This window comes from Leucopleurus acutus (genome assembly GCF_964270905.1).
Source record: "Leucopleurus acutus genome assembly, chromosome: 17".
NCBI lineage: Eukaryota > Metazoa > Chordata > Mammalia > Artiodactyla > Delphinidae > Leucopleurus > Leucopleurus acutus.
In genome coordinates, this window is record NC_139159.1 from 28294271 (window position 1) to 28423237 (window position 128967).

At 37.8% G+C, this 128967-nt stretch overlaps 3 protein-coding genes across 6 annotated transcripts; 2 read left to right on the forward strand and 1 right to left on the reverse strand.

Annotated features, from left to right (window-relative positions):
• The first annotated feature begins 2096 nt into the window (after positions 1-2096).
• Positions 2097-44346, forward strand: LRRCC1 (leucine rich repeat and coiled-coil centrosomal protein 1). Of its 2 annotated transcripts, XM_082858838.1 has the most exons (19): positions 2097-2202; positions 4506-4711; positions 5024-5089; positions 9404-9571; positions 11556-11731; positions 11832-11894; positions 16286-16482; positions 16758-16905; positions 17858-18006; positions 31022-31226; positions 31741-31880; positions 33304-33505; positions 34046-34231; positions 34977-35151; positions 36014-36177; positions 38804-39012; positions 39105-39242; positions 41753-41888; positions 43738-44346. In XM_082858838.1, exons 1-19 carry the CDS (start codon positions 2114-2116, stop codon positions 43858-43860), a joined length of 2940 nt encoding a protein of 979 aa, XP_082714964.1. In that variant the 5' UTR covers positions 2097-2113; the 3' UTR covers positions 43861-44346. The 2 variants fall into 2 exon arrangements, with proteins under 2 accessions (XP_082714964.1, XP_082714965.1); XM_082858839.1 differs by lacking the exons at positions 2097-2202; positions 4506-4711; positions 5024-5089 and adding an exon at positions 7439-7907.
• Positions 44347-64983: 20637 nt separating this feature from the next.
• Positions 64984-100359, forward strand: E2F5 (E2F transcription factor 5; the record flags this gene model as incomplete). Of its 2 annotated transcripts, none has more annotated exons than XM_082858841.1 (8): positions 64984-65214; positions 91451-91560; positions 92453-92614; positions 93912-93958; positions 95217-95281; positions 96357-96624; positions 98690-98737; positions 99740-100359. In XM_082858841.1, the coding sequence occupies 8 exons, from the start codon at positions 64984-64986 to the stop codon at positions 99847-99849; spliced, it is 1041 nt and encodes a 346-aa protein (XP_082714967.1). In that variant the 3' UTR covers positions 99850-100359. The 2 variants fall into 2 exon arrangements, with proteins under 2 accessions (XP_082714967.1, XP_082714966.1); XM_082858840.1 differs by having other exon boundaries at positions 93915-93958.
• Positions 100360-100489: 130 nt separating this feature from the next.
• RBIS (ribosomal biogenesis factor) lies at positions 100490-105536 on the reverse strand. 2 transcript variants are annotated; one of them, XM_082858846.1, is made up of 5 exons: positions 105468-105536; positions 104782-104860; positions 103171-103287; positions 100888-101004; positions 100490-100622 (listed from the first exon to the last, which is right to left on the reverse strand). In XM_082858846.1, exons 3-5 carry the CDS (start codon positions 103282-103284, stop codon positions 100551-100553), a joined length of 303 nt encoding a protein of 100 aa, XP_082714972.1. In that variant the 5' UTR covers positions 103285-103287; positions 104782-104860; positions 105468-105536; the 3' UTR covers positions 100490-100550. The 2 variants fall into 2 exon arrangements, with proteins under 2 accessions (XP_082714972.1, XP_082714973.1); XM_082858847.1 differs by lacking the exon at positions 104782-104860 and having other exon boundaries at positions 105468-105530.
• Positions 105537-128967: the final 23431 nt, after the last annotated feature.

A 128967-nucleotide genomic window follows, 5' to 3' on the forward strand; every position in this document is an offset into this window, starting at 1 on the left:
GGCAATTTGCACTGGTTCAGCTAGCTGCTTCCAGGCTCACGCATGCATCTGTGTGTCCTTAGCTGGGGTGACTTGTTTCTGCTACATGTAGCTTGCTCAAATGGCAGCTCAGGCAGTCTTCCAAGAGAGGGAGCAGAAGCCTGCAAGACGTCCTGAGGCCTAGCACTAGATGTCTTGGGACTAGCACTAGAATTCCAATGAATTCTATTGACCAAAACAAAAACTAACATGTAAGCCCAGAATCAAGGATCCAGTGAAGAGTTTATACCTCCACCTCTTGTTAAAAGGAGCTGCAGGGCTTCCCTGGTGGCGCAGTGGTTGAGAGTCCGCCTGCCGATGCAGGGGACGCGGGTTTGTGCCCCGGTCTGGGAGGATCCCACATACCGCGGAGCGGCTGGGCCCATGAGCCATGGCCGCTGAGCCTTCGCGTCCGGAGCCTGTGCTCCGCAACGGGAGAGGCCACAACAGTGAGAGGCCCTCATACCGCAAAAAAAAAAAAAAAAAAAAAAAAAAAAAAGGAGCTGCAGACACATGGTAAAGCATGTAGCTATAGGAAATAGTGAATTGTGGCTACAAGTTTTAGAATATATTAGGTACAGCTGAACAACAGGAGACTAATGACAGTTAAGTCTGGATATATCTTCAACATTAGAAGGTTAGGCCTTTATTTGACGGCCAATGTTGAGACAAATAATCAATAAATGATCTATAATAGAAATAGGAAAGAGTTTTATTCCAGCCAAACTAAGCACTATAGCCCAGGGGACCCAGATTCAATAAGTACTTGAATTATGTTCTGCTGGGCAACAAAATGGGGAAAGCAAAAAACAGCAAAATTATATAAATTGTCAAGAATTGGGCTTGGAGCTGGTAAGAAGTAAGCGTGTTTGTTAAGCAAGGTTAGGTTGAGGTCTGAAATGGTTGCATAGTTACAAGGGGAGACTTTGAGATCATAATGTTGCAGCTGGCAGCTGCTAGCAGATATTGTTTTGAAAACAGCTGGTGGTGTCCTTGAGTTTGATACAGTTCAGAAAATTCAAGTTCTGGAAGATGCAGGAATGTGTTTGAAACCACATCTACAAGGCCGCTCAGCTCCATTTTGAATCTGAATCAGTTAATCCATTTTGATTTTTAAATGCATTCTTTCCTTTAATGGTTAAAGCAGATGTACAATGCATGTTTGACGTAAGGTAGGCTGTTCCAGTTAGCATAAAGCCAAATCATCTATAAGCCAGAATGACTTCCCCATGCCTCAGTATGTGAAAATTTCTTCCGTCACTAGTGAGGAACCACGGAAGATTTTAGTTTAGGATAGTGACTGGTCCAGGGTTGAGATAAATATTTTGTCTCCATTTAAAAATATTCCCTTGACCCAGAAAGCAATGTAACCAGGAGGGTTCTTGGACCTTATTTGGGTATTGTTTTCCTACCTGGAATGCCATTCTGTCCAGAACACACTGTGAGCTAGCAAGACTCTGTTCAGTCATCTATGGATGACTTCCTTTTATAAAACATTCCCACTACCCACAGGAATATACAGTTGGCTTAAATGCTTCTGTGCTATTCCTAGCACTGGCCCTGATGCACAGCAATTCTGTTTCCTCCACTGAACTATGAATGCTTCCAGGAACGAGAATGGCCTTCATCTTATTCCTCACTGCATAGGGAGGTGCCTGGCACAAGTAAGGCATCCAGTAGACGCAATAACCTGGGGGAACAACTTATAGGTCTGTAAGACTACAGGTCTGTAAAAACAAACTGCTGTGAAATCGCCTTCAGAAGTCAGTCGCCTACAATGCAAAAATCATACACAAGAGCCACAAACGAAAGACGCATTCCCTGCCCAACCACCACAGGCCAGGCAAAATGTTTCGCTTTACGGCAAGTCTCAGGAGTCGCGCCGTAGATACCGTAAAAGGGAGGGAAGGCCTCGTTGGGGAAGCTCAGGCTTCTGGCTTTGCGACACCGTCGGGGCGGGAAAGTGCCGGCTGTCGGTTGGAGGAAGTCGGCCCGCCCCCTAGGGCCGGACTTCCGCGCACCCCGGAGGCGTGTTCCGGCCTTTCAGACCCCCCGCTGGGCGCCGGTTAAGACCCATCTCGCCGTCGCCGGTGCCATGGAGGCGCCGGTGGAGCCGGAAGTCGAGAATGAGGACGGCGAGAGCCGCTGCGGGGATCTGTGCTTCATGGACAAAGGCCTGCGGAGGTAAAGGGCAGCTTTACCGGAGACCGCACGGCAGGGGCCGAGGGCGGCGGGCGGCCTCGGTGGAGCGGAGGCGCGGGGCAGCTTTACCGAGACCGCACACGAAGGCGTCTGGCTGTCGCCCGGCGTTCTCCGCCACAACTGCGCTGCTGAAGTGCCAGATCCAAATCCAATGAGCCCCCTTTCCTTTCCTCCAGGGACTAATGAGCACCCTGGAAACTGCCCCACGTCCTGGTTCCCTGCCGGCGTTTGACCATCCTCCCTTCTTCGCTGGTTCTCCTTTCTTTGCTGGCAACTATTTCTTTGCTTGCCCTATAATTGTTGGTCTTCGCGGGTTCTGTCCTATCCTTTGCTCTTTCTCTATGACAGAAAGTGGCAAAGTAGTATCTCTGGCAGCCGTAAAGCAAGAGTTTGCTGCTCTTCATTGGTTTTGCCTTGATTGTCTTAGCTCCTGGTCCAATTACTTTGCAGAGCCCTGTGATACATATACTGTTATACTTCTTGAAAATACTAAACATAACATATTTAGTTCACTGCTTTCCTCTTTCATGCAGCCCAAATTTGTTCACGATACTAGGCTCTTGGTTCTGCGTTGCTGATTGGTCCCTCGCTGCCTTTTCAGTCTTACCTCTTACCCTTTCTCCGGTTACACCCTGTGATTAGCCACACTAAGCTACAAGCGGGCAGTTCCATAGTGGGCTTCTCTGTGCCTTTCCACATACTGTTCCTTTGTTGCCTGCCCTCTCTGTGCACCTTGCTGATACTTAAAGCAACTTGTTCTGGATCCTGATCTAAAATTTGCCAGAAAGCCCCAGGAAGGTGTTTTTCAAAAGAATATTTATATTTAATAATAGCTGCCATTTACTGAATGCCATTTATGCGTGCATGTTACATATATTATCACAAATCCTCACAACAATTCTGCAAGGTAGTAACTTTACGAGGGACAGATCTGAGATTCAGAGGATCTATATAACTTTCCCAACATCGTGCAGCTGGTGGATTAAGTTTGAATTCAAAACCATTTCTATCTAATTTCACTGTCTGCTTTTTCGGCTATACTACATTATATGCACAATACTAATTTCCAGAAACCGAAATGCTTCAGAAACTAGATGGCTGTCATTAAGAGCATGTGTTAATAGCATAACGTCTGGTATTAAGTAATAGCTCAGTAAATGACAGAAGCAAGATAATTGGAAAATATTTGAAACAGTCACATTTAGAGATTGCCAGTTTGAAATTTAGAAATGCTTTATCTTTTCTGCCAGGGGTTCTTATGTGCTTCAGACTGAAGACTAAAGGATAAGTTGAATGACCTTGTGACTTATTCATACTTTTAATGTTTTAATTTTAAATTTGAGATTCTTAATGCAAATTTGGAAGCAAACTTGAATTCCTTGTTTTCCCTTTACTCCCTGACTGGTAAACTTCTCATTTTCCTGCTACTAGATTTCCTACAGCTTTACTATAGCTGCTATAGAACATAGAACAGATGCCAATGACATTGTGTGTCCCAGTTCAAGCATCTCTGAATTATGTGCACTGTAGTTTATATTCCTGGAACTCCTATCTTCAGAAGAGGTTCCAGTTAAAAATAGCAGTAATTGACAGAATGAAGAGATGAGTTCCATTTAGAGGAGATGCTTTCCAAATTTCAGCAAGGGAGGACAGGGACTGTTTCACTACGAATAGCAATAACTAATGGTTTATTTTGAAATCAACTACATTCTGGGTTAAACAGACATAGCAGACAGTGAAGAGAATAAGATTGTAAACTCCAGTGCCAGATCTGTATTTATACTGACTCAATTTGGTAATAGCTACAAGAATTTGGACAAGTTATTTAATTTCTGTAAACCGTGGCATCTTTAGATACCTACTGCTTGGAGTTGTGAGGATTAAATGGGCAGAGGAAACAGGTTTAGAGAGGTTAATTCATTTACTCAAGTAACACAGCAAAAGTGGTAGAGTGCAGATTTGAATTTGGGGTGTTATGATTCCAGGAACTGACTTTACAAATAACTGCTTTCACTTAGTGCTGATGACTTTGTTTGCATATAAAAGCTAGAAATGCTCGGTATCCCTTGCCTCTCTTGATAATGGTCCAAAATACTGGTTAGTTGTAAGAAGCAGTGTACCTTATGAGACATTTCAAGGCTACCACAAGTAGGAAGGATTTTATTATAGAATGAATAGAGTACATACTTACTATCTACATGCTGTTTGGTTAATTTTATTTATTTGGTCATGATTTTTAAATCCATTTTTTACTTGTTTTTGAAAATATATATTTTCCTTTGTAGCATATCAGAGTTATCTTTAGATTCAGCCCTTCGTGCCGTCAATCTTCATTGCAATAACATCTCGAAGATCAAAGCCATTGATCACATTTGGAATTTACAACATCTAGATCTGTCATCTAATCAAATAAGTCAAATTGAAGGGCTAAACACACTGACAAAACTACGTACTTTAAACTTGTCCTGCAATTTGATCACAAGAATAGAAGGTTTGTAAGTGATTTTCATCTAATACTTTGCATAAGGGAGTTGATTTAAGTCCATTTTTCATCTTCTTCCCAAAAGAGTGGGATAAGTATTATCATAAACTTTTCAAAACTGACCCTAAAACTCTACATAAAAAGTTTTCTTCTAGAAAAGTTATCAATTTAAAAAATATATATTTTGTAAAATACCAACAGAATTGATTTCACTGTTATCAGACTGTAGATTTGCTTCAGAGCAGTCTGAAATAGTATTGTAATACTATATAACTAATTAATTGATTATTTGAATCTTATAATGGCTTTATTTTGTTTTAGGACTTAAAGCACTAACTAATCTGACTAGACTGAATTTATCTTATAACCACATAAATGATCTTAGTGGTAAGTTGATATGCTTATGTTTTCTATAATGCTGAGTATTTGCCATGTATAATGAGTTAGACTGAGCTGTGCATGTTGAAAACTGAATAATCCAGTTTTTGACCAAAAATCTTATCTAGAGGGTGTTTCTCAGTCATATTTGTTTTTTGTTGGTGCTAAAGCTACAGCTGAATAAAAAACTAGGAATAAAAACCAGAGTAATCAGTAACAGAAAAAACTTGGTTAGAAAGAACCTACTTTGGGAGAATAATGTTTTAATCTTAGATAATTAATATACTATTATGTAGAGAGAGATAGTTCCAGCAGAACTTTTTACAATGATGAAAATATCCTGTATCTGTGCTATCTGGTATGGCAATCAGTAGACAGATATGGCCTTTGAGCACTTGAAATGTGGCTAGTACACTGAGGAACTGAATTTGTAATTTTATTTAATTTTAATTAAATTTTTATTTAAATTTAAAAAGCCACATGTGGCTAGTGCTACCATATTGGACAGTGTAGGTATTTAGCATTCCAAAGGCTATAGCAAATTAACAATCAAGGTTTTTCTTTCAAAGATTTATTATTATTTATTTAATTTATTTTTTTGGCTGTGTCAGGTCTTAGTTGAGGCATGCGGGATCTTTTATTGTGGTGTGTGGGCTTCTCTCTACCTGTGGCATGCAGGTTTTTCTTCTCTAGCTGTGGCACGTGGGCTCCATAGTTGTGGCACATGGGCTCCATAGTTGTGGCACGCGGGTTCCAGAGCGCATGGGCTCTGCAGTTTGTGGCATGCAGGCTCTCTAGTTGAGGTGCTCAATAGTTGTGGCACGCAGGCTTAGTTGCCCTGCAGCATGTGAGATCTTAGTTCCCTGACCAGGGATCAAACCCACGTCCCCTGCATTGGAAGGTGGACTCTTTACCACTGGACCACCAGGGAAGTCCCAGGATTTTTTTTTAATTTTCTTTTTGACTTTACCATATATAAGAAGGTTAAAACTTGTTAATCTTTTAATTGATTAAAGTGATACACTGATAAAATGAACGGAGTTTTATGATAATTCTTAAAATTATCTGTCAGAACTAGCAGAATTTCTCTAATTATCTTCATAATCCTTATCAGTATTTGAAACAGTCTTATTCATTTGTTTGTTCTTCTCCCCTGCTAGAAAAATACGACCCTATGCCAGGTATTTAGTACACAAAAGAATAAAATACAATGACCTAGTCCCTACCCTTAACCAAAGTAGCAACAGTATTTTAATTTTTAAAAACCTTTTTCCCCCAAAATGTGGAAGTATTAGAATTGAGTATTAACTGTAGCTCTGTCTCTGCTGTGTGATGCTGAGCAAAGTATATTGTTCTTTGGATGCAATTTCCTTAACTGAAAAATGTTAATTTTGGATAATATAGTTCATTCATTTACTTCTATAGTGATGAAAAAATAACAACAACAAATAGATAAAGTTCTTATCACAGGGCTTACATTGTAGTGGGGAAGTAAAACAAATAAATGAGATCATGTCAAACCACCCCAAAAAATAAGCAAAAGATTTGAGCAGACCCTTCCCCAAGAGGATATCCAAGTTGCAAACGAGCCCATGATTTAAAAAAATGTTTAGCATCCTTAGTAATTAAGGAAATGCAAATTAAAATCATAATGAGATCCACTTCATACCTACTAGAGTAGATATACTTTTAAAAACTTAAAATACAAAACACTGGTGAGATTGTGGAGCAACTAGAGCTTGCATACATCACTGGTAGAATTCAAAATGGTAAAACTACTTTGGAAAACGGTTTGAAGGTTTCTTATAATGTTAAACAAATACTTAGCGTATAATCATGCATTTCTACTTCTAGTTGTTTACCTAAGAAAAATGAAAACATGTCTAATCAAAGACCTGTACATGAATGTTAATATGATTATATTACTTTTTAATATAATCATGTTTATATGATTATTCATAATCTCCAAAAACTAGAAACCACCCATTTGTCTATCACCTGGTAAATGGATAAACAAATTGTGATACATCCACAGGATGGAACACTACTTGGCAATAAAAAGGAATGAACTATTGATATATGCAGCAACATAGATAAATCTAAAAATAATTATACTAAGTGAAAGGAGCCAGACACAAAAGATTACGCTGTATGATTCCATGTATATGATATTCTGACAAAACCAAAGATACAGGGGCAGAATGAGATCATTAGTTACCAGGGGTTGAAGATGAGGAGAGAAGATTGATTTACGTAGGGACACAGTGATTTGGGTGGTGAAAATGTTCTGTGTCTCCATTGTAGGGGTTACATAACCGTATATGTTTGTTAAAGCACATCAAACTCTACTGTATATATTTTCTGCAAACATAAGTTCTAATAGATAATTCTTAGAATGATAATATTTTATATGTTCAGAAACACTTCAGTAAGTAAATAATGACAGTTCATACGATTAAGAACATACAAAAACACTAAGGCATGATCAAGCTTGCCATGATAAAGGCAGTAAGAAGGCTACTGTGGCTAGAGCATAGCAAATGAGGGATTAATGTGCTAAGAAAAGAGATAACAAAACAGGCAAAAGTCAGATCACGTACAGCATCGTAAGCAGGGTAAAAAGTTTGTATATTATTCTAAGTACAATAGGAAACCATTGGAAGGCTTTAAACAAGTAAGTGACTCAATACATCTGTTTAAAGGATCACTTTGGCTGCTGAGTGGGTGAAGAATGGACTTCAGTAGGACGGTGAAAGTCAGGTGGCAAGAAGCTCTTCCCGTGGTCTGGATGAGAGATGATGGAGACTTGGACTAGGATGGAAACAATGTAGAGGAGTAAATACATTATGTTTTGCATGTGGAGTTCATAGAACTTGCTGATGGATTGAGATGAGGAGATGAAGGGAGAAGGAATCAAAGATAATTAAGAGTTATCTTTGTAGTAACAGGTGGTTGATGGTACTATTTCCTGACATGGGGAAGATTGGAGGAGGAACAGGTTAGAGATGAAGGGGTAAGAATGAAGGATCCTATCTTAAATTCGAGAGCCCTATTAGATATGTGTGTGTGTATGTGTATGACCTGCGATTTGGGGGTAGGGCATCAGGGTTGGTGTTGTAGATTTGGCACATCAGTGCTGTTTGTTGCTGTGACACTATAGGAGATTCTGAAGAGTGTATGAATAGAGGAGGGGGCGACCAGGAATGCGCCCTGGGGCACTTTAAAATCAAAACGTAAAAGGGACATGAAGTTGCAATATAAGAGAAAGAACCAGTAACATGGAACAGGAACTTAGAAATGTGGTAGTAAATTAAGAAGAAATGCTGAGTACTCATAAGAATGCTTGACGGGAAATCTGATCCTGTAGTGGTCAAAGACTTTTCTGAGGGTGTGACAGATGAACAGAAGTTAGTGTTGAGGACTATGAAGAAAATAAGAGGCAACCCTGTAAAAAAGGTGAGTAGAAGTTAGCCAGATATGATAAAGATCATTGAGGAGAGAATTCCAGTCAGGTTGAAGAAATTGAAGGGGGGGGGGAAGGTGAGTAAAGTTGAATTTATACATGGAGAGTACTAAACTAGGCAAAATTGAAAAATAAGACCTTCATCAGAACAGTGTAGAGTGTATCTCAGAATGGTCCTTCCAAAAGAAGGAAGGCTAGGGCATTCAGCCATGGATGATTCTCCTTTTGTTGAGGGGTTCCTGGAGGTGTTAACTCCTTCACATTTCTGAGCTAAACTCTTGCTCAACAAGCTCCATTTTAAAGAAAATTCTGAGGCATGGCCCCTGTCCACCACAGCTGCAGTGAAGTCAGGCTGGCCAGGGAGATGTGCCAGGAACCAGTAGCCTCTGCTACAAACCTAGTTTCTAACATTACCATGCTCTAGATAATCTCATGCAAGAAATGTTACCAGGGAGCTAAATCAAATGGGTGCTATTTATATTTATTTTATGCTCAAACCAATGAAATTGGAGTGTTAGCTTATGTCTCCTAATTAAAAATAATGTGTTGATTGAGAGCCTGAAGCCATCGCTTTATTCTTATTCTCATAAAAGTACATGGGCCTGGGGAGGCCCATTTGTTTTGTTTAAACAGCCCAGGTACGCCTGGGCTAAGGCTCAAAGAGATGCCAAACCTTTGTTTCTTCAAAACAACAATTGACTTTGCTGATACCCTGTTCATTAGATATAGCTGTTTACAGAAGGGTCTTATTAATGCTACTCCTTTGCCTCTTGAAATACAACCTATATAAAAATTATTTTTAGTTAGCTGTTAGAAAAATTACTGTTGTGACATCAAAAACATTTTTTTTCCTGTTGCAGGTTTGATGCCCCTTCATGGAATTAAACATAAACTTAGATATATTGACCTACATAGTAATTGTATAGATAGTATCCATCACCTACTTCAGTGTACGGTAGGATTGCGCTTCTTGACTAATCTTATTTTGGAGAAAAATGGAGAAGATAATCCTGTCTGTCATTTGCCAGGTATGATCAATTAATTTAATACTTTTTGTAACAGTTGATTTTCAGAGCTCCTTTATTTCCTGCAACTTGTATTTATGACCTCCTTGAATTTGTCTTAAGCTTTGCAACTTTTTATTATGTATTTGGAAAAGTATAATTGCAAATAAATTATTTTATAAGACAAATTAAATTGCTGTTAAAAGAGGAACACAAGCTGAAGAGATAAGTAATTCTCTTTAGACAGTTTTATATTTGATAAGTGAATGCCTCAAAATTAAATTGTGCTTATGATATATTCTTATAGTATAATACTAAGCAGCCATAAAAAAGAATATAGAATCTCTTTAGCTACTGATAAGCACTTATCTCCAAGATATATTACTGTTAAGAGAAAGAAAAGCAAGTTGCGAAACATTGTGTATAATACGCTCCCATCTGTGTGCAAAGGATAACGTGTGTGTGTGTGTGTTTGCTGAGTATATATATATATAAAATACCTAGAAGGATACACAAAAATCTGATAATAGTGGCTAACTTCAGTATTAGGTAGGTAGGGATCAGGAAATGAGAAAAGGGCATCTAGGAATCAGGAAATGTTAGGAAAACTTTTTACTGAATACCTTTTGAATTTTACACCATGTGAATGTGTTAAATTATTAACAAGTAAATGACTTTTTTAAGAAGAAATCTTAAACTTAATATGAGCTTAGACTTATTAAGATACAAGATATATAGAAGATGCTGCTGAAATGCCATTTGATCTAATTCAAAATCATTGAGGTTGGCAAAGATAAAGCAGACCAGACTGCCATTTCTAGAACTTATTTATCTCAAAGTGCTTAACCCAACAATAAGATACAAACGTAGAATATGAATATACATTCTAAAGATGTGTTTGGGTAGAAGTTGGCTGCAGAGGCTGTGTTCTCATTAATATGCAGCTATGAGAAGGCTTTTCCCAGAATGGAAACCTATTTTGATAATTTTACTTTGCAGAAGAATATATTAGATTTGAGATCAACTATTTTCCTAAGCCCATATAATGATAGAGTCTCCCTAAAAATCAGAGCAGATTTCCATTTTGGGGGGAAACTCTTTTCTTGGAAAAAAAACCTTATTCCTAAGACAACTTTAATTTACTGACCCACAAGTTGGATTTTTTTCCTAATAATCTCATCTCAAGAACCTCTAGTTCCTATAGTTTGAACCTTTGTTTTTCACTTTCTTTCCTAGATGAGGTAGTTCTCTGAACACAGTTGCCTTCCCCCCAGAATTATTACTGAAATTACTTTTCTTTCCTCAAAATTTCTAACATGAATTTTCCAGACTTCTTTCTTTTGTAGTTCTTCCAACCACTTTATTTTACTTGGTTTTAAAATTTATCAAAATTGAAGTGTTTCTATTAGCCTAAACACCAAATTAATGTTAATTTGCCAGACTTCTCATATGTAATTAGGGAAAATAAACATATTCTTAAATACTTGATAGATTGTCTGTTTTAATCCTAGTTATATAGAATTTAAGAGGAGAAAGTAGGAATGTTTAAGTTTGTTAATGCTTATGGCCTCACTAGCAAAATTCTTGCTTCTCTGATTGTTATTCTCATCATCCTGATTTACATCTGTACTAATCATATTACAAATAAACAAGAGCTATATTTGGTTTTCTGTCTGGAATAAATCGCTACTGGTTTCATGCATTTATAGCTTTACAGCAATTTTATAAAAGATAGATCCAGAAATGATGATTTTTTAACTTTCTGACTTTTCATCAGGAGGGTTGTTTGGGAGGGATTGGGGGGTAGTGTTTTGTTTGTTTTGTATTTAATGATTATGTACTGGAGAAGAACTAAGTAGTTTTTTATTACACGTTTATTAGTTGCATTCCAGGACTAATTTTATCATTCAGGTGATATATCTGGTAGCTGATAAATTTACTTCATTCTAGAAATAATTAACCTTTCTTTTTATGCTTGAGTTTTCATTTTGAATGATTTGTTTCCAAGGGTACAGAGCAGTTATGCTCCAGACTTTGCCACAGCTTAGAATCCTAGATTGTAAGAACATATTTGGTGAACCAGTAAATATGGCAGAAATAAACTCATCACACCTACAGTGCTTTGAAGGTCTTTCGGATAATTTAGTTTCTTCTGACTCTCCCCTAAATATAAGTGAAAATGAGGTATAGTATGTTTTTTTTTCCTAATATAAAAGATATCTTCAGATTTTAATTAATAAATAAATGTAAATTTAAAGGATTTTGGTTTGTTTCTGTGTCCTAGATCTCTGATGGTATGCCAGTGGTAACACCACCTATCGATGAGGTAGCTCCCTTGGATCACTTTGTAAGTACACCAGCAGATACTGGTTTGACATCCTTTATATCTGTGTGTCCTTCTGAGCCAGAGAAAGTTAATAATGAAAATGATTTTCAGAATGAGATGAAACTTCAGAAATTAGATGACCAAATTTTACAGCTTCTCAGTGAAGTAAATATTTTTCCTACTTTTCTAAGCAGTGTGTTTGTTGGAGAAAAAAATAGTAAAAAAAATGTGCAATAAAATTGCATACAAGCTGACCCACCAGAAACAGTCTATATTTATTGCATTGGTGTGTATGTTTATTTTTTTTCTTTAAAATAGGATTCTATTGTAGTAGTAGTGGTAGAAAAAACATACTTTTTTCACTCATTTTCCTTAATGTCCTCCTTCAAATCTTCATTATGTAATTCTTTTGTTGTTCTGCAACAAAGGAATTATTTGTTATTATTTCCACCCACCCACCTTTTATTTCAAGTAAATAGAACTCTTTGGATTCAGTGCTTACTAACATAGAGGATATGTGAGCTACTTTTGGCCTCTACTTTCTCTTCAGTTGTTTCATGGTCAAAGCCACTTCTATAACCTATAGCTAAATGGCAAGTTATTTTATATAATTCCTGCTTCAATTCCTGTTTACAGCAGACCCTTACCAAATAACCTCTGCTTTCTTGAAATACTAATCCTTTTTTACTCCTGCTACTAGTTCTCTGGTTTTTAGAAATTTTGAACTATGTGGTTGATCCGTAATTCCTAGAATTTACTACTATTTGAGTCTCCAACCTTCTCTCTAGCATCCTTGCTCTGACCTATACTGACAGTTGTTTCCTTGAACACTACACCTCCCAGAATGCAACGGATTTTTCCTTTATCCCCTACCTGGACATGGAGGAGAAAGACTGTGGGATAGGCCCAAAAGGCTATTAGTCAAAAGTCAGTTTGACCTAGAAATTTGTAGTTGAATTTTAATATTTAAATTTTTTCTCAAAATGGGGGTGGGTAGTGGAAAATGCTTATGGAATGATTATGGTTCGATGGGTTGTTAATAATCCTGAACTATTGTCTTAGCTATAACATTAGCAATGCTTGATAAACATGAGGTCTACCTTAGGTGGGTGCGTGAATAAGACTATAAGGATTCTGTGTGCCAAAAATCCCTAGAGATTTCAATTTGGGCCACAGAGGTAGATTGTAGTAGAACTGGGACAAGAATGCTGGCAGATGCATTCTTTGACATCATTGATAACATATTACTGAGGTACTAGGCTCTTCATCTCTTCAGGTTTCATCTTCCATCTTAGAATGGCTGACTCTTCTTTCTCAATGTCAAAACTTAGATTTAAGCTTAATAACCTAAATTTGAAGTGAAATTTTCAGCTTCTCTTATGCCATCCTCATTTCATTCTCACAATAACTCAATCAGGTAGATAGAGATTAGTATATCGTTGTTCTTGTTATATAGAAAAGAAACTCAGTTTATTTAAGAGTCCTTTATTTTAGTGAGGCAGAGTTGAACTTCAAACGCAAATGTCCTGATATCCAATCTGGTATTCTTTCCATTGTCATGCTTCTTATTCAGTTAGTGATAATTCTTCCTACTTTATAACTACGAATAGGAGTCTAGCTCTCTGGAGGAAAAAGGATGATTTGTTGCTATGCATATAAAATTGTTTAGGAGAAGGACTTCTTGTTTGCTAACTTACTTGGTATAAAGGGTAAACATACAATTTGAATTTCAGTTGATATATACACTTAAATTATAAGTGAAGTCATAAAGTTACTCAAAATATGCTATAATATAATGATGGTTATTCTTCTTAATTACTGGACTTATAATTGTTACACTGATTTTGAGAATTCTGTCTGTGAAAGGCTGTTTTGTCTTTAAGTTTTCATTTTATCCCCACCATTTTATTATGAACATTTTAAAACTTAGAGCAAATTTAAGAGAATTTCTTAGTGAATTAGCAGGATACCCACCAACTAGATTCCACCATCAACATTTTACTCTACTTATTTCATCATATGTCTATCCATCTACTCATTTATCAAACTATCTTATTTTATGACACATTTTAAAGTGAATCACACGTATCAGTATACTTCCCCCTAAATACTTAAGCCTGCATATCATATCATTATAGTTCAGTATTTTTTTACAGTTTTTTTTACTTTCACTTTTTTTTTTTTTTACTTTTGATGTAAAATAGAGATGTGTGTATTCCCTGAATTGACAGTACATAGGCCTGTTACCCAAACGTTTATGAAGGTGAGCGTCACTGTCCTAAAATGTTCCCTTGTGCTGCTGCTCACAGGGGTTCCTCTACTGCACTTCCCACCCTCGCCATCACTTTTCTCATTTTTTTTGACTATAGACTATTTAATACTCCTTCCAGAACCTACTATAAGTGGAATCATACAGTGTATATACTCTTTTGTGTAAGGCCTCTTTCACTCAGAATAACCTTGAAATCAGTCCATTATTATGTGTATCAGTAGTTTGTTTTTATCGCTGCGTGGTATTCCGTTGTATGGGTATACCACAGTTTATTTTTCCATTATCCCTATTGATATACCACTGGGTTCTTTCCAGGTTTGTGGATAAAACTGCTATGAAATTACAGTACAAGTCTTTTTGTGAACTTAGGTCTTCATTTCTCTTCAGTAAATAGCTAGAACTAGAATTTCTAGATTATAGGGTAGGTGTTTGTTTAGTTATATAAGAAACTGCCAGAGCTTTCCCAAGGTGATTGTTCCATTTTATTCCCACCAACAATGTAAACTGACTGTTCCAGTCGTTCCATATCCTCACCAATGTTTGGTGTTAGCACTGATTTTATTTTAGCCATTCTAGTAGGTATATACTGATATTCATTGTGACTTTAATTTGCATTTCACTAATGATCAGTGATGTTAAGCACTTTTTCATGTACTTATTGAATCTTTTGTGCAGTGTTCAGAAATTTTGCCCACATTTTTATTGAGTGATTAGTCTATTACTGAGTTATAGGAATTCATTTTATATCTTGAATACTAATGTTTTGTCAGATATATTTTCTCCCAATCTGTGGGTTGCTATTCACTTCCTTAAGGGTCTTTTAATAAGCAGCAGTTTTAATTTTACTGATTTTTATTGTCTAGTTCTATCAGTTGCATGTGAGATGTTAGATTCTTCAACTATGATTGTGGATTTGTCTATTTCTTCCTTTAATTCTCTCAACATTTGCTTGTCATATTTTAAAGCTCTCTTACTAAGCACATACACATTTATGACTACTTTTTCTTCCTATTTAACTGATTCTTTTATCATTATGCAATGTAAATTTATGTTTTCACTCAATTTCGGAATTTTTGGACATCATTGCTTCAAATATTTCTCTGTCCCATTCTCTTTCCTCTTTTTTCAAATTCCATTTAGACCTTTTGAGGTGTCCCACAATCCCCTGATGCTCTGTCGGTTTTATCAACTTTTTTTCTCTGTATTCTTCATATTGAATAAGTCCACTGAACTCTTTTCAGGTTTACATATTCTTTCTTTTATCACCTCATTCTATATTAGTCCAGCCAGTCAATTTTTACTTTAGACATTGTATTTTTCAGTTGTAAAATTTCCATTTTTTAAAATAATTTTTACTTGTCTGCTGAATTTCCTTTTCATTCATGATAAGCACTTTTTATATCATTGAGCATACTTATGATCACTGTTGTAAAGTTCTTCTCTGCTTATTTGAACATTTAGGTCCTCTCAGGTCTCCACTGATTGTCATTTCTCTTGAGAATAGGTCATATATTCCTGGTTCTTCCTACTGTGAGTAATTTTGGATTTTGTCCTGGACAGTGTGAATGTTACTTTGTGGAGAATCGAGATGCTGCTATAGGCCTCCAAAGAGTGTTAATAGTTTTGTTATAGCAAGCATTTAACTTGCTTTGACTAACTGCTGCTTTTTTTTATCCTTTGCTGGGCTTCTTGCAGTCTATTCCATACTATCCTCAGATTCTTCAGACCCAAAAGTTTGTGGGTTTCCCACTTGAGTTTTAAGACTCCCTACGTAGTGCCAATTGTGCTGTTTTCTTAGGATAAAAGCCATAAAGCAGAAACAATCCATTCTGGTCATATTTCCAGGTGTCTACTCTCCTCTAGAATAAGACTACTTTTGTTCACTTTCCAGGATTCCAAGTAGTGTTGTTGTTGTTTTGTTTGTATTTTTCCCCAGTTTGTAATTGTTATGTTGAGAGCATCAACCTCATAGGAGCTTACTTGTGCATACCAGAAGTTGAATCCTTTGTCTTTAATTCCAAACATACCTAGTTTATAAATCCTTAATCTTGTAAAAAGTTATAACATTTTAGAAAATGTCAAATTATGTTCTTTTATACCAAATTAAACTTTTAAAAAACTTTGTTTTTTTTTATTCTAGACTTCTAATTCTTTAATAGATAATGTTCCTGAGAAAGATCTCAGACCAAGAAGAGACACAGATGTGACTTCTGAAAGTGACTGTGGAAACAGAAAAGAATGCAATAGAAAAATTCCTCGAAGATCAAAAATCCCATATTATTCCAAAACTATTCAAACTGTTAAGCGCCACAGTAAAAACAACAGTGCTTTTATAAGGTACTTCTTTTAGTTCTAGGAATTCAGATAAGGCACACAGAAGTTACTATTGCTGGCTTCTTTCTTAAAGCTATCTCATGGTAATATTTTTTTTACTATTCTAATGTCAAAAGATTTGAGTTTTCAGCCTTGCAGCCTCAAATTTAGTCAGTACTTTCATATAAATTTATAGAAAAGGCTCTCTTTATGCTGGATTGTCATTACCTAAGTTGTGAAAAATAGTTATAAGTATTATACATTTCATTGAGTTATTTTTTGTGGTTTTTTCTTTGCAGTTGTAATCGTAAAATGAAACCACCTTTCTTTAAAGAATTACACATAAGATCATCTTTAGTGAACAATAATATATTAGAAGAATCAGAAAAGCAGAAGACTGAAATAATTAAAGTAAACAACGGTAGCTCAGAAAATGCCACTTACCGGGTATGATTTAAGAGATTAAGAAAAAATTGGATATGAATAATCTTATTTTTAAATTCGAAGTTAGTCCCAGAAAAACTATGCATGTTTTTATGAGCAAAAAAATATTTTGTGTAATTTTATTGGGGGTTGCGGTTGGGTTATTTTCCCCTTCCTGATTTCCAGATTTTGTGTAATGTTACTATTTTTGTAATTTTTAAAGGAATGGAAATTACACATTTATTTAAGATCAGATTTCAGTGAAATCATTTTGTTGTATGCTTGTGGAGGAGAAAACATGTCTGAATTTTTGAATTCTTCCTAAAGCAGTGATTCCTAACTTATGAGTCTCAGACTCCTTTAAATATCTAAGGAAATCTATGGGTTTTTGCAGAGAAACTTCCTTAGAGAAACTCATAAAATGTTGTATATAATTTCAGGGTATTCATGGGCTCTCCTGAAACCCAGTTTTGGACCCATGGATTCCAGATTAAGAGGCATTCAAGAATTTTAAAATTCTTCAATATTTTCCTTAATCATTCACATGTTGTTAAGAATTTTTAGCACACATTGATTTATTTTATATTTTTTATTAACTTACCCTTATTTTACTGTGAACAACTGGTTATACTTAGGATTGTAATGTGCACTATTCTTCCAATAGTATGATTACTTTTTGAAACAGTTCACATCTTTCATGCTATTGGTTTTGTCTCCTTATTCTTAGGTATAAAGGCCTTAATATTTAGAAAATAATAAAAATCATTATGACAATAATAATAGCAGCTAACATCTATTGAGTGGATATTTTGTGCCAGACACTGTTCTGCATGCTTTACTTCCATTCTTTTGGTTAATTCTCACCACAGCCCTTTGAATTAGATGCTCTTATTCCCACATTATAAATGAGAAAATTGAGGCAGTGAGAGGTTAGGTAACTTTTCCAATTTCACATAACAATATTGTTTTCTTTCAGGCACTAGTTGAGGAACTAGATCAAGAGAGAGAGAAGAGATGGAAAGCTGAACAAACTGAAAAGAAACTTATGGATTATATTGATGAACTGCATAAACATGCAAATGAAAAAAAAGATATTCATAGCCTGGCTCTTCTTACTACAGATAGGTAAGGGGAAAGTCTGTAAACCTTAAGTTATCTCATAGCACAAAGAATGCTGAACTTGGAACGCCTTAGTTTAAACTAGCTGTAGTATGATAAAAAAAAACTATGCATATGGTTTTAGTTTGAACTAACTTAAAGATTTAGGGCTTTGTCAGTTTTTTACATTAACAAAGGATTCAGGATATTAATTTGAGCCCTCAAGCTGGGAGATGTCAGATCGATAAAAAAAAAGTATTATAAGTGAAAAACAGGAAGAGTGTAGAGCTGGGATTGGCAGACTTTTTCTGTAAAGGACGGGGCTTGGCACATTTTTTCTTTAGGCATTCTGGGTCATAATCAGTCTCTGTTGCATATTCTTCTCAACAATGGGCTTCAGTACCAGATAACCCAAGTTTCTTAATTCTAATGTTTTCATTCCATCTTATTCCATTTCCCGTTTTATCTTTTTTTTCCTGTAGTAAATTATGTAATACAGGATTGTCTTATTCCAAGATGTGCGAATACCAAACGGTTTTCTGAAATAACAATAACTTTTTTCTTCTGTTTCCTATAGGCAAGTATTTCAAAAGTTATGCTTTTCCTTAAAAGGTTATAAGATTTTTTCCATGGGATTCCTTTCAATTTTTATCTCTTCTCCTTGAATGAGCACCGGGTTTCTAGACTTGGTGTTTGCCAACAAATAGGGCTTAGGAAGTTGCTCTTGGTTTCATTTCTTAGCTGCTTATATAGTAGATAATTCCCTTCCTACAATCTTCATTCATTAGTAAGTTGATGTACACGGCTCCCAGCCCAATTCCCAGGTTCTTTTAAGCATTTAACTAGTAAAGTTGTGTGGTACTGATGTGGTATTTTCTACCCCTCACTACCTGATTCTCTGATTCTTTGTACTTATGGAATATAAGGAAAATTACAATACCAAACGTGTTCCATGAAAACCTCTGTAATTACGCAAGCTACGATGCTTTGTGCTATTACTAGCCAAACCACCACTACCCACCAATTTCTTGCCTTATACAAGACAGTGCTGGACAGGCGTAAAGGAACAGAATGGATAAAATAACTGTCCTCTGACCATCTCAGAAGAAACAGCACTTTTGTTTGCAGTAGGTGCATCGGTAGCCAACATGGTTTAATGATAGATTTGTAGAGACTGTGTGACTCAATGAGTCACAGTCATAGAATGAAAGAGAGGGTATATCTTTTTTTTTTTAATCCAGAAAGATACAAGGCAAAGCCTGAGTGTTCTAAGAGCTGTTATTATTTTAAGTTAGTTCCATTTGCCTTATTGTTGAAATTCCTCCCTGATTTTGGCACTATGTTTTCTCTTGTTTAGAGTCATATGTATATGAATTTTTGTTTTATTCTGTTTTGTAGGTATTATCTAGTGGAATATTAGAGGAAGTTATGTCTGGGGTTGCTAGCCAAATTCTATTTTAATTGGAAAGCTTTGGACACACCTCATCTTTATCCTTCTTTAACCTCTTTGCTGTTGTGCCATGTTCCCTGTGTTACATATTTGTTGTTCTCTTGGAAATTCATCTTCAATCTTTTCTGATTCTTTTTTCATTTATACCCCAAATGTTTTTTGGGGATTAGATCCTCACCAATCTTCATATTCCTTATGTGACTTAGTAGGGACTCTGTTTTCCTCATACCTAAGGCAGGGTCTAGCATCTAGGTACCATGCTGTGAATATATATTATCTCAAAAAGTGAATCTTCTTTACTATGCTTTTAATACCTAACCAATAAGCTCCCAAACCTTTTATCTGTTTTATAGGCCTCCTTGATTAACAAATTGTTCATCTAATCATCTACTAAAAATTTCTTGTCTACATTGCTTGTAAGTGTCTTAAGATCAGCATGTCCTTAGGTTGACTTTTTCCTGCTCCCTTATTCTGTATTCTTTGTTCTAATAAATGGTGTTCCAGTCAGCCACCAAAGCTAGAAATTTCAGAATGATTTTTTTTGCTTCCTTTCTCTTTCTCAAACTTCATAACCAGTTGGTATTGATACCGTCTTCATTCTGCTTAAACGGTGTTGAACTATCTCCTCTCTGTCCCCAGACGGTTGCATCAGTTTAGGCCCTTATCTCTTTTTTTTTTTTTTTTTAACATCTTTATTGGGGTATAATTGCTTTACAATGGTGTGTTAGTTTCTGCTTTATAACAAAGTGAATCAGTCATACATAAACATATGTTCCCATATGTCTTCCCTGTTGCGTCTCCCTCCCTCCCACCCTCCCTATCCCACCCCTCCAGGCTGTCACAAAGCACCGAGTCAATATCCCTGTGCCATGCGGCTGCTTCCCACTAGCTATCTACCTTACTACGTTTGTTAGTGTGTATATGCCCATGACTCTCTCTCGCCCTGTCACAGCTCACCCTTCCCCCTCCCATAACCTCAAGTCCGTTCTCTAGGAGGTCTGCGTCTTTATTCCTGCTTTACCCCTAGGTTCTTCATGACATTTTTTTTCTTAATTTCCATATATATGTGTTAGCATACGGTATTTGTCTTTTTCTTTCTGACTTACTTCACTCTGTATGACAGACTCTAGGTCTATCCACCTCATTACAAATAGCTCAATTTCATTTCTTTTTATGGCTGAGTAATATTCCATTGTATATATGTGCCACATCTTCTTTATCCATTCATCCGATGACGGGCACTTAGGTTGTTTCCATCTCCGGGCTATTGTAAATAGAGCTGCAATGAACATTTTGATACATGACTCTTTTTGAATTTTGGTTTTCTCAGGGTATATGCCCAGTAGTGGGATTGCTGGGTCATATGGTAGTTCTATTTGTAGTTTTTTAAGGAACCTCCATACTGTTCTCCATAGTGGCTGAACCAATTCACATTCCCACCAGCAGTGCAAGAGTGTTCCCTTTTCTCCACACCCTCTCCAGCATTTATTGTTTCTAGATTTTTTGATGATGACCATTCTGACTGGTGTGAGATGATATCTCATTGTAGTTTTGATTTGCATTTCTCTAATGATTAATGATGTTGAGCATTCTTTCATGTGTTTGTTGGCAGTCTGTATATCTTCTTTGGAGAAATGTCTATTTAGGTCTTCTGCCCATTTTTGGATTGGGTTGTTTGTTTTCTTGTTATTGAGCTGCATGAGCTGCTTGTAAATTTTGGAGATTAATCCTTTGTCGGTTGCTTCATTTGCAAATATGTTCTCCCATTCTGAGGGTTGTCTTTTGGTCCTGTTTATGGTTTCCTTTGCTGTGCAAAAGCTTTGAAGTTTCATTAGGTCCCATTTGTTTATTTTTGTTTTTATTTCCATTACTCTAGGAGGTGGGTCAGAAAGGATCTTGCTGTGATTTATGTCATAGAGTGTTCTGCCTATGTTTTCCTCTAAGAGTTTGATAGTTTCTGGCCTTACATTTAGGTCTTTAATCCATTTTGAGCTTATTTTTGTGTATGGTGTTAGGGAGTGATCTAATCTCATACTTTTACATGTACCTGTCCAGTTTTCCCAGCACCACTTATTGAAGAGGCTGTCCTTTCTCCATTGTACATTACTGCCACCTTTATCAAAGATAAGGTGTCCATATGTGCATGGGTTTATCTCTGGGCTTTCTATCCTATTCCATTGATCTATCTTTCTGTTTTTGTGCCAGTACCATACCATCTTGATAACTGTAGCTTTGTAGTATAGTCTGAAGTCAGGGAGCCTGATTCCTCCAGTTCCTTCTTTCGTTCTCAAGATTGCTTTGGCTATTCGGGGTCTTTTGTGTTTCCATACAAATTGTGAAATTTTTTGTTCTAGTTCTGTGAAAAATGCCAGTGGTAGTTTGATAGGGATTGCATTGAATCTATAGATTGCTTTGGGTAGTAGAGTCATTTTCACAATGTTGATTCTTCCAATCCAAGAACATGGTATATCTCTCCATCTATTTGTATCATCTTTAATTTCTTTCATCAGTGTCTTATAATTTTCTGCATACAGGTCTTTTGTCTCCTTAGGTAGGTTTATTCCTAGATATTTTATTCTTTTTGTTGCAATGGTAAATGGGAGTGTTTTCTTGATTTCACTTTCAGATTTTTCATCATTAGTATATAGGAATGCCAGAGATTTCTGTGCATTAATTTTGTATCCTGCCACTTTACCAAATTCATTGATTAGCTCTAGTAGTTTTCTGGTAGCATCTTTAGGGTTCTCTATGTATAGGATCATGTCATCTGCAAACAGTGACAGCTTTACTTCTTCTTTTCCGATTTGGATTCCTTTTATTTCCTTTTCTTCTCTGATTGCTGTGGCTAAAACTTCCAAAACAATGTTGAATAATAGTGGTGAGAGTGGGCAACCTTGTCTTGTTCCTGATCTTAGTGGAAATGCTTTCAGTTTTTCACCATTGAGGATGATGTTTGCTGTGGGCTTGTCATATATGGCCTTTATTATGTTGAGGAAAGTTCCCTCTATGCCTACTTTCTGCAGGGTTTTTATCATAAATGGGTGTTGAATTTTGTCAAAAGCTTTCTCTGCATCTATTGAGATGATCATATGGTTTTTCTCCTTCAATTTGTTAATATGGTTTATCACATTGATAGATTTGCGTATATTGAAGAATCCTTGCATTCCTGGAATAAACCCCACTTGATCATGGTGTATGATCCTTTTAATGTGCTGTTGGATTCTGTTTGCTAGTATTTTGTTGAGGATTTTTGCATCTATGTTCATCAGTGATATTGGCCTGTAGTTTTCTTTCTTTGTGACATCCTTGTCTGGTTTTGGTATCAAGGTGATGGTGGCCTCGTAGAAGGAGTTTGGGAGTGTTCCTCCCTCTGCTATATTTTGGAAGAGTTTGAGAAGGATAGGTGTTAGCTCTTCTCTAAATGTTTGATAGAATTCGCCTGTGAAGCCATCTGGTCCTGGGCTTTTCTTTGTTGGAAGGTTTTTAATCACAGTTTCAATTTCAGTGCTTGTGATTGGTCTGTTCATATTTTCTATTTCTTCCTGATTCAGTCTTGGCAGGTTGTGCATTTCTAAGAATTTGTCCATTTCTTCCAGATTGTCCATTTTATTGGCATAGAGTTGCTTGTAGTAATCTCTCATGATCTCTTTTATCTCTGCAGTGTCAGTTGTTACCTCTCCTTTTTCATTTCTAATTCTATTGATTTGGGTCTTCTCCCTTTTTTTCTTGATGAGTCTGGCTAGTGGTTTATCTATTTTGTTTATCTTCTCAAAGAACCAGCTTTTAGTTTTATTGATCTTTGCTATTGTTTCCTTCATTTCTTTTTCATTTATTTCTGATCTGATTTTTATGATTTCTTTCCTTCTGCTAGCTTTGTGGTTTTTTGTTCTTCTTTCTCTAATTGCTTGAGGTGCAAGGTTAGGTTGTTTATTCGAGATGTTTCCTGCTTCTTAAGATGGGCTTGTATTGCTATAAACTTCCCCCTTAGAACTGCTTTTGCTGCATCCCACAGGTTTTGGGTCGTTGTGTCTCCATTGTCATTTGTATCTAAGTATTTTTTGATTTCCTCTTTGATTTCTTCAGTGATATCTTCATTATTAAGTAGTGTATTGTTTAGCCTCCATGTGTTTGTATTTTTTACAGATCTTTTCCTGTAATTGATATCTAGTCTCATGGCATTGTGGTCAGAAAAGATACTTGATACAATTTCAGTTTTCTTAAATTTACCAAGGCTTGATTTGTGACCTAAGATATGATCTATTCTGGAGAATGTTCCATGAGCACTTGAGAAAAGTGTGTATTCTGTTGTTTTTGGATGGAGTGTCCTATAAATATCAATTAAGTCCATCTTGTTTAATGTATCATTTAAAGCTTGTGTTTCCTTATTTATTTTCATTTTGGATGATCTGTCCATGGGTGAAAGTGGGGTGTTTAAGTCCCCTACTATGAATGTGTTACTGTCGATTTCCCCTTTTATGGCTGTTAGTATTTGCCTTATGTATTGAGGTGCTCCTATGTTGGGTGCATAAATATTTACAATTGTTATATCTTCTTCTTGGATCGATCCCTTGATCATTATGTAGTGTCCTTCTTTGTCTCTTTTAATAGTCCTTATTTTAAAGTCTATTTTGTCTGATATGAGAATTGCTACTCCAGCTTTCTTTTGGCTTCCATTTGCATGGAATATCTTTTTCCATCCCCTTACTTTCAGTCTGTATGTGTCTCTAGGTCTGAAGTGGGTCTCTTGTAGACAGCATATATAAGGATCTTGTTTTTGTATCCATTCAGCTAATCTGTGTCTTTTGGTGGGAGCATTTAGTCCATTTACATTTAAGGTAATTATCGATATGTATGTTCCTATTCCCATTTTCTAAATTGTTTTGGGTTCGTTATTATAGGTCTTTTCCTTCTCTTGTGTTTCTTGCCTAGAAAAGATCCTTTAGCATTTGTTGTAAAGCTGGTTTGGTGGTGCTGAACTCTCTCAGCTTTTGCTTGTCTGTAAAGGTTTTAATTTCTCCATCAAATCTGAATGAGATCCTTGCTGGGTAGAGTAGTCTTGGCTGCATGTTTTTCTCCTTCATCACTTTCAGTATGTCCTGCCACTCCCTTCTGGCTTGTAGGGTTTCTGCTGAGAGATCAGCTGTTAACCTTATGGGGATTCCCTTATGTGTTATTTGTTGTTTTTCCCTTGCTGCTTTTAATATGCTTTCTTTGTATTAATTTTTGACAGTTTGATTAATATGTGTCTTGGCGTATTTCTCCTTGTATTTATCTTGTATGGGACTCTCTGTGCTTCCTGGACTTGATTAACTATTTCCTTTCCCATGTTAGGGAAGTTTTCAACTATAATCTCTTCAAATATTTTCTCAGTCCCTTTCTTTTTCTCTTCTTTTTCTGGAACCCCTATAATTCGAATGTTGGTGCGTTTAATGTTGTCCCAGAGGTCTCTGAGACTGTCCTCAGTTCTTTTCATTCTTTTTTCTTTATTCTGCTCTGCAGTAGTTATTTCCACTATTTTATCTTCCAGGTCACTTATCCGTTCTTCTGCCTCAGTTATTCTGCTATTGATCCCATCTAGAGTACTTTTAATTTCATTTATTGTGTTGTTCATCGTTGCTTGTTTCATCTTTAGTTCTTCTAGGTCCTTGTTAACTGATTCTTGCATTTTGTCCAATCTATTGTCCATTCTATCTCCAAGATTTCGGATCAACCTTACTATCATTATTCTGAATTCTCTTTCAGGTAGACTGCCTATTTCCTCTTCATTTCTTAGGTCTGGTGCATTTTTATCTTGCTCCTTTATCTGCTGTGTGTTTTTCTGTCTTCTCATTTTGCTTATCTTACTGTGTTTGGGGTCTCCTTTTTGCAGGCTGCAGGTTCGTAGTTCCTCCTGTTTTTGATGTCTGTCTCCAGTGGCTAAGGTTGGTTCAGTGGGTTGTGTAGGCTTCCTAGTGGAGGGGACTAGTGCCTGTGTTGTGGTGGATGAGGCTGGATCTTGTCTCTCTAGTGGGCAGGTTCACGTCTGGTGGTGTGTTTTGGGGTGTCTGTGGCCTTATCATGATTTTAGGCAGCCTCTCTGCTAATGGGTGGGGTTGTGTTCCTGTTTTGCTAGTTGTTTGGCATAGGTTTTCCAGCACTGTGGCTTGCTGGTCGTTGAGTGAAGCTGGGTGCTGATGTTAAGATGGAGGTCTCTGGGAGATTTTCGCCGTTTGATATTATGTGGAGCTGGGAGGTCTCTTGTTGATCAGTGTCCTGAAGTTGGCTCTCCTACCTCAGAGGCAGAGCCCTGCCTCCTGGCTGGAGCACCAAAAGCTTTTCATCCACATGGCTCAGGATAAAAGGGAGAAAAAGTAGAGGGAATTAGTAGAAGTATGAGGAAAGAAAGAAGGAAAGGAGGGTAGGAAGGAAGGAAGGAAGAAAGAAAGAAGCAAAGAAGGAAAGAAGGCAAGAAGGAAAGAAAGGAGGGAGGGAGGGAGAGAGGAAGGAAGGAAGGAGGGAAAGAAGGAAAAAAGACAGAAAGAAAGAAGATACAGTAAAAATAAAATAAAGTATAATAAAGTTATTGAATTAAAAAATTCTTATTTACAAAAAAAAAAGGGACAGAAAGAACCTTAGGACAAATGTTGGAAGCAAAGCTATACAGACAAAATCTTACACAGAAGCATACACATACACCCTCACTAAAAGAGGTAAATGGGGAAAAATCCTAAATCTTGCTGTCAGAGACCACCTCCTCAATTTGGGATGATTCGTTGTCTAAAGGAGGGAAGGAAGGATGGAAAGAAAGAAAGAAAGAACGAAGGTAAAGTATAATATTGTTATTAAAATTAATTATTAAGAAAAAAAATTTTAAAAATACATGGACGGATAGAACCCTAGGACAAATGCTGGAAGCAAGACTATACAGACAAGATCTCACACAGAAGCATACACATACACATTCACAAAAAGAGGAAAGGGGAAAAAATCATAGATCTTGCTCCTAAAGTCCACTTCCTTAATTTGGGATGATTGGTTGTCTATTCAGGTATTCCATAGATGCAGGGTATATCAAGTTGATTGTGGAGCTTTAATCCGTTGCTTCTGAGGCTGCTGGGAGAGATTTCCCTTTCTCTTCTTTGTTCTCACAGCTCTCAGGGCTCAGCTTTGGATTTGGCCCTGCCACTGCGTGTAGATCGCTGGAGGGCGTCTGTTTTTTGCTCAGACAGGATGGGGTTAAAAGAGCCGCTGATTGGGGGCTCTGGCGCACTCAGGCCGGCGGGGACGGAGGGGCACAGAGTGCGGGGCGGGCCTGCGGTGGCAAAGCCGGCGTGACTGCACCAGCCTGAGGCGCGCTGTGCGCTGTCCCGGGGAAGTTGTCCCTGGATCCCGGGAACCTGGCAGTGGCGGGCTGCACAGGCTCCGCGGAAGAGGGGTGTGGAGAGTGACCTGTGCTCGCACACAGGCCCCTCGGTGGCGGCAGCAGCAGCCTTAACGTCTCCCGCCCGCCTCTGGGGTCCGCGCTTTTAGCCGCGGCTTGCGCCCGTCTCTGGATTCCGCGCTTTCAGCCGCGGCTCGCGCCCGTCTCTGGATTCCGCGCTTTCAGCCGCGGCTCGCGCCCGTCTCTGGGGTCCGCGCTTTCAGCCGCGGCTCGCGCCCGTCTCTGGGGTTCGCGCTTTTAGCCGCGGCTCGCGCCCGTCTCTGGAGTTCCTTTAAGCAGCGTTCTTAAACCCCTCTCCTCACGCCCCAGGAAACAAAGAGGGAAGGAAAAGTCTCCTGCCTCTTCGGCAGGTGCAGGCTTTTCCCCGGACTCCCTCCCGGCTAGCTGTGGTGCACTAACCCCTTCAGGCTATGTTCAAGCCGCCAACCCCAGTCCTCTCCCTGCGCTCCGGCCTCAGCTCGCAGCCCCGCCCGCCCCGGCGGCGGGTGAGCAGACAAGCCTCTCGGGCTGGTGAGTGCCGGTCGGCACCGATCCTCTGTGCGGGAATCTCCCCGCTTTGCCCTCCGCACCCGTTGCTGTGCAGTCCTCCGCAGCTTCGAAGCTCCCCCCTCCGCCTCCCGCAGTCTCCGCCCTGGCCCTTATCTCTTGATTAGAGGATTTCTCTAATTTTACTGATCGGTAGCTTCTCTGCCCCTTCCACCATATGGTCCACAGAATAAAGTCCAATATTCTTTCATATAACATACCAAACCAGAGTTGAGAGAGTGAACAAAGGAAGACCAGTTTGGAGACGACTCTCAAAGGCAAGAGGACAAGAATTGGAGAAATGACTGTAGTATAGAAGCTGATGAGTGTAGGGATTTTTCTCAATTATGGCTTGGCAATTATAGTAGGTACACATTGGAGTGGCTGCCTAGCTCAGAAATTCCTTTATGAGGCTATGTCTTTGCTATTCGTTGTCCCCTTTTCAAACACTTGACTTCTGTTCTGTCATGAACTGCCTCTCTGCCTATAATATTGGTTAAGAGGTGAGCCCCTGGCCTTAGCCCACATGGCCACAGTGACCGCTGCATGGAGTGGGCATATGAACCAAATTGGACTAACCAAAGCCTTTCCCAGAGCTCAGTTCTAAGTTGAGCTAGAGAAAGGTAACCTTTTCTGTTTGGTTGTCACTGCTGTCAGAGATGTTTATAGCCTTCCCCATCTCCCTGGCATGTTACAAAGAAGCCTGCCATTGGAAAAACTGAAACCAGCCTGTAGGGAATCAGAGAGAGGGACCTGATGGTATTCATATCCTTGGTTTCAGCTGTGCCTCGGAATAGTGCCACCCCAGCCCCTGAATTGGTTATGTGGGTCAATAAATTCTCCTTTCTTACTGAAACTAGTTAAAGAGTTTTTAGTCAAAAGGCTCTAAGTAACACAGAGGTAGTATAGTACTAGGATATAATACTTAGTGTCTGGGGAAGATACAGGGAAGTCAGAGTTGACTTCAGGTATCTGTTCAGGTATTGCTTCTCTCCTGTAGCTTTCTTTATAAATGCATCAGTGTCCCCTCTGCTAGATATTAAGCTCCTTGAAGACCAGGCTGTATCTTATTCATCTTGCTTGCTTTTAAGCTGATATCTAGCACAATGCCTGAAAAAATGTGTTTTGTAGTTTTGCTGTTGAATAGTAAAGTTCACATAAGATAAAGTTTCATTAATTTATTTTTTTTCTCAATCTCAATATTTTATTTTTCAGCTTTGTTGAGGTATAACTGACAAATAAAAATTGTATATATTTAAGATGTACAATGTGATGTTTTGTTATACATTGTGAAATCATTACCACAGTCAAGCCAATTAATATATCCTTCACCTCATATAGTTGTTTTTTTGTGTGTTGAGAATACTTAATATCTACTTGCTTAGAAAATTTCAAGTATACAATGCATTACTTTTAACTTTAGCCACCATGTTGTACATTAGGTCTCTGGAACTTACTCATAACTGAAAGCTTGTACCCTGTGGCCAACATTCCCCCCACTCCTGACCCTTGGTCGCCACTATTCTACTCTCTGTTTCTATGAGTTCAACTTTTTTTTTTAATATTTATTTATTTATTTTGGCTGTGCCAAGTCTTAGTTGTGGCACGCGGGATCTTTAGTTGCATCATGCGGACTCTTAGTTGCAGCATGCATGCAGTTTCTAGTTCCCCAACCAGGGATCGAACCTGGGCCTTCTGCATTGGGAGTATGGAGTTTTACCCACTAGACCACCGGGGAAGTCCCATGAGTTCAACTTTCTTTAGATCCCACATATAAGTGATATCACCAGTTTTTTCACTTAGCATAATCTCCTCCACGTTCATCCGTTTTGTCACAAATGGCCAGATTTCATTCTTTATTAGGCTGACTAATATGGCATTTATTTATTTATTTATAACCTTTTCATCCATTCATCCATTAATAGACATTTAGGTTGATTCCATATCTCGATACTGCAAATAATGCTGCAGCGTAGATGGGAATGCAGGTTTCTCTTTGAGATACTGGTTTCACTTCCTTTGGATATATACCCAGAATTGGGATTGGTGGATCCCACTTTTATGGTAGTTCTGTTTTTTAATTTTTTGAAGAACCTCCATGCTATTTTCCATAATGGCTGCACCAGTTTAAATTCTCACCAACAGTGTATAAAGCCTCCCTTTTCTCCATATCCTCACTAAGACTTGTTATCTTCTGACTTTTGGATAATAGCCATCCTAACAGGTGTGAGGTAATACCTCACTGTGGTTTTGGTTTGCATTTTCTTGATGAATAGTGGCATTGAACATGTTTTTTATACTTTTTGGCCATTTGCGTATTTTTGGACAAATGTCTGTTCAGGGGTTTTGCCTATTTTAAAATTGGTTTATTTGTGGTTTCTCTGCTTTTGAGTTGTATGAATTCTTTACATATTTTGGATATTATCCCATTATCATATATATGGTTTGCAAATATTTTTTCCCATTTGTCATGTTGCCTTTTTAGTTTCTTGATTGTTTCCTTTGCTGTACAGAAACTTTTTATTTTGATGTAGTCCTACTTGTTTATTTTTGCTTTTCTTGTTCATGCTTTTGGTGTCCCCATGGAAAAATCATTTCCGAGATCAATATCATGGAGTTTCCTTCTATGTTTTCTTCTAGGAGTTTTATGGTTTCAGGTCTTATATCTATGTTCTTAACCCAGTTCGTGTTGATTTTTGTGTATGGTGTAAGATAAGACCCAATTTCATTTTTTTTCATGTAGATATCCAGTTTTCCCCATACCATTTATTGAAGAGACTGTCCTTTCTCCACTATATATTCTTAGGGTCTTTGTTGAAAATTAGTTGACCATATATGTGTGGGTTTATTTCTAGGTTTTCTATTCTGTTCCATTGGTCAATGTGTCTGGTTTTGTGCCAGTGCCATACTGTTTTAGTTACTACAGCTTTGGTTTTTTTTTTAATTTTTATTGGAGTATAGTTGCTTTACAATGTTGTGTTAGTTTCTGCTGTGCAGCAAAGTGAATCAGTTATACATATACATATATCCACTCTTCTTTAGGTTTCCTGCCCATTTAGGTCACCACAGAGCACCGAGTAGAGTTCCCTGTGCTAAACAGTAGGTTCTCATTAGTTATCTATTTTATACATAGTAGTATATATATGTAAATCCCAGTCTCCCAATTTGTCTCACCCCACCCCCCTTGGTAACCATAAGTTTGTTCTCTACATCTGTGACTATTTCTGCTTTGCCAATAAGTTCATCTGTACCATTTTTCTAGATTCCACATATAAGCAATATTATACGATATTTGTTTTTCTCTTTCTGACTTAAGTTCACTCTGTATGACAATCTCTGGGTCTGTCCATGTTTCTGTAAATGGCACTATTTCATTCCTTTTTATGGCTGAGTAATATTCCACTGTATATATGTACTACATCTCCTTAGATAAAGTTTCATTGATTTATGTAAAATGTTTTCCCTCTTGGCCCAATGCTAGTTTCAGGGATGGGCGAAAGGCGTACTGTTTTTCAACGTTTTTTATCTAAGGAGAATTTGGAACATACTTCAAATCTTCCTCTCTACTGTAACTTTTAATGTTTAGTACAGTTTTTATCTTTCTATATGTGTAATATATTTAAAGCAACGTTTGATTTATGCTTTAGGCTAAAGGAAATTATTTTTAAAGAGAGAAATTCCAAACTACAACTCGAAATTATGGTTCAGAGGCTTCAAAATGAAATTAAAAAACTAACTGTTGAATTAATTAAAGCAAGAGATCAACAAGAGGATCACGTTAGACACTTAAGAACCCTGGAAAAAGCATTAGAAAAAAAGGAGAGACAAAAAAGGCAACAGCAAGCAGCACAGGTATTTCTCTATTTTACTCTCAGTCCCATGAATTAACACATTCATAGCTTCTGTCCTGAAACAAATTATGTCATTATATAGTAAACATAAAGGATGTTATGCTGAATGCAAAATTTAGTTTAAATGTGCCAGTAATTTAACCTATGTAATCATTTCTTCAATTAGGGCTGCCAACATTCACAAAGCAGAGTTGGTGGAAATGCTGCAGGTTGTTAGCCTTGTGTTTAAGAGCCAGTTTTTAAATGTCTCCTTGGGGTACTTGGAGACTTTTAATTTTCATGCCTTCTGAATGGAAATTTTCAATAAAGTCTGTGGTGAAATAAGAGTTAATGCTAATGTGTTTGATGCTTCTAAGACTACACTTTATGAGACCATAGCATTTAATAAATTTTGAAAATCAACTTAATCCCTAGGTCCTATTATTTAGAAGGCACTTGTCTTTGGGCAACTGACATTAAAATAGAAGCAGAGGAGATTATTATCTAAATACTGTAATGGTGTGTATTTTACTCAGATGCGACTTATCCAAGAGGTGGAACTCAAAGCCGTAGCTGCTGATAGAGAAATAAACTTACTTAGAACTTCTCTTCATCAAGAAAAGGAACACGTGCAACAACTTCATGAACTTCTTGCATTGAAAGAACAAGAACACAGGTAAATGAAATATGTATATTTTAGGAAAATATGGACATTTAAAAATAGGAAAAAGTTATTTGGTTTTACCCCCTGCCCCTGCCAAGACTAGACAGTGATTGAGCAGTGGTGAAGTCTGGCACAGTTAGCTCATGGAGAATGACATGTTTATGTATGCTTTAGAATCAATCTTAGAGTTAGAACTAGTAGCTTAAAAACAAATCAGTAACTTTATTGAGGTTGAGGTATGGGCTTATAGCAATGAAGCTCATTTTCCATTTCTCTAAGCCCAACTAAAAATTGATCATTGTAATATAGAGAAAGCTGTTTTAATTGACTTCCAAGTAACTACTTGTTAAATTATCAATATTCTTTATCCCTTTGAAGCAGGGTTCAACAAACTTTCTCTGTGAAGGTCCAGATAGAAAATATCAATATTTTAGGCTTTTCAGGTATCTTTCTCTGAATAGATACCACAAAGCTATCTCTTTGTACCACAAAAGTAACCATACACAGCACATAAATGAATGGGCATGGTTGTGTTTCAGTAAAAGTTTACTTCCCCACAAGAAGGACAGCAGGCCAGATTTGGTCTATGGGCTATAGTTTGCCAACACCTGCTTTTTAAAGTCCACAGTAATTTAAGCACATTCAGCTAGTTATCTGCTTACTACCAGTTGAATTGTATGATTGCCATGAGTTAATTGTGTTTGTTCTCAGGCCTGTTTTGGTTTTGTCCTTGTATAAATCAAATTTTAATATATAAATTAAATTTTGATGCTCTGGGGAAAATTGTCATCATATATGTGGTCAAGACAACTATACAAGATTGGGGGGCAAATAATCACAAAAATCTAAAAATTGGCACTTAATTTTCTTTTCAGATATCTTTTAACTTGTTCTAGTTTAAAGAAACCAAAACCAGAAGTAATGGGTTTTGTTTTATGAGTTTGATTTATTCAAGAAAAATAATGGAGAACTCTGAAGAATGAATTCACATTGAAATTAAAAAACTGGCCCTATATTAAAAGATTGGTGAAATTTCACACATAACTGTTGTTTTCAATTAAGCAGCCACCAGGACCAGTCAGACTGTATTTATTTTATGTCAAAGACTCAACCAAAGTAGAAGATGCAGTGAGACAGAATCTGACTTCTGTGAATGCACCCAAAGAATTTTAGAAACCATAAAATGATTCTGAACTATCTCAGTGAAGTTAAGATTTGGCATACTCCTCTTATCCCTGTCACCACCGAATACGCAATCAAAACTCATATTCTTTCTGTATCTACCATCCTATCCCTAGTTTTCTGTGTGTGAAAGTGAGGAGCTGATCTTTAACAATAGGGAATATAGAACATTTAATAACTATTTAAAAGACCTTTAAAGTTTTTCTTTCTAGATAAACAGCATCCTGTGATTTTTATTTGTTTTTCATCCCAGGAAAGACCTTGAAACAAGGGAGTTTTTTAGTGAAGCTGAGTTCCAGGAAGCCTTAGCTAAAGAAGTTGCTAAAGAAGAGAGAAAACATGAACAAGTTATAAAAGAATACCAAGATAAAATTGATGCATTAAACCAACAGTATATGGATTTAGAAAATGAATTCCGTATTGCTTTAACTGTTGAAGCCAGAAGATTTAAAGATGTAAGAATGGCGTCTAGCTTTTTATTGAAAACAGAATCAACAAGATATGGTTTGATAAGACTACGTTTTAGAATTCTAGCTCTATTTGCATGTTGGCTATATGATCTTAACCAAATTACTTAAATTCTTAGAGCCTTATTTTTTCACATAAATAATAGCTAATCTTCAGTGCTATTGCCAAAGCTAAGTGAGGTTATAAATGGTCAAGTAAAGAGAGCACGAATAGGAATTAGGAAACCTGAATTCTCTATTACTATAGAGCAGGGATTGGCAAACTAAAGTCTCCAGGCTCTATTAATAAAGTTTTATTAGAACAGAGTCATGCCCACTTGTTTACATAGTATCTGTGGCTGCTTTTATGTTCTAATAGCAGGGTTGAGGACTTACAACACAAACACGTATCGCCTGGCTAGCCTGCAAAGCCAATTATCTGTCAGTTTTATTCTGATTCTAAAAATGAAAGAAGTAAGCTGTTTCCAGAAACAGGTATTTTCCAAATATTTGCAGAACTGCTATTTATAATGCAATTTTGAAATATAGGTTAAAGATGGTTTTGAAAATGTTGCAACTGAATTAGCAAAGAGCAAGAATGCTCTTGTTTGGGCTCAACGAAAAGAAAATGAATCTTCCTCTTTAATTAAAGATCTAACCAGTATGGTGAAGGAACAAAAAACAAAACTGGCAGAAGTTTCTAAATTGAAACAGGAAACAGCAACAAATTTACAGGTAAGACATTGTAACATTATATTTCCTTTTTAATTTTTATGTCATTTTCTCAAGAATATTGTGATGATTTGAGGAAGTACACAATTATGAACTAGATAACATTACTTATCTATTCTTAACGTGTGTGAAAAGTAATAGGAGATAAACCATGATTGCACAGATTGTATTGCTTACACTAAAATAGTATTTAAGTAAAATACGTGAATTAATTTTAAGAAGCATACTAAGTAAATGTACCAGTTTTACAGTGATACAGGTGGTTGAAGTTTGGGAAATACATGAATTGTTGATATATTAATTTTGTGGTAGTGGTTGTTTTTACATATACCTAACTATAATAATTTTTTAATTACTTTATTTCTATAGTCTCAATTTTAAATATTAGTGGTATTTTGCCCAAAAGGACTCACTTTCTATAAGTAACCTTTAGACTATTGATATAAATATTGAATATTTGGTGAGAAATTTTGAGTATTACATGTGTAGTTGCTCTTTTAAGATATTAAATAAAATTCAGAGCATTTAAAGGAGTAGGCTCTTAAAATTTGACTTTTTATTTCATGACCTACATTTATCTTTAGTTAATAAAATTTAAACATTTTTTGATGTAAAATTTAGGAACATTTACTTTGTATTTGCTTAAATAGCATTTTTTCTCATTATAAAATGCAAAAAGAAAATAAAGAAACACTTAAATATAATAATTACTTTGCATTTTTTTCCAATGTGTTTTGGTGGTATACAGAATCAAATCAACACACTTGAAATTTTAAGTGAAGATGACAAGCAGAAGAGTATTCAAATAGAACTTCTCAAGCATGAAAAAATGCAGCTTATTTCCGAACTAGCAGCCAAGGAATCGCTAATTTATGGTTTAAGGACAGAAAGAAAAGTATGGGGACATGAGTTGGCACAACAGGGTAAAATTCTCAATTTTCAAAGGGAAAAAATAGCCCATTCTGCTAATCCAACAAATCTGGGTATTAGAAAAGGAAGGGCTTAACTCTGCCTAGACATACCAAGAAAGAAGGTGACACTGTATATGAAAGGAGAAGTAGTCATTTGCCAGTCAAACAGGAATGAAATTATACTTAGGAATTGGGAAGTAGTTTATTACACCTGTTATGAAGTTATAGCTCTGATTTTTTTGCTGTTGGTTTTCTTCCCCACTATAATTTGATTACGTTTCTGAACAGGTATACATTTCTTTCTTATCTAGTGATTTTGAATTATTTGTACATATGCAGCATTCATTTTTTTTTAGCTAAAAATGTTGCTAACATTTATGTTGTTATATGTGGAGAAATGTGAAATCGTTTATGAATGAAAACCACTTTAGGTTCAGATAAACTTACCTTCAGTCTCATTCCCTTTCCAGTCACCATAAGGCAAGAGATATACACCATTTTAAGGCATTCTTAGAGACTTCACAAATTATGAATAGTAGGTGTTGGCCTAAATGGAACATTGTTCATTTGTCCATTCCATATAGAAATCTATAATATGATTTTGTTTGGACAGCATAACATGACCCATTAAATATTTCATGTCTGAGTTACTTGTTCATGATTTGTGGTTTTAGGTTCTCAAATAGCCACAGTTGTTTAGAAGGCCTTTTTGTTCTTTTCCCCTTTCCTCTTCATATTGTACTATTATATATTTTGTTTCTTTATTCAGCTTTTCTTTTTATTTACTATATTATACATTGTAAAATTAGATGTTCATAAAATATAAATTCTCCAAGGTCTTTTTAAGTTTTTACTGATGATGTTTGTTTCTTAGAATCTTCTCTAGCCCAAAATCATGGGAGACTAGAGGCTCAAATTGAAAGTTTGTGTAAGGAGAATGAATCTCTGCGAAAGGCAAGTGAACGTGATAATGACACATTAAGAATTAAGTGCAAAATCGTAGAAGACCAAACTGAAACCATTGGAAAATTAAAAGAAGTAAGTTTGACATTTTATTATAGGAAAAGAACATGTGGAAAGTTTGAAAAATCTGTGGATCATAGTATAATAATAAATATTTGTCTCAGTGCATCCCAGCTGTTATGGAATTTAAGACATATTATCATGTTTTTTCTTTTATGTTTGCCTCTTTGCTTTTAAAAGTTATATGACATTTATTTATTAACTTATTAACTTGAAATTACTTTTACCTCAAAATTTTACGGAAAATGTTATTATGGCCCTTTGAAATAATTGGAAGTAGTGTCCATAAAGGGTTAGGAACCACAAAAACAAATATTTTATTTAAACTTTTCATTGTTTAGTATCTTCCAATATTGCTAATTCACATTTCGAAATTATGACAGAACCTGCTATCCTATATTTTAAAGTATCTGAATAGAAAGAATGTAAAAGATTCTTGCTTGTTCCCAAGGGAAACCGTTTTTACCCTTTTCTTCAATATGGCCTATCTTAAGAGAGAATACTAACAGGATCACTTGTTTCAAAGTATCTTACATGAAAATTTCCAGAGAAATATTCTGAAAGTTAGCTTGAACAGTGAATCAAATTTGAACTCCAAAACTTTCTTCTAGAGAGTATCTTTAAGGTATAAAAATAGCTGAGAAAGGGCTTTTAAGAAACTTGTGAGATTATCACCCATAAAGTTAGGAACTCATTCTTTACAGTAATTATAACTACCTAAGATTTGATTTTTTTTTCCCTTAGTCATTTTTAAGAAACTCCTTGAGAACTTAACTTTGTCAAGTACAGAAAATAAAGAAACATATTTATCACCATGTTGCTATATCCATAGCTAGATTTAGGCTGTGAATGATTTAACTGTATAACCCTAAACAATTATACTTGTTTTCTGGTTTTGCATGAAACCAGAATTTCAATTATATCTGTCATACATACCAAGCTACACTGAAAATTATTTAAATTTTTTAGCAGTGAGCATTTTTTCTTGTTTTAAAAATCTATACTTGGTATATAATACTTGTGGTTGACATAACTGCTTCCACAGTAAGACTACTGCTTATTAATCTCTGAGCAGAGTTTTGGGAGGAAATGACTAGAAATGAATAAATAGTGGAGCCAAAAAACAGATGACTTTTAGTCTTAGATTTTTGGTTAAAAAAAAAAGTTTTCAGATTTTCAACTCATCATTTTTCTTTTCACAACTTAGTACATTTACTTTAAAGAACACTGTATCAGTCTCAAAGATATGAGCATTAATGGTACATTCCATCTAATCACAGAACATACAGAGATAGCTAGGCATAATTTCTTTTAGCAGTAAATTCATCATAGCTAATAACTTGAAGGGATAATGACCTAATCTGCAAAATTTGGAGTTCAATGTTTTCAGTTAAATAGATCCTGTAGTTAGCTTCTGACTATGGAAATTAGAAACAAATCTTTTGAGATTTGGTTTCCTCCTGTGTATTATTTTGGTACTTTTAAGTATGGATCACAAAATTCTCTGATGCTACAATGTTATTCTTTTTATTAATGGGGTTTTTCATAAGAATCTTCTATAGCTTTTGTGGATTCCTAATATAATGTGTCAAGACTGCTCTCCTCTAAGTACTTACTTAAGTATTACTCTTAAGTACGAGAGTTGTGAGGAGAAAATAAACAATTCATGCCTTTTATGCAAATGTTATCAAGACTAGAAGACTACCTGATATCTTTGCTTAGAATTTTTAGATATATAACACACTAAGGAATTGAACCACATTTTTTAAAATAGTGATGAATTCATGCCTAAATTAGCCTTGTTCAGTATTTGTTTGTTTGCCTCCATCTTCTTCCCAAAAGTGAAAAAAAGGCAAGGTGGGGCAGGGGAAACAGGGTAAAAACAAAAACTGCCAATTTCATCTTTTCTCACTTTCAGAGACTGATATCAGTAGTTGGTGTTATAGCAGGGCTGTTCCTGCCTCCAGGCATACCCCCTTAAAGCAAACATGTTCATTGAAGTAAATAACCCATATAAGGCCTAATACCTGCAAACACTTAACAGTGCCTAAGGCGGTCTTGAGCTTTCATTATCCTCTGATTTGTAATATGCAAATAGAGGATAAAGTATGACTCACAGTATAGAAGATATAATAAAAGGAAGTTTGGGGGGATGTAGAGCCTATTTTCATGTGACATTGTAATAGTGATGAAATCATACTTTATTTTAAAGTATTTGCTCATCCTAATGCAGAAGATGCTTGTTAGCATAGTAGAAATAGCATTTTAATTTGTATCATACATGAACAGTGAACATAAGTCTTTGCTGTATTCCATGTTAATTGAAATTTTCATTGCACAGTTTTCTTTTCCTTCTACTCCCTCTGTGTGGTTGGTAGTTACTAACTTAATGAAGTAAAAAGTGTAAATAGTGCATCTTTCTTAGTGGCAGTTAAAACATAGTAGTAGTGCTATTCCTTATTGATTGTGATTTTTAAAATGTTTTGTAAATCTTTTCTAAAACATTCTTTGTTCAATTTATTTTTTAATCTATAGTTTTTATAACTTTAAACCATATTGAATTAATTAGGAAATGAGACATTCAAGATTAATAAAAATAATTATTTTTTTAAATAATGATTTTTTTTCTGTAAAAATGAAGTGTTTACAGGAAAGAGAGGAACAAATCAAAATATTACACGAAAAGATCACTGAAATACAAAAATGTACCCAAGAACAGCTTGATGAAAAATCTTCACAACTGGATGAAATAATTGAGAAACTAGAAAGACACAATGAAAGAAAAGAAAAACTAAAACAGCAGTTGAAAGTAAAGGAATTAGAACTTGAAGAAATTAGAAAAGCTTACAGGTATTTTACGAATTTCCTGTTGAGAAATTACGTGTGGCTTAATAATTTCATATAACCAATTTTATTTTTTAAATTATTTCTTCTCATATTAGTACACTTAATCAGAAGTGGCATGATAAAGGAGAGCTTCTGTGTCATCTTGAAATGCAAGTAAAAGAAGTGAAAGAAAACTTTGAAAACAAAGAAAGGAAACTTAAAGCAGAAAGAGACAAAAGTATTGAACTGCAAAAGTAAGGATTAAGTCCTAAAGTATGTGGGATATCTTTAAACATAAAACTGAATTGGGATGGGTGGGTTGTGTAGGACGGCGGGGGGATGGGGGTGAGGAGGGTAAAAACATGCTGGACATAGGTATTTGCCAAGTACTTTATTTCCATTCCATCTATAAAATGATTATAATAGTTCCTACTTTAATGTTTGATGTGAGGTTTAAACTTTATATATATGTGTATTTATGTATATATATATGGTTTGTATGGGTTATTTAGCATTTAAATAGTGCCTGACACATAGTAATTTCTGTATAAATATTTCATTTTTATTACTGTAATTATTATTTTCAAACTCTGTTTGAATGAAAGCAGCAAGTGATATTTTTGGCTGTTGTATGTGGAGTTTAGAGGAGGAAATCACTGACTACCAGGGACAGTGAGCTCCTGAAGAAGCTAAAACAGATTTAGGTAGCAGTTGGCCTGTACCAGCTGAGGATAAGAGTTGATTTTTAAAGAAGGGGAAGGAAATGTATACATATATGCCATTGTTTTATGGATTTTATAAAATACTCTAGAGGAAATGAGGGTTTTACCTTGTAAGCTGTATAACTAGACTTGTTAAAATAATTTACAAAGTTGACTGCCTTAAAAATTAGGTAGCATGGTTTAGTGACCAGTGCTCATGTCAAGATACAGAATGGCATAGATAACATGGCATATAGGTAGCCCAAAAATCTCATATAGAGAGAGATAGGTTCCCATTATATCAAGTCTAATAGAACCTGGAAATTTGATTTCTCATATTTTAATTCTTTGAAAAGGTGTTATTTTACTCCCCAGAAAGTTTTGATTGATAATACAGTCATTTGTTTATTTGCTAATGGACCCTGTTCCACTTTGCTTTACAACCAAGCACTAATACAGAGACCTTGACTTGGAACCTATTGCAGTTTTCTTTCCTGCTGGTCACAGCTTTGCAGTTTGGAGTCCTTTTGATCCTAAAAGAAACAATCATTTCATATAACTAGCAGTTCCTAAACTTAATAAAAATCATAAAGCCTGACAGTTTTTAGAATCTCTTATATTGCATTGTTTATCATGTCTTTAAGAGCAAAACAATAAAGGCCTGATTTTATACATTAATGCTTTTATGACTAAGATTGATAATATGATTTTTAATTTAATGGAATTTTAATAAAATAAGTAAATTATTGTTCATAAGAATAGATTTTATTTGCATAGTTTCTTATAATGTATAAATTGATTTTTTTCTTACATCTTATTTTGAACCCAGCAATAATTTTGTGAGGTTGGCTGAACAGGCAGGACTATTGTGTTTTATAGTTGACAAACTTTAAACACAGAGTTTGTGACTCGCCCTTAGTCACATAGCTACCAACTGTTGCAACTGGGAATAAAAAAAAAAGACTTTTGATTCATGGTCCTGATGCTGAAAACTCATCCTCTGTACACTGGTGCCGAATCAAGTCTCAGAGACAGAGTTCGGGTGAAATAGAGAAGAATGGCTTTATTGCTTTGCTGGGCAAAGGGGGACACAACAGGCTTGTGCCTCAAAAAACTGTGTCCCAGCCTGAGAAGTGAGGAGTTTTATAGCAATGGTTCAAGGGCGGAGCGGCTAATAAGGATCAGGGTGTGTGCAGTGCCTGCACTCCTTTAATCTGGCCTCAGGTGGTCTCCTGATGAGCTTCTCTGGTTCCTTTAATCTGGTGTCAGGTGGTCTTCTCCCTAGTCTCTGCATCCCCTCCCTTCCCTCATTAGCAACTGTTTGAATCTGCCCTTTGGAACTCAGGGAAGGTCATGGAGGCTGGAGTCTATTCCCTACAAACAAGAAATGGAGACACAGAAAGGCTTCCATGCCCAGGAGCCCCACAGGGTCTTGCTTGGTTTCAGTCCCAATGTTCAATCCACTATTACAATGGGCTGTGCCAAAACCAGGAAGTTTGTTCATTATGGACTTAACGTTTTTAATAAAATTATTCATACTTAATATAAAGGAATGGGTATTTGGCCTATAAGAAACTTTTAGCACTAAAATTTTGTGAATACTGTTTATAATTTATTAATATAGGGTTTTACCCATTAAGCATTAACATAGGGAAGTCAGACATATATGCTTACAAACTTGAACCTTCCTCAAATTATTATCAACCTTCCTCAAATTATTATCACACTAATACATGGAGGAAAAAAAGATTGATAGTAGCATCTAAGAAGGTGCTTATAAACCATATTCTTAGACTCAAAATAAATGAGAACCAATGTACTCTAACTTTCAGAGGGTAATAGTGTAACAAACTTCCATTGATGTTACCTAACTCTATTCTGTTACTAAGATTCTGTTGGATGGTGAACTACTTATATCTTTAGTTACCCAAGATAGCCCTTTTCTATTTAATGGAGTTATGCTTCCATTAAAATATGAATGTAAGAGCTTCCATCTAAAAAGACCAAAAACAGCCTAATTTTTATATGTACCAGTAGATATGTGGGTTTGTTTTGTTTTTAAGGGATGCAATACAAATGCTTCATAGTATGGATGATGCATTTAAAAAACAAGTTGATGCAATTGTTGAAGCTCATCAAGCTGAAATAATACAGCTGGCAAGTGAAAAGCAGAAATGTATCGATTCTGCAAATTTAAAGGTACTGTAAGTAAAATTCACTTTGATAATCAGTATTAAATTGTTATAGCTAAGTAAATGGGATCTTTGACAATGATAAAAGAGAAAAGGAAGCATGATTTAATAACCAAATAGATGTGAAGAAAATTGCCAGTACAATCATGAAGCCAGACCAAAATGTCGGTAATACTTAGATTAGGTGCAGAATATAATTTTAATGAAACCAAGATTATAAGTTTGATTCTGATGTGCACCTGCTCCATGAACTCTGGATAAAAATTTCTGTATCCCTAGCCAATTTCAGCTGGAAGCCCCTTTGGTTACACATAGGCAAGATGAGAATGTGAATGTATTAAATACAATCCATCACTACCTAGGACAAGTTCTCAAGGAGTGTTTTATTATCAGTTAGGGTTCAAAACTATCAAATTTCTCATTTTAATATCATTGACAAAGGAATGGGTTAGGATGATAATAAATCAGAGGCAAACATCAAAATTACCTGCAGAGCTTTTTAATAATACATATGCATGTGCTTCCCCCTCAGACTTTCATTCACTAAGACTGGGATCAGACCCAGGTATTTTTCTCAACAGGTGCTTCTGATATGACCCCTCTGTTAAGATCCACTAGATGAGCAGACAGTTACAAATTTCCATTTTTCCCTGATTTTGAAGTAATAATAAGAAACAGATAAAAGTCTTTAAGACTGGAGATTTATAAATCAGCAACTGGAAAAGGAAAAGAGTTAATAGAAAAGGAAAGTGATACTTCATATATTATAATCAAGGTTGTATAATTAAATGACATTACTATCAGGAGTCTGTGTAACCAGAAAGGGGGATTTAGGTCTTTGAAAATAATCACAATGAATAAGGAAATATAACTTGTTCAAAATTTAGTTCTTTATTTCATTTCAAGTTAACAGATGTTTCAGATATTTTATTTAAAATCTACCGATCGTTGAACAAGAGTACATTAGGTATTACTAAATAAAGTATAAAATTAGGCCTTTAGCTAAAAGGAAAATACTGTGTTTGATTATGGACATCTTGCCAATATGATGTAATATCAAAGGGAGGTGTTTGTTAGAGAATAGAAAAATTTCACCAAAGCTTAAATGCGGTAATCATGAAAAAAAATTGTAAGGCATCACATAGAGGTGATCATTTAAATTAGGAAAAATGTTTTCAAAGGGAAAAAAATTAGGAAGTCTGTATTAGAGATTAGGAAGAGGGAAGTAAACAGAAAGGGATGATGATACTGGTAATACTCTCAGGAATGTTGTATGATAGGAGAGAGAGTTTCAAGCAGAAATTAATAGTATCAAATACATTGAATCCTAGGAGAATGTAGGTTAACAATAAAATCATAAGATGATCTCTCAAAAATATGGTCATTTATAACCACCACCAGCAATTTTAGAAATGCAGTGTTTAAATTAAAGAGTTTCTTTGGAAACGGAGGTTGTTTCAGTTTTTAAAGTCAAATTCATGATTCAGCATTCATAATCAGCACAGGACAGTGGAAAGATTAAGTCAGAAGACCGGGTATCATCCAAATATGCTCCTGAGAAGCTACACAACTTGAACAAGTTTTCTAAATTATAAAATAGAGTTAAAATAAATTACCATGTGTTAATCACAAGAACCTATGAGAAATAAATGGATAATACACATGTAAGTACTTTGTATACAGTATAACATTTTCCCTATTAGTATTTGAACAAGTTAACATTTTATTAACCTCTGCTTTAAATGGACATCACAAAATACAAAATGTATAAGAATAAATTTTTCACTTTTTTGCATTTTTTAAAATACATTTTCATTAAGAAATGTAAATGTTATAAAATTTATATGTTGATTTAGGTTCATCAAGTTGAAGAAGAAATGCGTGGACTTCTGGAAGAAACATGCAAGAACAAAAAAGCAATGGAAATAAAAATTAAGCAACTTGCTTTTGCTCTAAATCAAATTCAGCAAGAAATGTGATGGTTCTGAGAATGGATTGAATTGAAATGAACCAGCAGACCTATTGTAAAAATGATTAAATATTGTGATAGTAGTAACTGCTATGACTTTGAAATGTCTTTTTCTACACATTTCATTCTGATTATATTTTAAAAGACTTGATCAAGTATTTATTAATTGTATATGTAGGTTTTTATAATAAGTTGTTGACAATTATGTGTATTAGAAAAACCTACCAAAATAACTAAACTTAAAACACTTTTTCTTGTTTCTGTGCTGTACATTGTTTGCTAATTACACATTTGCCTATGAGGGAAAGTATTTTAATATTGTTGTTAACCTTACTGTGTTGATGAAGAACTAATTATATTTATTGGTTGTCCTTTAGTTGACATAGCACCATTCTTTTGAAAGGCTCATAAATGTAGCTAAAAAATATTTTAAATCTGTATAAGGGATGTGGTATTTTTAAGAATGCATATGTAAGTATCTCCACATCACTCATAATGACCCCTTTTTATATAATGCATATGACTTTTTCATTAAAGATTACATTTAAGGTTTTATAAACATTGTCTCAAGAGGAACACTACTGTTCCACTGTCATTCTCTCATTTTTCCTTTTTAGTTACTATTTATGAAGAGAATTCTTATTTTGTAACTGGAAACCGTTTTCTTCCATTTCATATCAGTTCACTTATTACTATTTCACTTTTGTCATCTCTTATGTTCCTCTGTATTCAGAACAAAGATCTAAATACTATTCTCCTTACTATTTCTGAAAGAATATAATACCTAATTCTTAACTAATAGCCAGTGAACTAAGTTTTGAAAATTAAATGGAATCAGAAAAAATGTAAAGAGAGGGCCCCATTTTGTTATAGGCAAGATTTATACTGAAATCCGTGGGACATCAAGCATGTCAATATATATAATGGGAGTCTGTGGAGGAGGGGAGGACATAAGAAATATTGGGGAAAATAATAGCTGAAAACTTCCTAAATTTGATGAAAAAGATTAACCTACAGATTCAAGAACTTCAGTAAAACCCAGGATAAGCACAAAGAGAACCACACCTAGACACTTAAGAGTCAAACTGTTGGGAAAATCTTGAAAGCAGTGAGAAAATATGATTTATTTCATATAAAGAAACAATATAACTAACAGTTGACTTCTCATCAGAAATAGTGGAGACCAGAAGTCAGTGAAAGACATATTTTAGGTACAGGAAGAAAAGGAACAGTAAATCAAGAATTCTACATCCAGGGCTACCCTGGTGGCACAGTGGTTGAGAGTCCGCCTGCCGATGCAGGGGACACGGATTCGTGCCCCGGTCCGGGAAGATCCCCCACGGAGCAGCTGGGCCCGTGAGCCATGGCCGCTGAGCCTGTGCGTCTGGAGCCTGTGCTCTGCAACGGGAGAGGCCACAACAGTGAGAGGCCCATGTACCGTAAAAAAAAAAACAAAGAAAAGAATTCTACATCCAACAATATTATCCCTCAGAATAAATGCAAAACAAATGAGACTAGAAGCAGTGGGCTGACAGAGTACTCAAAAAAAATTAGCTAAGAATCTTATATCCCACAAAACTATCTTTTAAACATGAAACCAAAATAAAGTCATTCCCAGGTAACAGAAAATGTGTTCCTACCAGACCCACCTTACAACAAAGGCTGAAGGAAGTTCTTAAGGCTTCAGATCCTTTCAGAAGGTGACCCTAGAGAGTAATTTGAATACACATGAGAAGAAAAAAACACCAGTAAAGGTAATTATAAAAGAATATAAATACATATTTCTTTTCCTTTCATCCCTTAGCTGATTAAAAAAGCAAATATGTAAAACAATGTGTATAATTGTATTATTGGGAGTAAAACAAAATGTAATATTTCTCAATATCAGCACAAAGGTGGGTGAAAGCAAAGCTGTACGGAAGCAAGGAAGTAACAGGAGACAGTAACTTGAAATCATAGGAACAAGTGACACCAGTAATAAATATGAAAATGTAACTATATATATTTGCTCTTCTTAGACTTTAAGTTATATAAAACAACTATAAAAACAGTTGCAATTATAAAATAGATGTAACATATATAACAGAAAGCACAAAAAGAGGAAGAGAATAGAGCTATATAGAAGATTCTATATTTCATTGAAACTGGGTTAGTAAAAATCTGTTGTATATTCTGATAAGGTATGTATAAGCCCTTGTGAAGCCATTAAGGAAGTAACTCAAAATAAATAACTAAAAAATAGAATTAAAATGTTATACTAGAAAATATTTGTGTAATACAAAAGAAGCAGAAGTAAAGCAATAAAGTATAAAGCAATTATTAAATGCAATAAAAAGATATTTAGAAAACAAAAAATGGCAGAAATAAGTTCAACTCATGTATAATTCAACTACATCAATAATTATGTTGTGTGACTGGATTAAATAATCCAAAAGACAAAAGTAGACAAGAAAACAAGATCCAGCTGTGTGTTGCCTACAAGACACTTTCAAATATGCAAATAGGTTGAAAGTAAAAGAACAGAAAAAGATATGTAAATAGCAACCATAAGAAAGATGGAGTGGCTATACTAATATCAGACAAAATAGACTTTGAAACAAAAATGTACTAGTAGGAAAGATGATAAAATGTCAATTTATCAGGAATGTATAATAATTATTAACATGGATGTACCTACTGGCATATTCCCAAAATTCATGAAGCAGAACTGACAGGCTTGAAGGGAAAAAAAGGTAATTCAACAGTAACAGAAAATTCAATACTTCACTTTCAATAATGGATAGAACAATGAGGCATGAGATCAACAAGAGAACAGAAGACTTCAATGACACGGTAAACCAACTAGGCCTAATCTGCAGGATGCTTTCAACAACAGCAGAATCTACATTCTTCTGACGTGCACATGGAACATTCTGCAGTATAGATTAGATGGAAGGTCAGAAAGCAAGCCTCAATGGGATTAGAAGTATTGAAATCACACAAAGTATGCTCTGTGACCACAGCAAACTGAAATTAGGAAGGAATAACAAATTTGGGGAATTTACAATTATGTGGAAATTAAACACACTCCTAAATAAGTACTGGATCAAAGAAGAAATCACAAGGGAAATTAGAAAAATTCTTTGAGGTGAATGGAAATGAAAAGAATGTAACAAAATTTATGAGATGTAACTAAAGTAGTTGTCAGAAGGAAATTTTTATCTGCAAGCAACTACATTAAAAAAGAAGAAAAACCTGAAATTAATATCCTAACCTTCCACCTATAAATACTGGGAAAAGTGGAGCAAACTAAAGCCAAAGCAGACAGACTGAAGGAAATAAAAATTAGAGCAGAAATTAATGAAAATAGAAAAGCAATACAATCAGTGCACCTAAAATTTTGACTTTGAAAAATCTAAAAAATAAACCTTGAGCTAAATTAATTCAGGATAAAAGGGCTCAAATTACTAAAATCAGGAATGAGCACAAGAAAATGATAATAATAATAAGGGTGGGAGGAAACTGGAAGTTGTTGAATATGTTTATGGCCTTAATGATGGTGATAGTTTCATGAGTTTATACTTCCACTCATCAAATTGTACAGACTATGTACAGCTTTTGCATGTCAATCATACCTTAATACAGTGGTTTAAAATAAAAAGAAAGAACTCCATAGGCAATAGAATCAAAAAGAATAAAATTCTTAGGTATAAATTTAACAAAAGAAGTGCAAATCTCATACTCTGAAAACTACAAAACATGGTTGAAAGGAAACAAAGAAGACAATATTCATGGATTGGAGGACTTAAGGTGGTAATTCTCCCCAAATTCATCTACAGATTAAATGCAATCCCTACCAAAATCTCGGCTAGCTTATTTGCATAAATTGACAACATGGTCTCTAAAATTCATACAGAAATTCAAGGGACCTAGACTATCAATCTTGAAGAAGTTGGAAAACACACTTCTTCATTTAAAATCTTACTAGAAAGGTACAAAGGGACAGCAGCCAAGACGGCAGAGTAAAAGGACCCTAAGCTCACCTCCTCTCAGGAGCACACAAAAATAACAAAAATCTGCAGAACAACCATCATTTAAAAAGACTGAAACCTACCAGAAAATATCCTCTATAGCTAAAGACATAAAGAAGGAACCACAATGAGACTGGCAGACTCATAATATAAAATCTCATCCCCCCTGCGTGGGTGATCCACAAACTGGAGAATAATTATATTACAGAGGTTCTCCCACAGGAATGAGAGTTCTGAGCCCCAGCCTGGGGTTCCAGCACTGTGAAGAGGAGTTCCCAGAGCATTCAGTTTTGAAGGCCAGCGGGGCTTAATTGCAGGAGCTCCACAGGATTGGGGGAAATAGAGACTTCACTCCTACAGGGCACACAAAATCTCATGCATACCAGGACCAAGGGGAAAAGCAGTAATTTGAACGGTGCCTGGGCCAGACCTACCTGCCGGTCTTGAAGCATCTCCTGGAGAGGTGGGGGGCAGCTCTTGCCCACCATGGGGACATAGACACTGATGGCAGAGATATGGGGGAGCGTTCATCTATATGAACTCTCACTGGAGGGAGACATCTTGCTTGGGTCATTAACACCAAGACCTGGCCCCACCCAACAACCTGTAGGCTCTAGTGCTGGAATGCCTCAGGCCAAACAAACTGAGTGGGGACACAGCCCCACCCATCAGCAGACAGGCTCCTAAAGACTTGCTGAGCCCACAGACACCTCTAGACACGCCCCTAGACATGGCCCTGCCCACCAGAGGACCAAGACCAACTCCAGCCCCTGGGGGGCAGGCACCAGCCCCTCCTGCTTAGAAGCCTGCACAAGTCTCTAGACCAGACCAGCTTCAACCACCAGGGGGCAGACACCAGAAGCAAGAAAACTAAAGTCCCACAGGCTGCAGACAGAGTCCACAAATGCAGGCCAGACACTATCCTGGGACCAGCTGGTCCCTAGCCATTGGGTGACAAGAGGGGAGTACACTGCTGGGATGCATAGGACATCTCCTACAGAGGGCCACTTCTCCAAGGTTGAGAAACATAAAAGGACTGCACTCTTAAAGGGCATGCACAAAATCTCACACACTCTGGGACCCAGTGCAAAAGCAGTGGTTTGAAAGGAGCCTGGGTGAGACCTAACCTACTTATGTTAGAGAGTTTACTAGAAAGGCAGGAGGCAACTGAGCTCACCCTAGAGACATAGACAGCCATTTGAGGGAGCTCATTCTACCACGTGGACACTGGTGCTGGCAAGCGCCAACTTGGAATCTTCCCTCTAGCTCATAAGCCTCAGGACCCAGCCCTGCCCCCATGCACCAGTCTATAGTCACCAACACTGGGACAACTCAGTAAGCAGGGACAAAGCCCCCTGCACACACACACCAGCATAGAAGCTGCCTTAAGACTCACTGAGCCCACAGCCTCCCCTGGACATGACCCTGCCATCAGAGGGCCAAGGAACTTGTCCCCACACACCAGTGTGCAGGCCTAGACCTGGGACCCCAGGGCCCTGCAACCAGAGACACTAGTATCCAGATCCACATACCAGTGGGCAGGCACCAACCCCAGAATCCCTGGCCTCACTTACCCATGAGCCTGCTCTAGCCTTGGGATCAGTCTCACAGACCAGAGGGCAGACACCAGCCCCAGGACAACTGCAGCCCCACAGCCTGTGGACCCAGCCCACCCACCAACAGCCCAGCCCCAGCCCTGGGACTGGCTGGGCCCTGGGCCTGCCCACAAGCAGGCCAACACAAGCTTCAGAATACCCCAGACCCCACACCCAGGGGTGTCAGGAACCACTCCCATCCAATAACAGCTCTGGGACACCCTGGGCCCTGCAGGCAGAACTCAGGACATTGCTCTGCCTATGGGTAGGTCATCACTAGCTCCAGGACATGGCTTCACCCACCACTGGGCAGGAACCAACCCTGAGATCTCCTGGAAGCTGACAGCCCATCGGTGAGCGAGTACTAGCCGTCTGGGGTTCCACCACCAGCTACCTCATGACACAGCCTCAAAAACCAATGGTCAGCAGCCTCCAAACAAGGAGGGCCTGGCAACCAACTGGACCAGGGACTAGCCAGACCTACCAGACTTCCCACAGTAGTCAGCCCACCACCACAGAAGGACCCAAGCAGCCCACATAGGGGGCACCCCTAGAGCATATAGCTCTTGTGACAAGAGTGGAGTGCACTGCTGGGACGCATAGCTACATCTCCTACAAAAGGCTACTGCTGCAAGGCTGGAAAATGTAACCAACCTACCAAATACATAGAAATAAAAACAGCAAGTTAGGCAAAATAAAGTGACAGAGGAACATGTTCCAAAAGAAGGAACAAGATAAAACCCCAGAAAAAGAAGTGAAGTGGAGATAGGCAATCTACTTGGGAAAGAGTTCAGGGTAACAATTGTAAAGATGATCAAAGAACTCAGTAGAAGAGCGGATGCACAGATTGAAAAGTTAGAAGTATTTAACAACAAAGTGTTAGAAAATACAAATAACAACCAAACAAAGACCAAGACTACAATAACTGAAATGAAAAATACACTAGGTGAAATCAACAGTAGACTAAATTTTACAGAGGAAAGGATCAGCAAGCTGGAAGACAAGGTAATGGAAATCACTGATGCCAAACAAAAAAAAGAATGAGAAGAAATGAAGACAGTTTAAGAGACCTTTGGGACATCAAGTCTACTAACATTTGCATTATTGGGGTTCCAGAAGGAGAAGAGAGAGAGAAAGGGACTGAGAACATATTCGAAGACATAATAGATAAAAAATGTCCTAACCTAGGAAAGGAAATAGACATCAAAGTCCAGGAAGCATGGAGAGTCCCAAACAATATTAACCCAAAGAGGAACAACACCAAGACACATTGTAATTAAAATGGAAAAATTAAAGATAAAGAGAGAATATTAAAAGCAGCAAGGAAAACAAAAAATCTATAATAGATAACACACACACACAAAAGAAAGAAATCCAGGTATAACACTCAAGATAGACACCAAATCACAAGAGAATAGAACAAAAGAAGACAAAAGGAACAACAACAAAAACCCCACAAAAATAATCCCACAACAATTCACAAAATGGCAATAAGAACATACATATCAATAATTACTTTAAAAGTAAATGGACTAAATGCTCCAATCAAAAGACATAGAGTGGTTGAATGAATACAAAATGAGACCCATATATATGTTGCTTACCAGAGACTCACTTCAGATCTAAAGACACACAGACTTAAAGTGAGGGCATGGAAGAAATTATTCCATGCAAATGGGAATCAAAAGAAAGCTGGAGTAGCAATACAAATATCAGAGAAAATGGACTTTAAAACAGACTGTTATAAGAAACAAAGAAGAACATTACTTAATGATGAAGGGATCAATCCAAGAAGATATAACAACTGTAAATACATATGCACCCAACATAGGAGAACCTAAATACATAAGGCAAACATTAACTAACATAAAGGGAGAAATTGACAGTAACACAATAATAGTAGGGGACTTAAAACTCTGCTTACATCAAGGGACAGATCACCCAGATAGAAAATCAATAAGGAAATACTGGCCTTAGAGGACACATTAGATCAGAAGAACTTAATAGATATACATGGAACATTCCATCTAAAAGCAGCAGAATACACATTCTTTTCAAAGGCACATAGAACATTCTCCAGGATGGACCACATGCTAGACCACAAAACAAGCCTTGGTAAATTTAAGAAAACTGAAACCATATCAAGCACATTTTCCAACCAAAATGCTATGAGACTAGGAATTAACTACAAGAAAAAAAAAACTGCAAAAAACACAAACATGTGGAGGCTAAATAATATGCTATCAAACAACCAATAGATCACTGAAGGCATCAAAGAGGAAATCAAAAAAATATCTGAAAGATGAAAATGAAAACACAATGATCCAAAATCTATGGGTTGCAGTAAGAGCAGATCTAAAAGACAAGTGTATAGTGATAAAAGCTTACCCAAGGAAACAAGAAAAATCTCAAATAAACAAACTAACCTTACACTTAAAGGATCTAGAAATAGAAGAACAAACAAAATCCAAAGTTAGTAGAAGGAAAGAATGCATAAAGATTAGAACAGAACTAAATGAAACAGAGACTAAAAAAAATAGAGAAGATTAATGAAAATTAAAGCTGATTCTTTGAAAAGATAAACAAAATTGATAAACTTTTAGCCATCATGAAAAAAAGAGAGAGGGCCCAAATCAATAAAATCAGAAATGAAAAAGGAGAAGTTACAACCAACACCACAGAAATACAAAGGATCATAAGAGACTATTATTAACAACAATATGCCAACAAAATGGACAACTAGAGGAAATGGACAAATTCTTAGAAGTGTACAATCTCCCAAGACTGAATCAAGAAGAATTAGAAAATAGGAACAGACCAACTACCAGTAATGAAATTGAATCAGGAATTTTAAAACTCCCAACAAACAGAAGTCCAAGACCAGATGGCTTCACAGGTGACTTCTACCAAACATTTAGAGAACAGCTAACGCCTATCCTTCTCAAACTATTCAAAAAAATTACAGAGGAACAAATGCTTCCAAACTCATTCTATGAGACCAGTGTCACACTGATACCAAAACCAGACAAAGATATCACAAAAAAGAAAATTACAGCCCAATATCCCTGATGAACATAGATGCAAAAATACTCAAGAAAATATTAGCAAAGTAAATCCAACAATATTTTGAAAGGATCATACACCATGATCAAGTGGGATTTTTCCCAGGGATGCAAAGATTATCAATATCCACAAATCAATCAATGGGATAAACCACAATAACAAACTGTAAAATAAAACCATATGATGATTTAAAAGATGTAGAAAAAGCTTTTGATAAAATTCAACATTTTTTATAACAAAAACTCACCAGAAATTGGGCATAGAAGGAACATACCTCAGTATAATTAATAAAGGCTATATGTGATAAGCTCACAGCTAACATCATACTCAACAGTGAAAAACTGAAAGCATTTCCTCTAAGGTCAGGAATAAGACAAGGATGCCCACTTTCACCACTTTTATTCAACATAGTATTGAAGTCCTAGCCATGGAAGTCAGACAAGAAAAAGAAATAAAGGGAATCCAAATTGGAAAGGAAGAAATAAAACTGTCACTTTGTGCAGACATTATGCTATAGAATTCCTTAAGATGCCTCCAAAAAACTACTAGAGCTCCACAATGAATTTGTTAAAGTTGCAGGACACAAAATTAATATACAGAAATTGGTTCCATTTCTATACACTAAGAGCAAGCTATCAGTAGGAGAAATTAAGGAAGCAATATTTACCATTGCTTCGAAAAGAATAAAATACCTACAAATAAACTTACCTAAAAAGGTAAAAAGAACTGTACTCAGAAAATTATAAGACACTAATGAAGAAAACTGAAAACAACAAAAACAGATGGAAAGATAAACCATTTTCATGGATTGGAAGAATTAATATTGTTAAAATGACCATACTGCCCAAGGCAATCTATGGATTCAATGCAACGCCTATCAAAATACCAACAGCATTTTTCACAGAACTAGAACAAATAATCTAAAATTTTGTATGAAAACACAAAAGCCCCTGAATAGGCAAAACAATCTTAAGGAAAAAGAACAGAGCTGGAGGAATCATGCTCCCTGACTTCAGACTATACTACAAAGCTACAATAATCAAAACAGTATGGTACTAGCCCAGAAAATAGACACATAGATCAATGGAACAGCTTAGAGAACCCAGAAATAAACTCACACACTTATGGTCAATTAATCTACAACAAAGGAGGCAAGAACATACAATGGTGAAAAGACAATCTCTTCAGTCAGTGGTGCTGGGAAAACTTGACAGCTACATGTAAAAGAATGAAATTAGAACATTTTCTCATACAAAAATGAACTCAAAATGGATTAAAGACCTAAATGTCAGACCAGGTACCATAAAACTCCTAGAGGAAAACATAGGTAGAACACTCTTTGACATATATCATAGCAATATTTTTGTTTTGATCTGTTTCCTAAGGTAAAGTAAACAAAAGCAAAATTTAGTGAATAGAACCTAGCTAAATGTAAATGGTTTTGCACAGCAAAGGAAACCATTGACAAAATGAAAAGACAACCTACTGAATGGGAGAAAATATTTGTAAGTGATATGACCAATAAGGGGTTAATATCCAAAATATATAAACAGCTCATACAACTTGATATCAAACAAACAAACAACCAAACCATTGATTAGAAAATGGGCAGAGGATTTGAATAGACATTTTTCCAAAGAAGACATACAGATGGCCAACAGGTACATGAAAAGATGCTCAACATCAATAATCATCAGAGAAATGCAAATCAAAACTACAATGAGATATCACCTCACACCTGCCAGAATAAACTATCATCAAAAAGATCACAAATAATAAATATTGGCAAGGATGTAGAGAAAAGGGAACCCATGTACACTGTTGATGGGACCGTAAATTGGTGTAGCCACTGTGGAAATCAGTTTGGATGTTTCTCAAAAAACTAAAAATAGGGACTTCCCTGGTGGGCCAGTGGGTAATACTCTGTGCTCTCAATGCAGGGGGCCCAAGTTCAGTCCCTGGTTGGGGAACTAGATCCCACATGCATCCTGCAACTAAGAGTCCACATGCTGCAACTAAGAAATCCACATGCCACAACTAAGAGCTCACATGCCACAACTAAGACCTAGCATGGCCAAAATAAATAAATAAAAAAAAATACATACTTTAAAAAAACTAAAGATAAAACTACCATATGATCCGGCAATTCCACTCCTGGGTATATATCCAAAGAAAATGAAAACACTAATTTAAAAGATACATGCACTCCAATGTTGATAGCAGCATTATTTACAATAGCCAAAATAGGGGAGCAACTTAAGTGTCCATCACTAGATGAATGGATAAAGACAATGTGGAATATATTTACTATGGAATACTACTCAGCCATAAAAAAGAATGAAATTTTGCCATTCTTAATAACATGAATGGACCTGGTGCATATTAGGCTTAGTGAAATAAGTTAGGTAGAGGAAGTCAAATATTGCTATGGTATCACATATGTGGAATCTAAAAATAAAACAAACTTAGGGAATATAACATAATAGAAACAGACTCACAGTTATAGAAAATAAACTAGTGGTAACCAGTGGGGAGAGGAAAGGGGGGTAGATAAGATAAGAGTAGAGGATTAGAGATACAAACTACTATATATAAAATAAACTATAAGAATATATTATACAACATAGGGAATATAGCCAATATTTTATAATAACTATAAATGGAATATAATACCTTTTAAAAAATTAATTACTGTGTTTACACCTGAAACATATAATATTGTAAATCAAATATATCTCAATAAAAAATCACAAAGTGTAGAAAATATTTTGAATTGGATGAAAATGAAAATAGAACATGGAAAACATTATGGGATGCAGCAAAACAATGTTTAGAGAGAAATTTATAGATTTAAATGCCTATGTTAGAAAGAAGGAAAGGTTTCAAATCAGTAATTTAAGTTTCCTTTTTAAGAAATCAGAAAGGGACTTCCCTGGTGGCACAGTGTTTAAGAATCCACCTGCCAATGCAGGGAACACGGGTTTGATCCCTGGTCCGGGAAGATTCCCACATGCTGCGGAGCAACTAAGCCCGTGTGCCACGAGTACTGAGCCTGCACTCTAGAGCCCATGAGCCACAACTACTGAGCCCGCGCACCACAGCTACTGAAGCCTGCATGCCCTAGAGCCCACACACCACAACTACTGAAGCCCCTGTGCCTAGAGCATGTACTCTGCAACAAGCCATCACAATGAGTAGCCCACACACTGCAACGAAGAGTAGTCCCTGCTCGCCACAGCTAGAGAAAGCCGGCATGCAGCAACGAAGACCCAATGCAGCCAAAAAAAAGAAAAGAAAGAAAGAAAAGAAACCAGAAAAAGAAGATCCACTTAACCCCAAGGATAAAAATATTAAATCTCAGAGCAGAAATCAATCAAATAGAAAAAAAACAAAAATAGCAATAGAGAAACTAGCAATCAAACCAAAAGTTGGTTCTTTGAAAATATTTTCAAAAAATGATGCACTTTTAACAGCTCTGGGCAATAAAGAAGAGAGAATAAAAATTTCTAGAATGAAGAAGGGTCAGCATTACAGACTCTAAAGATGCTAAAAAGGATTATAAGAAATACGATTAACAACTTTATGGGGACAAATTAGATGACTTAGTTGAACAAATTTTTGAAAAGATACAAATTACCAAAACTGACTCAAGAAAAAATAGAATATCTGAATAAACCTATAATAAGTAAACTGAATTCCTACAAAGAAAAGCTCAGGTTCAGACAGCTTTGCCAGTGAATTCTGTAAAATCTTTTAAAAATAAATAAAATCAGTCCATAGCCATACTCTTTCAGAAAAGAGAGAAGGAAAGAATAGTTCTCAACTCATTCAATATGGCGAGTAATAAGTTGATAATTTCTGGTGGCCATTAATTATAAATAATATTTATAAAGTCACTTATAGTAAGTCTCTACTAATATGTACCCCCTATGATGAGTATGTCAATGTTAAAGAATGGCTTTGATGGCCACACCAACCTGGATTTCTTCTCTGAACGATTAGATACTTGATATTTCACCTCTGACCATACTGTTGGTGGTAGATGGCCATGTGCGCTTCTTTCCTGTTAAAAGTCCCCTGTCCACAGTAGTCACTGTCAAGCTAATTATCAAGGAGACTTTTGTCTACTTCAACCTCCTGGAGGAAAGAGTAGTTCCTTAATATTGCGTGGATAGGTAAAAGTGAGGATACAAATCAACTGTGATCCATAGATATTGTTCAGCCAAATACCAGTCAGCCCCATTCATAAATCATCGAGTTTTTTGCCTGATGATGAGCTCAGCATGTGGTTGATCCCAATTTGTTAAAATAGATGATATAATATGAAGGGACACTTCAGGAAGATTTTGGAATCCTTAGTGTGCACTAAGGTAGCACATGCTCCATCAAGCTTGTCTAGTTATTACCATTTATCTAATCTTGATTATACCATTTCTACTAGCTGCTAGAGTACTAGGCTTACTTATCTGTGAGAAGGAAGAGCTAAGAGCCCTCAATTCATAACAGGCAGTTCAGGCCGTTGTGTGATACAGAAATGGGCTCTGTATTGACACATGCTCTGTGTGTGTGTGTGTGTGTGTGTGTGTGTCTGTGCCTTTTGTCTAAAGATGATTGAAAAGATGTTAGAGGTTTAAAAAATTATTTGACTTTCTGGGTCATGGGACCTAAGAAGGGTTGATTACAACTGAAGCTTATTCCTGAATCCAAAATCTTGATTTAAAAGTACCTCAGCTTGGGCTTCCCTGGTGGCGCAGTGGTTGAGAGTCCGCCTGCTGATGCAGGGGACATAGGTTCGTGCCCCGGTCCAGGAAGATCCCACATGCCGCGGAGCGGCTGGGCCCGTGAGCCATGGCCACTGAGCCTGTGCAGCCGGAGCCTGTGCTCCGCAATGGGAGAGGCCACAACAGTGAGAGGCCCACGTACTGCAAAAAAAAAAAAAAAAAAAAAGTACCTCAACTCAAATTTACTAGACTTCCAGCTTAACTAGTACATACAGCACATCAAATTCCCAAGGCAAAGATATGCTATCTCAAGGCTGCTGGCTCCGTCAAGGTTGGGATATTAGGATAGAGGTTTCAGTTTAATATTCTGGAGTATAATTAGAAAAGATATTCTACCTTCTCTCATCCATTGGAATTCCAGTATGTTCACTTACATGGCAAGACCCTAAGTTTTTTGGAGGGATAACAATTTATCCCTTCTCCTTTTTGTTGAGATATTAGTGAATAAGAAGTTGATATCTTGCTTCATTAAATCCTACTAACATTTAAATATCATCAGTGCGGTTGATGATAGTAATGTCCTTAGGTTGATCTCATCATTGAAAGTCCCAGTAAATAAATCTGTGACAAATAGTAGGTGAATCCAGATTTTATAGGGGTGGGAGAGCAACATTGCCAAAATTGTGATTGCTTAATTCAATTGGTAGACTTTTATCAAGAAATCTTGATATTCCATCTGATTTATGATTTATCAGCTGGCCATACTGGAGGATTGAAAGGAGATAGAGTGGAAATACCAAAGGTGGTCCTCAGTTATCTATTTTTTACTTCCTCTGGAGAGATGGTATTGCTGCTCACACCTAATGTACATGGCTTGAATCACAGTGATCAAAGGAGATATGACCAGCTAAATACATTTTATTAATATAATTGACTCAATTATGTTAAGTGAATGTAACCACTGCTTTTGTCCAAATGTCTCCTCGGGAGTACATAAATTTAAGACAGCTGTTTTAGGGTGCCTAGATTCTGATTGAGTTCTTTCATTACAGCTCAGTCATGCTCTTATTCCCACCATCAGTGGCACAGCTTGGGTCTAAGTCAACAGTCTGACCCAATTGCTTCCCATCAGATAGCTCAAACCTTGTCCTTTCTAGAGCTCCCTACCAAATCTCTTACCCCATTATCACTCTTTGAGAGGTCTATTGAATCAGGTATACAGACAGCCACCTACAAAGCAAAAGAAACAAACATCTATTTATTAGAACTCATGAAACAAAAGCTAGAACCAATCCCCACCCTCAACCCTTACCTCAGGATCTAGCTGAGGATATGTTCAGGCTTTAAAGAAAGGGTAAGCATCCTTCCCACGTGGCCACTCTCTTTGGTTTGATATACATACTTAGAGGAAATTATATAGGGTGATCAGTCTGTGGGTCTTAACCTGAGTCTCACCAAATCAAAACACTCATTTCCAGGGGCTGCTGTACAGTTTTCCACCATGACTCCTACCAGGTTTTGGAAAGGAATTTAGAAGTATAGTTGTTACATCTGTAAGTAAACTGAATTTTTCCTTATACTTCCTTCAAGAAGTATATAAGCTGTAGTCTGCTTATATACACATGGATCTAAGTAAGAATGTGATTTATAATTGAGGTTGGATTTTTATTTTCCATTTTATCAAATTCTTGGAATATCTTTTACTTAAACCTAAGGAAATGGTTGTTCTTATAATCTTGAGAATTTGGGGTCTAGTTCAATATCATAAGAATTTTCAATATCTTTCTAGGATTTTGACTACTGTCTGGCAGTACTGCCCACAGTAGATAATTACTCTTGAATCACTTCATGGTTATATGCTTCCCAACCACCTCCCACCTTGCAGTAGGCTGTTCTCATAGCTGCCGCAACGTCCAATGGATTATCTTATTTTTGTTCGCCAGTTTTTCACTTCCATATACATACTGCTATATTTGTTGGTAATGTACCTGTCTTGATTTTAGAGTCTGTTTTCTTAGGATGTGGTCCCCTGAGAGTAAGGGCACAGTGGGAGACTTTGAAGATTGGTCTATACCACTTCTTTCCATTATCCTTAAACCTTTGTGGGGAGGAGCTTCTTGACTGGCAGATATTTTCTTCTGGACAGTGGTGAAGAGAACACTAGTTTATACTTTCAAATCCTGGACTCTCCCTCCTACTCAGTGTTAACAATGCTGGCAGGTATCACCTACTATTTTGTAAACATTACTGATCTTATGAAATCTGTCTACTTGCTCTCTTTACTGATAAAACCCACATAACAATTCTGAACTTTGAGAGGAAATTCTTTGTGATGCATAATTGGCTAAAAACTACAAGAGTAGTTTAAGTTTTCTAAATTGTTTTCTTCCTGTCAGTTAAAAGATAAGTGTTTACCAAAGTTCAACTGATTATGATCATTGAATAAACTGACCATATAAAAATTGGCATAACATCGTTAATTTCACCTTCATGATTTTGGGGTTTCACACTACCCAAACTATTAGTTTCTTATCAGTTTTCCAAAAATGGACTTACTTTTAAAAATTTAAAAATTAAATATCTCTTTTAGCCACAACTTAAATAACATAAATGAAATCACTAGTTTAATGTTTTGGTCATGTTTATTTTTAATTTTTGCCTAATCCACGTTAAATTAATCATGAAAGTATTAAAATAACAAAAGATTTACCATGTATCAGCTACAGTCATTCTGTTAACACTAGTAATATGCATATCACACAATTACAAAAGACAGATAGATTGTTGGATGATCTACTGACTGAGGAAAGATCCCAAAGGTAGTTTTTTTTTCCAGTTTACAAAACATTTTTTTTTCAGAGATTCTAAAAGCATGTATTATTTCATTTTGTAATGTGTATGGCTAACATGACTTAGTTGGGAGATATCCACTGAGAGTCTGAATTTAATTTTTGCTGAATAAATTCCTTAATTTTTATAAATGGCACACATATAATTAAATAAATAGGTATTTTTATAAATAAAATAGTCAATTACAGTAGAGCAAGATAGGATGGTACATTTATTAACATTAGATAATTCTAGGGTACCTATAATCATTATCTTGAGGGATTTATTTTAGAGTGCTTTATTTTTTCATTCTAGGGAATAGATGTGACACTACACAAGGAATTGAATGATGTGGGGACCATTCACTGGTGAGAAATTCTTTTGATAAAACCACTTTTGACTTAGAATTACTCTCTCGGTGATAAATTCAAAAATTGTCAACTCTAGGTTGACACAGCGTATTAGTTACCAAAGGGTTTGTATCAGAGCATATGATTTTTAAGTTTGTGTCTTAATTAGGGCAATGTATTGTGAATAGGAGGTCTTTATGCTATGGCTTATTATTTGCACGGCAGTCATCTTGCTTTGGTAGTTTAGTGATAAACACTTTTACCTTACTGAAATTTCAAAAAAACAGTGTTATCAACAGTGTTTCCAGTGGGAGAGTTGCTGAGCAATTTGATTTTTCAGGAAGGTCTAAGTGACATACAGTTTCTGTAAATGTTTGACCATATTTACCTTCCCTTTTTATACACAAGAGCAGTCAGAGGACTGTTCAGGTGTTAGTAAATAGAAGCTTCTAGTGTATATTAGTTGAGTTTATTTTTGTTACAACAAACTTGGATCTCTTGTTCTTACATTTGAATATGTGTGGTTGAAGTTCAAACCCCAACATCAAATCGTAAGTTTTAACTTAATGAAGATGAGAATTCGAATTTTCAGTCTGACTCTTCAAGAAGATTTAGAAGCAACTATTTGTTTCTTTTAATATCATGCCATATTTTTGAATGTAAGCTGCCTTCTGAATGTAAGCTTCCCTCTTTCGGTAAGCTGCCTTGATAGGGCAATAAGGTAGAGTATAAGTCACTAAATAAAATTTAAAATCTCTTTAATGTGTGTGAATTATATTTCTATAGGTGTTTGAATGTAATCTTCATTTCCTGTTTCTGCTTACAGGGTACACACTTCTGAAGTCAAGGTCTTTGGGTTATCTATCATATTATTACTATACCATGCAGGTTATAGGTAGGTAAAAAATAATGTTTGTCATAATGTGACGATTAATAATCCTTGAAACATATGTGTTTACCTAATTTTTTTAATCTTGAAAATGCATAAGATAGATGTTTGTGTGTTGTAAGATTTGGAAGGAAAAACAGAAAGCCAAATTTTATCTTCATTAACTTAGAACAGATTAAACAAGGGAGTAATAAAGCTGATGTAAGCAGCCTTTTGATGAAGTTTCTTAGCTCAAAGGAGACCTGAGAGTTGGAAGTTCCAACCTATCACTTCCAACTGATAGGCTCATGCATTTGAAAATCAGTACGCCACCATCAGTGAACAAAATAAAATTTGGTTGAATTTTCTTGAATAGTTAACTACTATATTATGACACAACTGCACATATATTAAACTGATCCTGGACTTCTATGAAAATAACATATGTGAAATTCCACAAATTGACACTCAGTCCAGTGAACTATGGGCTAATAAGTCATTCCGTCGAATTCAAAACACTGAAGTTCTCCCTCCTACTCCTGAATTGGCTAAGCAGCTGCACTTCCAAAATGCATAAAAATAATGAAAATATAATCAGGAGCATATAAACAATATTATAATAGATCATAATATTTGCCCAGTTAATCCGGTGTAATTAGTCTGAATTTAATAAAGGATTACTGTCATGCATTTAATACTACATAGGTCAATGCAATACGGTTTAGTTTAACTGGATTATTCTAGTGCACAAAAATCTTACCTACTTCTTGAGAATATGCTATGAGTCCTAACTTTTGATGGAAAGAATTATTAGGCTTTTGTCAGAATTGGTACAAAGAACTAGTGTAGCAATTGATAGCCATTTAGAGTTGTCTCCTTTATAGCCAAAAGGATACAGAAATCAAATTCAGAGTAATATACTTCAAACAGTGACCAATATCAGTTTCTTAAAGATTATTTATATTCTGATTTTTAAAAATCACATTTTTAAATAATTCATTAGCAGAAATTCCAAAAAGTTTCAAAATATTAAAAAGACTTTTGCATTATCAGGCTCTGATCTTTAGCAGTTTTAGGAAAAATGATATATTTTATTATTTTTCATTGTGTTATTCAGTGTTTCTCAAACGGGTGACTGTGTGCATGAGAATTACCTGAAACTATCTGTGAAGAAATGCAGATTCCCAGGTCAAATTCTCATATCAAATGCTGATTTAATCTCTGAAATTTGGAAAAAAGGATCACATTTTTAACAAACACCATAGATGATTTTTCTCCTTAAAGTTCGGAAGCCACTGGTGTAAGTAATTTGTAGTTTCTCTGACAGACATAGGATTTTGAAGGCTAATTGAAATAGCTGCTAACTTGTGAATGTGTTTTAGTTGAATCCTACTGAGTTTAAACAAATGAAAAATTCATTGTGAAAAACACAAAAATATTGCAAAATAAATTTCAGATGACCTATTAGCATCATTAATAATAACTGCATTGTAGAAAAACTTTAAAAACTGAAATTAAAAAGAACAATTAAAAAATTACCAAAATAGTTATTATGATTTAATACTACATGCTATGGAACGAATTGTGTCTCCCCCAAATTCATATGTTAAAGCCTTAACCACATTTGGAGAGAGAGCCTTCGAGAGGTATAGGTTTAGACGAGGTCACAGAGTGGGGCCCTCATGATGGGATTAGTGCCCTTATAAGAAAAGACATCAGAGAACTTGTTTGCTCTCTCTCTCTCTGCTATGTGAGGACACAGAGAGAAGGTAGCTGTCTACAAGCCAGGAAGAGAGGCCTCACCAGAACCTGACCATGCTGGCATCCGAACTTCCAGACTCCAGAACTGTGAGAAAATAAATTTCTGTTGTTTAAGTCATCTTGTCTATGGTATTTTTGTTATGGCAGACCAAGCTAAGACACATATAAAAAAGTTTTTTAAAATAACAACTTTATTTTTATCAATTCCTGTCCCTGCATCTATAGCACAATGTTACCACTTCAAATTAAAACTAAAACCTCCTTAAGAAACACTATTGTATTTATTAATTCTATTTATTAATAATAAATTAAAACTAATTTGCAAATTAATTTAATTTGTAAAATAATAATTTTGCTAATGCCAAATCACATAGCAGAACCCATTTTGAGATAACTTAAATTGAGTGGTTTTATTAATTGAATTTTTCATGTTTTACTAAAGATTTTTTTTTTTTTTTAGTTTGCGGTACGCGGGCCTCTCACTGTTGTGGCCTCTCCCGTTGCCGGGCACAGGCTCCGGACGCGCAGGCTCAGCGGCCATGGCTCACGGGCCCCGCCGCCCCGCGGCATGTGGGATTTTCCCTGACCGGGGCACGAACCCGTGTCCCCTGCATCGGCAGGTGGACTCTCAACCACTGCGCCACCAGGGAAGCCCTACTAAAGGTTTTTAATTTCAAGTTTTGCTTATAGAGTTCTTTGATTAAATAAAGGTTGTCTGGTTATTAATGAAGTTCTGTACCTATGAATTGGAAGCATAAATATTTTGTTATAAATGGTGTGTCCGGTTTTACTAGCTAATGCTGCTATTTCACTTCATTCCAGTGACCCTTTTTTGCTAGTTTATTGTTATTTTAAATTTAAAATATTTCTTGCATGAAACTTTCTTGATTAATTACCATCATATGGAATTTTCATTCACCTAATATTTATTGAGCATCTACTATATCCAAAGTGTTGTGTGTGACACCAACTCATTTAAAATTTAGTTCTGACTCTCGAGAGTTTGTAATCAAATGAGAAAAAACTTTTACCCAGATCTGTGTGTTATCCCATTTCCCATCAATAGTTTGGGGTATCACGAAACACAAGAACCTGCGGGTGCCTAATATTCTAAATAACACAATATAATTTGGTTCCAGTAAGGTATTAAGAACACTGTTCTAAATGCAGGAGATCTGGAGTCCAGCGGCGAGTCTGAGCAATTCAGGACCTCTCCCTCCACACCCCAGTATCTCTACCTATGATTCCATGATTCTGTTTTTCCTGTATTTCAAATCCAAAAAGATAATCTATGGAATATAACCCTGCATTTGGTCCGAGTCACTGAAATATTTGCAAAGGATCCTAAAGCTCGAAAAGAGCAGACAGCAGAAACCGCCCAATCAAGGTAAGTGACCGAAGGCTAATCTCTTGTGGCTCCACGGACCCAGCGGCTCAGAAATTGATGGCCACACGGCAGGGTTTTTCCTGCCCTGAAGCCCTTGTTTCCTCCCGGCGTTGCTGCGGGAGGTCGCCGCTCCCGGGGTCGGCTCGCCAACAGCAGGGAGGCAAGTGTGAAACCCAGTCACCGACGCTGCCCTCCTCTCCGCTCGCCCCTCCTTCCTACAGAAAAATGCGTTTCCAAGCAACGGCGGGCCGCGGCGTCACTTCCTGCCATTTAAACTCGGGTCCCCACCCCTAGCCGCCCCTTCTTCTCGCTTCCACTCCCCCTCCCCTCGATCGTGGGCTTCCTTCTCGCGTCCCCAGGCTCGGGGAGGGGGCGGAGGCCCGGCGCGCCGAGCGGCCCCCAGGCGGGTGGGCGCAGCGCACCTGTTGTTTGCAGGAGCCCGCGACCCTTCGTCCCGCCCTCGGCGGGCGGCGACGGCAGCGGCCGCCGCGGAGCCGACCCGGCAGGTGGCCGAGCGCGGGGGCCGCACCACCGCGGCGCGGGGACGCGATGGCGGCGGCCGAGCCCGCGGGCTCCGGGCAGCCGGCGCCGCAGGGCCAGGGGCAGGGCCAGCGGCCGCAGCCGCAGCAGTCCCAGGCGCAGCCCCCGCCGCCGCCGCCGCCGCCTCTCGGGGGCGGCGGGGGCGGCAGCAGCAGGCACGAGAAGAGCCTGGGACTGCTCACCACCAAGTTCGTGTCGCTGCTTCAGGAGGCCAAGGACGGCGTCCTGGATCTCAAAGCGGTGAGTGCGGGAGGCGGGGAGGGGGCGGACTTCCGAGCCCGCGGTCCTGGGAGAAGACCACCCCCTTGTCGCGTGGGTTGGGCGGCGCGGCGTGGACGCGCATCCCGGAGACCGGGAAACCCGCGAGCAGGGGCCACGTGGCCGGCGCCCAGGCCCTGGACGCCGGGATGGGGGAGGGACGCGGGACCAGGATGGCCCGGACCGACCGCGTTAACCAATGGGGCCCGGCGCTGCGCCGGGCTCTCGACAAAGAGCCCAGGAGCTCGGGCGCGCCCGCGTGGCTTCAGGCTCTGGGCGTAGGGACCCGAGGGCGACCGAGTGTCCTTGTTGCTCCGCGTCCACCTGTGGCAGAGCCGCAGGGGTTACCAGGGCGCTTTGCCCCGAGGCACCCTTGGGATTGATTTTGCTGTTGGGAATTGATGGTTTTAATAGGCGATTCTTGCTGAGACCGTGTTTCGGTTGTTTAAAACGAACAAGCAAACAAAATCCGATTTTGCCACCTCTTCTGGATGACACACACACAAAAAGGTGAACTCTTCAGCCCTCCCCGTTAAAACAATAATAGTAATTTAAAAAACCTCTTCCTTGTGCACTTCTTTTCATCATCCTGATGATTAAGAGGGATATTTGACTTGTGACTTAATTTGGTATCTGATATAAATTTCTAAAAGCGAGATTTGCCATCACACGAAAAGGGGGTGTTTTATAATTTTCACCCCAAAAGATGGAAGCGCTCAGTAAACTCCTATTTCACGAGACCGTGTGCTTCGTCTTTTACTACAGTTTGGAATTTTCAAACAGCAACATGCATCAAAAGCTGTTCCGTTAAACAAAATGACTTAACCGTTCAAGGCAGGACTTGGAAGGATTCCACAGCGCTGAGGAACAGCGCTGTGATCACACTTGAATTAAAATTCAGCCAGCACACGCAGTTTAAGTAAGAAGTAAAGCAATAAAAACAAAAATTACTAACGAGTCAGTAATCACTGCAGAGGATTGGTCCCAGCACCTAGGGGAGGGTCAGGACCACCTTTCCTAGCTTGAGAGTGTGACTGCAGTCATCAGGGCAGTGCCTAAAGTAACAGAAGCAGCATCTGAGCAGGAGAGCATCTTCTAGTTCTCCCTGACCTGAACTCACAAAGGCCAACTTGATGGCCTCTGCTAGGGGCCCTCCTCTCAGTGTAGTGCAGGAGGTGAGGTATGTCACTGAATGCCGTCTCCTTTCCCTGGGTGTTCAGTATGTGATTGTTGAAATATCTGAATTGTTCTAGTTTATACAAATGAGGCACGATGCACATATTTTGCATTTCCGGAAGTAGTTTCTACTCTCTTCTTTTTGAAGTGTTACTCCTAGAATTTTCCCACACCCTTGGAAATTCTTGTTCTCGTTTTTTTTTTCCCCCACCCACTCTTTCCTCCATACCTCCCTCCCTGAAAGTGCTTTACGGCATATATAGTATTTAAATTGTTGTGAACTAAATTGGATTCTGTTTAAAGAATTTCACAGGAAGTCATGAGGTCATCAGTGAAAGCCAGGGATGTTACAAAGCATAGCTTGCAAACTACTATTCAAAATCTAGAAGTTCAGTTGTAGCCTGTGACTTCAGTAAGGAATCAGGAAAGTTTGGGATTTTCCAGATGAAACTGAACTCTGAGGGCTGACTGTGAAGGCCTCTGCAACTTGCCTTGGAATGGTGGAACTTTGCCCTTGCTTTCCCCTAAGTTCTTTGGCTTCTTCCTGCTTCATCTGTGGCCACATTTTGCTGTCCAGAAGTCACAGAGGCAATGAGTGGGAAATGGAGTTTAATATATCATAACAACATTGTTTCATCCATCCTATCTTAAAAGTTCAAAGGTTTCTGCAGTGACATTAGGTCTCATTATATTAATGACATTTTAGTTGTAGAGAACAGTTTGAGTATCATTCTTTTTCACATAAATATGGATAGATATCATTTATTTACATATGTTTACTTATATATATGTGTAAAATCTTATATTGTAAAAATCTTATATTGAAATATTTCCAATGATGTTTCTTATTGTACACCATAGTAAAAGATCATAAAGACTTTTTCTGACGTGTTGAAGATGGATTAACACTGACAATTATAAAGTTTCTCTAATTTGAAATTATAAAATCACATTTTTACCTTATATTCTTACTTGGGGGTGGTGTATTTCAGCATAAGTTATTGGTACTTTTGCATTATACACTTGATATTTTTTAAGAAGCAATTAATGAAACATCATTTTTGTGAATATCATGAATATAAAAAATATCAGCCATCACATCCAAATATCTTAGATATCCATAATATATCCAAACCACTTAGATGCTATTTCTTTTCTAACTTGTGACATATACTACTGAAGAATAAGAACATAATGCTGTATCTTAGTGATACATTTCTTAGTAATTTAACTAATTGAGGACATAGCTTAACAAAACAAATTCTAATAATTTGTTACAATAGTGGGAGTGGGGTAGTTACTCTCTCTTTATTCTAGTGAGATGACAAGTTATGTCATGGTCCTTTCCAGTTATGTGGTTTGCCAATTTATGCTGTTAGTAGCTGACATTTATTGAGAGCTTAGTATGTGCCAGGCATTTAACATATATTAACTAATTTTATCATCCTAACAGTTGAAATTTGGACTTACGATCCCCATTTCACAGATGAGAAAATGATAGGTTAAGTAACTTGCCCAATGTCACACAGTAGAAAGTCACAGCTATGACTTGAAACTAGACCATATTTTCTTATTCTCTGTGCTATACTGACTTTCAGTATTCCTAAAAAAAAATAATTTCTTAAATTTTTCATCTGTGTAGGGCATGGAATCTTTCTTGTAAAGAAAAATGCATGATTATTTTTATACCTCTACTCATGATAGAAGAGAAGGTATTGAGCTTCTGCATTAAAATGAGGATATTAATGACAAATTCATATTACTTCACAAATTAAACTAGGGTTCTATTTTTATAGAACTAAACATTTAAGTAAGTTAGGATAGTCATGACTATATGTGTTGTTTTGAAAATTCCTATTAATTTATAACTGAGTTTCTAGATTTGCCATTTTGATGCCACCTTCAAGTTTTTAAAGTATGCTCAAGATTCCTTATCTTGTTTGTTATAATTGTTCAAGTTACCAATTGCCTGAACGATACCTGGATTAATATGATAAAATATTTATGGTGTTTCTTATCTCACAGGTCCCTGACTCATACCCATTTATGATTTGCTGATTAATACACACTGTGGAAGAAATAAATAATCTAAGGTCTTAGATTGTGATGTCACAGAATAAAGCAAGGATTATCCTAAGGAGAGAGATATGAGTAGGAGAGCCAGAACTGCAGTGCATGCTTAAAAATTCTCAGGACAATTTCACTTCTGAGTATATACTCCAAAGAATTGCAAACAGGGTCTTGAACAGTTATTTGTATACCTATGTTCATAGCAGCATTATTCACAATAGCTAAAAGGTGGACACAACCCAAGGGTCCATCAACAAATGAGTAGATAAGCAAAATGTGGTATATACATATAATGGAAGATTATGCAGCCTTAAAAAGGAAGGAATTTCTGATACATACATAGATGAACCTTGAATACATTAAGCTAGTCACAAAAAGACAAATGCTGTATGATTCCACTTTATGAAGTAACTGGAGCAGTCAAGTTCATAGAGACAGAAGGTAGAGGAGTGGTTGCTGGGGGAGGAGGGAATGGGAAGTTGTTGCTTCTTTGGCGTTTGGGGCTGAATTGTGTTCCCTCAAAATCCATATGTTGAAGTCTTAACCCCCAGTAGTCAGAGTGTGATTATATTTGGAGATAGAGCCTTCAAAGAGATGATTAAGTTAAAATGAGGCCACCAGGGTAAGCACTAAGCCAATCTGACTGGTGTCCTTGTAAGAAGAGGAAATTTGGACCCACAGACACTAGGGATGCCTGTGCACAGAGGGGAGCCCATGTGAGGACACAATGTGGGAGACCATCTGCAAGCCAAGGAGAGAGGCTTCAGAAGAAATCAAACTCGCCAACACCTTGATCTTAGACTTCAGGCTTCCAAAACTGTGACAAAATAAATTTATGTTGTTTGAACCACCCAGTCTGTGGTATTTTTATTATGCAGCCCTAGCAAACTAATGCTGTGTGTATAGAGTTTCAGTTTTGCAAGATTAGAAGAGTTCTGGAGATTGGTTGCACAACAACGTGAAGGTACTTAAAACTACTGAATTGTACACTTAAAAAATGGTTATGATGCCAATTTTCTATTATGTGTATTTTACTGCAATTAAAAAAAATAAAACAATACTGCAGTACCACTACATACCTAATAGAATGGCAAAATTCCAAAACACTAACAACACCAAATGTTGGCAAGAATGTGGAGCAACAGGAACTGTCTGTCGTTCACTATTGGTGGGAATGCAACATGTTGCAGAAGTTTCTTAAAAAACTGAACATACTTTTACTGTATGATCCAGCTGTCACACTACTTGGTATTTACCCAAAGGAGTTGAAAACTTATGTTCAGACAAAAATCTGCACATGGATATTTATAGCAGCTTGATTCATAATTGCCAAAACTTGGAAGCAACCAAGATGTCCCTCCGTAGGTGAATGAATGAATAAACTATGGTACATCCAGACAATGGAATAGTATTCAGTGCTGAAAAATATGAGTCATTACCATGAAAAGACAAGGAGGAACCTTAGATGCATATTACTAAGTGAGAGAAGCCAGTCTGAAAAGGCTACATCCTATATAACTCCTACTATATAACATTCTGGAAAACACAAAACAATGGAGACAGCAAAAGATCAGGGGTTAGGGGAGTAAGTTGAACAAGTGGAACACAGGATTTTTAGGGCAGTGAAACTACTCTGTACAATACTATAATGGTGGATACATGTCTATACATTTATTAAAACCCACAGAATGTACAACACGGACAGTGAACCCTAATGTAAGCTATGGACTTTGGGTGGTTATGATGTGTCAGTGTAGGTTCATCAGTTGTAATGAATGTATCACTCTGATGAGGGATGTTGATAGTGGGGGAGGCTGTGCATGTGTGGGGGCAGGAGATTTATGGAAAATCTCTATTACTCAGTTTTGCTGTGAACCTCAAGCTACTCTAAAAAATAAAATATATTAAAGATGCATATATAAAGCTTCTCTGGATACATCTATTCCAGGGTCTAATTATTAAACATCTGTTAAATACAAGATGCATGACCAAATGGGAAAAGAAAATTCTTAGGAGACTAAAGCTCTACAACACTAATAAAAATGATTACTAGTAGCTAATACTAAGTGACTGACACTATGCCAGATGCTTTACTTGTATTAGCGCATTTAATTCTTGTAACAAAACTCTAAGGGAGATATTACATCTCCATTTTGCTGATTAGGAAATTGAGGCTTAATGACGTTATCTGGTTACAGCCAATATCCACAGTAAAGGAGATAAGAGCCCAGATAGTCTGATGTCAGAATTGATGCTATGCTAAGCAAAGTGTACCTACCTCTGAAGTTTTGGTATAATGTGAAGAACAACTTTTCTAGAGAAAAAGAAAGTAAAAAAAAAAAAAAGCCAGCCATCGCATTTTTCAGTTCTGGACAGGATAAATGGGCATATAGCTAAGACAGTACTAGTGAGTTCTTGGTCTTGATTCTGCCACCTATCAGCAGTGTGTCACCTATCAGCAGTGTGTCTTGGGCATGTTCCACATCTTTTATATCTTATCCTTAAAGTGGAAGGAAGAAGGGATGAGCCACCGTAAGTGGTGGCAGTAGTTGTGAACTGAGAAGCCCCAGGCAGATTTTATTTTCGTGCTAAGCTGTACAGTCTCTCCACCCTCACACTTCAAGAAAGGGATTCCACCAGCTTTCTCAATGTGTAGACCAATGGTCAAATATGTCAGCATCTTCTGGATCTTTAAAAAAAAAAAAAGATTCTAATGTCAGACCTGGGAAATCAGGTTCTGTAGGGCCAGGGGATGAGCCTAGGAATCTGCATTTTAAATACATACCCCAGGTAGTTTTGATACCTACTGACATCTGAGAACCATGGAATGAGCTCTACTGCCTCTTCTTTTTCAATCATATTATTCACGCATCAAAAAGAACTGTCCTGGTAGTAGAAGGAATTAATGTCAAACAGAGTTGACCCTTTAGGAGTTCACTAAGATTGATGAGAGCTACTCTTGGGGAAATGTTGGAGGCTAGGGATGGAAGAAATTCCCCATTTAATTGCTCTGGAATAGTCTCTGCTCATGTCTGAATGGCAGCATATTACGGCATTCAAATCTTACATTACTAATTAAGGGACCTAATTTCTAGTGGAAATGAGTAAGCTTTGAGAGTCATTTCTATAATGGAATAAAGTAAAATCCACTTTTACAGTAAAATTCTGTTTTACTTACAGGGGAATAGGAAAGTTATAAAATTTTTAAATTTTGGATTTAATTTTTAAAAAGAGCAAGGTCAGGGCTTCCCTGGTGGCGCAGTGGTTGAGAGTCCGCCTGCCGATGCAGGGGACACGGGTTCGTGCCCCGGTCCGGGAAGATCCCACGTGCCGCGGAGCGGCTGGGCCCGTGAGCCATGGCCGCTGAGCCTTCGGGTCCGGAGCCTGTGCTCCGCAACGGGAGAGGCCACAACAGTGAGAGACCCGCGTACCGCAAAAAAAAAAAAAAAAAAAAAAAAAAAAAAAAAAAAAGAGCAAGGTCAGTGCAGCTGTAGCTCATCTTCATCATCTGTGTTCCAGGGGACTGAGCAGTGAATGAGATGATGCGAGGGCCTCCATCACTGGGAAAGATTCTTTCCTTGAATGGAGAGTATGTGTAGGCAGGACTGTAGACATTTTAGGAAGATTCTCACAAGGATAAGAGTAAGGAGTGTCTAGTTGAGACCCTCAGGTAACTGAGAGATTTCATTAGCAGAGTGCCCAAGTATTTTAGTTGAGCTTTTGCTGATTTTATGCATCATTTTCTTTTTATAAATATATTAAAATTTTAAAGGTAACTTAATAGACTAGAAATACATTTTGAATTGCTATCTTACAAAGGGAAAAAATAACACAGAAAGCGTAACAAATCCGTAAAAAAGGATGAAAAGGTAAAAGCATTAAAGCATAATATACAGAAAACATCAAATGAGTGATAATTGAAACCTGCTAGTTTCTCCAGTATGTGAATGTATCCGATTCCTTTTTCTTTTTAATAAAGTTGTTTAGATGAAAAACTTCAGGCATCCATTGTGTACAAGAAAAGCACCAAGAAAGAAAAGGACTCAAAAATTTTAAATTGAGGTATACCAGGCAAAGGAGAAGAGGAAGAAATCAGGAGTGAAAGTACTAATTTCCAGAGAATGTCTACCTTAATATCAAGTGCACTCAATGGTATAAACTGATATTTTTAAGAATGAGATTATAATCTAGGGATGAATCATAAAAGTCAGTGTTTAAATAGTGCCTCTCAGTGTGAATCACATGTCCATTTGTCTGGATGTATGTATTATGTTATGCCATTTCTTGAGTATGGTAAGTATTGACATGGTAAATATTTCTTATAAATACATTTCTTTTAGATTTTGCCATTTAAGGCTAACTTTCCCCAATTATTAGTCCATGAGTCTCCCTTTATGTCTTAAACTTAATATGTTTGTACAAGGGAGGGTATGTTTTTCTGATTTACCTTTTTAAACTTAAAATATATCTGTTGAAATAGCATACAAATAGTAGAAAACTTGGAAAAAATTAATATAGTCCAGAATAAAAATTACCCAGTATGCCACCACCCCAAGAGAGCCACTATTTTCAATTTTCAGTATTTTCCCAATTTGTTACACCTTTTCATAGCTGAGATCAAACTTTTATTTTCCCAAATTATAAACATAAATTGTGAGGGCCTCAACTTAGATCTATCATATTATCCAGAATTCACCATTGTTTTAGGTTGGTAATGTATTAGTTGTTTCTAGGTTTTGTTCTATCTCATTCAATAAATATAACTTAACCAATGTGTGCCCTAGCCCCTTCCTTTAGTAGCTTACAGCTTATGGTTGTGGGGAAAAGTGAGGGAAATGGGAGTTGGACACTTTCACACTGTAAGGTGGTATGGAAGCACCTGCTGAGCCCTGGTGACCGGTGATGTGGGAGCCATTGACGGCTCCAGGGAGCAGTGAGAGTGGAGCTGGGACTAAGGGACTCAAAAAGTCAGGTGACATTGATATATGTAAAATTTAAGAATTTAAGGTCGTGTTGCTCCTCTACTTAGAACAACATCCAGTGCCTATAGGACCCTGTCTCTTCTGGGAGTCCTTCCCTTCTTCTCGCACACTCGCCCCTTCCATGGCTCCAGTTCTTCTAATGCTTCACACACCCTCTGCTCTCCACCTTATGGCTGCTGCACAGGGCTTTCCTTCTGCCTGGAGCACATTTACACACACACACACACACACACACACACACACAGACACTCTCTCCCTTACTTGACTGGCCATTTCTCTAAACCCTCTGGTCTCAGTTTAAATGTTTCCTTGTCTTAGATGCTTGGTAGGTAGAATATGACTCCCGAAAGATACCCATGGCCTAATTCCTGGGACCTATGAATCTGTTCAGTTAAGGGGAATTAAGGTTAAAGTTGCTAATCAGCTGACGTTAAGATGGGGAGGTTTTTCTGAATTATGATAATTATAAGGGTCTTTAAAAGTGGAAGAGGGAAGCAGAAGAGAGAGGGCCAGAGAGATGGCAGTATGGAAGGACTTGGCCCGACCATTGCTCGAGGAAAGGAACCACTAGCCAAGGAATGCTGCAGACTCTAGAAGCTGGGGCATCCAGAAGGAACACGCCCTTACCTTGATCCAAACTCAGTGAGACTCGTTTTGGACTTCTGATTTACCGAACTATAAGATAATAAATTTGTGTTGTTTTAAGTCACTAAATTTGTGATAATTTTGACAGCAGCCATAGGAAACTGATGCAGATGCATCTCCTGACTCTTCCTCTTAATCTAAAGTGGCTGAAGTTGATTCCCGTTTATTCTGTTGCTCCGTTATCTGTTCTTTTCCTTAATACCCCTTATCACAAGATGGGATTGTTTCTTCATTTATTTATTTGCCTGTGTGCCCTTCTAGACCAAGTGCTCTGTGAGGCGAGGGACTGTGTCTTGTGTGTTACCAGTACTGATCCAGCCAGTCTGTTGTAAGCTTTCGACAAATAGAATGGATGTGATCAGATTTGCATTAGATGAAAAGGCATTCCCAGCAAGACAGCAAGTGCCAGAGCCATGAGGCCAGAGAAAGAAATGGTACATTTGCAAAGCTATAAATTAGATGACTGTTGAATTTAGAGAACAAGGTTGTAATTTAGGCAAGATTACAGGCTTGAACTAAGGTAGAGCAGTGGAAATATAAAGAAGTGGGGAGATAAGATGTTTCATTGTAGAAGTGACAGAACTTGGTTGCTGAGTCTATAGGAAAAGGAATCATGGATGACTGCCAGGTCATGGCGTGGTCAACTGAGTGGATGGTGGTGGTTTTCACTTAGGAATTACGAAAAGAGGAAAGGAATTTGGAGGAAAGGGAAGTTCAGTTCTGGGCATGCATGAGACGCCTATAGGCCATCCTTGAGTAGATATTTGGCAGCCTGTGGGAATTATGAATCTGGAGCCCAAGAAGAAGACCAGGGCTACCAGTTTGATCTGGAAATGATTGGTTTATGAGGTATGTAAGGGAGAAGGTTTAGAGTGGAAAGAGGAGTAAGAATGGAAGTTGGGCCAACACTCAGTTCAGGAACAGCAGAGAAAAAGGAGACTTGAGAAGAAACAGCCCGAGACTGAGGAGGAAGAACCTATGGGTTGTGGTGACAGCAAGGCCAGGGAACAGTGCTTTAGGAAGGAGAGAACCAGAGTCAAGTGCTGCAGAGGATGCAAGACTTTGTAGCATCCACTGGATTTAGCAACAGAGGTCCAGGAAACATTTTTGGCATTTAGACATTTTTAAATTATTTCTGCTTCTGATAATCTATACTAAAGAATTACTAGATCAAAGGATCATAAAAATGTAAAACCTTTGATGGATGTTGCCAAATTGCTTTACAAAAAGATGGTACTTATACTCCACTAGCAGCATATAATCATGACCAGCTACCTCACCACATCAGAAATAGCATTTTGCAACGGCTAAAAGCATACACCCCGGGTTCACATCCTGACTTTACCATACCATTTCGGTGGCCTTGGACAAGTTACTGAGCTTCACTTTCCTCTTTTGCAAAAATGGTGACAATAGTAGTATCTATCTCATGTGATTATCATTATAGGAATGGCTAAAGTGAGTTTTTACTTTTAAAACACTTAAACAGTACCCGGCACATAGTAAGTGCTGTTTCCAGGTGTTTGTTAGATAAGTGATGGATAGATAGAATGAATCAATATTGGGTATTCTGATGTTTTCATATTCTACAAATTTGAAAGGTGATGAATAACAGTATCTCTGTTTTTTAAGTCAACTTTGTAAAGGCATAATTTCCACCCATTAAATGCTCCCATTTTAACTGTACAGTTCGGTGAGTTTTGACAAATGCTTGTACCTGTAACCACCACTACAACCAGATGTGTAACATTTCCATCACCCAAAACAGCTCCCTTTTGCCTTCTCCCAGCCAAACTCCAGCCTCCCCACCCCGCCAAGCAAGCATTGCTCTGTTTTCTTTTCCATGGATTAAAACGACCTTTGCTAAAGTTTCATGGTAATGCACTCATACAGTATGTGCTCTGGGTTTAGCTTCTTTCACTCAGCATGATGTTTTGGAGATTCACGCCCATTGTTACCTGTACCAATAGTTCATTCCTTTCTGTCCCTGATTGGTATTTCGTTTTGTGGATATAGTACACTTTGCTTATCCATTCACCTGCTGCTCCCAATTTTGGGCTTTTATGAATATTCAGGTACAATTCTCTGTGTAGACGTATATTTTCATTGTTTCAATTTGCATTTCTTTTTTTTTTTTTTTTTTTGGTACACGGGCCTCTCAGTGTTGTGGCCTCACCCGTTGCGGAGCACAGGCTCCGGACTCGCAGGCTCAGCGGCCATGGCTCATGGGCCCAGCCGCTCCGCGGCATATGGGATCTTCCCGGACCGGGACACGAACCCGTGTCCCCTGCATCGGCAGGCAGACTCTCAACCACTGCGCCACCAGGGAAGCCCTAAATTTGCATTTCTTTATTATTCTTTTGCTAACTCATTAAAAGTTTGAAAACTTTTTCAAGAATGTTAACAAATTTTTGGTGTGAAATTTATCTTTTGTCCATGTTTTAATTCATGGTCTTCATACTTTCTTTTACTGAGTTTTAATTATTGAGATAGTCAAATCTTTATCTTTTCATTTTTATTTCTTCTATAGATTTGACATTTAGAAGTTCTTGGTGAAGGAAATTTTTGACATTTTGATGTATATACATATGCGTGTCTGTGTGGGTGTGTGTATGTGTGTTTGAGACAGAGATGCCCCAGTTATTTGGGGGGGTTTAATCAGTTTTCAGAATAGGCCGCTGGTCACAGTTGTGAAGGAAGTTGACCTGAAAATTGAGTTTAACTCAGTCATTGGTCACATTCAACTGTAATCCCTTTGAGATTTTTGGATTTATTTTAAAATCCACATCTGACTAGTATATTCTTCTTGATAATGACAAGTCCAGGTATTCTGAAACCGTTGTTTATCCTTTAGATAATGAGATTTTGTCCATAGCTGAGTTTTCTGATTACCTAAGGGTTTATGTCTATTAATAACATTATTTCTTATAAAAGAACATTTAACCATTTTGGTTTGAAAATTTTCCAAAATGCATTACACATGTCTTTGTGCTTGATTTTATTCTTTTGGTAACTTGGGATAGTCATGATGAATATGATTTTTTGTATCCTTTGGAGGTGATAACCTCAAAGCTTTTCTAAGTATGTTGGATTACTGCCGTGTCCAGTGACCTCAGCTTTGTCTGCTTAGTGAGTTTTTTATCCTTGCTATAATTTCTGCCACATCCCTTGATTGCTGCTTAGGTACCTCGCCAGTGTCCCAGATGGTACTTCCAGTTTTCTCGTGGATGTTGAAATTAAATATCCCCACTGTTAGGAATCATAGAAGAGAAGGAGTAAATAGGATCCAAATGGCGTGAACTATTTGAGTAATAAAACATACCTTTTTATATCTATTTTTGCTTCTGCAGAAGCCCTTTTTCCTACTTCATTGTGCTTGACTGTGTTCTGAAGTGTTACAGTTAGTGAGTTACACCAGATAAGTAAGTAAATGTGGTCTGTTACGTTCCATGATACACTTTTCAAAGAACAATGTTTTCTTACTATAGGTGAGAAATTGGATCTATAATAGTGATAATGGCTAACACGAATGTAATACTCGTGATGTATGAGGCACTCTCGTAAGTGTTTCAAATATACTCATTTAATCTTCACAACAACAGTATCTTAACTGTTATCTTACAGGCTAGCCCGTGTTCCTAACTTCTGTGTCACTTCTTTGGTTCCTAACTTCTAACCATCAGGATGATAGAAAATGTGCAGATACAAATAAATCCCAGTGGTAGAATAGCAGATGCATGCTTAATTTTGCTCCTGTTTTAGAAACTTAACACATATGAGAATTACAAAGCATGCATTTGGGGACTTAGGCAAGCAATCTCTAGAGCTGAGTTTCAGCAGGCTTTTCCTACTTAAATAGATATTTTATCAAGTGTCTTCTTTTTTCTTTTGAGAAATCTTGGGTGACTTGAGTAAGGCAGTACAAATGAAGTTTCTTTTCAAAAGCTTATGCAGAGTTTATTAAAAAAATTTAAGAATTAGAACAAATTTAAAGCTTATACACTTAGAAATATCATACAGAGTAGTAGTTAGTTTGAGGTAGTGAAAGCACTGCAGATTTTTTTAGGAGAGATTTCTTCGGGGGAGGTTTACTCATTAAAACACTTGTGTGCTTAGCGCTGCTTCTGGAGGAAGCCCTTTGTAGCCTTAAAGTAAGTTATTTATTTTTGGGGTATTTAATTTCCTTCCTGATGTAACATCCTCTACAGATGCATTGAAAGCACACAGCAGCCTCCTCCAGGAACTCTTTCCTGTTTTGCCCCCACCTCCAGTAATCTCTCTTTTTTCAGTCTCCTATAACACTTTGTCTCTACTTTACAGGACTGTTTCATTTTTTCATGCTCATTCTGCCAGGTGTTAGCCATGGTCCCGAAGACTTAGACATGCTTACAGTTTTTTTGTTACTGGTTATTATTTTTGAATAAATAAATAAGTGGAAATGAAGATCTTTCTGCCTTTTCAGACCATTTTATACACTCTAGATGGAACCACCTGCAGACTAGTGGTACTCGAATTGCTACTCAGTGCATTTGTACAGCTTGGGAACTTATGACGGTCCACCAGTCTTTTAAAATAATAGAAGTCCATTTGAAAATGTTTTGCCACAAATTTATTTCATGAATATATAATTAATGCCAGATTCCACCTGATTATTCATTAGCCTTCTGAGTCTGTTTCCTATAAAACAGGGAGAATGATACCTACTTTACAAAGCAGTTGTGAGCATTAAGTTAGATAACATCTTTGAAAGATCCTATTACACAATTATCCAATTACTGGCTTATAAATGGTTCTTCTTAACTGTGGGTTGAAATCAAACATTCTACATCTCAATTATCTTTAACAGTGTTTGAAATTAGCTAGTAATCTTACCATGAGATAAAGCAACATACCATCGAGCACAGTTTTTTTTAAATTCTCATTAAAATATTTCATAGGCAACCTTGGTGTATTACCTGGGGTCCTTCCACCTTATATTCAGGATCCCATCACTTGGGCATGTCTGTATGCATGTGTATATAACTAACTGATGTTTTGTAGTGGTTTTTTTTTTTTTTTTTTTTTTTTACCATGCCGTGCAGCATGCGGGATCTTAGTTCCCCGACCAGGGATCAAACCTGTGCCCCCTGCAGTGGAAGCGCAGAGTGTTAACCACTGGGCCACCAGGAAAGTCCCTTGTAGTGTTTGTATGGCACAATTTTGATTTTTGGATGTGCCCCTCCTCACTGTAACGTTAGTCTCTGTAGCACAGTAGCTAAGACATTGAGTGCACGTGTGTCAACAGTTGTTGTCCTGGAAGAGAGTAAAGTACCTGCTTTACAGATGGAGAACCTGAAAGACAGGATGTTTCCAGAGTTACTGTGTTTATGTCAGCCCTTTTGAATGAAGCATCAGGCTGCACCGGAAGAACATCCTTGAGCAAATGAGCCGCAACTAATCCTAACCCAAATAAAGCTACCACATAATTTCTCTCCCTCCCAGAATTAACACTGGTCTTAGTGGACTCATTTGTTCAAGTGAAGGGGTGGGGCCAGAAAATTCTTAAAGCCCTTTTTAGCACTTATATGTGATCCCTCTCAGCTCTTAGGTTTTATTTGACTTGTCCACCTCTTAAAAGCATCACAAGTTTTAATTTTGTTCCACCTGTGGATATCAGTTTGTTCACTATTGGTGACATATTTTTAGAAAAGAGTTTAATATTTGGAGGGGAGATCTATGTCTTTCAGAGGGTTATGTTTGTTTTTCCTGAAAAAGTGAGCATCTAATGGATGCTTCCCTATGGCTATATAGGTCAGGTCCTAGAATAATAAATGTAAACTTTTAAAGTAAATTTGATGCATACTCATGTGCATTCAACAGCCACAGTGCCAGCATGGGATGAGGATGCACCCATTTTGTTCTCTGCCTGTCCCTTGACAACACCCCAGCCTTTCTGCAGGGCAGCAGGAAAATGCACAGTGATTCTGATGGCTCTCACTTTAAATTCAGGACCACTAACTTGAACAGGACCATAGTGAGGTCCAGCATTCCTTCTACATTACTTATTCTCTGGCTTTCCTAGATGAGGATTTCACACTTCTCCTCTCAACCACTAAACCCCCCTCCCCCTTCACTCCTCCACTCCCACCTCCACTGATGAGAAAAAAAAAGCAACCAGAAGGAAGTGTCTAACCTCTCCCCTTACCTTGTCTACTATCGTACCCACAGCTGCACTTGGGCACTCTGATGAGCTTCAGTTATTAATATGCCCTCTTATTATGTAAGGCTGATCCTCAGCTAGTCTGATTCACATCCCCCCTTGCCTACTTACTGCTGTTTCTTTATTGGTTGCCCCTTCTCTCTCCTGCATCATGAATTATCCCTCCTCCCCCTTTACTGGCTCATTCCTATCAGCATACTCGCATGTTGAAATTGCTCCACCTTTAAAAGAAAAGAGAAATGAAGGGAAAAAAAAAACTTCCTGGGGAAACCCCACAATTCCCTATATCTACTGCCCCATTTCTGTTCCTCTTTGCAGCAGAAATCTTCAGAAGAGCTGTCCACTCCAGCTTTCCTTCCATTCTGTCCTGGAATCTCTCCATGAAGGCTTTCTACTCCACCACTCTGTCAAAACGGCGCCGACCAAGGTCACTCGTGATCTTTCCAAAGTCTAATCCATGGATCAGGTCTCAGTGAATCAGGTCTCCCTGCCAGCGATACTTAACATGGTCACTCTTTCTTACACTCTTCCCTTGGCTTCCAAGACCCCACTCTTCCTACTTCTCTTACTTCAGTGGCAGGTTGCCCCTCATTTCTCGGATCTTAAATACTGGCGAACCCCAGGGTTGGCCCTTAGACATCTTCTCCTTCTATGCTCACCTCCTAGGTGAATCCAGTAGGTTCCATCCAGGGTCCTAAAATGTCTTCTTTACTGATGGCTTCTGAATTTGTATCTCTAGCTTAGACTTCTCCCCTAACCCACACACTCCCAATGTCCAGTGGCCTTCTTGATTTCTCCCCCCTGGAAGTCAACATGTCCAAAGCCGTGTTCCTGATTTTCAGTGTCCCAAACCTATTCCTCCTGCAACCTTCCTCATCTCCAGTTGCTCATGTCAAAAGCCAAGGAGTTACTCTTGATTCCTTTCTCAGGATCGCCTGCTTGCTGTACCTTAAAAATAGATCCTAAATACCATATATTAATGCATATATATGGAATCTAGAAAAATGGTACTGATGAACCTAGTGGCAGGGCAGGAATAGAGACACTGACGTAGAGAACCGACTTGTGGACACAGTGGGGGAAGGGGAGGCTGGGACGAATTGAGAGAGTAGCATTGACATATGTACCCTATCATGTGTAAAACAGATAGCTAGTGGGAAGCTGCTGTATAGCACAGAGAGATTAGCTCGGTGCTTTGAGACGACCTAGAGGGGTGGGATGGGGAGGGTGGGAGAGAGGCTCAAGAGTGGGGGGATATGTGTATACATATAGCTGATTCACTTTGTTGTACAGCAGAAACAAACACAATGTTGTAAAGCAATTACAAATTATAATCCAATAAAGCTGTAAAAAAATTTTAAAAAGCTCTAAAAAATACAGATCCTGAATCTCACCACTTCTCACAATCTCCACAGCTACCCCCTCCCCCAAGCCATGGCCATCTCTTGAATGGATTATTGCCATTGCTTTCTCACTGGCTTCTTTTCTTTCATCCAGAGCAGCCCGAGAGAACCTTTGAAAATGTGGAGCCAAATCATTATGTGCTCAGAGCCTTCCAGTGACTTTCTGTTTTACTGGGGGTAAAAGCTGAAGTCTTTACAGTGTCCTGCAAGACCCCAGTGATCTGGCCCCTTGCTACCTCTTCCAGGTTATCATCTTTGTCTCCCTGTCTCTCTTCCCCTTCCCCTTTCTTCCTCCTCTTGTTACACACCCCCTTCCCATTTTCCCTCTCAATCACTATTCTGGCCACACTGGCCTGCCCGCCTTTTCTTGAAGGACCTAAGCATCTCCCACTTCAGAGCCTTTGCACTTACTGCCAGGTGTTCCCAGGGGTCACTTCATTCCGTTCAAATGTCGCCTTATCAGGGAGCTCTTCTCTGAAAATCCTGTTAAATATAGCACCTTCCTACATGCATTCCTCCTAACATAATTATTTGTACATTATTAACTCCCTGACCTCAAAAGAGGGAGTGCTGTGGGCTACTTCATTCTGTCACCACTGTATCCTTAAGACCCAGATGAGCCTGGCACCCCGTGAGTGCTGAACGAATGAATGAAGGTGGTGGTGATTCATTGTATGATTTTATTAAGTACAAAGGTCTTGGATTACTTAATAAAACTTTAAGAATTCACACGCAACTTTTAAAAACACTACATAAAATATGATAGGTTCGTATACATGCAAACTCTAACTTACCCACGATCTCTTGTTTCAACCTGTATTTGATGATGAGGCAGTTACTTACCAATATTTAAATTATGCAGCAGACACTGTGCTAAGATTATTCAGTTTAATCCCCACAATTCAGCATGTGTTGTTATCCATTTTCCAAAAAGGAAGTGAAGTTTAATGAGTTTGAAGCCAACTGAAGACAGGAAGTGGCAGGGCTGGGGTTGGATCGTGGTGTGCCTAGCTCCAGAACCTGACTTCAGAAGGATGATGCGGCTGCTAAAATAAAAGCTTCCTGGAGATCCTTTTTTTTTTTTTTTTTTTAAATTACATGATTTCTTTTAATTTTCACAAGTGTCTTTTTTTTTTTTAACATCTTTATTGGAGTATAATTGCTTTACAATGGTATGTTAGTTTCAGCTTCACAACAAAATGAATCAGTTATATATATACATATATTCCCATATCTCTTCCCGCTTGCGTCTCCCTCCCTCCCACCCTCCCTATCCCACCACTCCAGGCGGTCACAAAGCACCGAGCTGATCTCCCTGTGCTATGCGGCTGCTTCCCACTAGTTATCTACCTTACATTTGGTAGTGTATATATGTCCATGCCTCTTTATCGCTTTGTCACCGTTTACCCTTCCCCCTCCCCATAGCCTCAAGTCCATTCTCTAGTAAGTCTGTGTCTTTATTCCTGTTTCACCCCTAGGTTTTTCATGACTTTTTTTTTTTTAAATTCCATATATATGTGTTAGCATACGGTATTTGTCTCTCTCTTTCTGACTTACTTCACTCTGTATGACAGACTCTAGGTCTATCCACCTCATTACAAATAGCTCAATTTCGTCTCTTTTTATGGCTGAGTAATATTCCATTGTATATATGTGCCACATCTTCTTTATCCATTCATCCGATGATGGACACTTAGGTTGTTTCCATCTCTGGGCTATTGTAAATAGAGCTGCAATGAACATTTTGGTACATGACTCTTTTTGAATTATGGTTTTCTCAGGGTATATGCCCAGTAGTGGGATTGCTGGGTCATATGGTAGTTCTATTTGTAGCTTTTTAAGGAACCTCCATACTGTTCTCCACAGTGGCTGTATCAATTTACATTCCCACCAACAGTGTAAGAGGGTTCCCTTTTCTCCACACCCTCTCCAGCATTTATTGTTTCTAGATTTTTTGATGATGGCCATTCTGACTGGTGTGAGATGATATCTCATTGTAGTTTTGATTTGCATTTCTCTCATGATTAGTGATGTTGAGCATTCTTTCATGTGTTTGTTGGCACTCTGTATATCTTCTTTGGAGAAATGTCTATTTAGGTCTTCTGCCCACTTTTGGATTGGGTTGTTTGTTTTTTTGTTATTAAGCTGCATGAGCTGCTTATAAATTTTGGAGATCAATCCTTTGTCAGTTGCTTCATTTGCAAATATTTTCTCCCATTCTGAGGGTTGTCTTTTGGTCTTCTTTATGGTTTCCTTTGCTGCGCAAAAGCTTTTAAGCTTCATTAGGTCCCATTTGTTTACTCTTGCTTTTATTTCCATTTCTCTAGGAGGTGGGTCAAAAAGGACCTTGCTGTGATTTATGTCATAGAGTGTTCTACCTATGTTTTCCTCTAAGAGTTTGATAGTTTCTGGCCTTACATTTAGGTCTTTAATCCATTTTGAGCTTATTTTTGTGTATGGTGTTAGGGAGTGATCTAATTTCATACTTTTAAATGTAGCTGTCCAGTTTTCCCAGCACCACTTATTGAAGAGGCTGTCCTTTCTCCACTGTACATTTCTGCCTCCTTTGTCAAAGATAAGGTGACCATATGTGCGTGGGTTTATCTCTGGGCTTTCTTTCCTGTTCCATTGATCTATCTTTCTGTTTTTGTGCCAGTACCATACCGTCTTGATAACTGTAGCTTTGTAGTATAGTCTGAAGTCTGGGAGCCTGATTCCTCCAGTTCCTTCTTTCGTTCTCAAGATTGCTTTGGCTATTCGGGGTCTTTTGTGTTTCCATACAAATTGCAAAATTTTTTGTTCTAGTTCTGTGAAAAATGCCAGTGGTAGTTTGATAGGGATTGCATTGAATCTATAGATTGCTTTGGGTAGTAGAGTCATTTTCACAATGTTGATTCTTCCAATCCAAGAACATGGTATATCTCTCCATCTATTTGTATCATCTTTGATTTCTTTCATCCGTGTCTTATAATTTTCTGCATACAGATCTTTTGTCTCCTTAGGTAGGTTTATTCCTAGATATTTTATTCTTTTTGTTGCAATGGTAAATGGGAGTGTTTTCTTGATTTCACTTTCAGATTTTTCATCATTAGTATATAGGAATGCCAGAGATTTCTGTGCATTAATTTTGTATCCTGCCACTTTACCAAATTCATTGATTAGCTCTAGTAGTTTTCTGGTAGCATCTTTAGGGTTCTCTATGTATAGGATCATGTCATCTGCAAACAGTGACAGCTTTACTTCTTCTTTTCCAATTTGGATTCCTTTTATTTCCTTTTCTTCTCTGATTGCTGTGGCTAAAACTTCCAAAACTATGTTGAATAAGAGTGGTGAGAGTGGGCAACCTTGTCTTGTTCCTGATCTTAGTGGAAATGCTTTCAGTTTTTCACCATTGAGGATGATGTTTGCTGTGGGCTTGTCATATATGGCCTTTATTATGTTGAGGAAAGTTCCCTCTATGCCTACTTTCTGCAGGGTTTTTATCATAAATGGGTGTTGAATTTTGTCAAAAGCTTTCTCTGCATCTATTGAGATGATCATATGGTTTTTCTCCTTCAGTTTGTTAATATGGTTTATCACATTGATAGATTTGCGTATATTGAAGAATCCTTGCATTCCTGGAATAAACCCCACTTGATCATGGTGTATGATCCTTTTAATGTGCTGTTGGATTCTGTTTGCTAGTATTTTGTTGAGGATTTTTGCATCTATGTTCATCAGTGATATTGGCCTGTAGTTTTCTTTCTTTGTGACATCCTTGTCTGGTTTTGGTATCAAGGTGATGGTGGCCTCGTAGAAGGAGTTTGGGAGTGTTCCTCCCTCTGCTATATTTTGGAAGAGTTTGAGAAGGATAGGTGTTAGCTCTTCTCTAAATGTTTGATAGAATTCGCCTGTGAAGCCATCTGGTCCTGGGCTTTTCTTTGTTGGAAGATTTTTAATAACAGTTTCAATTTCAGTGCTTGTGATTGGTCTGTTCATATTTTCTATTTCTTCCTGATTCAGTCTTGGCAGGTTGTGCATTTCTAAGAATTTGTCCATTTCTTCCAGATTGTCCATTTTATTGGCATAGAGTTGCTTGTAGTAATCTCTCATGATCTCTTTTATTTCTGCAGTGTCAGTTGTTACCTCTCCTTTTTCATTTCTAATTCTATTGATTTGAGTCTTCTCCCTTTTTTTCTTGATGAGTCTGGCTAGTGGTTTATCTATTTTGTTTATCTTCTCAAAGAACCAGCTTTTAGTTTTATTGATCTTTGCTATTGTTTCCTTCATTTCTTTTTCATTTATTTCTGATCTGATTTTTATGATTTCTTTCCTTCTGCTAGCTTTGGGGTTTTTTTGTTCTTCTTTCTCTAATTGCTTGAGGTGCAAGGTTAGGTTGTTTATTCGAGATGTTTCCTGCTTCTTAAGATGGGCTTGTATTGCTATAAACTTCCCCCTTAGAACTGCTTTTGCTGCATCCCACAGGTATTGGGTTGTTGTGTCTCCATTGTCATTTGTTTCTAGGTATTTTTTGATTTCCTCTTTGATTTCTTCAGTGATCACTTCATTATTAAGTAGTGTATTGTTTAGCCTCCATGTGTTTGTATTTTTTACAGATCTTTTCCTGTAATTGATATCTAGTCTCATGGCGTTGTGGTCAGAAAAGATACTTGATACAATTTCAATTTTCTTAAATTTACCAAGGCTTGATTTGTGACCCAAGATATGATCTATCCTGGAGAATGTTCCATGAGCACTTGAGAAAAATGTGTATTCTGTTGTTTTTGGATGGAATGTCCTATAAATATCAATTAACTCCATCTCGTTTAATGTATCATTTAAAGCTTGTGTTTCCTTATTTATTTTCATTTTGGATGATCTGTCCATTGGTGAAAGTGGGGTGTTAAAGTCCCCTACTATGAATGTGTTACTGTCGATTTCCCCTTTTATGGTTGTCAGTATTTGCCTTATGTATTGAGGTGCACCTATGTTGGGTGCATAAATATTTACAATTGTTATATCTTCCTCTTGGATCGATCCCTTGATCATTATGTAGTGTCCTTCTTTGTCTCTTCTAATAGTCTTTGTTTTAAAGTCTATTTTGTCTGATATGAGAATTGCTACTCCAGCTTTCTTTTGGTTTCCATTTGCATGAAATACCTTTTTCCATCCCCTTACTTTCAGTCTGTATGTGTCTCTAGGTCTGAAGTGGGTCTCTTGTAGACAGCAAATATATGGGTCTTGTTTTTGTATCCATTCAGCCAATCTGTGTCTTTTGGTGGGAGCATTTAGTCCATTTACATTTAAGGTAATTATCGATATGTGTGTTCCTATTCCCATTTTCTTAATTGTTTTGGGTTCGTTATTGTAGGTCCTTTCCTTCTTTTGTGTTTCTTGCCTAGAGAAGTTCCTTTAGCAGTTGTTGTAGAGCTGGTTTGGTGGTGCTGAACTCTCTCAGCTTTTGCTTGTCTGTAAAGGTTTTAATTTCTCCATCAAATCTGAATGAGATCCTTGCTGGGTAGAGTAATCTTGGTTGCAGGTTTTTCTCCTTCAACACTTTCAATATGTCCTGCCACTCCCTTCTGGCTTGCAGAGTTTCTGCTGAAAGATCAGCTGTTAACCTTATGGGGATTCCCTTGTGTGTTATTTGTTGTTTTTCCCTTGCTGCTTTTAATATGTTTTCTTTGTATTTAATTTTTGACAGTTTGATTAATATGTGTCTTGGCGTATTTCTCCTTGGATTTATCCTGTATGGGACTCTCTGTGCTTCCTGGACTTGATTAACTATTTCCTTTCCCATATTAGGGAAGTTTTCAACTATAATCTCTTCAAATATTTTCTCAGTCCCTTTCTTTTTCTTTTCTTCTTCTGGAACCCCTATAATTCGAATGTTGGTGCGTTTAATGTTGTCCCAGAGGTCTCTGAGACTGTCCTCAGTTCTTTTCATTCTTTTTTCTTTATTCTGCTCTGCAGTAGTTATTTCCACTATTTTATCTTCCAGGTCACTTATCCATTCTTCTGCCTCAGTTATTCTGCTATTGATCCCATCTAGAGTACTTTTAATTTCATTTATTGTGTTGTTCATCGTTGCTTGTTTCATCTTTAGTTCTTCTAGGTCCTTGTTAACTGATTCTTGCAATTTGTCCATTCTATTGTCCATTCTATCTCCAAGATTTCGGATCAACCTTACTATCATTATTCTGAATTCTTTTTCAGGTAGACTGCCTATTTCCTCTTCATTTGTTAGGTCTGGTGGGTTTTTATCTTGCTCCTTCATCTGCTCTGTGTTTTTCTGTCTTTTCATTTTGCTTATCTTACTGTGTTTGGGGTCTCCTTTTTTTTTTTTTTTTGCAGGCTGAAGGTTCATAGTTCCTGTTGTTTTTTGTGTCTGTCCCCAGTGGATAAGGTTGGTTCAGTGGGTTGTGTAGGCTTCCTGGTGGAGGGTACTAGTGCCTGTGTTCTGGTGTATGAGGCTGGATCTTGTCTTTCTGGTGGGCAGGTCCACGTCTGGTGGTGTGTTTTGGGGTGTCTGTAGACTTATTATGATTTTGGGCAGCCTCTCTGCTAATGGGTGGGGTTGTGTTCCTGTCTTGCTAGTTGTTTGGCATAGGATGTCCAGCACTGTAGCTTGCTGGTCGTTGAGTGAAGCTGGGTGCTGGTGTTGAGATGGAGATCTCTCGGAGATTTTTGCTGTTTGATATTATGTGCAGCTGGGAGGCCTCTTGTGGACCAGTGTCCTGAAGTTGGCTCTCCCACCTCAGAGGCACAGCACTGAGTCCTGGCTGCAGCACCAAGAGCCTTTCATCCACAGGGCTCCTTAATTTGGGATGATTCGTTGTCTATTCATGTATTCCACAGATGCAGGGTACATCAAGTTGATTGTGGAGCTTTAATCCGCTGCTCCTGAGGCTGCTGGGAGAGATTTCCCTTTCTCTTCTTTGTTCTCACAGTTCCCAGGGGCTCAGTTTTGGATTTGGCCCCGCCTGTGCGTGTAGGTCGCCGGAGGGCATCTGTTCTTTGCTCAGACAGGACGGGGTTAAAGGAGCCGCTGATTCGGAGGCTCTGGCTCACCCAGGCCGGGGGGTAGGGAGGGTCACGGAGTGCGGGGCGGGCCTACAGCGGCAGAGGCCGGCGTGACGCTGCAGCCTGAGGCGCGCCGTGCGCTCTCCCAGGGGAGCCGTCCCCGGATCCCGGGACCCCGGTAGCGGCGGGCTGCACAGGCTCCCCGGAAGGGCGTGTGGCTAGTGACCTGCGCTCGCACACAGGCCTCCTGGCAGCGGCAGCAGCGGCCTTAGCGTCCCATGTCCGTCTCTGGGCTCCGCACTCTTAGCCGCGGCTCGCGCCCGTCCCCTGAGCTCTCCCAAGCAGCGTTCCCAATCCCCCCTCCTCGTGCACCAGGAAACAAAGAGGGACGTAAAAGTCTCTTGCCTCTTCGGCAGGTCCAGACCCCTCCCCGGACTCTCTCCCGGCCAGCCGCGGCGCACCAGCGCCCTGCAGGCTGTGTTCACGCCGCCAACCTCAGTCCTCTCCCAGCACTCCGACAAAAGCCGGAGCCTCAGCTCCCAGTCCCGCCCGCCCCGGCGGGCGAGCAGACAAGCCTCTCGGCTGGTGAGTGCCGGTCGGCCCGATCCTCTGCGCTGGAATCTGTCCGCTTTGCCCTCCGCACCCCTGTTGCTGTGCTCTCCTCCGCGGCTCCCAAGCTCCCCCACTCCGCCTCCCGAAGTCTCCACCCGCGAAGGGGCTTCCTAGTATATGGACACTTTTCCTCCTTCACAGCTCTCTCCCGCTGGTACAGGACCCGTCCCTATCCTTTTGTCTCTGTTTATTTTTTTCTTTTGCTCTAACCAGGTACGTGGGGGGTTCCTTGCCTTTTGGGAGGTCTGAGGTCTTCTGCCAGCGTTCAGTAGGTGCTCCGTAGGAGTTGTTCCACGCGTAGATGTATTTCTGGTGTATCTGTGGAGAGGAAGGTGATCTCCGCGTCTTACTCTTCCGCCATCTTCCCGGAAGTCCCGGAGATCCTTTTTAATATTGGTCATGTATATATATTTAAATAGAAAGATATTTAAGAAATAATGCTTAGATTTGGAAATCAAGTGTTTAATTTTATAATTGTTATGCAGTAATAAATTATAAATGAGATACTTTTTTACAAATTTTGAGCTAAAAGTGAGATTTCATGGCTCTTTGCCCAGTGACCTAGAATAGCTGTGTGATCTGGTTCATACAAACATATTGTAATACCCTACCTGGTGAGCTGTTGCTGTGGTTGTGACGGCTTTTGTGTGTGAGTCTGTAGCTACGGATAACACAGAGCTGGCTTGGAGTGCTGTGGGCTACTTCTCAAGAGGGAAGTGAGACATTAATTCACAAGTTAAGATTTTACAGTTAGCTTTGCGGTAGATGATTGCTCTTCAGAAAGACAGCCTCACACTCAAGGACAGAAACTCTATGATGGTAGGTGAAACAGAGAGGAAATTGCTAAATACAAGGAAGAGGATATCAATGAAACAATGCCTAGTCCTCTTTTTCATTTGCTCGTTTTCTAGAAGAGATGGAGCCAAACTCTAGTCAGAGTTGGGGGTTCAAACAGCCTCTCGCTCTGGTTCTTCCTTCTCTCTGCCACTTCCTACTTACCCTCCTAGTCCACTGTTTGAGGTATGAATCCCCTTCCCGAAGACCTGTGTGATTGGACAACAGTAACCGGTATTTTTGGTAACACAACGACTAGATTGATAGAACCGATATTTCACTTACAGATTCCACATGCCTGTGAAGCCAGCAGTTGCTGTTGGTTGCACATACCCCCTGTGGAAGGAAACAAGCCCTGGGGTAGTTGGTAACTAACTATATGAAACGAAATCTTGTACATATGTACTGAATATTGTCAGTAAGGACATAAATGTGTTTTTTCATTACTACCATGAATCTTAAAATGTGACTCCACATTCAAGATAGTCTGTTGTCTAATCCATTCTGAAAAAAGAGCTATAAGGTAACCTCGTCTTAGAGGTTCTGTTTGTACTATTGGGGAACAAATGTCAGACATGTGAGTGAGAACTAGTTAGAAGAACTGTCCAGCATTCCTCAATTCATTCATGACATGACAGCATTAATTATTTTCATTGGTCTTACCTAATGTGAGTGAAACTACCAAGCTTTTGTGTTTGCTAGTACCAAAACCTTGTGCTATAGATTTTGATTTCTTGTAGATTTTATGCTTTGTGTTGGGATGGCATGATCATTCCTCTCTTTTCACTGTGAGTTTAAAAAATGCAGGCTGTGTATTTCAAGGTATTACAGTGTGTGTATAATTCAGAATTTTCCCCCAAGTATCTTGACTTCATTATTTAAAAGCTGCTGACATATAATTTTTCAAAGTTTTAAAAAGTAATTAAGGCTGATTTTAGACAAGACTGTTTATGAACGGAGAAATAAGATAGGAAGTGACAATTAGCAGTGCCTTTTCAGGATTAGCCCATAAGGTGATATGAAGTATTCTTATTGTGTTCTTTAATTTTTGTGGGCTTTGTGTCACGACTTCTTCATTTTTTTTTCCATTCCAACATCTGCTGGCTTTTAAATGGAATAATTTCTTTGGTATTTTCAGTGTTTGAGGGTTGATTTGCACATACCCAAGCAGCTGACTGGGTCAGATTTAGGATTGGGCTCTCATGCTGTGACCTTAATAACCAAAGCCTTTTTGGCCTTAAAGTACGAAATGTAATTTATTTCATTGTTCTTTCCTTTTTTTTTTTTTTAAACAGGCTGCAGATACTTTGGCAGTGAGGCAAAAGAGAAGAATTTATGATATCACCAATGTCTTGGAAGGAATTGACCTAATTGAAAAAAAGTCAAAAAATAGTATACAATGGAAGTAAGTTACAAACCAGTACTCTGTTCTAAAACCTTTGTTTTTCTTCTCAGTGCTCTGTAAGATCTGACCTTTCTACCATTTGCCTCTCCGAAGGCCTCTATTTCAGCCATCTACTCTAGTCACACCAGCCCCACCTGTGTCCCTGGACACACCTCTTTGGGCTTCTGTATGTGTCACTTCTATGTTGGGATGTCCCCTTGCTCACTCCACTGTTTAATTTACACTCTTAAAATTCAGATCTTACTTTCTCCCTCAAGCTACTCATTTGGTACACACTGCATACTGCTTTGTATTATTAATTCCTCTCTGCTTAAGTATTTATCTGCCCGCCTAATATAAACTCCTTGAAAACAGGAACTGTGTCTTATACACAGGATTATGTACTTTGTAAATAATGGTTAGTTGAAATGCATGTTGTCATTTGTTAACTGTTGTATGTTTGAGTGTGATAAACACTTTCTGTTCCACAAATTTGTCCCCTTTAGCCTTAATTTTTTGGTTTATCTTAGCCAAAAATCCCACCAAAATATATTAAAAGGTTATAATGTGTTTTACCAGCATCTCAGTCCATATAGTGAGACTTCCAGTGTGACAATTTGACTTTGACATCCTCTGGTGCCTCAGTCACCAGCCTGACCTTCTAGAAGACAAAAAGCACACTAGAACATGTTGAGAATTTGTGTACTTTGGTTGTTCTTGGCAATAAATTGTCTAAGCAAACATATTCAGAGGTATATGGTGCTTAAATTTTCTAAGGATTTTAATGCTTGATTTTTAGAAGAGTGTAAAGATTTTTGTCTTGAATATATTCAGTGAGTTTTACTACTACAAAAATTAAGTGATGTTTAACTGGGTCTGATACTGGGGATATTAATTCTCATATGTTTTTAAGAGGTGTAGGTGCTGGCTGTAATACTAAAGAAGTCATAGATAGATTAAGATATCTTAAAGCCGAAATTGAAGATCTAGAACTGAAGGAAAGAGAACTTGATCAGCAGAAGTTGTGGCTACAGCAAAGCATCAAAAATGTGATGGACGACTCCATTAATAATAGATATCCTTTTAAATACGCTATACATATACATAATATCTACATATTCTTTCAGTCTGAAGATCAGTTACTTTATTCTAGTGTTTTTAGAGTTCAGTTTTGCAAGTGAATATAACATTTTAATTTTATAATTCTTCTGATTTATACTAATATTTTAAAATTTTTACCTTTTTAAGTTATACAGTGCATCAGTTAGCACCATTACTGTGTTGCATTGAGAAAAACAAATTCACCTACATTCAGTCTACCCATTGATAGGACGTAACATGCTAGCTAAAGTGTGCTTAGGGGGTCTACGAATTTGGAAGTCATTGTTAAGAGCATAGACATACTTAAATCATTGTTCTGTACTTAAATCATTCAGTGTTCTGAAGTAGTAAAAATTCAGCAGCTCTCAAAGTTTTGAAAAATTAATTTTGGTTTGAAAATGAAATATTATAGGCCTGCAATCAGTCCAGGATACATTCCGCCTAACATGAACCCAAAGACAGTATTGACTGGAGGGTGGGGTTCCAAGGCTGGAGTATCTATTGTACTGGGAGGAAACATCATTAGTGATATACTCCATGTGTTTCTTATAGTCATTGTGTTCTCTTAGATATCTGTGACTCTCTTGATTTGTGAACTTACCTGTAGTCATATGGAACATTTTAACTACATTTATCTTGTACCACCTCTTAGGAACTTTTGACTAATGTATACAATTTATTTTTCGTGTTGTCTTGTCTTTGGTGAACAAGTCCATGATCTCATTTGTTATTTCCTTTCTATGATCAGAACTCCTTAACAGTTTGATAATAATGGGGGTCTTCAACTGTGCCTTGTGGAACCCCAAGATTCAAAAAGCATTGAACTAGTTGATCATGCACTTTGCTGCACTGCTTTCCAAGATTGTGGCCACTCCCAATTCCCCAAACCATGACCCAAGAAGATTCTCGATGCAGAGGCTTGTATAGTTGCTCTTCACTCCCACTGAGAGCATCCTTTTTCCCATCAATATCCTTCCCCCTGAAGCTCCTGTCTCCATGAGGAATGTGTTTTCCATCTCTCTCCCAAGAGTTCTCAATGACAGAGAAATCAAAAGTGGCTTCTTCTTAGAGCAAAGGATGGACACTTCTCTTATGGACCTTTATGTGATTGTCTTTGCTTTTTCAGACTGAAGACTTGTGTTGTTTTTCATCTGACCATATGTGACAGCCCCTTCATGCATTTGGTCATTTTATTTTGGCCTTCAGATTTATTATCTTAATTTAAATGTCTAGACCTTGATATAAATGTTGTTTCCTTAACTCTATGACAGTACATTTTCCTATGTAACTCATGAAGACATCTGTAATTGCTTTAATGGTAAGTACTGTTAGTAAATTTTTTCTTACATTCTTCCTGTAATCAACCTATTTAGTGTAACGTGATTCAAAATTCTCCATGCACTCACCCTAAGTCATTATTTTCAGGACTTGTGGACATTTTTGGGTTTCACTCTACAGTGCTATGTGTTGATAGGCTGCTTTCATTTCTGTTTCCATGACAGTAACTGCTTTTCCCTGCTTTCACTTCATTGCCCACATCAGTAGGTATAAACTATGTGTGGGAGAGGCACCTAAGTCAGCGATTAAGCAACAGCCTCAAAGTCACAGAATCACAGAGTCAATGACTAAACTTGAACTAGAACACGGTTCTCATTGGCAGTGTTTATGAAAATATATGTAGCAAGTGTGCTGGTCACAAATGGAACCCAAAGAAAGCATGAGGACAGAGTGAGGTTTATCCATTTTATTATCAGGAAAATTATTCCTCACCCTATTCCATCCCCAGCCTCCATGTTTTCCCCTTAAGATGACAATATATTAGTAACTAAAATGGGCGGTGGGGGCTGTATTTCCATAATATATATAATACAAGTAAAATGAAATTTTGCATACAGATTTATATTTAATTGTGCATGACCTATTAAAAGAGGACAGTCTTGTATCATGCACATACAAAAAATAATCTGCCGAACACCTTGCCAAGTGGAATCTGACTTTCATCTAAGATTACGTTGGTAATATATGTGGGCTTATTGCTCTACTTTGCCATCATATTTCCCAAGTTTTCAAAGAAAGGGGGAAGTATTTTTAATCTTCAACTCAGCAGAGACTGCTGTAGAATTTGGCTTCAAAAGTAAGTTCACTTAAGCTTAAGATTTCACTGTATCATACCTAATCTTTAGTGTCTCCAGTCATTTAAGTAGTATAAATACTTCAACTAAACAGTGTTATTTAACTAAGGCTAAAAGGTTTCAAGAATCTCAGACTTGACATGAGATTGGGTGAAAGCAGTTTGTTTATGAGAATAGAGCTAACACATTTAACCTGTTCTAAGGTCTAACACATATATTGCCTCATTTAATCCTCAAAAAAAACCCTATGCAGTAAGTTATATTGCCTCCATTTTACAGAATTAAGAACCAAAGCCCAAGGTTACCTAGCTTGGGATTCAAATCCAAGCATTCTGACTCCACAGCCCACACTCTTGGCCAACCCACACTCTTGGCCACTGTATTACGGGATCGGTAGTATTTTCTAAAATGTAAAAATCTTTATTTCTTAATTTTTTTGACCAGGTGATACACTTTTGGCCATTCAAGCACCTTCTGGTACACAGCTGGAGGTACCTATTCCAGAAATGGTATGTATGTAGGATAACTTTTGTTAAAATGGATCTACTGTTCCAAGAGGGACAAATATATTTTCTTTAGCTGAATATGAGCTAATTGCAAACACTTTCAAGTTACTGCTTTTAAGGTGTCTGTTTGAAAGTACTGATATCTGAATTTAGATGTCTTCAGTACTTTGGTAAAATTATGGAAGTGACTGAATGAATCATTTAACATTTAACTTTTCTTAAAATTTGATTTTATTTGAGCTAGAAGACATCAAGGAATGAGTAATGATATAGTCAATAATCTTAAAAGATCAGTTTGACTATATCTATAACCAATATAACAATCCTGAGGGAAAAGTTCACTTTAAATATCAACAATAATATATTGCTTTAAATTAGGTCTTTTAAAAAACATTTTCTGGCTTATTGAGTCAGAGATATTTATTGACTCTATGCTAATATAAATTTCATGATTTTAGTTTTCAGATTCAAATTTCCTGAAACAAACTGATTTGAAAACTGTAACAATCAAAAAAGAGGTAGAAAAAATTACTGTTATCACCTCCCTCTCTTCTCCCAGCTATTCTAGAACTTTGTATTTAGGCGTTTACATTACTGGTTTCTGAAGCCTCGGGATACAAATTACCTTTTTGAAATGGAGGGACTTTACATTTATATCTCTGTAGGAAAACTCAGTTGTCTTTGTGCTTTGCTGAATGAAAAAAAGTTTCGACCTGTGAAATAGCTGCCATTTAAGACCGCACATTCAGATGACCACATCCATGGCGGCCGATGCCAGGGGACGGGGTTCCATATATGTGGAGAATGCTTGGAGTGCTGCTGCACACTGACATGTATAATTACACACAAATAGATGGTTTCCAGAATTCTACAACTGGGAGTTGCCCAGTATTTAAGAAAAGCTTACTTTTAGGGGCAAGTGGTTTATAGCACTCAATATCCCATTCTAGGTCTCTATGTTTTGACTTAGCGGCTTAATTTTCTCGTAGTTAGTCCCTATAGCTTTGCCTGTCTTATTAATGTTTCAGCTTACCTAGAAATGTTGACCTTTATTCGTTTGTGCCCACTAACTTCAAAGGGTCAGAATGGACAAAAGAAATACCAGATCAATCTAAAGAGTCATTCCGGACCTATCCACGTGCTGCTTATAAATAAAGAGTCCAGCTCCTCTAAGCCCGTGGTTTTTCCTGTTCCCCCACCTGATGACCTCACACAGCCTTCCTCTCAGCCCTCGACTCCAGTGCCTCCACAGAAATCCAACATGGCAACTCAGAACTTGCCTGAGCAACATGTCTCCGAAAGAAGCCAGAATCTTCAGCAGACTCCAGCCACAGACTTATCTTCAGGTGGGTTCAGAGCCTTTGTTTTAAAAAGTAGAGGGGAAAATATGAATGCTGTGTTGAACAAGTTGGAGAGCTTTTCTGAATTTCTCAATTGTGATGTTATTTTATTATCTAGTATAGGAGGCAAAATAGTAAACCTGATCAACAAGTATTAATTTTGTGTCTTCTGTGTGCCCAGCACTGGAATATGTATTATGAGGAAAATTTAAAAAACAGATCCTGTCTTTAATTATACTACTACTAGTTGTTTCATAGACTGTGTAAATATATATATTTGCAGTTTTCCTTAGGATTCCATTTTTGGAATTAAACCAGATTTGTTCCCCCACCCCCCTTTTACTATTTACATGTCAGCTTTTTATCTGCGATTTACTTTGTAAGGTTCTTTTATCTCTTAGTAACTCTAGTATATATAATTGAAATTTGTTTTATGTTTAATAAAAATCATACTAGGGACAACTATAGTGACTTATGTCTCCTGTTTCTCTGTAAAAGCTTAGTTTTATAGAGTTGATAAGTGGTCTCAACTCCAATTATTTAGGAAATCTTGCCTTCCTAAGTTGTTTGATCTGTGAAATGATAAATAGCTAAAAACTGGGCATCAGGAATAGGGGCCACATTTCTTAAATTTATAAAATTTCCTCAGCATCCAGTCCTTTCCCTTGGTTATTACATGGCTAGGTATTTACCAACTCCTTAGTGGTTGCAAATAAAGGACCCATGGTTGCTGAATGAATGATTGCCATGCAATCTAGACGTAGTATTGCAGATAATTTAAAATAACTATATTGTATATATTCCACTTTGTTTATTTTTACCTTTATCCTTTTGGGATGTGGTCTACTCTTTGAGTTCACAATAGGTGAGAGTGAGCCTAAAAAGATCTTGACACAGAATATTTTTCAGCTTCTTGTTGCCCATGTCCTTCCCCTATAAGTATTTCCACACCATAGGCCACAGGGATGCACAACAGAAAGTGTCATCTTTCAAAAGCTTATAATCTAATTGGGAAGAATAAAGTAGGCAGGTTTATGGTTTAGCTCAGACACAATTAGTACATTGGCTTTCACAAAGCATTAAAGAAACTTTTGAGCATTTCATTTCCGTACATGATTTTGTATTTGGAAATAGTAAAGAAAACAATTTGGGGCCAGATTAGAGAGGGCCTTGAATATCAGACTGAGTTAGGACTTTGACCTATAAACCAATGAAGATTTGTGACCAGGGAAGTGGCACGTTTAGAACTGTATACTGGTGAACACAGAAGTAACGTCATTAGGAAAGAAGAGACTTCTGGCCCTGGGAAGAAGAGATTAGAGGCAATGAAGACAGAAGATAAGATGTTTGCAGTTATGCAACTGTGAGAGAACATTGAGGCTAAAGTGGGGTGATGACAATGGGACTGGAAAGAGAAATAAGGAAGATTTGAGAAATACTCTTTAGGCAAAATAAGTAACCTTTGATGTGTGAGATCTGAAGATAAAGTTAACAGGAGGACTATAAAGTGATGTTGCACTTTTAAGGTTGAGTCATAGGGAGAATTATGGTAACACTGACTTTAAAAACTGAGGAGTCAGTTTTGGGAAAACAATGATGAGTTTTTGGGGCTACATCTTGAGTTCAGAAGTTTAAAAGTAATGCCAGGTACAGATTAGTTGTCATGAAATTCTGTTTCCATAAAGTTCTAGTACTTTAATTTCGTACTTTTTTGTGTGTGTGTGTGGTACACGGGCCTCTCACTGTTGTGGCCTCTCCCGTTGCGGAGCACAGGCTCCGGACGTGCAGGCTCAGCGGCCATGGCTCACGGGCCCAGCCGCTCCACGGCATGTGGGATCTTCCCGGACCGGGGCACGAACCCGTGTCTCCTGCACCGGCAGGCGGACTCTCAACCACTGCGCCACCAGGGAAGCCCTAATTTCGTACTTTTAATCAAGATGCTGATGTTAAATATAACTGTGCTTAATATATACTGTGTTTAAATATATGCTGTTTAAATGTAACTGCCTTTTTGCTGTTAAAATATATAAAGAGAAGTGTAAAAAAAGCTTTATCACATTTCTTTTTCCAGCGGGATCTATTAGTGGAGATATCATTGATGAGTTAATGTCTTCTGATGGTAAGTAGTTAAAAATTTTAATAAATATAACCTTATACATCAATAATGCTTTTCTAGAATTTATGAGTGGCACATGATTTAAAAGAAATGAAGAACCTATATTTTTTAACTGCTTAATGTACTATGATGATTCATAGTAAGTTACAGGCATCCTTCAGATTTTTTTGCCTGCATTTTGAGGAAAAAGAATTCATAAGGGGATACTCATCACTTTTACTGAATAGAGTTCTAAATTGTTGGCATACTAGCCCTTTTTACACCTGAAGAATTTGGCCAAGAAGAGTAAAACAGTGTATCTGAGTCAACAGGAAATCTGAAAACAGTTTTGTAAATACTCCTACCATGGCCAACTTCAAGCTGCCAATGTGAAGTCAGTATTAATAAGATTAGCCACATCATCGTCTAATCTGAGGTAATTCTTAAAAATCAACTAGCTATAATATGGTAGTTACTTTAACAATTACTCTCTGGGCCTCACCTTTCTAAAAGTTCTTGGATTCAGAGTCCTGGTTCCTAACAAATATGTATAGCCGAGACCTAGGAAGTAGCAGCTGTTAAATTAGCCAATGGCACAGTAACCACTTAGACATTTATCAAACACTTCTGTAAAAGCAGAGAATTTCAGCATATTTATTAATTTATGTCTAGTTCCTTTCTGTTTTCGAAGTGGTAGCTTATTTAGCAGATCAGAGAAAATACTTTGAGCAGTGTTTCTGAATCATAAATTTTAGTGACAAGTTCAACCAATAAAAACTAACTTGTTTCTCAAGCTAACACCTATAATCAATGCATAAAATGTCTTTAAAGAAGAATCTTTCAAAATATACACAAAATATAAGTCATTAATTTGATCATTACATTTCCTATTACATATTTTTAAAAAATTGCTGTATAACAGGGGAAACATAATTTGGCTTGATGTTTTTGATAGTGTTTTATGTTAGACATCATTACCTGTATGTAGAAACCATCTTTAACACTGAATTTATTTTTTGCTTGCAGTGTTTCCGCTTTTACGGCTTTCTCCGACCCCGGCAGATGACTACAACTTTAATTTAGATGATAATGAAGGAGTTTGTGATCTTTTTGATGTCCAGATACTAAATTATTAGATTCCATGGAAACCTGGGACTGTTATCTACCTCTAACTGTGTAACATTTTAGACGTCTTAACCTAAGTATTTAAAGTAATGAATGTAACATCTTTTTAGTTCACTGATTCTGAAATGTTCTTCCCTAATACTTTCTTTTTTACTTCACAAAACTTCAACCATCAGAACAAAGGATTCTGATTGCTTCAGGGGAAAAAGTGATTTCATATCAACCAACTCCCTACCCTCAAGTAATTACATTCTGGAATTTCAACTTTTCCTCCCATTCTGAACCTTCTGTTTTTTTCCTTATATGAGAGGAAAGTTAAAGTAGACTTAAGGTCATCAAAAACAAAAAAGTTGGCCAAGGGCTCATCATTTGTTTGTCTTACATTTTTACTGCCACGAGACTGTCCGTATTTCTGTGTATCCTCTGATCCAGACATTCACTGCCACTTATAAAGTGAAGGGTGTAAACTAGGATATATTAACTGTTTCAGTGAACAGATTTTGTGAAGTGCCTTCTGTTTTAGCACTTTAAGTTTATCACATTTTGTTGACTTCTGACATTCCACTTTCCTAGGTTATAGGAAAGATCTGTTTATGTAGTTTGTTTTTAAAATGTGCCAATGCCTGTACATTAACAAGATTTTTAAAAATAAAATTGTATAAAACATTTAATTTATTGGTCTTTTTGGAGAATTTGATGCATCACCAGTGTATTACAACTGAGCCATTAATCTTGTAGCTTCATCAACATTAACTGGTTCGTTTTCATGACACTGCTGAGGAATCTGGAGAGAAAATTACATTTAAAAATTTAGATAACAATAGCAAACAAAAATGACATAATCTACTGACATATCTATTATTCAATATAATTTCTTCTAGTTGTACTTTTGGAAATAGAACAATAAATTCCCATATTTTAGACTCAATGTTTTAAAGTCTGAATAAGCTATACATACTACAGAGCCAAATACTAAAAATTACAATCAATACGGGCTTTGAAAATTTGTAGTTTATTAGCCAGAACAAAAGGAAGTGATTTCCACTCACCAGCTGTTTCTGCAGAGGTTCAAGGGAAAGGCCTTTTACGAACTGTACAAGTACCTTTTGCATATCTACAAAAGCTTTATTCACGCTGTTAACTTTTTCATCATTCATGATGTTTATCTTTTAAAAAAAGAAAAAGAGCATTAATCCATGATCTCACAACCATTAAGGATAAAAATATAGGCAACCTTAATTTAATCTTGTTACCCCCCAAACCTATAAACTCTTATCAATCCTACCAATTTATGGAGACAATTTACACTAAAATTCTTAGTCTTATTGGGACATTTTAGACAAAAGGTTCTGTTTTTTAAAAAATAAGAATTATGTGAATATACCTCATACTTTGACTTTCCTGGAATAAGCAGGCCAAAATATGTGACCACTATCTTTCTAAGCTACGGTGCTATCGTCTCTCATCTGTAAAATGAGGAACCTGGATAGCATGCTTCCAGTGTCCTTCTAACAGTACGTCTCTGAATCCTTCCTTGATAGAAGTGCCTGGCAGTCTCCTGAGGACAGCGGCCCCTGTAGCCGTCCTCACTTGAATCTGAAAGGTGGGGGTGGTATTCTTGTTCTTCACAGCTGCTCCCCAACCATTTCTCCTTCAAAACTTTTGGCTTTTTTGCATCTTATGCATCAGGACATTCTGACACCCCTCTCCTCATTACTGTCACCTATCAACACCATGATTACTTGCTCCTTCGTGAAAGATCTCAAACCATGGCTCACTGACCCCTCTCACGCCTGGCGTCGCTTTTTAGTAGCTACAACAAAAACCTATCCTATGGCTTCTTAATCTCTTCAGGTCCTCATCTCCAGGGGTCTTTTCCACGACCTACCTTGCCATCACTCCCATGCATTACCTTAGGCTGCATCATTACCTGTTACTGCACCACCTCCTATCCTTCTATTCACTTATTTTATTAATAATTCTTAAATCTCACTGAAATCTTTTCCCACCAAGTTCACTATTGTTCACATTTTCATATCCCCACTTTTTCCTTTAGCCTGCACAGATTCCATGACCACTAATCAGTCACTCCTTCACACCCTAACTCTACTTCTCTTCTCTCCCTTAATCAGACTTGCCTGGCAACCTAGTTAAACTCAAGTATCAGCCTTTTGGAGCCCAAAACTGAAGCTCTAAAAAAATCATAGCTGGCTGACTGGCTTCACTTTAAGTTCATGGCCACCAACTTCAATTTACCACTTATATAGTACCTGGTGATTGTACGACCTCCCCTTAAGGCTGCTTTCTCAGAAAAGTGTTCGATACTTTCTCCAACCAGGCTGCCTACCCACAGATCTTTTCCATTAGCATCCATAAAGCTTCTAGGACTTCCTATCCAAACAAAATAATTTTCCTCAAATATACCAAGCCTTCACCCAGCTGGGGGTCTTTGCACTCATTATTCTTTCTGCCTAGAACATGCTGCTCCAACACTTCCCAGCAGTTTGCATCACTGGCTCCTATCAGGCAGGTCTTGGCTTCAATGTCAACCCTGAAGACAGTTCTATCTAAAACTCACCCCCAAACCCCAGTCATATCACCCAGCTTTATTTCCTTTTTAGCATTTCCAAAGTCATGAAATTGCTCCACCAAAAATTTTAACTCAGCTAGTTCATGAAGACTGAAAGATAAAATGTTACATTTCTATGGACCATTATGATAATTACTAAGTCCTCTAGAGGTGACTCCACCTACTACTTAAGCTTGAAAACATTTTCTTGAATAATCTTCTTAAGGAGTCTACTTAATCTTGAAGAAATTTCCTATTCCCCAAATATTTTGAAATAAAGATAAAGTAACTCCTTTCTTTTCAAATTTTGTATTTTAAGAAACAAAATATTTTATCTTCTATTTTTAGGTTTTTATCTGAGTTCTAGATATCTTCAGAGAAATAAGAATTACTGAGGAGAAAAAGAATGGGTGTTGACTGACATTCCATGTCTTGACTCTGTTGAAAGCTTCTTGAAGAGATAACTTTTCCATACCATGTTTTTTTATGATTTCTATGCTCTGAGAAAACTATTAAAACTGTTACTTGGAGACTCATACATTTGCAGTTAAAATGCTTTCTTCTTTTTGCACATTTGAATTCAAGAAAGGGAGGTTATTTTTCTTCATCTTTTTTTCTTTTTTAAAACAAATGTTTAAAATCATCATCCTTTTGTAGGAAAGGCTAAGAACCTATTTTAAATATTAGCATTCAGTTTTTCAGTAGCTTTACAATTATGCTTTGCTTGTAAACAATAAAGTCAGAGTGCATAAGTGATACTAACCTTCTTCAGATTAGTGGTAACTGGTTTTGCTTTATTTTTAACCTTAAAGCCTTTTTGGCTGGCTATGTGGAATACATTCCTGGACTTCTGTCCTCTTAGTTTGTTCTTGGCCATTGTCTAGGAAAGAAAGAAAAGGAGCTCAATTAAGTTGCCCATGTTCATGAACTGTAAATCAATTTCAGTTTTTGGAAGTAAAGGTACCAATTAAATCTAAGAAGTTCCACCTTCCTCCTGATTATTTTTAAAATTGCTGCTTGTATAAAAATTATCTCCATGTCCTTTTGGTCCTACTAGATTTTTCTGTTTCAGTGCAGAGTGTGTAGCTAATTCTTTTCTGCATCTCCAGCACCTGACCCATAAGAGGCTCCACATTAGTTTCTGCCAGTTAGATTAATTAATATTCTCAACACAACAATTGGTTTTTTTTTTTTCAGCTCTCTGCAGCATCTGACAATTCTAACCATCACCATCCATCCTTCTGCTAGTTTACATACTGCTATTCCATTCCAGTTCCTTTCATACTCTAGGACTGACTCCCTTCTCCCTCCTTCTTTCATTCCTTTTTACTTGCCCCATTTTCACTCCTGTGTGCACCTCCTCAAAACCAGTACTTAATCTTACACCTCCTAACCCCCACGTTAAATTACTTTCATGACTTCCACATCACCTCTATGTGAATGGCTCTTGCCTAAAAACTGTAGGTATTATCTTTGTTTTATAGCTAAACACACTAAGCCTATAAATTCTACTTGAGAAACATCTCTCAAACCTGTCTTTAACAATGCACATGAGGAACAATTTAAAAAATATTAATAGTTAAGATTTATTAAGCTTTTACTACATGTACAGCACTATGCTAACATTTTATGTATTTTAACTAATTTACTCCTTACAACAACACTTTGTAGGAGGTACTATTTTATCCTCATTTTACAGATTAAAAAAAAAAATCTGATGCAAAGAGAAGCTAATATGCCCATTGCTGCACTATTAGTAGTCAGAGAATGCCAAGATTCAAAGCCAAGCAGACTAGATCCTGAGCTCTCATTATGTGATGTGGTCTCTCAAATATAAATAAAAATGCAGTACAAAAGCATGATTTAGTACTGCCTAGTTCAGGACTGGGTTACTGCTTTAGTCCCTAGGACTATTTGGTTAGACTCTGGGTTGGGACAAACTATACCCATGGACCAAATCAGGTCAGGCACCTGTCTTTGTAACTGACGTTTTATTAGAACGCAGCTACGTCCATTCGATTATGTATGTTTTGTCTGTGGCTGCTTTCCTGCGACAACTGTGGCTCGCAAAGCCTAAAATATTTACTATTTGGCCCTTTACGGAAAGACTGTCAACCCCTGGCTTAAGCCACATGCATTCAAGTCTATCCTGCGTAGTGGTACGAAATGAACCGTCCCAATGTTAAAATCCTTCAGTGGCTCCTCCAACCCACAAGGAGCAATATTCTTTGTCCTGACATATCGCTGGAAACCTGACCTGACTCTAGCATAAATCTGTCAAAGGTATCTCCTGCTATTTCTCTATACCGACTCTAGACTACTAATTACTCTCTGAAGACACCTTGCACATTCTTCCCTTCTTCCCTTTGCTCACATTGTATCTCTCCTCCTTCAATGTCTAGCCTCAGGAACAACAGAGACAGCAATGCTTCCGAACCCCAACAGAACTCCTTCTAAAAAATAAATAAATAAATAAACACAGTACAAAATACATGATTATTATAGAAGCAGAAAATACACATAAACCACCCCCAAATTAAATAATCTAAAATCCTTCCAATAAGTAACCAAAATCCAACCATTCATCTAGTATTCATTAATCAATTACTATGTACCGAGTGTGGTACAGAACCTATATACATACATATAAAACATATACAAACACAAGAAGCATAAAGATAGGTGCTGTAACTGACAGCATACGAGTGGAGTCACAAAAGGAAAACATCCAATAGACTTGGGGACTTGAGGAAGGTTCGTGGAGAAGGTGAGAGCCTAGCTGGGGGGGTAGTGGGATAGGGATTTTCTCTAACAACCACGTGGAAACTGGTGACAACAGAACAACCCAAAACTGGTACCCTGCCGTGGGCTCAAGGCCCAGCAGGCATGGGGGTTTCAGGCCTGAGCCAGCAGGCCTGCGGCCGAGTAGGGCTGCCTAAGGCAGCAAGCGACGACGGAACGGAGCCTCCAGACGGCAGCAGCCCGCGGACGGCCAATCCTGTCTCAACCCTCCGAAACTCCACGCCAGCGCGCCGGAAAATTTTTTAATTAATCTCTCACCAGTCCTCCGATACCCTCGTGCAGGGGTTTAAGCTCCAGGTAACGCCACCTGCACCCGCAGGATCCAGGAAGTTCCGGAATGAGGGAGCCAGTCAAGAGTCCTCTTTCAGGTCGTAGTTTCCGCCCACCGAGATAAGCTCCGCCCACAGGGCGGAGTCCTGCCCCGTGAGCTTGGTCTGCAGACGGAGATAAGCCCCGCCCATCGAGCGTCGTTCCGCCCAGCGAGCGTCCTTCCGCCCACCGAGCGTCGTTCCGCTCACGGGCTGGTTTCCCACCCACCTAACGTAGCCCTGCCCACAGAACCGTCTCCGCTGTGGAGCACCCTTCCCTAAACACAGGACCCTCACTGTTAACATGCCTTGCCGTTCGCTGGGTTAAGAACCTCTACTCAGCTGAGGCGTCGAAGACGCGGCTAAGTCTGGAGTTCCTCGCAGGGGTATGTGTACAGAAACCACCCGAAGTGTCTGAGTCACCAGAGCCACACAGACCGTAACACAGGTGGTCGGCTCTCAGCCGCTTACTGCTGGCTGGCTCTGTCCGCGCTTCCAGGAGGTGGCGCTGCGCACTTCTGGGTGGCGTCCCGGGTTTGGTTGGAGCAACAAAGAACCTAATGTCTGGAACAGATCTAGAACTATAATCTCCCAAGGGAAAATTTGTAGTGAGCCAAAAGTTGAAATGCTTTTCTCATTGAAGTTTCCTTGCTTCAAAATGAGAATTTCTGACAGCATGGCAGAGGCACAAGAAAATATCAATAAGTTGTAAAACAAGAATCAGGGAACTTTAGAAAATCTTAGAAGAAACATTTTTGCCTTCCAGTTTTATGTCTATGTGTGTATATTTCCCAGTTAAGGTGTTCTGGGTTGAGTTTTCTAGAAAATCGAATCACTTCTTCCAAGACGATCTTTCCACTGAGGTAACAGTTTTCACATGTTCTCTCCTTATTTTGTTACAGTCTTAGGGAAAGCCAGCTTTTAAACAAATGTAGAAGTACTGACATTTTTGTATCATTTTTGTAACGGTACATGAATTCTGCTCTAAGTATCAAAATAAGGCCAAAGTACCATTCCCCTTTTGCAAGTGAGAATGCTGAGGCTCAGAGTCTAAGCCATTTTCCGTATCCACACAACTAGTAATTGACAAAGCCAAACTAGAATCCACGTGGGCTGGCCGTCGGTCAAGTCCTCTTCCCGCCAAATCAGCCACTTGCCTGCTTATAGAAAGATGAACCACTTTTACAGTAAATCACTTTATTGTTTATGTCCATCACAAAAAATTAGGGAATACGTTAAGGAATGAGGAATAATTACTTGTCAATGTAATTTTATTAAAATTCTGTATTTTTTCTAAAGAGTGACTTTTAAAAACACCTTAAAATGCATTATAAAATGCCCATAATGTGTGGCGGCAAGACCAAAGTAACATCAAAGCGACAGAAAACCATCAGATTCTTTCACAAGGCCAGTTATCCAGGAATACTGAAGCTAAAAGGTGAATATAATTATGGTTCCTTGAATGTGAAGTTATTGATGTATATGCAGAAGACAAAGAAATAGATGCAATGGGATGACATTATAGTCTTTATGAAAATTTATGGGTCTAGCTTTCATTTGGAAATGGTGAGATAGAGATACTTACACCATGGAAATAACATGGTTATACAGGCAAGGGCAGAGGCACTGTATGAGGTATGAGTGAGAAGGCATGATTTCTGTTTACTTCTGTTACCTACCAACAGTGTGACTGTGGAAAAGTTACTTCATTTCTCTGTGCCTCCCTTTCCCATATGTAGATGGCCGCTCAGTAAATACCCACTTCAGAGAACATTCATTATCTGCTCAGCATTCCTCTCTGGGGAACCACTCTTCTCCCATTAAGTGATCCTGGTTGAATGAATAATTACAGTCCTCGTCTAAAGATTTTACAGCCAGAGCTAGTGGAGACACTTCTTGCTTTTAGTATCCTTGTGCTGGTATGATGTGAAATTGAGGCTGCTAGTTGCCGTCTCCTCCAGCAACTTGAGGGAAGCCTGACTGCAGTGGGAGAGAATAAGAGCAATGCAAAAGAACACAGAGCTGAACAACAGAACACAGGACCTTGGTGATATCATTGGAGTCCTTGGATTCAGCTATAGATGGAAGAAAGATCCATCCCTGTCTTCTCAGTTATCTGAATGAAAACATTGCTTTTTTTTTTTTATTGGGTTATTTACTTTTTCTGTTTTTTTTTGGTGTGGACCATTTTTAAAGTCTTTATTGAATTTATTACAATATTGCTTCTGTTTTATGTTTTGGTTTTTTGGCTGCGAGGCCTGTAGGATCTTAATTCCCCAACCAGGGATCAAACCTACACCCCCTGCATTGGAAGGCGAAGTCCTAACCACTGGACTGCCAGGGAAGTCCCTGTTGGGTTATTTATTTATTTTGCAGTACATGGGCCTGTCACTGTTGTGGCCTCTCCCATTGCGGAGCACAGGCTCCGGACGCACAGGCTCAGCGGCCACGGCTCACGGGCCTAGCCACTCTGTGGCATGTGGGATCTTCCTGGGCACGAACCCGCGTCCCCTGCATCAGCAGGCGGACTCTCAACCACTGTGCCACCAGGGAAGCCCCCTGTTGGGTTATTTTTTCTAACCACTTGTACCTTGAAGAGTCTTTACTCTTGTTCAGCCTACTTCACAGGATTTTGTACAGAGTTAGTGAAATACAAAACATGAAAGCATAAGGTATTACTAAGACAAAAGAAAGAAGCACGTAATTTTCTAAAAGACGTTTTTCTAATTCTCTATGAACCAAATAGCTTCAAGATTTCTAATCTTTAAAAATTCATCCCAATCTCATACTTCCAGTTTTTCTAAAAACCTTAAAGGTGAATAAAATCATAAATAAAGAAACATTTTTTTGGAAATCTTAGCTTTCCTGTTGAGACTCAGCAATGCGGAGTCCTTTATACAGCTTCGGTCCTCAAAGAACGGTCTTGGAAGCAATTCAACAAGTTAACAAATATAATTAGGGAGAAGAAAATGAGAGCCCACAAAAATAATTACAAATCATCTGCAACAAAACTCATAGCCCTCTCCCAGAACAAAGCCAGCATTATGTAGATGATGCTCCATGATAGACTTGTTTCATTCATCAACCTTATTTGCCCCACTACTCAGTTTCATTCAACTGAAATAGTTTGAACACCTAGGCTCTGTGAGGCCTCAAAGGAAGTACTTTCTTGTAAAGAAGACAGTCATTTGAGATAGATGTAAGCATATGAAATGATCATTTTTGACAGAAAGTGGTAAGGACTATGATAAATGCACAAAAATGAGCTATTTATGGAAGGAAATAATTCAGAATTCTGGAAACATTCATATTAAAAGTTCTCATCTGATTGTCTTAGAGAAGAAATCGGCAAACTACAGCCTACAGGCCAGATTCAGCCCGCTGCTTATTTTTGTACAGCCCGTGAGCTACGAATGGTTTTACATTTTAAAATGGAGGAAAAACATCAAAATAGGGACAATATGTTACAACACATGAACATTTTATTAAATTCACATTTCAGTGTCAGTAAGCACAGTTTCATCGGAACACAGCCACACTCATTTACATACTATTTATGGCTGCTTTCACGCTACAACAGCAGAGTTGAGTAGTTGAGACAGAGACCACATAGCCTACAAAACCTAAAATATTTACTACCTGGCCCTTTACCAACTTAATACTTTAAAAAACTTTACCAACTCATCTTAGAGGATGAGCAGCATGGTATAATTGGTCGAAGTATTCGTGTTTTATACTCAAAGCAATAGGAGGCTTAAAAGGATGAAACCACTTTTCCTCCCAGTATTCTAAGGTAGCTAAACCTTTACAAAATGAGTTTGAGTTTCCTTGCCTCTAATGGTTATCGATGATTTTTATGTTTCTAGGGTGAAAATGGAAGTTTTCAGGTATAAAGGCATTCCCACTTGAGTCTTCCTTAGGGAATGGAAAAAGGAAATAACCTAATGCTTGGGGAAAAGATGAGCTTCTGGAGACTGAGGAAATGGTTGGGGAGAAGGTGGTGAGGGTTTTTCTGCAAGTGATTGAGACTTAAGACCCTGTGGCACATGCCACCATGGCCTGGGGAGTAGTAGCATAAGATCCCTACACCAGCAAATGTCACAGAATGGATGGAGCTTTCCGCCTTCAAGTGAAATGTGGATTTTGATATTAAGCATTACAGCAGCCATTGTGATGAACTGAAAACTAGAGAAAGTTTTTCTTTTCTGTGTGCAGGGTAAGCTATCCGCTTCCCATATACTTGAGACTGAGATGAAATTTTTATGCCAAATTAAAGAGTGAAAATTTGGAGCCAGATTTAGTTTGATTTAAAACTTTAAGTTTTATGGTATTTCTGTTATGCATACATTCAAGAATGTGTGTTATGATATTTCTTACACTCAAGAATTTTAACAGGCAAAAGTGGAGCTATAAAGCCTTATAGGAATAGAGCATGACACGAGCAAGCCAGAGACCCAGAAATGGACATGCTATGCTTGTAGGAGTGGGAGAGGTCCAATGTGCATGGAGGAGTGGGGGTGTGGAGATGCTGTTGAAGATGAGGCTGGTAAGATGAGCTAATGAAGGACCTTGACAACCAGGAAAGGTTTATTTTTTTTACTTTAGAAGAGTTTCAAACTTACAGAAAAATCACAAAAATAATACAAGTTGTTTTTTTCTGAACCATTTGAGAGTAAGTTACTGACAAGAGGTCCCTTTACCCCACATATGTTAGTGTGTATTTCCTACAAATAAGGATATTCTCCCACATAACAATACAGCCATCAAAAATCAGGACATGAACACTGATTCCTTCTACTTCACAGTCACCATTCAAACTGTCAATTATCCCTGTAATGTCTTTTATAGTAAAAGGATCCTATTCAGGATAAAGTGTTACATTTAGTTATCATACCTTTTTTCTTCCAGTTTATCCAGATATATGACATTATAGTGCTGTATAAGTTTGAGGTACAGCAAAGAGATGTTACATACATTATGAAATGATACCACAATAAGTTTAATGAACATCCATCATCTCATGTATTCAATGTATACAAAATAAAAGAAAATGAAAAAGAAAGTTTTTTTCCGTGATGAGAACTCAGGTTTACTCCCTTAACAATGCTCATAGGGGCTTCCCTGGTGGCGCAGTGGTTGAGAGTCCACCTGCCGATGCAGGGGACACGGGTTCGTGCCCCGGTCCGGGAAGATCCCACATGCCGCGGAGCGGCTGGGCCTGTGAGCCATGGCCGCTGAGCCTGCGCGTCCGGAGCCTGTGCTCTGCAACGGGAGAGGCCACAACAGTGAGAGGTCCGCGTACCGCAAAAAAACAAAACAAAACAAAACAAAACATAAAACGAAAAAACAATGCTCATATATAATGTACAGCAGTGTTAATTATATTAATCGAGTTGTACATGACATCCCTAGTACTTGTTTATTTTATAACTGGAAGTGCGTACCTTTTCATCACATTCATCCAATTCCCCCTTCACCCACCTTACCTCTGGTAACCACACATCTGGTCTCTTTTTCTATAAGTTTGTTTACTGAAGTATAGTTGACCTACAACACTATTAATTCCTTGGTGCACAACTTAGTGATTTGATATTTCTATACATTACAGAAACGATCACCACAATAAGTCTTAATTACCATCTGTCACCATACAAAGATACTACATTATTATTGACTATATTCTTCATGCTGTACATATCATGCTCATGGCTCATTTATTTGTATGTCTTAATTCTCCCTCACCTATTTTACTCATCCCCTCCCAGTCCCCTCTGGCAACCACTTGTTTTTTCTCTACAACTCTGTTTCTGTTTTGTTATATTTGTTCATTTGTTTTATTTTTTACATTCTACAAGTAAGTGAAATCATATGGTGTCTGTCTTTCTCTGTCTGACTTATTACACGTACTATAATACCCTCTAGATCCGTCCATGTTTTCACAAATGGCAAAATTTCATTCTTTTTTTATGAAAAAATATGCGCCACATCTTCTTTATCCATTCATCTATTGATGGATACTTAGGTTACTTCTATATCTTGGCTATTGTAAATAGTGCTGCTATGAACATTGGGGTACATATATCTTTTTGAATTACTGTTTTTGTTTTCTTTGGAAAAATACCCAGAATTGCAATGTCTGGATTATATGGTAGTTCTATTTTAAATTTTTTGAGGAAGCTCCGTATTGTTTTTTATTGTAGCTGTGCCAATTTACATACCCAGAAACCATGCAAAAAGTTTTCCCTTTCTCCACATTCTCTCCAAAAGGAAGAAACTAACAGTAACAAAATAGCAGTAGGGGATTTTAACACACCACTTATATCAATAAGAAAATCAATAAGGGAACACTGACCCTAAATGATACATTAGACCAGATGGACTTAATAGACTATAGAATATTCCATCCCAAAGCAGCAGAATACACATTTTTTTTCAGGTGCACATGGAATATTCTCCAGGATAGACCACATGCTAGGCCACAAATAAATTTAAGAATGATATCAAGCATCTTTTCTGGCTACAACACTATGAGACTAGAAATCAACCACAAGAAAAAAAATACAAAAACCAAAAACACATGGAGGCTAAACAATATGCACTAAACAACCAGTGGGTCACTGAAGCAATCAAGAGGAAATCAATAAATACCTGGAGACAAATGAAAACAAAAACACATATGATCCAATATCTATGGGATGCAGCAAAAGCAGTTTTAAGAGGGAAGTGTATAGCAAAACAAGCCTACCTCAGGAAACAAACAAACAAAAAAACTCAAAGTTAGTAGAAGAAAACAATAAGAGTAAAAATAATGAAATAGAGACTGAAAAAAACAACATAAAAAATCCATAAAACTAAGAGTTTGTTCTTTAAAAAGATAATCAGAATTGATAAACTAGCCTGATAAAGAAGAAAAGAGAGGTCCCAAATAAATCAAATCAGAAATGAAAAAGGAGAAGTTACAATCAACACCACAGAAATTAAAAGGATCATAAAGAATTACTATGAACAATTAAATGCCAATAAAATGAACAACCTAGAAGAAATAAATTCCTAGAAGAGTACAATATCCTAAGACTGAATCAGGAAGAAATAGAAATTATTAACAGATAAATTACCAATAATGAAATTGAATCAGTAATTTTAAAAAAAGAAACCTCCCATACAAACAAAAGTTCAGGAACAGATGGCTTCACAGGTGAATACTACCAAACATTTAAACAAGAGTTAATGCCTATCCTTAAACTATTTCCAAAAATTGCAGAGGAAAGAGTGTTTCTGAACTCATTCTATGAGGCCAGCATCACCCTGATACCAAAACCAGACAAAGACACTACAAAAAAAAAATTATAGGTCACTATCACTGATGAACAAAGATGCAAACGTCCTCAACAAAGTATTAGCAAACTGAATTCAACAATATAATAAAAGGATCATATACCATGATCAAGTGAGACTTATCCCAAAGATGCAGGATGGGTCAATATTCACAAATCAATGTGATACACCACATTAACAAATTGAAAAATAGAAATATCATTTTAGTAGATAAAGAAAAAGATTTTGACAAAATTCGACATCCATTTATGATAAAAACTCTCAACAAAGTGGGTATAGAGAGACCCTACCTCAACATAATAAAGGCCATATGTGACAAGCCTAAAGCTAACATCATACTCAATGGTGAAAAGCTGAAAGCATTTCCTCTGAGATCAGGAGAAAGACAAGGATGCCCACTCTCTCCACATTTATTCAACATAATATTGGAAGTCCTAGCCACAACAATCAGATAAGAAAAGGAAATAAAATGCATCCAGATTGGAAAAAAGAGGAAGTAAAACTGTCACTGTTCTCATATGACATATTATATATAGAACATCCTAAAAATGCCACTGCACTATTAGAACTCATCAATGAATTCAGTAAAGTTGCAGGATTCAAAATTAATATGCAGAAATCTATTGCATTTCTATACACTAACAATGAACTATAGGTATTCTTTTTGATACAATGGTACATGGAATTTTTTCTTAATTTCTCTTTCCTATCGTTAGTTTTTCCCTTTATCTTTGTTGATATTTGCTTTATGTATTTAGGTGCTCCTATGTTGGGTGCTTATGTATTTACAATTGTTAAATCTTCTTGTTGGGATTGATCCCTTTATCATTATATGATGTCCTTCTTTGTCTCTTGCTACAGTCTTTGTTTTAAGGTTTGTTTTATCTGTTACAAGTATTGCTACCCCAGCTTTCTTTTTGTTTCCTTTTGCATGGAATATATTTTTTCTGTCTCCTCACTTCCAGTCTGTGTGTGTCTTTAGATCTGAAGTGAGTCTCTTGTAGACAGCGTATATATTGGTCTTATTTTTGTATCCATTCAGCCACTCTGTGTCCTTTGATTGGAGAATTTAGTCCATTTCCATTTATAGTAATTATTGTTAGACATGTACTTGTTGCCATTTTGTTAATGGTTTACTAGTTGTTTTTATAGTCTTTTTTTGTTCCTTCTTTTATTTTCTCTTTCCTTGTGATTTGTTGACTGTCTTTAGTGTTGTTTGGGTTCCTTTCTCTTTTGTGTGTGTGTGTATCTATCATAGAGTTTTGGTTTCTGGTTATCATGAGGTTTATATGTGGCTATATATATAACATATTTATACATATGTATCATCATATGTATATACATGATTATTTTTAAGTTGATGATCTGTTAAGTTCCAACTCATTTTAACAACCTGCATTTTTATTCCCGCCACCACCACATTTAACATTTTTCATATAATATTTTACATCTTTCGTTTTGTGTATCCCTTAAGTACTTATTGGGGATATAACATGATTTTCTACTTTTGTCTTTTAATCTACCTACTATCTTTATAAGTGGTTGATCTACTACCTTTACTGTATATTTGCCTTTATCAATTAGATTTTTCCTCTCATAATTTTCATATTTCTAGTTGTGGCTTTTTCTTTTCTGCTCAGAGAAGTCCCTTTAACTTTTCTTGTAAAGCTATTTCAGTGGTGCTGAACTCTTTTAGCTTTTGCTTGTGAGTAAAACTCTTTCTCTCCCCATCAAATCTGAATGATAGCCTTGCCAGGTAGTTACCATGTTTCTTTAGTCAACTCTTATCTGGAACAGCACCTCAATCTTGCCTTGGTTTTCTTGGCTTGACACTTTTGACAATAATAGTCCAGTTATTAGACAGAATTTTTTTTTTTTCGCTGCACTGTGTGGCTCATGGGATCCCAGTTCCCCAACCAGGGATCAAAGCCAGGCCCTCTGCAGTGAGAGTGTGGAGTCCTAACCACTGGACTGCCAGAGAATTCCCCCAGGTAGAATGTTCTTAATTGGTTTTTTTTGTTGTTGTTTCTTTATCATAAAATTCAGAATGCATACTTTTTTTTTTGGTGGGGGAGAAATAGCACAGAAGTGATACTGTGATCTTCTCATTGCATCCTATAAGGTGGTACATGATTTTGACTTGTCCCATTATAGAGAATGTAACTTCTGATCACTTAAGATGATATCCACCAGCTTTCTTCACTATAAAGTTACTCTTTTCCTCATTTTAATCAATAAATATTTTGTGAGGAGGTATTTGGAATTATGTAAGTATCCCATTCCCATTATGTAAGTATCCCTTTCCTTGAAGCCAAAATCAACATTTTATATGCTGGTTTTGGTACACATTGATGTTTCTTGGGTGAATTAATTATTACTATGATGACTGTGAAATTATAATTTTTTTATTTCCATCATTCCCTCTACAGTCATCAGTTGACATTCCATTGTAAGTAAAAACTTTCTCCTTTATTTATTTATTTAAGTATGGGCTCATGAGATACTATTTTATTCAGTGGATATTATTCAATGGATATTATTTTCATAATTTATTTTGATGTTCACATTGCCCCATATTTGACCAGTGAGTGCTCCTTCATGTATATCCTTTTTACTTGTCCCCACCATTCCTTGACTACCTCCATACTTTCTTGCACAACAAAGCATTCCAGGTTCATCTAGGACCTACACTTTTCTAGTCCTAGAATCAGTCAAATCTCCATGGAGCCCTGGTTCCTTTTAGAGGAGATTAATATTTGGAAACCAAAATCTTGGATGTTGATGCTTCCACGTCTTCTCAGTGGGCAGAGCGAGACAATATATGCATGTATGTTTATACCATTTGTCTGTCTAGCTATCTACCTATATACATTCACACACCTCACCAACTGTATGTATTTCTGTATGTGCAAACCATGAGTTCATGCCAATATTTCCAATTCCAATTATTCCAGTTCCAGTTGAATACCATAGGATTTATTTTAGTTTTCTACCTTTCCATATTTGTAATTTCTTTCTCCATCAATGAGAAACCTGACTCCTGTTATTATAAATATATATACTCATTTGATTCATCTTCCTGCTTGTAACAAATCTTCCATCACTGTTGCCAGTCCCCCCAACTCCACCCTATGCAGTTTCCCTCCTAACTCCCAACGGGCTTGCAAAATTTGCTCTGGCTGCTGCCATCTGAAGATATGGCTTCCTCACCCTACTCAGGCTGTGACCTTCCCTACCCTGCTGACACCTTCCCTCCTTTATTAAGACCTAATGTCTTTTAAACTGAATTATGAAGGAAGGAAGGAGGAAGGAAGAGAAAAAGGAAGACAAGCAAATAACAAAGTTTGGGATTTCATTCTATGGGGAATGAAGGAGTCCCTTTCCCTCTGTGTCACCCAACACACACACACACACACACACACACACACACACACACGAGTTTTATCGCTTTGTGTATGGAACCAATTCAGTTGGCAGCATAAAAATAGTTTGGAAGAAAGGATGGTTTTAGGCAGGGAGGCAATGGTCCAGGAAATAAATGATGATGAGGGGTTATGAAGAGATAGAGAACCTGGGATGTTCGTGTCCCTGCTGTGTCTCCTTTGAGTATCCAGTTCGTGAAGAACAGTCAGTAAAAATGATATACATTCTGCCTTTCTGTTATGGTTTCTTTGTGGGCCAAATAAATAGTAAAGCTACCCTTCAGTGAAATCTGCATTTCTTGTGAGGAGCCAATTATCATGAAAATTTTCATGATTGATTATAGAAATGGAGATTCTTTTCTTCCTTTAACTCTTCAGTGACAGAAGCATTTATTTTCAGACTAATAATAAACATCTATAACATATTCTATATAATAAAGTAGAGAAGAGCAGAGCAGACAGGACCTTCAACCTTTCTGTCTAGGTCAAATTCCTGGAAATATCTGGAAAATAAGAACCAGTAAATGAAAAGAGATGATTAACTCTTTGCAGTGTAGGAAAAATGACTCACTTCCTCAGGTTATTATAAAACTGTAGGAGGTAGATCACAGGCTTTATATTTTTATTATTTATTTTCTATAATTTAAATTCAAATATCATATTACTAGTCTCTCAACTAGTCCATGCACTTTTCAGGGGCCAGGTCCATTACTCACCTTTGTATTTCCATCCAGGAGTCCATATTTCCAGTGCATGAGAGGTGTGGCATTAAACATTTGCTGAATGAAATAAAATTCCTTGAAGTATAAAAAGCAGGAAGAGGTTGTAGCCAATACACTAAAAATGACTTTAAAGCTCTATCATCTTTAGCATGACTAAAAAATACCTGCAAGAACACTTCTTTTTATCTTCTTGTAGTACTGTTCCTTGGAAGTGATAGATGCTTGGCAAATATGTTTTTAATTTAATTAAGCAGATTTTATCCAGAGTAATCTCCTGGCCAAATGCCTAGAAATCCTGAACCTGAACTAATTACAGTCATAAAGGACAGCTTACACATGAAATATCTGAAGGTGAAGAAAGGTCAAATCCATATCACAACGGCAATAAAAATATTCAAAGAGTACATGAAGTCCTTTCACATTTTTTGTGATGCTAGGTTAAAATGCAAGTAGTGGTTAAAAATTATAGGAATTGGGAAATATTTAGCAGGTGCATGTTTAAGACTCAGAAAATTGGTAACTGCAAAGGAGGCAGTGAGCCATTAAATTACCATTTGACACTCCAAATTTCAGCAGTGTTTAAAGCAAAATGAAAGGCTGCTGTGCTTTGTAATTATCAATTTTAGCTGATAATGTAAACACTCAAGTTGTCTAAAGCTCAAAATTGATTTTGAGTTGTTTTTCAGTTGATACTATGTTCAGAGTCTATACAGACTAAAGACAGTTTTTGACTCTTTTTTTGTGATGTTTTACAGCAACTCCGTTGTATTGAAATGCTACTAAGAATTACATGGGCATCTATATTATGATAAATACAACAGAAAATACTGAGGACTGTAAGGTATTTCATGAACATTGTTTTCCTTTTGGATTAGAAAAGTCATGAAGAGTCATTGTAGAAATTTGGAAAATTCAGAAACGTATAAAGAAGGATGTGAACAACCAGCAATTACTGCATTTTGATTTAACTCATCACAGTCTTTCTTTCATTTGTATTTACTGTAATAGCTTCCTAACTTGTTCCCCTGCTTTAATCTCTACTCAACCCAGCAGCCGGAGGAATCCTGCTAAGATGTTAATCAGCTCATGTCATTCCTCAGCTCAAAACCTCCAGTGTTTCCCACATCACTCAGAATAAAGCCAAAGTACTTACAACGGCCTGCAAAGCCCTATTTGACAACCCTTGCCACCGCCCGCACTGCTTTCTTACTTTTCTGTAATCATGCCAGGCGTGCTCTTGCTTCTCGACCCTTCTTCTGGAGCACTCTCCCCCTAAATAGCTGCAAAGCTCCTCCCTTACCTCTTTCAGGTTTTCTCTCAAATGCCGTTCTTTTTTTCAGTGGGGGCCTTCCACGACTACCTCTGTAAAATTCCAAGTCCTCCTACATCCCTGCCCTCCTTCTCCGCTATCCCATTATCACCATATAGCATCCCATATATGTATTTACTTTGCTTATTATCTGTCTCCTCCTGCCAGAATGTAGGTTCCATAAAAGCAGAGCATTTTTATCTGGTTTTGTTTGCTGCTATATTGGTTCTCTAATGCATAACAAATCACCCCCAAATTTATTTGTTCCAAATAACACTCATCATTTATTTTCTTATGATTTCAGTGGGTATGGAATTTGTGAGTGGCTTGGCTTGATGGTTCTGGCTCAGGGTCTTTCATGAGATTCAGTTAAATGTTGACCGAGGCTGCAGTCATCTGAAGACTTGCCTGGGGCTGGAGGGTTTTCTTGCAAAGCAACTCACGTGGCTGCAGGTTGGTGCTGGCTATGGTCAGGATACCCCAAATCCTCTCCAGGAGAATCTCTTCACAGGGCTATTTGAGTATCCTCAGCTGTGGAAGCTGGCTACCCCTAGACTGAATGATCCAAGAAATCAAGGGAGAAACTGCAGTGTCTTTTATGCTCTAGACTCAGAAGTTACACAATATCGCCTCCACTGTATTTTTATTTTTTTATTTATTTTTCTAAAAATTTATTTATTTTTGGCTGCATTGGGTCTTTGTTGCTGTGCACAGGCTTTCTCTAGTTGTGGCGAGCAGGGGCTACTCTTCATTGTGTCTGGCACATAGAGGGAACCTGACAAATATTTTTGAACAATGAATAAATTCCAACCACTTAGATTTTTTAAAATATATTTCTTGACAACCTTTTTTTCTAAGCAAATATACTCTGTTGTTTATTAAAAATTGGAATTTTTCTCTAGATAAAAGTGTATAATCTATAAATGTAAACATATATACTAAGTATATTTAAAAATATGTTTAATATCTTCCTAAAGTTACATCTTTTTGATGTTCGGTGTTATTTCAACTCTCTTCTTATCATTAGCATTTCCGTTGTTTCTTGATTTCTTCTGTTATAAATACACTGTGATGAACATCCCTCTACATAAACCTTTGAGCAATCTCCTAATATTTTCTTGGAAAGCATGACTAGGAATAAGATCTAAGATTACAAATACTTAAAATACTTGATTTAAGTTACCAACTTGCTTCCAGAAATATCATATATTTTTACATTTCTACCAACAGAATATGAACATGCCTATTTCACTGCATCCTAATTAATATGGAATGTTGATACTTTTTAAGAAACTGAAATTTTGATTAGGAAGGAATGGCATAAGAACTTTTATAAAATTATACATCTTTTGGATTTGGATTTAATGCATAAAGTATAGTTTTCTTTCTTTTCTGGTTTTGTCATATTAACTGATTGTTTAGGAGTCAAAATCAACAAAATTTAGAGGTGAGGGGAGAAAGAGACAAGCAGGAAGTATGAGAATTAAGCTTCTGACTTGTGCAACCAAGTGTGTGGTGGTGCCATTTAATGAGATAGGAAAATTTTTGAGAAGGAGATTGGGATGGGGAGAGGAATAAATAATTCCGTTCTGGACACCTGAAGTTGCAGAAGTTGAATCAGTTTGGGAGATCTAGAACTGTGCTGCCCAGTGTAGTAGCCATTGACCACATACGGCCATCAGTCACTTGTAAGGGGCTGGCCAGAATTGAGATATTCTGTAACAGTAAAATACAAACCAGATTTAGAACACTTAGTAAGAAAAAAAGAATGTAAAAGATATATTGTGTCTGTTAAGGCCAACCAAGAGACAGAAATCACACAATAACTTGTACAAGAAAAGTTTACTGTAAGGAATTATCAACTCTAACAGGGAATAAGATGTAAAGGAGAATGCTAAGGAATACCCTTAGGCTAAGGGCGAGTTCTGAAGGAAGGACAAACTTGGTAGTTGGCCTCCTTTCCAAGGTTAGGATTCATATCTCTGGAGAAGTGTGGTTGCAGCCCACTAGGTGGCAGAGGAGTTTAAAGGGTGGCCCAGATAGGAGCTGGTCCAGGGTTGCCAGGCAAGCAGAAAATGCCCCTCTAGGGTACAGTGGGATAAGTCTGGCATGCAGGTTGCAAAGGGACTCCGAGCATGGGGCACCAACTCTCTGGCAGGGTGATGCACAGCCTAGAATGCACAGGTCTGGATCAAGAGCACCATGGCAGACACCGTCACAGTGCAGGCTGCCTGAGGCTGGTGGGCTGGTGTGCACAGGGAGCTGGGGCATCTGCTTGCCAGCAGGGTAGCATGAGAGCTGGGGTATGTGGTGCCTGCTTCAGGAAGTGCAGTGAGACGGTCACTGGGCTGTGGCTGAGGCTGTGAGCTTGCCAAGGGACTGCACCCTCTGGGTGTGAGACTGGACCAGGGTGCCCCTGCAAGTCCACCCACATGTGTTCCTGCCAGCAGCCAAGAGGAGCAAGAAAAAAACAAAAAAGTAGCACGCCAGAACCAGGAAACCAGTCTCCCCTCCTGCAATGTCCCTCAACTGAAAAAAAATTAACATTGTGCTTGCTGCAAAGAAATTCTTGAAGCTCCTTTATCACAGAGCAGTAATTAATGCTGAATTTCATAATGATATTTAATTCAATGTTAATCAATTTAATTATAAATTGATAATTGGCACACTCATTCATTTTTTTCTATTAATTCATATTGAAACAATATTTTGGATGTATCGGGTTAAATAAGAGACATCATTTAAACAAATTTCACTTTTCTTTTTACTTCTTAAAAATAATTAATTAATTAATTTTTGGCCGCGTTGGGTCTTCGTTCCTGCGCGTGGGCTTCTCATCGCGGTGGCTTCTCTTCTTTGCGGAGCATGGGCTCTAGGCATGCGGGCTTAAGTAGTTGTGTCTCCGGGGCTCTAGAGCACAGGCTCAGTAGTTGTGGCACATGGACTTAGTTGCTCTGTGGCATGTGGGATCTTCCCGGACCAGGGATCGAACCCATGTCCCCTGCGTTGGCAGGCGGATTCTTAACCAGTGCGCCACCAGGGAATTCCTTCTTTTTTTTTTTTTTTTTTTGCGGTACGCAGGCCTCTCACTGTTGTGGCCTCTCCCGTTGCGGAGCACAGGCTCCGGACGTGCAGGCTCAGTGGCCATGGCTCACGGTCCCAGCCGCTCTGCGGCATATGGGATCTTCCTGGACCGGGGCACGAACCCATGTCCCCTGCGCGGACTCTCAACCACTGCGCCACCAGGGAAGCCCACTAGTTGTTTTTTTTAATGTAAATAGTTGAATATGTAAAACTTGGATAATGCTGGAAGAGATAGCTGAACTATGTAGATTACATCCTAGAAAGTGATAGAAGTACCTAGGAAGAGTATGTAGAGAGAGGAGAGATCCTAGTGGAAAGCCCCAACCCCCCCAAATTTAAAGGTTTGTGTGATGGTTAATTTCATGTCTCAACTTGACTGGGCCACAGGGTGCCAGGATATTTGGTCAAACATTATCCTGGGTGTTTCTGCAAGGGTGTTTTTGAATAAAATTGGCATTGAAATCAGTAGACTGAGTGAAGCAGATTGTCCTCTTTAATGTGTGTGGGTTTCATCCTTCAACTGAAGACCCGAATAAAACAAAAAGCCTGACGCTTTCCCAAGTAAGACAGAATTCCTCCTGCCTGACTTCCTATGAACTGTGACATTAGCTTTTTATGGCCCTCGGACTGGAACTGAAACACTGGCTCTTCCTGGGTCTCAAGCCTGTTGGCCTTCAGGCTGGATCTGCACCATTGACACTCCAGGGTCCCCAGCTTGCTGGCTCATCCTGCAGATTTTGGGACTTGTCAGCTTCCATAATTGTGTGAGCCAGTTCCTTATAATAAATATCTTTATAACACACACACACACACACACACACACACACACGCACACAAGTGCGTGCGCAGTGTGTGGTCCTGTGTCTCTGGAGAAACCTTACTAATATAGTTGAGTATAGGAGAGAAAAACTCAAGGAACACCAGAGAGGACAGGTGGGTAGCAAATGGGAGCTGTATGTATGTTCTGCGAGAAACTTTCTTCCTAAAGAGAGAAAATTCTAGAACACATTAGTATGCTGATGGCAGTGACAAAGAAGGAGTGGAGTTGGTAATGTAGGTTAATAAAGGATATAATGGTATGTGTTTGGTGGGAGTGGGAGGTTTTGCTAGGTGTCCAAGGCTAGTGCATCAAGTTTTCAGTGGCAGAATGGTGGGATCCAGGTAGGGAACTTACTGGAGTGAGGATGTATCAAGCCTTCCTTGGTGCTGAGATGGGGATATGGGAATCGTTCTTGATAGAATAGACTGTCCTTTCCTAGAGGACAGAAAAGGATAAATAAACTTTAGAAAAGCTGATGACAGAATGTCTGTCAGCACCCTAATTTCTCTCTGTCATTATATTTCAGAGAGTTGGCAGGAATAGAGTGACATTGACTTGTTCATTCCAAACCAAGGAACAATGCACTAAATTCTTTTAGTTAATTATTTTGAATTATTATTTTGGCATGAATTATCTGGACTTTTCAACACAATACTGTTCTGATGTTTATACAGCTTCATTTTCCTTTTTTTTTTTTTTTTTTTTTTCCCAGTACGCAGGCCTCTCACTGTTGTGGCCTCTCCCCTTGCGGAGCACAGGCTCCGGACGCGCAGGCTCAGCGGCCATGGCTCACATGCCCAGCTGCTCCGCGGCATGTGGGATCCCCCTGGACCGGGGCATGAACCCGTGTCCCCTGCATCGGCAGGTGGACTCTCAACCACTGCGCCACCAGGGAAGCCCTTCATTTTCTTTTAAGTAATCTTAGCTCTCTCCTTTTTCACACTTTATCTGCTCTTATAATATGTTCAAATAAGACACAAAGTACTATAAAATAGGGTATGGATACATTTCTGTTACTGTAGAAAACAGTGTGAGATTAAACGAAAGAACAAAAATATAGCAGGCAGGGTTTTAGCAATGTGCTCTTGTCTGACAATATGGGACAAAATGTTTTGCTCTAGTTTCTGGAAGTTATAATCTGAGAAGTGACTTAAGAGGTGGTTCCTTGTAGTCACCTTTCCAATTCTGGTACAAGAATTCTCATCCTAGAGTGAAATCTCTGTCCCTTGAGCAAGACCTTTAGCCCCTTTGGGCCTCAGTGTAATCTGGAGAGCTTGCCTTGTGCATTTCTAACCCCAGCATAACCTTAGGAATGGGAAATTGAAGAAATTGAAACCTCATATAGTATCAGCTCCATAAAATTAACACTCTCCACCAGACATCAAATGAATCAAATGACAAGTCTTGTGGTTAATCAGTCATAGCTGTGCAAATCACAGGACTTGATGAATGAAGGAAATGGGTACAAAGTGAGAGCACCTCGGACTTGCGACTCTGCAGACTGGGGCCGTGTTCCTGACACTGAGGCTTGCCTCTCTAGGTAACTGAGGAATGAGGAACCTTGCTCATGTCAGTTTCCTGCTGGGTAAAAGTCAGATGACCACAGCCACTTCAGTTCACATGTAGAATTTGTATAAAGAATCCCTGGGGGGGGGGGGGAATTTGTATTTCTGAGGAAGAATCTGTGTATCTCCCCTAACAAAAGAATTTTAATTCATACCTTGATATTTCTTTAATATGCTACTATACTTAATTGAATATTTGTGTGGCTAGAGTTGTGATTTACAAGTGCCTCTCATACATACAGTATCTGATTCACTGAGGAGAGGTGACCTAAGCATGTTTTTCTGCGAAGGAAGATTGTACTGGATCTAACTGGTTCAAGAGTGAAGTGGAGTTGATGACCATATCCTGGGTTCTCTGGCCAGTGTTAATCTCACTTTACTTGTTTACACTTGATGGCTGTGATCCCAGAGTCAGAGGCTCCTTGTTAAGGAGAAAGTCCACACAAAGTTATAAAAGTTTACTTAGCAAGTTAATAGGTTCATTGATTTGAGGGTTCATTGATTTGACCCCCCAAATTCTTTTGAAAAAACTAAAACCCACAGAAAAATTCTAAGAATGGCATCATGAGCACCCAAACATGCCTCAACTAGTGTCACCAGTTATTGACCGAGACATTTGAGAATCAGTTGCAGACATCAAGGTACTTCGGCCTTATAGCTTTAACATTCATTTCCTAAAGTATTCTCAGTACCATCATCGCACCTATGAAAATTAACATCATTTCAATAATACCACATGCTGTCCATGCTTATATTTCTCCAATTGTCCCCAAAGCATCTATTACAGCTTTTCCCCCAATCTAGAATCTAATTGAGGGTCACACATTATGTTTTGTTGTTATGTATCTTTTGTCTTTTAATCCTAGACTGTGTGAATATTTTATTCACCGAAAACCAAACCTTTCACCCAGAAGTTTTAGCGCCCATTACTGATTCTTGCCTGAAATACTGGCCTTGCAAAGATGGTTGTTTAAAATTCTATCATTTTGTCTGTATTCTCTCATAAAGAAGTTCACTCTCTCTCACTCTCTCTCTCATTCTGTACCACTATGGACTCATAGATATTTGAGGGAGAGGATTAATGTATTATCATCATTATTCTTTCTGGTGGCCAAATTGTCCCAAATCTGGCAGTGGGACTTCCTGTAAGCTAGCTCCTGTGGGAGGTGTGTATGTGTATGTGTTTTACATGACCCCATTAGTTTTTTTATGGGTCTGTTTTTTTATATAATTTATTTTTGGGTGACAGTTTTAGGTTCACAGCAAAATTGAGAGGAAGGTACAGAGAGTTTCCAAATACCCCCTACCAGCGCACATGCATAGCCTCAACCGTTATCAACATTCTCCCACCAGAGGGTACCTTTGCTACCAATGATGAACCTACATTGACACATCATAATCACCCAACGTCCACAGTTTACATTAAGGTCCATTCTTGGTGTTTTACATTCTATGGATTTGAACAAATTTATAATAACATGTATTCATTATAATAGTATCATACAGAATAGTTTCACTGCCCTGAAAAATCCTCTGTGCTCTGCCTGTTCATCTCAGCACCCCTTCAGCAACCATTGATCTTTTTACTGTCTCCATAGTTTTGTCATTTTCAGAATGTCATATAGTTGGAATCATACAGTATGTAGCCATTTCAGATCGGCTTCTTTCACTTAGAAATATGCAGTTAAGTTACCTCCACGTCTTTTCATGATGATAGCTCATTTCTTTTTTATTCTGTTGTCTGGATGTACCACAATTTAATTATCTATTCACCTACTGAAGGAGACATCTTGGTTGCTTCCACGTTTTGGCAATTATAAATCAAGATGCCATAAACATCCATGTGAAGCTTCCTTGGTGGCGCAGTGGTTGAGAGTCTGCCTGCCGATGCAGGGGACGTGGGTTCGTGCCCCTGTCCGGGAAGATCCCACATGTCGCGGAGCGTCTGGGCCCGTGAGCCATGGCCGCTGAGCCTGCGCCTCCGGAGCCTGTGCTCTGCAATGGGAAAGGCCAAAATGGTGAGAGGCCACAACGGTGAGGTGTGTTTTTGCGTACCGCAAAAAAAAAAAAAAAAAAAAAAAAAAAAAAAAAAAAAATCCACGTGTAGGTTTTTGTGTGGACAAAGTTTTCCACTCATTTGGGTAAATCCCAAATAGTGTGATAGCTGGATCGTATGGTAAGAGTATGCTTAGTTTTGTAAGAAATTGCCAAACTGTCTTCTTAACATTTTGCATCCCCACCACAGTAAATGAGAGTTCTTTATTGCTCTAGATTGTTGCCGGCATTTGGTGGTGTCAGTGTTCTGGATTTTCACCAATTCTGAATAGGTGGTATCTCATTTTAATCTTCATTTCCCTGATGACATATGATGTGGAACATCTTTTGTATGCTTATTTGTATATCTGTATATCTTCTTTGGTGAGGTGCCTGTTAAGCTCTTTGGCACATTAAAAAAAATCAGGTTATTTTCTTATTGTTAAGGTTTAATAGTATTTTGTATATCTTGGATAACAGCCCTTTATTATATGTGTCTTTTGAAAGCGTTTTCTCCCATTCTGTGGCTTGTGTCTCATTCTCTTGACTCATTAGTTTTTGATCACTTTCTAGCTTTCTGGCATAAAAAATATGTTCTAGGCTCTCACCTTGATCTTTCCTTGTTCCATTTCTGAAACCAGCCACTTCTCCAAGGGGCTCTGATTCCTTGTAAAGGGTAAAGGAGTTCAGAAATCAAAATCTGGGGGCCAGGTGTCCCATAGCAAGAGGTAGATGCAGATTTGTGGAGCCTGAAGCTAATATAATTTTGGAATTGTCTTTTTTTTTTTTAAAGAAGAATACAAAATTACAAATATAAAATTAGGTATAGGGCCTTATAAGAAGTCCATAAGTGAGGAGCCATAAAGTTTGTTTTTTTGGTTCACTGGCATTGGGGTGTTACTGCTTTTAGCATCTTTCAGTGAACAGAATATTCAAATCTAGTACGACAATGTTCATTGTAGCTTTTGCCCTTTCATATTTGTATAAACCAGAGTGAAAATCATTGGTTCCAGAGGTTATCAATATATTTACTCATTGTTCTTTCTTAATATAAGAAGTATACACAAAAATGGTTTCACAATAACAACACTGATATTACTACCAAAATTAAATCTAGCAGTAAAGTTCAAGATTGTTTTGCAGTTCTTCTTAATATGTAATATACTTTATTAAGGATATATATAGCCAGAGTACTCTATTCAAAGCATTTTTTTTTCTGTGTGGTTATATTATCACATTAATATACAGTTAAGTTCATTTGTTTCTGCCTAAATTAAATTTTAGTGTTTTTTAATCCTCTTTAATTTTTTTGAAAATATAAAACATTTATGATTGGAAAATTAAAAAGATAAACTGAGAAATCTCACTTTCATCCCTATAGACCCCATCCCCAACCATCCTCTATAAGGATCCATTTTTGTTAACTTGTGGTTTAAACTCCATAATTTTTTGGAGAAAATCTGCAAATATGTATACAAATTCTTATTTCTCTTTTTTAAAATTATAAAAAATGTAGCATATTATATACACTCTTTTGCACCTTTGCTTTTTTTTTCCTCTTTTTTCCCACCAAATCTGTCCCAGAACTCATCCCATCTCTGTTCATGGAGATCTTCATTCTTTTCAAATCTTGATAGTAGCCCATTGTGTGGATGCGCTACAGATTATTTAACCAGTTTCTATAAATTGTTATTTGATTGTTTCTAATAGTTAGGTTGCTCTTTTGGAAAATTGGATAGACTACACAATACATTCAAACCAGAGGAAATTGTGTACCCAAGCAGTAAAAGTAACAATTTGGGAAGGATTTGAAGCCACTAAATTGGAACTTCTTTAACAGTTTTGGTCCATTAATTCATGTATTCATTCAAGAACTATTCTTGAGCATTAGGAACTGACATTTACTTAGAGCATTATTCACCTTGATGTGCTAATCATCTGAGTTACTGAAAATGGGTATACTAAGCTCCTTACAGAGAGGTTCCTTGGGTTTATAAAATATGAAACTTAATCTGAGACAAGGGCACCATGGGAAAATGGCTCATGGAATTCTGAGCTTTCGCGATCTCTCTCACTGCATTCATACAGTGCATACATGTATCCCCAACTATATCTATAGACTTAGTGGAGAATAAGGGTGCTTAGCTAAGTAATCCAGAATTAACTATTCAAGATAACATTCTTAAATAAATTTAAGATACTTATATATGTCTTATGTATCTTATATGTATTTATATATTTTATATACACCCATATATGTGTGTGTGTATAAATATATATGCATATTGTCTTCTGTGGTGAAAATGAATATAGATCAGACATTACTCTTAAAAGTTTGGTTCCTATTATATTCTTGGCATAAATGAACCCAGTTGTGCCACAGAATGTGGAATGTGGAAGCCTAGGCCTTCTCCTAGGTGCAAGAGAAGCATAAAGTTTATTGTGTTTAATGCTATATGAAGTGCAGCATTTCTTCTGTTTCATTCTAACCTCAATAAGAGCTATATAAGCAGAAGGAGCTACAGGCTCACTGTGGGGTATTTAGGTCAGGTCTAAAGAAGAATAGTTCAAATTGATCCTTATTTAGTGGTCCCTGAACAATGCAGTGGTTACCCAAAGAGGGACTCCCTGGGACTTGCAATTGCCACATTATGCAGCTGCGATGTGGATGGCAAGAGAAAATGAAAGATATTTTAACAGCCACTCTTAAGTCTTTTATGGAAGGCTCATGCCAATTAAGAAGCTCTTTGCATTAGTTTGTCTCTAAGTAACACTGCACAATTCAATTTGAAAGTTCACATAGACCTAACTCAAACCCTTACACGGCTGGAACAGTAATTATAATCCTGGCAGGTCACACAGTTTATTTTTCATTGGGAGCCCAGAACACCCACACGAGGACAGAAATTCAAGGCTCTGCAGTCAGTTCCGTCGTCCGTCTAGGGCAGCAAGCCTACCAAGCATCCCTGCAGGGTCAAAAGGGCAACAGAATTTCAGGGCCGAGGATCAATAGCCAGGCTTGGGTCCCTCACTCCCCAAGCCACAGGCCCGCAGAGGGTGAGCGTTAGGGGAAGGGGGCAGCAAGAATGGACGGGTGGGGATCGGCTCCTCTTTAAGAGGGACCTCTAGGCTCCAAGTAGCTGCGTTGATCTGGGGCCG

What these genes read in the sequence shown, in the direction of transcription:
- LRRCC1 (XM_082858838.1), top strand. Translation starts at nt 2,114, where the DNA reads ATGGAGGCGCCGGTGGAGCCGGAAGTCGAGAATGAGGACGGCGAGAGC. An exon ending in TTTGATCACAAGAATAGAAG is followed by an intron (nt 4,712 to 5,023) that starts GTTTGTAAGTGA and finishes ATTTTGTTTTAG; the next exon opens with GACTTAAAGCACTAACTAAT. An exon ending in GGCAACAGCAAGCAGCACAG is followed by an intron (nt 31,227 to 31,740) that starts GTATTTCTCTAT and finishes TATTTTACTCAG; the next exon opens with ATGCGACTTATCCAAGAGGT.
- RBIS (XM_082858846.1), bottom strand. Translation starts at nt 103,284, where the DNA reads ATGGCCAAGAACAAACTAAGAGGACAGAAGTCCAGGAATGTATTCCAC. An exon ending in TTACCACTAATCTGAAGAAG is followed by an intron (nt 101,005 to 103,170) that starts GTTAGTATCACT and finishes TTTTTTTAAAAG; the next exon opens with ATAAACATCATGAATGATGA. An exon ending in AACCTCTGCAGAAACAGCTG is followed by an intron (nt 100,623 to 100,887) that starts GTGAGTGGAAAT and finishes TTTTCTCTCCAG; the next exon opens with ATTCCTCAGCAGTGTCATGA.